The 144,179-nt window shown below is 28.9% G+C and overlaps 35 protein-coding genes across 35 annotated transcripts; 18 read left to right on the plus strand and 17 right to left on the minus strand.

Annotated features, from left to right (window-relative positions):
- Positions 1-6,922: 6,922 nt before the first annotated feature.
- OCT59_012571 (uncharacterized protein) lies at positions 6,923-9,083 on the plus strand (the record flags this gene model as incomplete). The annotated part of the gene is made up of 2 exons (XM_025327763.2): positions 6,923-7,018; positions 7,104-9,083. 2 exons carry the CDS (start codon positions 6,923-6,925, stop codon positions 9,000-9,002), a joined length of 1,995 nt encoding a protein of 664 aa, XP_025169589.1. The 3' UTR covers positions 9,003-9,083.
- A 500-nt stretch (positions 9,084-9,583) lies between these two features.
- OCT59_012572 (uncharacterized protein) lies at positions 9,584-11,023 on the plus strand (the record flags this gene model as incomplete). The annotated part of the gene is made up of 5 exons (XM_025330748.2): positions 9,584-9,597; positions 9,667-9,725; positions 9,794-9,876; positions 9,950-10,127; positions 10,200-11,023. The coding sequence occupies 5 exons, from the start codon at positions 9,584-9,586 to the stop codon at positions 10,772-10,774; spliced, it is 909 nt and encodes a 302-aa protein (XP_025169590.1). The 3' UTR covers positions 10,775-11,023.
- A 1,028-nt stretch (positions 11,024-12,051) lies between these two features.
- Positions 12,052-14,040, plus strand: OCT59_012573 (uncharacterized protein; the record flags this gene model as incomplete). The annotated part of the gene is made up of 6 exons (XM_025330749.2): positions 12,052-12,112; positions 12,193-12,275; positions 12,388-12,565; positions 12,633-13,469; positions 13,551-13,699; positions 13,780-14,040. The coding sequence occupies 6 exons, from the start codon at positions 12,052-12,054 to the stop codon at positions 14,038-14,040; spliced, it is 1,569 nt and encodes a 522-aa protein (XP_025169591.1).
- Positions 14,041-15,855: 1,815 nt separating this feature from the next.
- On the minus strand, positions 15,856-17,574 carry OCT59_012574 (uncharacterized protein; the record flags this gene model as incomplete). The annotated part of the gene is made up of 2 exons (XM_066134578.1): positions 15,856-16,464; positions 17,134-17,574. 2 exons carry the CDS (start codon positions 17,572-17,574, stop codon positions 15,856-15,858), a joined length of 1,050 nt encoding a protein of 349 aa, XP_065989833.1.
- A 3,974-nt stretch (positions 17,575-21,548) lies between these two features.
- Positions 21,549-25,723, plus strand: OCT59_012575 (uncharacterized protein; the record flags this gene model as incomplete). The annotated part of the gene is made up of 8 exons (XM_066134579.1): positions 21,549-21,936; positions 22,014-22,490; positions 22,563-24,251; positions 24,318-24,453; positions 24,577-24,665; positions 24,876-24,925; positions 24,997-25,070; positions 25,147-25,723. 8 exons carry the CDS (start codon positions 21,549-21,551, stop codon positions 25,721-25,723), a joined length of 3,480 nt encoding a protein of 1,159 aa, XP_065989834.1.
- A 15,489-nt stretch (positions 25,724-41,212) lies between these two features.
- Positions 41,213-41,480, plus strand: OCT59_012576 (uncharacterized protein; the record flags this gene model as incomplete). Its single annotated transcript, XM_066134583.1, has 2 exons — positions 41,213-41,390; positions 41,455-41,480. 2 exons carry the CDS (start codon positions 41,213-41,215, stop codon positions 41,478-41,480), a joined length of 204 nt encoding a protein of 67 aa, XP_065989835.1.
- A 1,276-nt stretch (positions 41,481-42,756) lies between these two features.
- OCT59_012577 (uncharacterized protein) lies at positions 42,757-44,070 on the minus strand (the record flags this gene model as incomplete). Its single annotated transcript, XM_025329418.1, has 1 exon — positions 42,757-44,070. One exon carries the CDS (start codon positions 44,068-44,070, stop codon positions 42,757-42,759), a length of 1,314 nt encoding a protein of 437 aa, XP_025169596.1.
- Positions 44,071-44,795: 725 nt separating this feature from the next.
- Positions 44,796-46,413, minus strand: OCT59_012578 (uncharacterized protein; the record flags this gene model as incomplete). Its single annotated transcript, XM_025309537.2, has 3 exons — positions 44,796-45,434; positions 45,514-45,852; positions 45,940-46,413. The coding sequence occupies 3 exons, from the start codon at positions 46,411-46,413 to the stop codon at positions 44,796-44,798; spliced, it is 1,452 nt and encodes a 483-aa protein (XP_025169597.2).
- A 1,892-nt stretch (positions 46,414-48,305) lies between these two features.
- On the minus strand, positions 48,306-49,732 carry OCT59_012579 (uncharacterized protein). Its single transcript, XM_025321169.2, has 6 exons — positions 49,721-49,732; positions 49,471-49,648; positions 49,301-49,397; positions 49,138-49,224; positions 48,947-49,007; positions 48,306-48,868 (listed from the first exon to the last, which is right to left on the minus strand). The coding sequence occupies exons 2-6, from the start codon at positions 49,579-49,581 to the stop codon at positions 48,388-48,390; spliced, it is 837 nt and encodes a 278-aa protein (XP_025169598.1). The 5' UTR covers positions 49,582-49,648; positions 49,721-49,732; the 3' UTR covers positions 48,306-48,387.
- Positions 49,733-50,257: 525 nt separating this feature from the next.
- On the minus strand, positions 50,258-56,224 carry OCT59_012580 (uncharacterized protein; the record flags this gene model as incomplete). The annotated part of the gene is made up of 8 exons (XM_066134584.1): positions 50,258-50,580; positions 50,652-50,934; positions 51,016-51,105; positions 51,176-51,891; positions 52,027-54,152; positions 54,224-54,359; positions 54,451-55,199; positions 55,842-56,224. 8 exons carry the CDS (start codon positions 56,222-56,224, stop codon positions 50,258-50,260), a joined length of 4,806 nt encoding a protein of 1,601 aa, XP_065989836.1.
- A 1,559-nt stretch (positions 56,225-57,783) lies between these two features.
- On the plus strand, positions 57,784-60,297 carry OCT59_012581 (Septin Spn2). Its single transcript, XM_066134585.1, has 10 exons — positions 57,784-57,961; positions 58,057-58,153; positions 58,267-58,395; positions 58,565-58,646; positions 58,722-58,859; positions 58,953-59,070; positions 59,149-59,244; positions 59,319-59,415; positions 59,496-59,547; positions 59,627-60,297. The coding sequence occupies exons 1-10, from the start codon at positions 57,935-57,937 to the stop codon at positions 59,793-59,795; spliced, it is 1,005 nt and encodes a 334-aa protein (XP_065989837.1). The 5' UTR covers positions 57,784-57,934; the 3' UTR covers positions 59,796-60,297.
- Positions 60,298-60,503: 206 nt separating this feature from the next.
- On the plus strand, positions 60,504-62,581 carry OCT59_012582 (serine palmitoyltransferase component; the record flags this gene model as incomplete). Its single annotated transcript, XM_025321172.2, has 5 exons — positions 60,504-60,809; positions 60,880-61,180; positions 61,257-61,639; positions 61,714-62,138; positions 62,221-62,581. 5 exons carry the CDS (start codon positions 60,504-60,506, stop codon positions 62,459-62,461), a joined length of 1,656 nt encoding a protein of 551 aa, XP_025169602.1. The 3' UTR covers positions 62,462-62,581.
- A 98-nt stretch (positions 62,582-62,679) lies between these two features.
- OCT59_012583 (uncharacterized protein) lies at positions 62,680-63,893 on the plus strand (the record flags this gene model as incomplete). The annotated part of the gene is made up of 4 exons (XM_025321173.2): positions 62,680-62,774; positions 62,856-63,097; positions 63,176-63,449; positions 63,550-63,893. 4 exons carry the CDS (start codon positions 62,680-62,682, stop codon positions 63,758-63,760), a joined length of 822 nt encoding a protein of 273 aa, XP_025169603.1. The 3' UTR covers positions 63,761-63,893.
- On the minus strand, positions 63,820-66,217 carry OCT59_012584 (uncharacterized protein). The gene has a single exon (XM_025330751.2). It carries the CDS (start codon positions 66,187-66,189, stop codon positions 63,994-63,996), a length of 2,196 nt encoding a protein of 731 aa, XP_025169604.1. The 5' UTR covers positions 66,190-66,217; the 3' UTR covers positions 63,820-63,993.
- A 180-nt stretch (positions 66,218-66,397) lies between these two features.
- OCT59_012585 (Signal recognition particle) lies at positions 66,398-68,351 on the plus strand. Its single transcript, XM_025309536.2, has 3 exons — positions 66,398-66,910; positions 66,993-67,935; positions 68,024-68,351. Exons 1-3 carry the CDS (start codon positions 66,426-66,428, stop codon positions 68,150-68,152), a joined length of 1,557 nt encoding a protein of 518 aa, XP_025169605.1. The 5' UTR covers positions 66,398-66,425; the 3' UTR covers positions 68,153-68,351.
- Positions 68,352-70,571: 2,220 nt separating this feature from the next.
- On the plus strand, positions 70,572-71,111 carry OCT59_012586 (uncharacterized protein; the record flags this gene model as incomplete). Its single annotated transcript, XM_066134586.1, has 1 exon — positions 70,572-71,111. One exon carries the CDS (start codon positions 70,572-70,574, stop codon positions 71,109-71,111), a length of 540 nt encoding a protein of 179 aa, XP_065989838.1.
- Positions 71,112-71,158: 47 nt separating this feature from the next.
- Positions 71,159-71,896, plus strand: OCT59_012587 (uncharacterized protein; the record flags this gene model as incomplete). Its single annotated transcript, XM_066134587.1, has 2 exons — positions 71,159-71,480; positions 71,547-71,896. The coding sequence occupies 2 exons, from the start codon at positions 71,159-71,161 to the stop codon at positions 71,639-71,641; spliced, it is 417 nt and encodes a 138-aa protein (XP_065989839.1). The 3' UTR covers positions 71,642-71,896.
- Positions 71,897-74,042: 2,146 nt separating this feature from the next.
- Positions 74,043-76,340, plus strand: OCT59_012588 (uncharacterized protein; the record flags this gene model as incomplete). The annotated part of the gene is made up of 8 exons (XM_025321175.2): positions 74,043-74,117; positions 74,190-74,342; positions 74,411-74,501; positions 74,564-74,646; positions 74,736-74,865; positions 74,932-75,107; positions 75,183-75,246; positions 75,325-76,340. 8 exons carry the CDS (start codon positions 74,043-74,045, stop codon positions 76,338-76,340), a joined length of 1,788 nt encoding a protein of 595 aa, XP_025169607.2.
- A 5,630-nt stretch (positions 76,341-81,970) lies between these two features.
- On the plus strand, positions 81,971-83,855 carry OCT59_012589 (uncharacterized protein; the record flags this gene model as incomplete). The annotated part of the gene is made up of 7 exons (XM_066134588.1): positions 81,971-82,004; positions 82,089-82,111; positions 82,341-82,379; positions 82,462-82,498; positions 82,653-82,841; positions 82,929-83,761; positions 83,838-83,855. 7 exons carry the CDS (start codon positions 81,971-81,973, stop codon positions 83,853-83,855), a joined length of 1,173 nt encoding a protein of 390 aa, XP_065989840.1.
- Positions 83,856-84,040: 185 nt separating this feature from the next.
- OCT59_012590 (uncharacterized protein) lies at positions 84,041-84,617 on the minus strand (the record flags this gene model as incomplete). Its single annotated transcript, XM_066134589.1, has 5 exons — positions 84,041-84,056; positions 84,147-84,167; positions 84,261-84,270; positions 84,330-84,499; positions 84,574-84,617. 5 exons carry the CDS (start codon positions 84,615-84,617, stop codon positions 84,041-84,043), a joined length of 261 nt encoding a protein of 86 aa, XP_065989841.1.
- A 2,710-nt stretch (positions 84,618-87,327) lies between these two features.
- Positions 87,328-88,595, minus strand: OCT59_012591 (uncharacterized protein; the record flags this gene model as incomplete). The annotated part of the gene is made up of 5 exons (XM_066134590.1): positions 87,328-87,541; positions 87,613-87,811; positions 87,891-88,153; positions 88,220-88,367; positions 88,553-88,595. 5 exons carry the CDS (start codon positions 88,593-88,595, stop codon positions 87,328-87,330), a joined length of 867 nt encoding a protein of 288 aa, XP_065989842.1.
- A 4,286-nt stretch (positions 88,596-92,881) lies between these two features.
- Positions 92,882-93,112, minus strand: OCT59_012592 (uncharacterized protein; the record flags this gene model as incomplete). Its single annotated transcript, XM_066134591.1, has 1 exon — positions 92,882-93,112. The coding sequence occupies one exon, from the start codon at positions 93,110-93,112 to the stop codon at positions 92,882-92,884; it is 231 nt and encodes a 76-aa protein (XP_065989843.1).
- Positions 93,113-93,229: 117 nt separating this feature from the next.
- Positions 93,230-93,613, minus strand: OCT59_012593 (uncharacterized protein; the record flags this gene model as incomplete). The annotated part of the gene is made up of 1 exon (XM_025332622.2): positions 93,230-93,613. The coding sequence occupies one exon, from the start codon at positions 93,611-93,613 to the stop codon at positions 93,230-93,232; it is 384 nt and encodes a 127-aa protein (XP_025169610.2).
- A 2,241-nt stretch (positions 93,614-95,854) lies between these two features.
- Positions 95,855-98,736, plus strand: OCT59_012594 (uncharacterized protein; the record flags this gene model as incomplete). The annotated part of the gene is made up of 8 exons (XM_066134592.1): positions 95,855-96,226; positions 96,315-96,540; positions 96,979-97,033; positions 97,326-97,673; positions 97,738-98,144; positions 98,211-98,353; positions 98,421-98,530; positions 98,664-98,736. 8 exons carry the CDS (start codon positions 95,855-95,857, stop codon positions 98,734-98,736), a joined length of 1,734 nt encoding a protein of 577 aa, XP_065989844.1.
- Positions 98,737-99,855: 1,119 nt separating this feature from the next.
- OCT59_012595 (uncharacterized protein) lies at positions 99,856-100,457 on the minus strand (the record flags this gene model as incomplete). The annotated part of the gene is made up of 6 exons (XM_066134594.1): positions 99,856-99,873; positions 99,952-99,987; positions 100,081-100,087; positions 100,148-100,235; positions 100,333-100,338; positions 100,403-100,457. 6 exons carry the CDS (start codon positions 100,455-100,457, stop codon positions 99,856-99,858), a joined length of 210 nt encoding a protein of 69 aa, XP_065989845.1.
- A 211-nt stretch (positions 100,458-100,668) lies between these two features.
- Positions 100,669-102,015, plus strand: OCT59_012596 (uncharacterized protein; the record flags this gene model as incomplete). The annotated part of the gene is made up of 1 exon (XM_025321179.2): positions 100,669-102,015. One exon carries the CDS (start codon positions 100,669-100,671, stop codon positions 102,013-102,015), a length of 1,347 nt encoding a protein of 448 aa, XP_025169616.2.
- Positions 102,016-102,047: 32 nt separating this feature from the next.
- Positions 102,048-105,296, plus strand: OCT59_012597 (uncharacterized protein; the record flags this gene model as incomplete). The annotated part of the gene is made up of 1 exon (XM_066134595.1): positions 102,048-105,296. One exon carries the CDS (start codon positions 102,048-102,050, stop codon positions 105,294-105,296), a length of 3,249 nt encoding a protein of 1,082 aa, XP_065989846.1.
- A 5,732-nt stretch (positions 105,297-111,028) lies between these two features.
- OCT59_012598 (uncharacterized protein) lies at positions 111,029-111,858 on the minus strand (the record flags this gene model as incomplete). Its single annotated transcript, XM_066134596.1, has 2 exons — positions 111,029-111,618; positions 111,741-111,858. The coding sequence occupies 2 exons, from the start codon at positions 111,856-111,858 to the stop codon at positions 111,029-111,031; spliced, it is 708 nt and encodes a 235-aa protein (XP_065989847.1).
- Positions 111,859-112,098: 240 nt separating this feature from the next.
- Positions 112,099-112,422, minus strand: OCT59_012599 (uncharacterized protein; the record flags this gene model as incomplete). Its single annotated transcript, XM_025333760.2, has 1 exon — positions 112,099-112,422. One exon carries the CDS (start codon positions 112,420-112,422, stop codon positions 112,099-112,101), a length of 324 nt encoding a protein of 107 aa, XP_025169620.1.
- Positions 112,423-124,528: 12,106 nt separating this feature from the next.
- On the minus strand, positions 124,529-124,945 carry OCT59_012600 (uncharacterized protein; the record flags this gene model as incomplete). Its single annotated transcript, XM_066134597.1, has 2 exons — positions 124,772-124,945; positions 124,529-124,695 (listed from the first exon to the last, which is right to left on the minus strand). Exons 1-2 carry the CDS (start codon positions 124,827-124,829, stop codon positions 124,529-124,531), a joined length of 225 nt encoding a protein of 74 aa, XP_065989848.1. The 5' UTR covers positions 124,830-124,945.
- A 1,963-nt stretch (positions 124,946-126,908) lies between these two features.
- OCT59_012601 (uncharacterized protein) lies at positions 126,909-127,481 on the plus strand (the record flags this gene model as incomplete). Its single annotated transcript, XM_066134598.1, has 5 exons — positions 126,909-126,917; positions 126,993-127,057; positions 127,128-127,204; positions 127,279-127,309; positions 127,409-127,481. 5 exons carry the CDS (start codon positions 126,909-126,911, stop codon positions 127,479-127,481), a joined length of 255 nt encoding a protein of 84 aa, XP_065989849.1.
- A 6,897-nt stretch (positions 127,482-134,378) lies between these two features.
- On the minus strand, positions 134,379-136,279 carry OCT59_012602 (uncharacterized protein; the record flags this gene model as incomplete). Its single annotated transcript, XM_066134599.1, has 2 exons — positions 134,379-135,790; positions 135,883-136,279. The coding sequence occupies 2 exons, from the start codon at positions 136,277-136,279 to the stop codon at positions 134,379-134,381; spliced, it is 1,809 nt and encodes a 602-aa protein (XP_065989850.1).
- A 3,449-nt stretch (positions 136,280-139,728) lies between these two features.
- On the plus strand, positions 139,729-140,177 carry OCT59_012603 (uncharacterized protein; the record flags this gene model as incomplete). The annotated part of the gene is made up of 2 exons (XM_066134600.1): positions 139,729-140,023; positions 140,164-140,177. 2 exons carry the CDS (start codon positions 139,729-139,731, stop codon positions 140,175-140,177), a joined length of 309 nt encoding a protein of 102 aa, XP_065989851.1.
- Positions 140,178-141,118: 941 nt separating this feature from the next.
- OCT59_012604 (uncharacterized protein) lies at positions 141,119-142,204 on the minus strand (the record flags this gene model as incomplete). The annotated part of the gene is made up of 1 exon (XM_066134601.1): positions 141,119-142,204. The coding sequence occupies one exon, from the start codon at positions 142,202-142,204 to the stop codon at positions 141,119-141,121; it is 1,086 nt and encodes a 361-aa protein (XP_065989852.1).
- A 37-nt stretch (positions 142,205-142,241) lies between these two features.
- On the minus strand, positions 142,242-144,000 carry OCT59_012605 (uncharacterized protein; the record flags this gene model as incomplete). The annotated part of the gene is made up of 5 exons (XM_066134603.1): positions 142,242-142,261; positions 142,343-142,584; positions 142,644-143,109; positions 143,221-143,926; positions 143,998-144,000. 5 exons carry the CDS (start codon positions 143,998-144,000, stop codon positions 142,242-142,244), a joined length of 1,437 nt encoding a protein of 478 aa, XP_065989853.1.
- Between the last annotated feature and the right edge of the window lie 179 nt (positions 144,001-144,179).

Consider the following 144,179-nt stretch of genomic DNA (forward strand, 5'->3'; position numbering starts at 1 on the left):
GATATTTTTATATTTATACTTTTTTTAAAAAAAAAGAAATAAAAATGGATAAATAAGTAGATAGTTGAATGACTAAACCTACTAGCTCTACGCAGTATATTCCTCTGTGTAATCCGGCCAAGTATATACACATATACGATAGGGCAACAGGTTTTATTACGGTCAAGAATATAGCTTCTCTGGAGCACCTTCGGGGTAAGACAAGATAGAGTAATAGCGTGTTTGATTACCCCGAACTTTGTGGGATTTCGATGCTAGAGGTCCGGAATGTCGATCAACAGCTCAGAGGATTTAGATAGATCAATTAGTTATAGGGCTATCGATAATTTATTATCAGTACCTCAGGTATTTTATAAAAATTATGTATCTTCAGATACTAAACAATTGATAAAATGCGCTACTAATTTTTTTTTTTTAAAAAAAAAAGTACATATAGAAGATTGGGTATGGATTTGCGAAGATAATGAATATACTACAGAATTGGATATAATAATTAAAACAATGATAGAGTTAGCAGGGAAAAAGAGAAATTTAAATTCTAATGACTATTAATAGTGAGTTCGAAAGGATTTGCTCAAGAACTGTCTGTAATACTAGTTGAAAACAATAATAAGAAATCATGTGAAATTACGTGGTTTGTTTAATAGAAAATTTGAAAAGGCAACGCAACAGGTTACTGGTTACAGCTACTAGTATATTGCTATAATTAATATATTCATAATAATTTATTTCTCATCGAATTTTATTCCAACTTACAAAGAAAGGCAAATTCTTCCATTTCAGTTATGCTTCTTTAGTCCAATTGACCCACCCCTCTGAATAATGAATATGTAATAGTTCTAAAATTCATGAAATGTGGAACCAATTGTCTTTTCAACAGTTGTCATACTACTACTGAATCTGAAAATAGTTACATTGCAATTTGTAAATGATCACAAGAACATTATTCAAATATTGAAGATCTTTAATAATAAGAATGTGTGTACGTAGTTTTAGTTCATTTATAAAATTTCCCAGTGAAATACTAACGCTAATGCTTGGCTGCGAGAAGATAGTAAGGTAGCATCGTTACGAGGAAATATTTATATTAGTATCGTTACCAAAAAAAATATTATAATCATTGCCTCACATTTTCCCTGTATATTCGGCTGTAAACGGTATCCATAGGAAAATATATTTGCTAGTCGCATACCTGGATAGTGACATGGGCTGGTATTGTTTGCATATTATAGTACTTGGTATAGTAGTTTCGTATACAAAAAGAAATAGCAGGATTCTAGTAGCTTCACTTTAAAGTTCCTTCGGAATAGCTAGTTTCACTGCTGAAACAAGGTATGCCCAAATTCTTTGCGAGACAGGTGTACATTCAACGCTTAGTGAATATTAGTGAATATGAGACGGTATTTGAACCAAATATCTGAAGGGTATCCTTCGGAATGTAATTTGTTGCGGAAGTTTGCTATTTATGAACGTGAGTAAAAATGATGGTTATGGATTTTTAGCCATTGCTTGTTGTCACATTATAATTTCAACTTCTATCAATAGTAAGTTAAGTACATTATAATAATTTTTATAGTATTTACATTTTTTTATTATATGAAATACGAATCATTTATCAATTAGTAATATACAGTACCTACATACTATCATATATATAAGTAGATTGCGTTGATAATCTTCCCAAACCAAAATATTCTGATGATTATCATGTCATGAACAAGATAATTAATATAATAAGCAAGGAATATTCTGGTATTAATTAATAATTAGTTGAATACGCAAAAATATTTGAAATTAGAATCTTTACAAATTAATATTATTGATTATTGATTTTCATATTTCCCATGATTCTCAAGAAATTGATGCTTTTAAGTCGATTAATCAAATTGGCTGAATTTGAGAACAGAAAAATTTAAAATAAAATAATTTTTGATTTCGTCGAAGATTATCATTAAAAGGAAAGGTTTTAAAGTGACATTAATTAGAATTTTGAGTCGTAACCGGCTTATGTTGCTATTTATTTACTACATACATTAAATAAGCAAATTTGAAATATTTAAAAATTTATAATTGAATTATAGAGATAAAAATAATGATATAATAAGCGAAGAATATTCTGATATTAATTAAATATTCAAAAATGTAATTTACTACTAACAAAGCTTTAACTGAATTTATTAAATATAATCTTTACAAATTAATATTCTAAAAATTATAGAAATTACCAACTATACCGTACCGAAAAAGAATAATTTAACAAATTACTGATAATAATATAGGCCTTACTATAAAATCAATTCTGACACTTGAATTCAATTTTGCCGTGTTTTCATAATAACTCGTTATTGCACTACTAATCACTTTATGTTTATGAATTTATTTAATAATTTATCTGTGAGAATCATTATTTATTATTATTCCTTTTTTCCTAATGTGCGAGTTCATAGTATTATATAATAAACAATGGTTAGATGACAAGAACATTATCACTTGCTGCAGTACTGGAATTCATCTTAGATTCTCTTTGATGATATATTCATGCCTGTAATTTTTCTGATGATATTTTTCATGCTCACGTGTTTTTATAGTTTATTTATACCTTTCCCATCACTGGACGTTAGTCTCCATGAGTCCAAAAGATAAAAGAGTTATTTCACGTGTCGCATAAATATTATGATTTTCACGGCGCAGCCGTGAAAATCATGAAATAACTATTTCTTATTTATTTAAATGATACATACCATAAACAATTACAGTTAAAATAAGTATAACCATTCTGTTCGATTCATAATCATCAAAAATTCAAAATATTGATTAAGTTCTTGATTTTAACTCGAACAGTTTAGAATATCAAGGTTGGCACTATGAAAGGTTAAACCTATAGGTGCCGTCGGAATTGCCAAATTCATCACTTTTACCATTTAAATATTTAACAAACATCGATGCCAGCGTTATAGATTTACGGATTACAAATTATCTACGGCATAACCAGAAAAAAAATATTTACTTACTTTGTGTAATTTTTGTATTTTTGACATTAAATAATTACGGCATTGCGGCGATTTAATATATTCCCTATAAAAAAAGAAAATTCGGAATTTGTCCTGAAAAGTATGGAAAATGTCCAGAAATTTTCCGTGCGTCCGGAAAACATTCGGAAACGGTCACGTTTTGGAACACTTTCCGGACGCACAAATTCCAGACATTTTCTTGACACTCCAGAATTTGTCCAGAATTTGTCCAGAATCGAGCGTCCGGAAAGTGTTCCAAAACGTGACCGTTTCCGAATGTTTTCCGGACGCACGGAAAATTTCCGGACATTTTCCATACTTTTCAGGACAAATTCCGAATTTTCTTTTTTTATAGGGATTACGGTACAAGCTTAATATGCCGTACTAATTAATTCCGACGGAAAGTATAGTTAAACCGCTGGGTCGTTTATCCAGTGATGGGTGGTTGGATGGTTGTGCGATAGTGTGATCATACTTCACATTGAGATATTGCGCTATCTAATCGGGAATTGAAGGAACATCTTTTCGCCTCCAGTTTTTCTTTTATATCAAATCAAACATCAGTAAATATTCTTTAAGGTTTGTCCGAATATGCGGATTTTTAGATGTGCGTGTAAAGCTGCAAAATTTAAAGTTCTCCTTTTCTTTTTTCAAGATTAACTACAATCTTGAGGTGATTATGTAGCTACCACCTATTGCTCTTTCGTATTTGTAAAATTCTACATATATCATTTCTATGCGTAACAAGTAACAACACTCATCCGGATCCATTATTCATAAATGTATCTATGTCCGTATCTCTTTCTCCGGCAGGCTTATCTAGAAAATCGTTTATTGAATGTTCCGAGAGTAAAACTTGTATTCCTGCTTCGTGATACACATCTGTATATGGTCCTCCATTGATCATCTTTTTTTTTCGGTAAGCAAGAAGGTAACTAATCTCGACTTTTAACTGTCTATCTTTTCACCTAAATTCTGTTTGTATTACTTCTCTGATTTTTTTCACGGGATTCTATTACCTGAATCATATATAATCATCTGCATTATTGGCTTGTTAAATTCATAATATTTGTTACATTTATCCCTGGTTGTTCTACCTTCTACCTTGGGATTTACAAGGACCTACTTTTCCATATATCTTTTGTTCACATTTTCCCGTTAATATTCTCACGTCTTTATATCTTTTATTATTGATGGTTCATTATAAATGATTAATGGTTCTACGTTTGGAATTAATGTTCTGTTATGTTCTCTTGGTGAGAGTTCAATATATTCATATTACATAATAATAAAGAAAATTATGGACAGTAATTCTATAATTCTATTTGCGCAGGAACCCTATAAAAATAATTCCGGAAAAAATTCCGATAAATGATCATTTTTCTAGTTTTTATTCCGAAGAAACTCAGGCACGTGATCATTTTTCCAAAAAATTTTTTTATAGGGGAAACGATTATGTTCGGAAAAATAATTTTAGAAATCAAATTGTTTATAAAAGATTAATTAAAATAATTAATTTTATTATTACATTGTTATTACATAATTAGTATAATTAGTACAATTTGTATAAAAAGGAAGTTTTCACAAAGAAAAATTTTTCATTGATCAATTCCATCAGGCAAGACCAATGCAAAAAGCCATCTTACCGGTCGATGATGAACCGGAAGCAAAAAAAAACCGCACGATCAAGAACAATCATTCTATTAACATTAACTTAGTTTGTAAATAAAATTTTGATAGTTTTCCGTTAAAAAAATGTTAATGATGCAATAAACGTAACAGGCGTAGCACTGTAACCAGTCTGTAACCTCGAAAATTCAGAAACCCAGATAATCAAGTCTCTTAAAAAATTAATCCGACTGTAAAACTTTCGTGTGAAAATTCGTTTTTTATACAGCGTATTTCGAATTTTGAATTTGATGGTTATTTATATTCGTGCGAAAACATTGTAAAATATATTACAACGCGGTTCGATTTTACTCACTCTGGATATCACGTAAAGTATTAAAAAATGCAAAGATGTGCCTTGTCCTTCCTTTTCAGCATGTTTATAAGTTATCAATTATTGTGACATAGTGGTGAGGGGATCACTTTTCGAATTCAAAATACTTTGCGTAAGGAACATTTGCAAATGAACTGCTTTGTATAAGACTTCCAATAATACTAGTCAAGGTACGAATATATCTTAAGTAATTGTTTCTCCAAGTACGAAAAGTTTCTGACACGCACTCTGCACAAATATAAATAGTACTAACTAGTGTAACTAGTATGTGTAAAAAGTTCCTCAGTCAAAAAAATTTAATGTGTCACAGGAAATCCGTAATGTTGCGAAATCACTATTAAGAGAAAGAGTGGTAAGTATGATAAAGCGATAAGTCTATAGTTCATTAGTTCCAACTATCCAAATGTAGTTGTGCATTATTATTATTATTATTATTATTATTATTATTATTGAGAAGAATGCCGAATTTTATTAAATGAAAAATACTTTCAAATAATTTTTATTTCAGTCTAATTTTATTTGTAGGAACTACAATTTATATCTCATTCTAAAAAATTAGACTGTGAAAAAAATATTAAAATCTCGTTTAAACGCTAGTTAATAATAATATTAATTTTGTTTTCAATATTGCATCAATCAATTATCGAAATTTTTTTCCACCTATTTATCAGGTAAGAGTAAAGTTATAACATTGGAAGATTTTATGACGCTTGAAATACATAATGTTTATAAATCTGGCATTCTGACTACGACAATTATTAGTTCGTTATATCATATCATACCTTTGGATTTATAAATTTAAGGCGCAGATTAAATACCACTTCCAAAGAGCGTAATTTTTTTTTTTATTTGCTTAAATAAATCGGATACAATAAAGTATCATGATAGGTAGTATATTCAAATTACTTGTTGAAATTTTTTTTTAAGGACGATGGGTTGACCAAATGAAAAATTGAGGACTCTGAAAAAAAGTATAACGGAAAACTATTTTTCATTGTAGAAAAATAACTTCCGGAAAATTATGTCCTATTATGCTAACATTATGACAACGCAATACCTGCAGATACATTGTTTATTTATTCGTCTGTGATCAATCAAAGTTAAATTCCTTAACATATGTGGTCACGAGCCTGTTCCATCACGGGATCGTCAGCAAATAAAATTGGTTTATCTTTTTTTTGCTCCAGACTCAACGGATTTCGTTTCCCAGTATAATCATTCATTAAATAAATATAATTATTTATATCTAAAAAATGTTATCTTTCATTTATTGAGAAATGACAATTTAAGCACATTGAACCTGGAAAGTTTAAAATCTTTTATATGGACTTTATAAGAAGCAGATTTCTTTATTGATGCATAATCTGCAACTTTTAAGTATTAAAATTATTGTATCTCTTTTTCTCAAATGGAAAATTGACTAATTTTTTTTACATTGAAGATGAATGATCTGATAACTTGATGAACAATAGGTTATACTTAACTACTGTTGGTGATTTTTATTTTGAATAGGCTATTATCATGTCGATAGTTAAATTCAACTAAAACTAAACTAGTAGTGAAACCGCTAGTTAAAATTGTCAGTCATGTGGTGTAAATATTACCGCCGAATATGGAAAACGTTAAAAAACAACTAAACTAAAATCGGAAAGTCCGTATGGTTAATAAAATAAAGTTCTGACAAATTACTTTTTTTGGAAAATTTGTAACTAACGAAATAGGGGGTTTGTATCGGATCATTGTTATATTAGGAAATGCAAATATTTTACGATGGACAGCTATATAAATAAATGTTCTCCTTTTAAAAAAAAAAAAAAAAAAAAAAAAAAATATATATATATATATATATACAAATAACTGATAAAAATTAAAAATATATAATAAAATTTATTCATTCGATAATTTTAATATGATTTCAAATTCCGATTCATCATATTCTAAAGTCGAATCATCACCTTATACTCCCGTTGTAATTAACGTTGAAAATGGTGAAGTGGTTCATCAGGTTAGAACAATATATGTTTTTATATAAATTGATTCATCATAAACTATTATTGATGAGATAATATTTTTCTATTTATGTAACTTAGCGTATTTTATTAATTTATGGGCGTGCGGGTCCACAAGATATGAACTTTGAATCAAAGATTACAGTTGAACATCATGTAAATAATTTTCCATCAACAACTTGGCAAGTTTTTAATTCTCATTTCAAATGTTTAGTACATTTAGATGCAGGTTTAAATAATATTAAATTTATTCTTGATACATCACCATTTTCTTCTGATTCAAGACCATTAACAACAATATTTCAAGTAAATTATGTTCCATTATTACAAAATCCTCCATTAAATTTAGCAATTCTTGTAGCAAAAGATTCAAAAGAAATTATTGATGCTCCTGAAGAAAAAGAAAATTCCGGTGAAAATAAATTGGAAAGTGTTAAAGCAAAACTTCGTTGTGCAGGATATTTATGGCAAGCATTTACTGCAGAACAAATGAGTCGCAATGGATTTGGAAGAAGAGTTTTTAGATTAGATGAAGAATGGACGGAAGATACGATTTCAAATCAAAATCCTGGATTAAGACAAACGGCAAAAATTCATATAATTCGTAGTTCATACACGTTAAAACAAATTTTAGATCCAGATATAGCGCAACAAAATCCTAATGGAGTTGATGATAAAAAAAAAGATTTATATTCTATATTCATGGACAGTTTAAAAGAATATGGTGCTCCATTCGATAAACAATGTTACGTTGCAGGATTAATTTTGGATTCTCATTATGATACTTCACCTAACATGGGATTCATTAGAGGTCATGCCGCATTAGGAGGTGGTTGGGATAACATTCGACTAGGAATTTTTGGTAGTCATTTGACACATGCTTGGCCAAGATACCTTGAAGAAGTTGTTAGTTGTTTTCAAGATAATACCATCACAGATGAGAACAGATTGTCTAATGATGCAGGAGAAAGTGGAACATGGTGGAGATGTTGTAATATTGGAATTGGTGCATTTTTACATGAAGTCGGTCATTGTTTGACCGCACCTCATTCTCCAAGTGGAATTATGTCAAGAGGGTTTAATAATTTAAATCGTACATTTACGGTTAAAGAACCAAATAATCCTTTTCCAACGACACCATCTGAAGAAGAAGGTGCACATTGGTATAGAAGTAATGTTATAAGATTTAGATATCATCCATGTTTCCGTTTGCCTTTTGAACCACCAGCAAAAATTGATCTTAAAAATATTGGAGCAGATTTTTGGATTTTAAATAAATTTTTATTAATTAAATGTTCCGCGGGAATTTCATTAATTGAAATTTATGTTAGAAATAATATTATTGGTTATTTAGATTATTCTGATGAATATAATCAAACTGAAATTCGATTAAAGGTAGATGAAATTATTAAAAAATATGGTGGGAAATATAATATTATTAAAATGAATTTCGTAGCAAAGAATCAAACTGAAACTTTTTTACAAAATTTACAAAAATTTTCGGAAGAAAGTAAAATTATATTACCAATATATGGAAAAGTATTTAAATCTAATTATTTGGGAAAACTTGATGAAAGTTTAACTGAATTTAAAATTTTATTTAAAAAATTTATTGATACTAAACCTATTACATTAAAAAGAATGATTATTAAATATGATGTTTTTATCAATTCGATTACATTTTATTGGTCTGATAATACCAACTTACGTATTGGTATAGATGATGATGAAGGTATTAAAAAAGAATTTTTATTTGAAGAAGGAGAAAAAATTGTTAAAATTAAAGTTAATTCTGGTTGGTATATTGATGGATTTGAAATCAAAACTAATTTAGGTAGACGTAGTAAATGGTTTGGTGGTCATGGTGGTAGTAAGCATACATTAGAAGCACCTGATAATGAATATGAAATGATCGGTCTTTATGGTACTGGCAATTATTTTGTTAATACTTTAGGAATTATTTATAAAAAAATTTCGTAAATTGAATAATTTTATGTATTTAATAATATTCGTCGGGTATTTCACGTTATTAAAAATATCGGGTATTATGGCCAAATTCAATCTTTTTACGATTTATATTCATTAACCAATGTATAATTTTTATCATATAAATAAAAAACACTTCAGTGTATCAAAAAAAAATAAATTACATTTTTTTCCAAAAAAGAGAAAATTCGGTCATCGATAAAGTTATTTAAAAGCCAAAACATACTGGACTGATTTTTTGGAATGCTACGCACCTGATAGCTGCACCCTCGTTTGCCATAGACCGGTCTAGGCCTTTCCTTTTTGGTATAAAGATATATGTAACTCACTGGATAAATATATGTCCTTTGGTCATTCCAAAAATGATTTATGGTTAGCGTGATTGAAAATCGTGTGTACAAGTGTGTCATCCTAATGGCCATATTCGGATACATTTGGTTGCCTTTTTGAAACAATACTTGCATCGGAAAAACTCATTCTGCGCCAATAACGATTTCTATTTAATCGCTGCTTCTAAATTTCTGATTAATTACCACTTCTCTTTTGTGAATAATTTTTTCCACATTCGAATAACCATGGCAGACGCTATGTAAGGAATATGCATAATCTGTTACCGGAAATTCTTATTTCTTAATACTTACCTATTTTCACTCTTTAGACCTAAACCTCCACCGTTGCAAATCAATGCACCAGTCATACTCTTAGTTGGAAAAACGGGTATGCCTTGATATCGTATCTTTATTTTCGGTCATTTCTTTTTTTTTCATTGTACATTTGTTTGTAAGGCGCTGGTAAAAGCACTTTGGGAAATTTATTGTTGAAAACCTCTGAAGATGAAAACCCAACTTTCCATGTTTCCGACAGCTTTGTAAGTAAAAAATATATGTATATAAATAGGGTATTTGTAACTATATTGGTTTTTAACTCTCGAAATTGATTAGTCATCCGTTACTAAAGAATCTAGTTCTGCGAGTTACGAAATTGGGGACGAAGTTTACAATATTATCGACACGCCAGGGATTTTTGACACTGACGATCCCACCGAAGATATCTTAGAAGAAATCGCTCGCACCATCCAAAAGTGCGCTTATGGAGTCAGAGCCATATTATTTGTATTTGGTGAGTGAGAATACTGATAATTAAGTTTATGATGAGACTAAATTAGAAACATTGTTAAAATGCTGTTTACAGAAGCCAAACGATTCACGAATGAACAAAAGAATACGCTCAATGGAATAACAATGTTTCTTGGAGAAGAGTCTATCCAATACATGATTTCTGTCTTTTCACATTGTAACAAAAAGCAGACTAAGGATCCAGAATATTTTAAAAATTCTTGCTGGAATGATCCAGTTAAGGATTTTGTCGATTCCATGAATAATCGGTGGGCTATTTCTCCGAATGCAGATGACTTTCCTCCCGATAATCTTGTGCATAAACAACGCCTCAAAGAATTGAAAAAACATATCAACTATAATATAAATGGAGTGTATACAAATAACCTTTTCGAAAAGGCTCGGAAAAAGCAAGAAGAAAATGAAAGAAAAGAGAGAGAAGCAGAAGAGGAACGAAAAAAAGAATATGAAAAAAATTTAATGAGTAAAGGTGAAGCCCTTGCAAAAAAGTACTACGAGGAACAGAGGAAAAAAGATGAAGAAAAATTTCTTGAAGAAAAAGAAAAGGAAATTACGAGTATTAAAAACGAATTTCAAGGTGTAATAGATACGCTAAAGGGGGGAACCGGGGGATATTGCCAAATAGTATAACACTACCAGCTTATTTAGAATTTTACATAATAATGATATCTAAGTTTTAGTTTTTATGTGAATTCTAAAAAAAATGAAAGAATTAATCTTAAAAAACAGTACTTTCAAATTTTACATTATAAAACATTTTAATTTTATATTGTTTGAAAGCTATTTGGAGAATATATATATGTGAATTTTTATGGGTTTATCCTTTTTTAGAACATTAGTTATCGAAAAAATAAAATATTGTCCAAAAATTTTTGTCAGAAATTTTAATTACTATGTATAAATTTTAGAAGCATGAAAATTCGACTCTATATTATTTAGAATCTATGTTATTGCATAATAAAATTTCAATATTACATTTTGAGTAATTAACAAAGATAAAGTCTGTACTTTTGTCCAGGTAGTTGTCATTGCAAAGGCGAACTACGAAAGGCAGGGGCAGAAGATGAAATAATAGCAAGTGAAAAACGTAATAAGGACCTTGAGAATATTACAATCAATCAACGTCTGATCAAAAAATAAAATCTAACTGAAAAATCAAAAACAATAGTTGTTTCTGGCTCGAAATACAAGCTAAGCTAGAATCATTAAAATGTCAGAGCTTCAAATAGTGTTATAAACATCAGAAATGATATTGCAGAATTCCCAGAAGTGCCTTATCGCTCATATTGGTAAATTAGATCATGAAGCGAAGTTTGCTAAAGTCAGCTTCACCAGGCCGGATGTTTCTAAAGTCATTTCATTTTGAATTAACTGTATTAACTGTTGGTTTAACCGTTACCGCAGTATGCACGTGACTTCGTTTAACCTATAAATTTGCATGAATATATTTCAGTGGATTATCAGATAAATGTTTACGTCTCAGAGAGTCATTTAATATTAAAATTGTCATAATGTAGAAAAATTCTTTAACCACCTATTTATTATCGTTATAATAATAAAATTTAAGCCATAAAAAAAAAAAAATTGTGACACAAAACGTAGTATGATTTTGTGTGTGACTTATTGTCATACAATTTTCAATTTTTTTGCCATTCGTTATAATTTGTGCGACATTTTCAAATACTTTTATGGCTGTTGTACTCTTATTCTATTTTAATGGATACAATTAATAGCCTTTTAAGAATTACAGTTTAGAACAATATTTACTCTCAAACGAATGTACAATCCTTCGAACATTTTGTGTAACAACGATTTCTTATTTAAAAACCTGCTTCTACTTCCGATTAATACTTCTTTTCATCATTGTTGGTGAATCAACGATATATTTTCAGCTCGAAACAATAACCATGATATTAAGTCCTCCGTTAGTTATCAACGCACCGGTAATACTCTTAGTTGGAAAAACGGGTATGCACTAACATAATGTCTTTCTTTCAGTCATTTCTTTTTTTTTTTTAATTGAAAGTAAATTATACATTTATTGTAAGGCGCCGGTAAAAGCACATTAGGAAATTTAATGTTAAGAACGTCTGAAAATGAAAATCCTACCTTTTTTGTTTCCGATAGCTTTGTAAATATAAAATATATATATTCATGACATTAATATACTGTAATGTTAGTTACTGCATATTCATTTATATTTATTTTCTAACTTCTCAAATCTTCCGAAATTGAATGACTAGTTATCTGCCACCAAAAACTCTTGTTCCGCGAATTATAAAATTAATGAAGAAACATACAACATTGTCGACACTCCAGGGGTTTTTGATACTGAAGATCTCGACACAGTTATCTTGGAAGAAATCGCTCGCACTATCCAAAAGTGTGCCTATGGAGTCAAGGCCATATTATTCGTGGTTGGTCAGTAGAAGTATAGTTGACTATTTTCACGGTAGAACTTAAATTAAATGCATGTATAAAATTATAGAAGCAAAACGGTTCACGAATGAACAAAAGGAAATGATCAACAGAATATTGTTATTTCTTGGAAAAGAGGCCTCCCGATACATGATTTCTGTTTTCTCGCATTGTAACGCTAAACAGACTAAGGATCTCGAATATTTTAAAAGATATTGCTGGAATGATCCAGTTAAGGCTTTCGTCAATTCCGTTGGTAATCGGTGGGCCATTTCTCCTAATCCAGACATTTTCCCGCCCGATGATCCAGTGCATGAAGAATGTCTCAAAGAATTGCAAGAACGCATCACCTCTATAGATGGAGTGTATACAAATGACCTTTTCGAGAAGACTCGGAGAGAGCAAGAAGAAAATGAAAGAAAAGCAAGAGAAGCAGAAGAGAAGCGGCAAAGAGAATACGATGAACTTAGAAGAAGAGAAGGAGAAGCTATTGCAAGAGCGAACTACGAGAGGCAGAGGGTAGAAGATGAGAGAAGAGCAAATGAAGCTCGGAATAGAGAACTTCAGGATATCAAAAACACACTACGTGAACAAATATCAAGACTAGACGAAAGAATGACTGAACTTTCCAAAGCCAACGAATATCTTACCAACAGAAATAATCAACTTTCCGACGAAATAAATGAACTCAAAAACAAAAGTTGTTTCTGGCCTGAAACACAAATTAAGCTCGAATCAGGAAGGATCATTCAAATGTCAGAACTTCAAATAGGGGACCGAGTGTTGTCAAACATAAGGAATGGTGTTGCAGAATTCTCAGATGTTTACCTTATCGCTCATATTGGTAAACTCGATCATAAAGCAAAGTTTGCCAAAGTGAACTTTACCAAACCGGATGGATCTAAAGGCAATTTTTTTAGTCAATTTTATTACAAATATTAATTATTCATTTACAGTATATTCATTTTAGTGTAATTTTTTTTTTTAGGTCAATTACTGTTAACGACCACTCACTACGTCTTTGACGAAAATTTATCAATTATATTTGCTAAAAATCTTCGTCCCGGAGAAACAAGAATTTTGGTATCAGATGATGGCAATAGGCTAGTTCCAGTATTTGTGGATAATATAACAAATGTGAGTTTGAATCTACATTATAATTTTCATTAAAGATTGTAAAAATTATTTTTCTTGATAGTTAACTGATATTTATACAGGAATGGCGTGACAAATATATTAGCTTTTACACACGAGCTGGATCAGTAATTGCCAATGGCGTGCTTAGTTCCTGTTACGATCATTGTCCACCGTCTCAAATGCTTATGGATCTAGTTTTTTTACCAGTTCGTTGGTGGACTCGTATAATTCCAAGTACACATCGTGAAGAACGACTTCACCCATATGTTCAGTTCTTAGAAACAGCGTATCTTTCATTTATTAACGCTATGAAAAAGAGTAAACGACTTACTAATAACTAAATTCAGATTTTAGCAGGCGCCAAAATTGCAATACATATAAATTGATAATTATTTCAGTAAATTAGTAGCGTGTATACACCAATTAAATAAAGATCTAATTGTCAATGGTTTTTTTTTTCATTATATTATTATATTAACGTAAAATAATATTTTTATCACTGTTTTCAATTTAATGTAACACCCCATAAAAACAATCAATTTTTAAAAAATTGTGAATAATCATCTAGAAAAGGGTTGATTGCCTATGATTACCGGGGAAATTATGGAAATTCCAAATTATTTGAGTAGTTTACTTATAAAAAACGGCTATTGTTACACAAAGTTAAAAAACTTGCTTATAAGTAAACTACTCGAAAATTGAGATTTTTCTATAATTTCCACTGGTATTCACAGGTTATCTAAATGATTTTTTAGAAAAATCATGGGTATTCACAAATTTTTGATAATCATATTTTTATAGGAGCGCTAGCTGTGATCGCACTAAATTAAAAACAGCAATAAAAGTTATTTTAACATACAAATAGTAAAGAATTTTTTCGAATAATGATATTTTTTAATAAGAATATTAAAATTGTAATCAAAACTAGAAAAACGGAAACAATTATAGTTCCGTCGTAACCGAAGTGGCGCAGTACACGTTCAATGACTTTCCCAGCGTAACCTGAAAAAAATGTCACGAAAAAATCACGTGACTTTTTTGTCACAACTGTCACACCCCACTGCGTTTCCATTTTCTATAAGTATCTGAGGGACTTAGTTTTTTTCGAGTAGGTAAAAACTTATTCGTCACACCTTATTCGTCACAAGTGCGCCACACTTAATTTCAGTCAAGTTGCGTAATGCCGGCCATTTCATGACATTTTTTTCAGGTTACGCTAGGGAAGTCACGTTCAATCATTCGTTACATACTGTAAGTATATTCAGGGGATAGTACGATTTTTTGTGAGATCATGGTAGACCGTCTATTCGTGGTTATACAGTATAAACAACTTAAAATTTAATAATAAACTGTTAAATTAGGCATGATCTTGAAGTAGCATGCATAATATTTTTTACCCCATATAATAACTATAATTTATTAAAACGACTCTGGAGATAGTCTTCCGCTTCAATTAAAACCATTTAATATTAAAAATTGTCACGATTCATTAAACCACCTATTTAACTGTAATATAGTAAATTTCACAAGCTACGTAGTAAATTTTGATGCTAAGTACTTGTTGGGTACTCAGCTACTCGGATTTCCGGAAAACTGAAAAATAAACAATAAGACCAGGGATAACCGTCCATGTTCGTCATCTTTTGTAAGAGAATTATCAGCAAAAATTATTCCATTTAATAATTTTTGTTGATTGGTTAAGTCGTATTATCAAACGACCCTAGCATTACCATGGTAGCCGGATCTGTTGCCAGGTTACACATGATCTGCGAACATGATCTGGACGATTATTTTTGGTAATTATAAAACTTTTATTGATCTTTTACACCACACAGTCACACACCACCTTTCTTTCTTTTACGAAATATTTTTCTAAAAAATTGTTAACATATCATATCAACAACAAAATAAGGTTTGTAAAGGGTGTCTTATACAGTCAAACCTCAATGTACCGATACAGTTGTTTTGGGGGAATTGTATCGGTATATCATATTATCGGTATATTATAAATTTATATATATTATGTGAAATTTATATCGTCGATCAATTTATTATAAAATTAGATATAAAATTCGTATTATTATTATTAAAACGATAGATTTAACCAATATTTATTAGTATTTGTATATTAAGAAACAAAAATATCAGCGTAAATATTACACAATTTGAATAAAATGATCCAATGTAGTTTGTTTTAGGCTATTAATATGTGATTTTAAAACTTTATGTCTTAGTTTTCGTAATAAACTTGTTTCATTTGGATCAATAGAAATATCTAATGAATATTCAAAAAATAAAACAAGATTATCCAAATTATCTAGAGCTTCCGTTTTTGAAATTACCTTTGGAGATTCTTCAATTGGATCCGTTTTTGGTTCATCATCATTTGATTTTATTATGGATACAATTTCTTCATCAGTCAGCCCTCCATCAACTTGTAAACGATCATCGATATGAAGGAATTCTTCCGCATCCATAGGATCATCATATGGAAGTTGGTCGATAAGTTCTTGTAATTCTATTTCATTGTAAGCTTCTTGATCAGCTTGATCTTCATTTTCTTCGCCTTCATCAATTTCATCTTGTGGAAGAATTCCTGTATGCCTCCAACAGTTAACAATTGTTCGTTGACTTACAAAATCCCAAGCTTCTTTACTAAAATTAATGGCATCACAAATATTTATAGGCGTAACTCCTTTGTTTAATTCTTGAGAAATTTCATACGCTTCAATTCTGTTCCTAACGATCAATTTCCGGTACTGTGCCTAAATAATTAAAAATTAATAATCCTTATATTTATAAGTTAATAATTAAATATCAACTTACCTTAAAAGATTTAATAATTCCTGCATCGCAAGGTTGCAAATGTGCTGTAGTATTTGGTGGCAGAAAGTGTACAGTCACATTTGTCAATCTCACATTTTCATCAATAACGTGTACAGGAGCGTTATCAACAAGTAATAGAATTTTGCGATTTTGTAATCGCATTCGTTTATCCAATTTTGTGAGATAATCGTTCCATACAGACACTTGCATCCAGGAAGTTGAGTTCCAATAATATTCTACCAGTAAATCTTCTTTTTTTTTTTTATGTAACGCTTGAGGATTTTGATAAGCGTGGATAAAAAGTGGTTTCATTTTTTCTGTACCAGTTGCATTGCACGTGAAGAGTAGTGTAACTCGTTTTTTGGATTTTTTCTTCCCAGCAAGAGGACCTTGCGCTAACGTTTTTGAAGGTTCAAGATCCCAATACAACCCTAAAAATGAAAAAAAAATTATTATGTGCTCAAAATTATTTAAAATATATTCAGCTTACCCGTTTCATCACAATTAAAAACATCGTTTAAATCATAATTTTTAAGAATTTCATGCAATTTATTCCTCTCTTCGTCTAATGTTTCCAGAGGTGCACTGTTTGCTTCACCCCACTTAACATGCTCTTTTAAATTATACCGTTTTTTAAATTTATCCATCCACCCATTAGAAGCTGAAAACCTAGTAATTTCAAATTGCTGTGCAAAGAATTTAGCTTTTTCGCGCAAGATATCACCATTAATTACAAGATTTGCAGAAAGTGCGTTTGTAATCCACAATGAAAGGGCCTCTTCAACTTGGGGAAAATGAACCTGCTTTTCTCTTTGTTTATTTGACTCTTCTGAGTCTGGATTAATAAAAAGCCACTTATCTTTTTTTTTTAAAATATCGGAAACAGTATTTTGTTTGATATTATATAAGTTGGCAAGTTCTGTTTGGGTAAGTCGTGGTGTTTTTTGAGAATCTAAACAGAGTTGGTGCTTCTGCGCATGTGTTAAAACAACTCTTTTGTTTGGTTGAGAGGACTCTTTGGTGGATTTTCTTTTTCCTTGTTGAGACATGATACATGTTTTGTGTAAAACACGAACTATTCGATGGTTTTTTTATTAAAAACATTTTTTAAGAACGAAACATTTGTCACATGTAGAAATTTGGGCATTTACATTATGTAAAATAGCCGATAATCTCAATGTAACATGTGGTGTAACCTGATTATCGTTACATTTTTATTATACACAATTATACAGGGACAAAGGGTGAATATCAGTACACGTTACATCGCGAATCTATATATGATATCGGTACGGTGAGGTTTTTTTATTAAATATGAAATGGGACAGTGAAAATTTATCGATATAGGAAATTATCGGTATATAGGGTATCGGTACATTGAGGTTTGACTGTACTAGAGAAGGTTGGGGATTTTTTATTGAAAAAGGAATTATTTTGAAAAATGTTGCAAACGCTAAAATAATATTACAAGATCACATTCAATAAAAAAAAACAAAGATTCTGACGTGACAATTATTTATGCAGGATATAACAGAAATCATATATATTTCCTTAACCTTTTATAGATAATACTAATAAATTTTATGAAGGAAAAAATACTGAACTAAGCATGAGTTTGAATAATTTAATTGTGAAATTGAGCGTTAAATAGGTAATAGTTATTTTACGGGGAACTGTGGATATCAATGATTTTCACGGTGCAGCCATGAAAATCATGATATTCCAGTGACTCCGTGAAATAACTGATTTATCCCACGGTTCCGTCCTTTTCTCCTGTGAGTTTATTTGATAGTTTATTTTGACTATTAGTAATAGTTTATTTTATAGTTTATTTTTAACTATTATAAATAGTATTTGTCTAACTATTATTAAACTCTACTGCTTTCTTCTTTATTCCACTTATTCAAACCATAATGGTTAAAAAAAATAAAAAAACTTTACACAAATTCCTCAACCTGCAGTTTCCTTGGATTTAGACAGAGATGACGCACAAGCTAAGGCTTCCTATTATTGTGAGAAAGCAAAAGTAAGAAATACTGAAAAATCAAGATCACAAAATTTGAAGAATTCCGTGTTTGTGCTAACTATTCAGTCCCTTTAAGTGAACTTGATGATGTTTCTCTGCTTCAGCAACAACTTGGTGAATACATCTCTACTATGAAAAGAAATGATGGTTGTGAATATAAAGCAACATCAATTAAGCAAGCTGTTGATGCACTTAATAGATACCTTGTTTGCCATTCACCTATCTTATGAATTAATTTGCATGATAAATATATGTTTCCAGATTTACATAATGTTTTACATGGGAAGATGCATGATCTTCAAGAACATGGCTTTGGCGAAACATCAGGTTCAGTTGCCATCAATCCTCAGCAAATTCTCCAAATTTTACAGCATCCAAGAATGAATACAAGTAGTCCTGAAGGTCTTTTGTATCGTATCTTTTTTCGATTATCAATAATACTTGCTATGCGTGGAGAAGAACATTATGACCTAAAAATTGATCAATTTAAATCAGATGGACATGATGGTTTGCAATTTTTTCGTTATACATCTAAGAATAATCAACGTGGGCAAGGCCCAAATTATTTCAATACCTGCTGACGATAGTGGACCCTGCACAGATATTAAATATTACTTATCTAAACGTCCAGATTTATCTGAGGATAACTTTTATTTGCAACCTAATCCATCTTGGCTAGAAAATGGAATTTGGTATAAAACATCTCACATAGGAAAAAATAGATTGAATAAATTTATGCAAAACATTGGACGTGAAACTCAAATTGATATTCCTATTGAATTACTTTCTAATCATTCTGGACGTAAAACTGCTACTCAAGTCTTACAAGATGAAGAAATTCCTGAACAAGCAATTATGCAACTTACTGGGCATAAAAGTGTTCAAGGAGTGCGAGCTTATAAAAAAATTAATGAAGAGCAACAACTTAATACTTTAAAGACATTAATTAATATTACTGATGATAAATTATCTTCTAAACAAAATAATTCATCCTCACAAGATAATTCAATTAATGATAATGTTGAAATTACAAAATCACGTGTTTCTCTTCAAGAAATTTCTTTGTCTGCAAATTCCTTAGGAAATGAAATACCTATATTTCAAAACTGTACCTTTTCAAATGTTTCTTTTTATATACAAAAATAGTTTCGATTTTATAATTCTTTATGTATAAATGCAAATAATATAATATCATTTTTATTTTCAATAGTATAATAATAAGTTTAACAATAAAAAGTATAATTTATTATGTGATATAAACATGTTGATCAGTTACCATGAAAATATCAGTAAAAAAAGTTACAGAAATTGATTAGGAACCGTGGGATAATATTTCTTATATCAGAAGGTGATGGTTACATATGGGTTAGAAAAAGGACACTCTTCTTTTGACATAGCAATATTTCGTATTTGTAATGCATAAGAACAAACTATTTAGCGTTAATTATATTTACAAATAAAATACATGATCTATTATAGCGAAAGTAAGTAAAATGTAGTATCTTAATAGTTTATTATAATAAATAATAAAATTAAAAGTACATAAAATAACTTTATCACATTTTTTTCCAATAAAAAAATACATCACGATAAAATAAAATTACCAAAAATAATTTAACACAAAAATTTTTTTTAGTTAACAGACAAAAATTTTTCAGGTTTAATTATACTATTTGTTTTATATATTTTTTATTCTAGGGTAGCGTAAATTTAGTTAATATAAATTTGTATAACTATACTTTCATAGGTAAAATAGCTTTTTTTTAACCAATATTTTTTTATTTTTATTTTAAACATACAGACAGCAACGGGGCTGCTACAGAACGCTTTTTTAATCAATAAATAATTACCGAAAATAATCGTCCGAATCATGTGCGCAGATCATGTGTATCCTGGCAACAATTTTACATGGTAATGCTAGGGTCGTTTTTTATCTATGCAAAGTATCACATGACATTCTACACCAGTTACGTGACTAATAATTCCTTCTAATTCGGTTTGTTATACCTTTTCCATAGAAGGAATGTTCAAGAAGATCACAGAATATTCTTTTTGGAAACGAAAGAAGTGAAAGTATTTAGAATTTCCATCACAAGTAAGAAATAGTAGTGTAGATCATATAAGCCGATGATATTTTTAGAATAGTATGTTGGGATCGGACGTTGTTACTGTACAGTATTATTAACTAATGTAAATTGGCATAGATTCCAATAGATTCCTGCAAATTCCATTGGAATTTCATTCAGTAGACTGCTTTTGGAACTTTTTTGTACACAGTCAAACCTTAAAAAAAAAGCGTGTATCTTTTTTATTGAGTCAGTCATAAGAGGTCTTGTATTAGCGTTTAATAATAAATGATTGTCAGGACATATGTATATATGTGTCTGATTGATATGACCTTTTATAGCTTTCGGTTAAATTGATGCACAATTGATTAGGCAAATTGGTAAGCCAATAAGCCAAAATGGATTGCTGTAAAATTCCCACATACTGGATGATAAATTTTTTTTTAACCACTAATATTTGTTTTACAGTATTTTCATTGTTCATAATGTTACCTGTTCTTTAAATGTCTTAGTAATCTCAATTTGTCGCAACTTCTGTCGCACTAAAATCGGTATAAACTCATTTTATAAACATAAAAAAAAAAGATAGTTTGATAACATCTGATCTTTTTTTTTTAACATTGTTACAAAATTGAATGGCACAGATTAATAATAAATTTCCTGCAGAATCAAATAAAGACGTTACAATAAAAATAATTTTTTTTTATCATTATGCATGATGAAATATCTAATTTACTTTTTTTTATCCAATTAAATAAGCTAACTTTATCATTAAAACAATTCTTGGCGTGCATACTTATTATGCTTAATATAAATGGTAAATTTTAATAAAATAAATTTTTATAAAAATGTCGGTTTTTTATAAAAGGAGCGGTAAAAAAAAAATATTTTTTTCATAAATTTTTATAAATAAAATTTCATTCACGCAATAATGGAAGTTGAAACTCAAAATAATACATCCCCATCAGAAATGAAAATTGATATTCCTGATAATATAAAAGAACATGAGGAAGAAATTGAAAAAACTCCACCAGAAACGAAGGATGATCCTTTTAAAGAACATAGGAAATCAATTGATCGAATTTTTGTTTCTCAATACATGGATACTAGTACTTACAATGAAGAATATGGTTCAGATGATTATGTTGTTACTTATAGTATTCAAGATAAATCAGTTCTTGGATGGTCAATTAAAGAGAATGGATCACAACCCGATGTTTATTTTAAGATGGATAAAATCAATAAAATCGACGAATATATGTTAAACTATTCTGTACTAAGTAAAAAAATCTTGTTATTACGTAATGATATAAATTATTGTAAGTATTTATTTTGACTCAAAATAATAGTAATCTAATTTTATGTTTTAATTAATAGTTTATATTCTTAATTGTAGGGTTGATTGATTTAAATAGTGATCGTACTAGTAGTGATCGATTTCTTAAACTAAAGCATCAAGTTTCTCAAAATATTGCTTATTATTTTTTTAATATTATTGGATTCCTTCCTAATGGTGATTTAATTCAAGTATTAGTAAAAGATCGCAAAATTTACAAGTACTGTTTCACAGATAAACCAAAAAATACAGTTCCTTGGGAATATTCTCAAATTAATGATATAAAAAGTCCCCAATGTTTAAATGATAAAAGTATATTGAGATGTTTTATATATCAAACAAAATTATTTCTATCAGTTTGCGATAATAAAACGTTTCAATTTGATTTATTGACAATGAATTTAGAAAGAAAATACCATAATTGTCTGGGTCAGAGGTGTCATATAACAGTGAATAAAAATCAAGCGCTATTGGCGGCATGTTCATTTGGTAAAACTTACGTATATTCAATGGAAAATGGAATGTTGATTTATGAGAGTGAGTATTACTTTTACAATACATACAGTACATTTTTATATGATAGATTTTCTAATTATAATTTATTCGCAGATGAGGATAGTGGGTATGGTTGTGGTGTGCAGTTCATAACTTTGAAAAATACTGAAAGATTATTCATTTATCATGAATATAGTGGTGGTAAACTTGTAGATCCCTATCAAGTTTATGATGAAATTGTCATTTCCGATGGTTTTAATGGAGAAAAAAGTGTGATAACTGAATTAAATAGAAAAATTTTCATTGATAATGGTAATGTTTGCATCACAAATGGTTTAAATGGAATCGATGAAAATAAATTGGAACAATTATCAAACAAGATCACATATAGAAATAGCAATTATACTTTTTCTACCTTTAAAATTATACAAAGCATGCTTAAAGAAATCATTAACCAAGATGAAAATAAAAATGTTGTATCATATAACAACGTGATTGTGTTAAAAGATGATTTTGAAATTGAAAATATTGGTCTTGGTAAACTTGTTCTTTATAATGAATCCGGTATTAATTATCTGGGAATTGAAAAAGATAATGGACATCGAGAACAATTATGTAATGTACTCTCAGCTAAATTATTAAATAACCAGGATTTGGTAGTAATTAATATTAGAGGAATCAGTATTGGTACAATAAACGATGGTACAATAAGCAATGAAGAACGATATTTATGGTATAATAATGAATGGAAAGATCTTTATGACAAATTCAGAGAAGATCGTGATATTAATAAACACTTTAAGCCACTTATTGAAAAAATTTTAAAAAATGAATTTGATGATTCAAAACACTCAATACCATTACCAATATTTATAGGGATAAGTTATATTTATAATGTTATAATTGAGAATGTTATAAATGATAATTTAGTATCGCCAAAATTTGGAATTGAAATGTTAAAAATAGCAATTAAAGAAAAACATGAACATGCTATCCGATACATTATTGAATCAACTCAAGATTATTCCGAAAATTATATGACTATTATTAGTTTAAACTTAGTAGAATTGTGTGATTATTATCCTGATTTCATAATTAAATATATCTCATCTACTTCTATTATGTTGTATCCTCATTATTGGGTCACTGAGAATTCAAAAAATACTTCACTTCATTCATACACAGATATTTGCATTAAAGGATCGAATATGGAAAATAGCTATTTTAAGCCTATTTTAGCAATATACAAAGGATTAATTCGGTATTTAAGGGTAGAGGAAGAAATCCAAATAGTCAGTTTCATTGTTCCTTTTCTTCAAATCTATGTATACCGAGATGACTCCAAAAATAATGACCATGAAAACCGTGAAACTGAAAAAGATCATGATATTAAATCAAAAATAATCACAATACTAAAAAAATTGATCACTGGACTAAAAATAATCATGATGATACCAAATAGTAATAGTATTTGGAATAAATTTTTATATAAACAAAAATCTATTCTATTTTGTAATATAGATAGTAATAATTTTTATAATTGGTGGAATTTTGCTGCAATTGTAGATTTTAAATGGAAAACTTTTGGAAAACGTTACTATTATCTGATCTGGTTATTTTATACAATTTTTTATATTTGTTATTCATTAGCTTCTACATTAGAACAAAAGTCTATCCCTGATCTTTATTTTAAATTACTTTTTACAATTTCTATTATATTTGGCTCTATATTTTTAATTAATGAAATTCGATATTTTCTATGGGATCGTAAAATTTATTTAAATGATATATGGAATTTATTTGGTAAGTAACATTTATTAATTGCTTTACATTTAAACAAAAATTAACTTGATTTAATCATCAAAATAGATACAGGAGCATATCTTTTACCCATTATAACATCAATTATTTGGCTTATTAATAAAAGCCCACCACCTTGGCTTACAGCAATATCTATTATATTATTGAGTTTCAAATTTTTATTATTTTTTAGAGTATTTAAATCGTATGGAATTTATTTTGCCATAGTAATTGGTGTTGCGGGAAAAGTTTTTCCATTTTTAGTTCTCTTATTTTTTATAGTACTTGGATATGCTCAAGCATTTTTTATTATTCTAAAATCAAATAGTATTAATGACGATGATCCAAGGAATCTTCCTACAAATTTGTTTAATTGGTTTCCCACTTCACTTTTAGCGGTATATAATCTTCTCACTGGTAATAATTTATTTTTATTTATAACTCAGTTTTTTTTCGAAAAAAAAAAACAAATATTTTAATAACTTTTTAATATAATTATAGGTGATTCTGGATCTTTATCATCATTTACTTATCGTGAAAATCCCACTATGACCATTTTATTGGTTACCTTTACATTTTTCACAGTAATATACCTTATGAATTTATTTATTGGATTACTCAATATAGCAATTGATGATTATAATAAAGAAGAAGAATATTTACTTCAAAAAGCACAGGTAAACTTTTTTAAATATTAAATGATTATAATATCAATTTTATTTTACTAACTAATACTTTATTTTTAAAGATTATTATGGAGATTGAATTATTTTATATGTTACCATGGCAACGTAAAAAGAAGGAATGGTTTCCAGATCAGATGTAAGTATTAATTATATTGCCAATATTAATTTTTTAGTTTTTGTACATTTTATTAACATATTTTAACTATTTTAAGTTATTATGATATACCTCTTACTGAGGTTCGTAAATTAATAAATGCAATTGATAATAAACTGACTGTGTTTAATTATCCTCCAATTATTGATAAGGAATTGAGAAAGTTGGTAGTACTTAATAATGATAATAAAAAGCAAGATAATGAGGAAGAACAAAACAATAAACTAGAAAAGAAAATGGATCAACTTACAAAACAAAATGTTAAGCTTAAACAACAAATGAGATGTATTATGAAATATATTGATAGTGAGAAAGAACAAGATAGTGACGAAGATAGTGAGAAAGAACAAAATAATAAACTAGAGGAACAAATAGAACAAACAAAGGAAGAACTTCCAAAACAAAATATCGGACTTAATCAACAAATGGATAAACTTAATCAACAAATGGAAAGTATTATAAAATATATTGGGATAGAACAAGATAATAAGGAAGAAAAAAATGATAAACTAGAGAAGCAATTAGAACAAACGAAAGAAGAACTTCCAAAACAAAACGGTGGACTTAAACAACAAATGGATAAACTTAATCAACAAATGGAAAATATTATGGAATTATTATTAAAAAGAAACTAGAACTTACAGTTTGTGAGAACTTTGTCCCCACGCAATTTTTTTTTATACAATATCAAAAGTGGTTTTATTCGGTTTATAAATCATATAACGATTTAAAGGAACATTTTTTTGTAAAATTGATAGTGTAAAAAAAATATTTTTGACAGAAACAGAATGTAAAACATTTTATAACTAAATTAAATTATGGTGGAACAACTAAAACTATGGTTTATTTCAAACTAGAGTGAATTTTTCAAAAGTTCGTCCCATCATTACCACATTAATCTCAACGGCGATTTTACATCTAATCGAACACACTTTTTTTCTTTTTCTTCTTCACTGTTATAATATATCATTTTACGTCTTTGTACTCATTATTTAAACTCGTATTATACTTAAAATGTTGTTGCTTATTTTTGAATAAATAGTACGCTAAACAGATTCATGATTTTTTTCTTTCACCAATCCAGAAACAAAAAATGCATTTAGGGTCTTATTCTGGCTCCTTCAGAAGCGTGTGTTTTCTCTATGAGAATCCCCAAAAAAAGTTTCGATAGAAACGAATAGTGATTGTGTAGAATTTCGTAAATCTGAAGTGATTGATTTTCATTTTCATCGGAAACTTTTGTCGCTAAATTTTTCTAGTGAAAAATAAAAATTTTATGATTCTAATTGTTGATTACGTAATCGATAAGATAATTGTCTCAGTTTAAATCACATTATTGATAAAATGCTTCCAAGACCCAGGGAATAATTCTAGAAGAGTCTGAAGCATCGGTTTAATATTGGTTTCATTGATTCTTTGTAGACGGTTGGCTTGTTCGATAATATCTCCCTTCACATGGACAAAATTTGCGCATTGTTCTACTTAGACTATACCAAAAATGATCAATGAAAGTTAATACAAACAATAATTGTATAGTTCATTGCAGTTGCGAAGATAAAAAGTGATTATATCAATTACCTAATATAATACATGATCTTATTACGTAAAACTATCTGTAAAACTATTTCTATATGTTCTATGTAAATTATATATCTTGCGTTGAAATAAGAAAAAGTCCTCGGTTTATACATCTGATAACGGATTCTTTGCAATAAAAAAAGAATCCTCCGATTATATACTTCTATTTTTTCTAATGGAAATAATCTCTCTTGATAGGACGTAGCTGTATTCTTACAAGCAAGGTATGCAATGAGTCCTTTTTATAATAATAAATTGATAGATAGGTTATAGGTACATACAGTACTTACATGATTTGGAACGGTCCTAGCCGAATCGTATGGGCGGGATTCGACGCATCACGTGATTTACAAAGATAAACTATTATTTAATTTATGTTACACAAATTTTGTAACGAACCGAAAAAAAAACTTGTATTTTGATGATATTATGTTAAAATTTTCATTACAGCTTTGTTAAAATATTAAAACTAGACAAAAATCCGGTGAATCATGTCTATTAAATAAGAAACCAAAATTAGATAAAATAGTTATATATTTATAAAATCAAAATAAAAAAGTAAAACATTTACAAAAAATATTTTAAAAATATTATAAAATTAAACTCTTAAATAACTTTAAAAGATTTCAAGTTTCTTTTAAAGCTTGATTTACTTAAAAAAACGCACTTACTTTACTGGTCAAAAAACCCATTCCCAACCAATTTCCAACTTGTAGACGAAACAGAGAAAAAATTTTTTTTCATGTTCCGATTTTGCCGATCACTTTATTATTTTTATTTTATTACACAAAATTACATATATATCCATGATTATATCATATGATCGTTATTATTAAAGTGCGCAAAATCTATTCATACGTTATAATATTTAGTTAATGTGACCAATTAGCCCATATGATAAATCAAGTGATTTCTTGTGCGTTGAAAATTTCATTGATGTCTGTAGTCGAATTATCATATGTCCACGTTGTAGATAATATTATAGAAGAAACCTACGGAGTAAATTGTTTCTTGTGTTTCTCTTAATGTGGTAGGATCTTATGTTATAGTAATAGACTATGTGTAAAAATAATTCATCCGAAAATTAATCAATTAATTTCAATGCGGCAAGTTCCTATTTTTTCTCATATGTAAATAACAAGTTCTTTTGCTGGTAATGCATTATAAAAAATATGAATTGTTTACACAATCTAGTATTTTGATATAGTTATTCGTGGTGAATTTCGATGATTATACTAACATCGATTCTATAAAACTTTCCCACATGATACGTTCTAGCATGGAATCACTTCTAATTAATTCTCCTTTGGTGTTTCTATCATGTGTCCTATAGATATTAATAAACTGTTTCTCAATATTATTAAATTCTGAAAAATGTTTGCGTAACTTGTCCTTCCATTTGACTAAAATACCATGATCTTCCACTGAAATTGCTTTTCATGCTTGTCATATACAGATTTTTATAAATGGCTTTACAATATACTTCCTTGGGTCTGGTTCATTTCACTGACAATCATTTCACCGACATAAAAATAGATATTGAATATGAGATATTTTATTATAAAAACTTTTTTAGATATTTAGTTTGGATCTAATAAGTATTGATACTTATTTTCACCTTAGACGGGTTAGTAGATAGAATAACTCAATAACATATAAATTTCATTAAAATAATAAAAGAAATGCGCGTTACTAACAAATATATATATATATACAGTATAAACTTTTTAGTTTTTGATCACAACAAAACATTAATACATTTATTAAAAAAAATAAAAGTATGCGCTATTCCCCTAAGGTAATCTATAGTAGTAGTTTTTTTGTATTTTATTAAATCTAACAAAGAAATACGTGTTACTAACAATAAAAATTCCCTATTTCATGTAAGATATATGTAAAAATATTTATAAAATTTTTATATTTAATTTTATATATACTGTATGTTGGTGAAATGATTGTCGGTAAAGTAATTGTCGGTGAGTTAAACGCGACCCTTCTCTTGGCTCTTCACGGAAATTTCAATCGAGTATGTATCAAGTTTAGAATAAATAACTTATTACAAATATTTTTGTTACAACGTAGACAAAAAGAAAGCACTAACCTTGATTTTAACAACTACATGGAGATTTGATTTAGGAGGATCTCATTCTCTGGTAAATGGAATAAAATAACTATTTTTTGTTGGCACAAATCACAGAGTAACCCTAATTACATATGCACCGGAACTTATTAAATGAAACGCAAAAAAAGCATAAATGTGAACCTCCGTGTAATGGACACCGACATGATATAGTGAGAGTTTAAGATATTGAAGACGATTAAAATTTTATTCAATTCTTTGTTAATTAAGAATAACAAGTATCGTTACATCAGTTATTGATTGATATAATACAATGCGCCATATATTCGATAACTTATTGATGACAGTTCACTATCTTGTTTGAATAAGACTCAATATTTTGTCTAGCTTTTGATCCAAATCGTTTTTCATCTCATTGATTTGTGATTTAAGCCCATTAATCTCTTCTATAACTTGTCCCATTTCTGAACTTAATAGATGATATGTTTCTAATTCTACACAATTTTGTATGCCATACTGCTTGGGTTGCCCAATTTTTCCATACATAGCATCTTAAAACGTGGCTTTTTAACTTGCGAAATATATGATTTTTTTCTATTTTAATTAGAGCTATAGCAAAGAATGATAGTTAATTGATGATGCCCGCGAAAAAAAATTGTATTGTATGTCCGTATAAGGAAGGATAAATTATGGCAAAGTGAAAAAAAAATTGTTGAATCCTCGTTGTTACGTTAATCTGTAAGGTGCCGCTGGCAAAAACACACTTGCCTATTAACTTTTGCATATTGTCATCACTGCATTAGATATTATATAATGTACTATTATCAGAAATACAATTTTGTAATATATGACTTTTCAAAAATTATATGAAAATAAGCAAATGAAAAATATGACATTAGCAAAAATTGTCATTAATTTTACGTAAATCCAATCTCTAACTGTGGCTAAAACAGCATGTGACTAAGCAAATGAATGAAATGATATCGTTACCTATACATATATTGCTCGGGTCCTATGTTTACGGTTTTGCTTTGATTTTCCCCTGCAGATAAAATTTGTTACTTGGTGACATATAGAAATTATCATTAAAAAAATTCGTCTCTTTATGGTTAGCACATTTAAAAATCATATGTTTTATATTTTAATGGATACAATTAGTGACCATCTGAGGTCAATAACAAAATTTAGAACAATATTTGTATTATTGTATTTGGTAATACTTCTTGAACAAAATCGCTAAAATGCATCATCCTTCGAACATTCTGTGTAAGCAACAATTTCTTATTTAATAATTACTTCCATTTTTTCGTCGTTTGGTGAATCAACGATATTTTTCAACTTAAACCAAACATGGTAGATAATATGTAAGAAACTAAAAAAAACCTAAAAAAAAAGAGATTTCATTTTTTTTTATTTTTAAGTTACTTATAATATTTACTTATCTTTAAATCCTCCATTGGTTGCTAACGCACCTGTAATACTCTTAGTTGGAAAAACAGGTTTGCACTCATGTAATGTCTTTCTTCCCAATCATATCGGGTTTTTTTTAATTGGAAACATACTGTACATTTATTGTAAGGTGCTGGTGAAAGCACATTGGGAAATTTATTGTTGAAAACCTCCGAAAACCCAACTTTCCCTGTTTCTGATAACTTTGTAAGTAAAAAATAAATGACCACGATCTAAGTACTTACAATATTAGTTACAGTATCTAACTCTCGAAAGTGAATAGTCATCACTTACTAAAAAATCTCGGTCTGCGAATTACAAAATTGGTGACTAAATTTATAATATTATCGATACGCCAGGAATTTTGATACTGACGGCCTCACCGAAAATACCTTAGAAGAAATCGCTCAAACCATCCAAAAATGTACTCATGGGATTAAGGCCATATTATTTGTGCTTGGTAAGTGAAAATACAATTAGTGATTACGATCCATGTTAGAAAAATATATTGAATAAAGATGTTTATAGAAGCTAAACGGTTCACGAATGAACAAAAGGAAACGATAGACAAAATAAAATGTTTCTCGGGAATGAGTCTCTTCAATATATGATTTCTATCTTTTCGCATTGTAACAAAAAGCAGACTGAAAATCCAGACCATCTTAAAAATTCTTCTTGGAATAAAACAATTAAGGCTTTCGTCAATTCTGTGGGTAGTCGGTGGGCTATTTCTCCGAACCCTGATATGTTCCCGTCCGATAGTCTTGTGCATCAACAACGCCTCAAGGAAATACATGAACATATCATTTCTATGGATGGAATTTATACAACAGCAATTCTCGAGAATGTCCGGAGAGAGCAAGAAAAAAATGCAAGAATTGCGAGAGAAGCAGAAGAGAACCTACGAAAAGAATATGAAGAACTTAAAAGGAGAGAAGGTGAAGCTATTGCAAAAGCGAAATTTGAAGAGCTGAAGGCCGAAGATGAGAAAAAGGCAAAAGAAAAATGTGAAGAGGAAATAAAAAACCTAAAAAAGCAAGTAAATGAACTTTCTAGTGGTGGTTGTTTCGGACTTGAAACACAAGTCAAGCTTGAATCGGGAAGAATTATTCAAATGTCAGAGCTTCAAACAGGGGATCGAGTGTTATCAAACATAAGAAATGGTATTGCCGAATACTCAGATGTTTATCTTATTGCTCATATTGGTAAACTCGAACATGAAGAGGAGTTTGCTAAAGTCAGCTTTACCAGACCGGATGGATCTAAAGGCATTTTTTTTTTGTTTTGAGATAATTTACTATAACAAATAAATTATTCATTTTTATCATCTATTTATATATTTTCTTTAGGTCAATTACGGCTTACAACTACTCACTATGTCTTTGACGAACATTTATCAATTATGTTTGCCAAAGATCTGCGTTCTGGGGAAACGAAGATTTTGATATCAGATGATAACAATAAGCTGGTTTCGATCTTCGTGGATGATGTAACAATCGTGAGTTTAATCTATATTTAAAGGTTTTATTAATATTGTAAAATTACTTAAATTACCTTGATATTTTAAACAGGAATTACATGATAAATACATTAGTTTCTACACACGAGCCGGGTCAGTTATCGCCAATGGTGTACTTTGTTCCTGTTATGACCAATGCCCACCATCTCAAATGTTCATGAATCTGGTTTTTTTACCAGTTCGTTGGTGGACTTATGTTATACCAAGTACACATCGTGAAGAACGACTTTATCCATATGTTCAATTCTTAGAGACGGTTTATCTTTCGTTTAGAAATGCTTTGAAAGAGGCAAACAATTTATTGAGAACTAGATCAAGATTGAGCAGGTCAGTATTTTGCAAATAAATTTAGCACATGAAGATCTGATGATTATTTAGCATATCAAAATTGCTCAATAATGATATTTTGATTAAAAGAATATATCTATTAATAGTGAAATAAAAGTCGTATTGATTTAGTTTATTATTAATAATAAGAAATTACGTAACTTCAGCGGGAAAATTTTATCCCGTCGTAAATAAAAGATAAATATAGTACTACCTCTATTGTCAATTATTTTTGTCCTGCTAACCCACACCATATTTATATATTATTGTATAGGGGAGGAGCAATATCACTTATTTTAGTATAGGTCAATGTATGATTGGTTTTAATTTTGCCACGTCAGTGGCAAAATTAGTAACCAATCATACATTGACCTATAAAATAAGTGATGTTGCCCCCCTGTACAATAATATTATTATCGTTTGGAACTGACCATAACATTTAAAAGCTTAAAAAAGTTTATTTAAAAGTTTAATTTTTTACTGTTTATATTGAAAAAATGATTTACAAATTGTGCTTTTTTCTCTTGCTGACTCTTTAGTATTTTTATAATAACGCCACCACAAAAATCTCAAAATAAAAGTAAAAAAGTAATATTTATTTGTATTCATTCAGTTAATATTTTATTTTATTTTTTTTTTTGCATTTTATTAAAGATTTTTTTTAGAATAAAAAAACTTTCACATATGTGGCCCCTACTGAAGAAGAAATAAAAAGTATGCAAACAGCAGCTCGTGGCAAAGCTACACATAATTCTACAAGTACTTGGATTAATGCACTTGAAACTTTTCGTAAGGATATTGGATTACCTGGAAAAATAGATGATGTGAATTCTAAAGAAGAGTTAGAGCATCAACTTGTTTTATTTTTTGTTTCATGTAAGCAGCAAAATGGAGCTGAATATTCAGTACAATCAATAAAATCAGCAAGATTTGCTATTGCACGACATATCAACACATATTCTAAAATTCGTCCACAAGAAATTACAAATAAAAATATATATTCTGAATTATATAACGCAATTACTGGCAAGATCAAACTTTTAACTGATCAGGGATTAGGTGAAATACATGGTGCAGATGCTTTTACTCAAGATGAGATTAGGAAAATTATTAATCATCCCACAATGCAACCAGATTCACCAAAAGGACTTATACGACGCATATTTTGGCATAATGCTTTTGAATTAGCTCTTCGAGGTGGAGAGCATTATAATCTAAAAATACAACAATTTAAAAAAAGAAAGGATGGTGGTATTGACGTTACATTTTATAGATCTAAGTGTAATCAGAGATCTTTAAGTGAATCTAATTCTAAAGCTGAAGTAATTTCAATACCTGCTGATAATGCTGTTATTCAAGATTATGAGCTTTATTTTAGTAAAAGACCACCAATTTGTGAAGATGCATTTTACTTGCAACCTTGCAACAATAATGAAGGTAATTATTTATCATGTAGTAATTTATTATTTTTTTTTACCTTTCTTTTAATTTCAAATAGTTGAGTTTACGGGTTATTGGTTCAAATCTGCTCAAATGGGAGAAAAATTGGTAAAAGGACTTATGAAAGAAATTGCAACAATAACTGAAATCGATTGTGATAAAAGAAAGTTCACAAATCATAGTGGACGAAAAACCTTTATTCAAATTTCAAAAAGTGAAGGAATTAGTGATAATGATGTGATGTCTGTGTCACGGCATAAAAATCCTCACTCTTTGGCTTATTATGAACGTCCTAAGTCTATATTGCAACAAAATACATTATCGCAAATTAATTCTTTAATTTATAATGGTAAGAAAAGAATTGCACCTGTGGTTTTAATGTAAAAGTAATATACAATATATTTATTATTTTTCTTTTCATTAGATACATTATTGTCAAATGACAAAACTGCAAATTCTTTTTCTTCAGCCTTAGAAACTTTTAATGGTAAGATTTAACTTATGAACTAATAATTCTTATGGTATAAAAAATTTAATTTTTTTTTAGAATCACGGTCACCACTTCAGCAGCTCAACTCAAACGATTTAAACGAATTAAATGATGATCAACAAAATCAAGAAATTAACGGAAATGATGAGACCATTAAAAAAATTCTCCATGGGAATGTTTTTCAGAATTGTAATATTACATTCAATGTGAATAAATGATTTTTATACGAATTTTATTATATGTACACTTATAAATAGCTTATTTTAATAATATAAAGTATAAATAGCTTATATAAAGTATAAATGGTTTATTATGATATTATAAAGTATAAATAAAATATCTAAAAATATAGTATGTTATGATCATATGTACCCGAACGATAATTATTAATAAATGAATAATACTTATTCGGCAATTTATTTCAATTTAATTCACTTATTCGTAATAATTAAATAAAACTCATGTTATGCAATTTATTGATTATTTTCTATATTAATATAATTTTTAATCAAACCCCATTTTTATATATTCATTTAAAAAAAAAAGTGGAGACAATTGTGACATGTAACCAAATCAGGTTATAAAACAAGTTTTAATTCATAGGATAATCCGGTGAAAATCTTTAGCTTGTTTTTATTTTGCTTTAACTAAATCAATTATGTCAATCATGGAAACATTATTATTCCATATATGGTTTATCACTTTTTCCTTCAATGCTTTGAAACTTATCTATAAATGTATAAATCTAAAAGCTATAAGCCGGTTAATTAACAGGATTTAGTTGTATTGAATATTTTATTTGAATATTAAAAAAAGAACAAAATTCCGATTCTCCGCGATCAAAAAACATAACTTTTGTTTATTTTTGATCGCCATTTGTTTTTTACTTATTATTTTTTATAACAAGTTAGTTCTTGTTCTATAACAAGTTACTTTTGTTGTCCTTAGAACAACCTTCTGACTTTCACGGTACGTCGCTACGCTATTTATTTTAACAATGGTCTTGTTTCCTATTTATATTGCCGCCTTTGAACCAAAATAATTTTTTAGCTTTCCTATTTTCATTTATTAAAGTAAATATTAATGAATTTTCTTATCAATAAAATTAAAAATGGCAAACGATCACTTAATGATACAAGAAAAAAGCTAACCAAATCATTACGTACTAGAAATGAAGTATGTGAAAAATGTAAACGAATTGATTGTAATGCAAAAGTTTCAACAAAATTTTAAAAATTGGACAAGTGGTAACGATATTATTGATAAATTTATTCAAGATACTCAACTATCAGCTCATTCTAACTATGAAGCACCAAGAGCATTAGAATGGATACCTTATGATAAATTTGCTAATATTAAATATGTTGCAAAAGGCGGATTTGGTAAAGTGTATAAAGCAAATTGGATTGATGGATGTATGGATAATAAATGGAATATTAAAAATCAAAATTGGAGAAGAATACGTCAAAATATGTTTGTGGCGCTGAAAAGTTTAAATAATTCGAAAGACGTTACATCAGAATTTATGAATGAGGTATAATTACTAGTAATTTAATAAAAATTTTTGAAATTTTTTTTTTTTTATTAATCCTTACTAATGTCACGGGATATTTTTTTCTTATTTTTATTTTTTATTTTTATTGTTTTTATTTTTATTTTATTCTATTTTTATCTTTTTATTATTTTAGTTATATTACTTGTAGTCGTTTTTAGTTGTTTAAACATTAGATAAAAAGCGGAAGCTTAGCGATATAAAATGGCTGAATATAAGTGGCTGTATAGACAGATGACAATTGGCCGGGAAACGATATTGGCCGGGAGACGATTATGTCCGAAGGACAGAATCGTCCTAAAAATTTAATGTTATATAAAGGACCGGTGTTGAAAGATAGAATAGTTCAGTTTAGATTCGTCTAGTTTTATTGTTATAAGATAGATATCGGGATATTACAGAGCGCCGGTTGAGGCAGTAATATCGTATTCTTTTTATTAATGAATAAACTTGTCGATTTGCTTCCGAATTATTGATACATATTTTATTACATTGTTTATTATCATCTTATTATCATTTATTAACAATTATTAATTTTTGTTATACATCGTTGATTTACTATATACACTTATAATTAATTGATATTATAAACATACTATCCGATTTACCCCTAATCCATTATATCATTTATTATCGCTTATAATCGTTCAGTATCGACTGTTGATATATACACGTTTACCTTACCAATTGTTATATATCGCCATATTACCTTACCACTCACATACCGATCCTTATTCTTCTTTCTGTTACTACCTACCAAACGTCATAAATCGGTGGCAACACTAATATAATATACATCTATATAGATTATGTCACATCATAAAATAAGAGATCCTTTTTCCATTATTAAATTTTATGGTATAACTCAAGATCCAAAAACCAAAGATTACATGATGGTTTTGGATTATGCAAAAGATGGAAATTTACGAGATGTCCTACCAGATACAAGCGCAAGCGGATGGGAATATAAACTTTATTACTTTTACTGTATTTCATTGGGACTTGAACACATTCATGATATGGGTTTAATTCATAGAGATTTACATACTGGCAATATACTAGTAGGTCATCTTGTTTATATAACTGATTTGGGATTATGCAAACCCGCAAATTATAAAAAGTCAAAAAAAAATGCAAAGACATACGGTATTATACCTTATATGGCTCCTGAAATTTTAAGAAGACAAGATTATACGAAAGCTGCTGACATATATAGTTTTGGTATAATTATGTATGAAATAATTTCAGGATTACGCCCATATCACAATGTATGCCATGACGAAAATTTAACAATACAAATTTGTAATGGACTTAGACCAAGATTTAATATTAAAGTACCTCAATTAATTGTGGATTTAATTAAAAGATGCTTAGATGCAGATCCATCAAATCGACCAATGATGGAAGAAATTAGAAAAATTACTTGTCATTGGTTGTATGAATATATACATACTTTTGATAAACCAACAGAATTTCAAAAGCAGATGAAAGAAGTAGAAGAAACCAATAAATTATCAGCCGGTAGCATACCTTCAACTAGTGAAATACATCCGGGAGCTATTTATACCAGTAGATTACTTAATTTTAATAATCTTCCTGAACCAAAAAATTCCGATGATTATTATAATAACTATGATAATATATCAAACATGGAATATTCAGGTAGTGCTTCGACCCGGATGAAAACCGTCATCCGGATTACACAAAAAAAAAATCCGGATTATATCCGGATTGACCCGGATTTTGAATCCGGATCAGATAATCCGGATAGAAACCGGAAACCGGATTGGATTTACAAATGATCGGCAATAATTCTGGCCAGAATTCATAACGCCGGCCAGAATTACAAATTGTGTAACATTAAATTTTCATGCCAGCCGATAAAAAATTTTTTGCCCGGTGGCTAAACTATTTTCCCGGTGTCACGTGATGTTAATTTCGGCCAGAATTACAAATTTGGCCAAAATTATCCAAGACCACGAAATTTACATAATTCCAATTTCATTAAATACTTTTCTTTAAAACAATTTCATATTATTTCAGCATTGTCTCAGACTATTGTTTAACATTTCTTTGTAAATTAACTAATTATGAAATTTTAAACAAGATATTTTTATATACAGCTAAAGATTACTATAAATAGATGTGTTGGGTTAGTAAGGCAATTTTTTAAGGATTTGTTTCTTCTTTCAAAAATTAAAGAATCATTTGAATCAAATTACATAACACTAGTTTTAATTTTAAAAAAAGTTGTTATAATTATATAAATTTATAATATTGAACAATTTTTCATTTTAAAACAATAATTATTATTTTGTTGTAACAAAAATAATATAAAGTTTTTTTTCTTTTGAACGTTTGAATGTGAAATCTAAAATTATTTGTTATTTGTTAATGTATAAATTTAAATAAACAAATCTGATACAAACTTCAATAAATAAATTATAATTGAAAAATCTTCTTAAACTTACTGTATTAAAAAGTTTAATAACAAATATAAATTTAATAAATTTTAATAAAAAAATTGGTATTAGGCGCAAAAATAATTAGCCATAATATCATTTAGATATAGATCTTTATGGATCAGCAAAATTATTATTAATAAAAAAAAAAATAATAAAAATTTCATCCGGATTCCGGGTCAAACCGGATATTTTTCATCCGGTTTATAATCCGGATGAAAACCGTGAAAATCCGGATATCCGAAAAAAAAAAAAATCCGGATCAATCCGGATTGATCCGGATACGGGTCGAGGCACTATATTCAGGTATTAATTGATAAATTTGTAAAAAAAAATTTTTTTTTTTTAATAGAAAAATACTAATAAATTTTAATAATTAAATAGGTTCCTTACAAATTGATTTAAGTAATAAAGATGGTGAATTTTTTTATTTTGTATTTTTAAGCTTGTTTTTTATATTCATATTCAATGTATTAATTTTTTTTGTTATTAGGTCGTTCTAAAGGATCTTAAGAATCTAAAGATAAGAAAAAGTCTAGTAGTTCAACGAAATTTATACTTTAACGTGACTATTTATCATTTTTTTTTTTTTTTTTTTTTGACTTCTCAAAAAATATTCCTTTTTTCATTATCACAATTAAAATTTACATATAATAGCTTTTACCGGAAGGATTATGATGAGATGGTCCTAGAATTCCTAATAACATTAACCTCGGTCGGATGGTATTTTTTCCTGCAAGGTCAAAATAGGCGCGGATAGTTAATCAAGAAGAGATATCGAATAGATATATGTTATTAAATTTATTTATTACACGTAAACAGATAAAATAGATGATGAAAGAGTGAAAATGATGATTAAAAAATGTAAAGGGACGAAATAGACGATGAGGGAGTGACATACTTATTCAATTTTACATTTTATATATTTAAATATTTGTCGATTAAATAAATTAACCATATTAAATTTTTAAACTAAATACGTTTATATTATCTGTTATTATTATTGATTATTCTCCTTAATTAATAAAAATTTTAATGAGTCGTGATATATAAATTTTTATTGAATCGCTATTCTCATAATAGAGTTCTATCCGTTATCCGTTAAATATCTGTATCAGTAATTCGGACAATTTTATAGTGCTGGCCAGAATAATTTGATTTTTTTCCTTTTCGAAAATTATTTACACAATCTCTTAAAAAGGAAATTTTCGTGCGTCAGAAAAAACAGGTTTTAATATCAGACGATAAATTTGGTACTTATTTTAATAATATTAGAATGACTTATATTAATTATATAAATTTTTACACTAAATCTATTTATAAAATAATTCAATGACAATATTTTTAATTAAAAATAACAAATATTGAAATTTGATAAAAGATTATATTCTGTGACCATCCTCTGACGAGACTGACCACAAGACATAAAATGAAAGATAAAATATAATTTTTTAGGAAAGAATCCTTTGTCCATATTTTTTGCTTACTAAACTACTACTGTATTTATTGCCAATGAACAATAAATGGATTATACATATTCGTTAAGCTATTTCCATGAAGTCAGAATCACCAATCAATTTTCTCTTTGATATTTACTTACTAATCCAAATCAAGTTATAATACATGTTTATTCGCAGGATATTCCGATAAAAAGATTTGAATCTACAAATAACTGCGTTTTGTCCTATATTTATTTATAGGATTAATCAGTATATTTATATTTTTTAAAGATTTTCATTCATAATGAATATTATGTCTTGAGCCATTTGGAATATATCCGCCATGTCAAATATGGTTAATTTCCATTTTCGATTTTGAAGCCTAGTATAAATATAAAAGCAAACCGGTTAATTAACCGGATCGACTTTGATCGTCACAGAAATGTAATATCTATATATAAAACGATAGTCCCGATTTTATATTATATTATAACACGTTTCTTAGAATAACGTATTGTTTTATATTTTCATTGCTTTTAAACTTTTTAATTTTATTATTTTATTTATAAAGTCTTAATGGGTTCTTTTATCAAGAAGATTAAAAATGTTAAACGAAAACTTATTAATGCAAGAAAAAAGCTAACAAAATCATCACGTATTAAAAATGAAATATGTGAAGAATGTAAACGTATTGATTGTAATGCGAAGAGGTTTCAACAAAATTTTAAAAATTGGACAAGTGGTAATGATATTATTGATAATTTCATTCAAGGTACTCAGTTATCAGCACATTCAAATTATGAAGCACCAAGAGCATTAGAATGGATACCTTATGATAAATTTACTAATATTAAATATGTTGCAAAAGGCGGATTTGGTAAAGTGTATAAAGCAAATTGGATTGATGGATGTATGGATAATAAATGGAATATTAAAAATCACAACTGGAGAAGAATACGTCAAGATATGTTTGTGGCTCTTAAAAGCTTAAATAATTCGAAAGACGTTACAACAGAATTTATGAAAGAGGTAAAATTAATTTATGTTCAAAAAAATTTGATAATTTATATATTAATACTATATATTTGTATTATTTTTATTGTTTTTTTATAATAGGTTATGGTACATCATAAAATAAGAGATACTTTTTCCATTATTAAGTTTTATGGTATAACTCAAGATCCGGAAACGAAAGATTATATGATGGTTTTGGATTATGCAAAGGAGGGAAATTTACGAAATTGTTTATCGGATACAAGTACAAGTGGTTGGGAATATAAATTTTATTATTTATATAGTATTACATTGGGACTTGAACATATTCATGATATGGATTTAATTCATCGAGATTTACATACTTGCAATATATTAGTAGGACATCTTATTTATGTAACTGATATGGGATTATGTAAACCCGCAAATTATAATCCATCAGAAAAGCACGTATATGGCGTTACACCTTTTATAGCACCCGAAATTTTAAGAGGACAAGATTATACGAAAGCTGCTGACATATATAGTTTTGGTATAATTATGTATGAAATAATTTCAGGATTACCCCCACATCACAATGTATGCCATGACGAAAATTTAAAAATCCAAATTTGTAATGGACTTAGACCAAGATTTAATATCAAAGTACCTAAATTAATTGTGGATTTAATTAAAAGATGCTTAGATGCAGATCCATTAAATCGACCAACGATAGAAGAAATTAGAAAAATTACCTGTTATTGGTTGTATGAATATATACATACTTTTGATGAACCAACAGAATTTCAAAAGCAAATGAAAGAAGCAGAAGAAATCAATAAGTTATCAGCCGGTAGCATACCTTCAACTAGTGAAATACATCCGGGAGCTATTTATACCAGTAGATTACTTAATTTTAATAATCTTCCTGAACCAAAAAATTCTGATGATTATTATAATAACTATGATAATATATCAAACATGGAATATTCAGGTACTAATTGATAATTTTGTAAAAATTAAAAAAAAAAAATATTAACGAATTTTAATTGCTTTAGATTCCTTACAAATTGATTGTCTTTAAGTTTCAAGTGATGAAGACGGTAAATTTCTTAAATCATATAACACTGATTTTTTTATTTATTCTTTAATGTAATAGTTCTTTCTTGTTTTTAGACCGAAAATAATGGATCTATAGGATATAAAAAATCTAAAGACAAGAAAAGTCTAGAATTTCAACAAAATTCATATTTTAGTTTCTGTTAATATGCTACGGTATATCATAATTTTTTGACTCTATTACGTTTTATTTCATTTTATTTCTATTTTTTTTTTTTTTGCTTTCCAATGATCGGTTGGATCGTAATATTTTTTTTTTTTTATAATGAGATCAAAAAAGGTGCGAATGGATATCAAATATTTATAACGAGCTTTATTTTTAAATTTTATTTATTTTACTATTTATTTTACAATTTATTATAATATATATATATATATACTTATTAACATTTCTTATACATTAGCGAGATCATCATCTAATAAAGTATATTTTATTACATAATAAAATTTATATTATATAATATTAAATAATACAAGTAATGTATTTATTGAGATGCAATCCATCCCTAATAATATTCATTAAATCAATGTAGTTTATTATTTTTATATAAGCTAAAGTTCATAAAGGCACAGCATTATTATTTATTATACAGTAAATTATTTTATACCCTATGGAATTGTATCAATAGTAGTATTTAAGAGAATTTTAAAATGATTTCACCTAATAATTTATTGGTTTGTATAATCGTCTATTTCCGGTCACCTGCTAAAACTGAAACACGTTTGAATCGAATTCGTTACGTAAGTGATGCCATGAAACAATATGTCTATAACTAATAAGTTTTTCTGTAACAATGACGAAATATAATTTCTTGAAGGTCGCTAAAACGGCAAAAATGCATGTGAAAAAAGAATATACTATCCAAGGTTAAAATTTCAAATGTACAAATGCACACTATAAAATGCATAAATTAAGTTGAGCCTATTGAATGTAACCTTGTGTACTACGCATTTATCGGTGTGAGTACGATAATTAATTAGTATATGTATAATAATTGACATGAAGTAATCTACCGGTAATAGTAAGCACTTAATGTATTATGCCGATACAATGATGTTTGTAACACAAATTAGCTGTTGGTTCTTTCTTTGGTATAAATGTATATATCGCCGCATGTATTAACATAATATTCACTACATGAATATAACTTGTACAACGTAAAATAATATTTATTTAAAAATAACAAATATAGTTAAAGTATTAATCTATTGTAATACAACCTGTTCATGAATTCAATTATTCATGATATTGCATTTTTACCATTAGATAAATTATTTACTTCATTGGCCAATCGTGAAAAGGCACTTTTCGGAATACCAATAAAAGTCTTACCATGAGCTGTTATTAATAAATCTATTATAGGTACATAAAAATTTGTTAAATCTACATCTTCATCATATTCACTTGGTATTTTACCAAAATTATCTAAATCTTTTGAAAGATCGAATAAAGTAAATATACATGGTATATTTTCATAAAGTTTTGAAAATCTACTTCTAGGTTCAAAAGAATCTGTCGCTATATAAATTATTGGTATATTATTTTTTAAACATTCTTTTAAATTATAATTAAAGAGATTTTTTGAATTTCTTAATAAATTCGAATTTAAAAGATGTTTCATCAAATTTCTATATATTAAATCTATATTATAATTTGCATTAATTCTGAATGTTTTATGTCTGATTTCAATATGTAAACCAATATAATTTCCTTTACCACCTAATTTTTCTATAATTTTTTCACTAACATTTAATATTTTTGGATTATTAATAATTAATTTGTTATGAATTAATCGTCGAAATTTTATATTATTTTGATTTTCCAAAATTATCTTATTAGGACCAAGTAAAGAAGAAAAATGTAATAATTTTTTATCGTTCTTTCGTATTGAATTATCATTATCTTTTAATTCGTATGATAAATCTTCAATGAATAAATATGTATCATTTTCTCCAATATTAAAATTATATTTTAAATTATCCAATGAAAAATCAAAACCACGATTTATCATTTTAACATGTTTTTTCAATTCATTAAAATCAAATAATTGTTCCCAATTTATCATGGTAAAATCATCAAGTTGTGAATATTCATTATCACAATAATCGAGAGAATTTTCTTCATTTTCATCATCGATATAACAATGTTCTTCACGATATTTTTTGATTTCAATAAATTTATTTAAATTATTATATAAAGAATGAAATGTAGAATTACGTGGAAAGTAATTAATTAATAAAGGTGGAATAATTAATGTACGATTTGTTATATACGATAACATTATCGCATTTATGAGCGCTCCATGCTGATCATGAAAATCATTATGAGGTAAATATGTTAAGAATTTTTCTTCAAAAGAGAGTATAGGTTTAATCGTAGCATTCGTAGGTGCGGATTTAGTAATAGTAGTCTTAATATCATTATTAATAATTGGTGAAGTTGTAAATTTGATTTCAGTTGTAAATGATAAAATAATTACTACTATTATAATAAATAATATAATTTTAAATAAAAATTTGGACTTTTCGCGTGAATTTATTTTTTCATGAGACATTTTTAAACGATACGAAACAGTTTCTTTAATTAAATGATTGTTGATTTGGTTGAAATGTAATTTTTTTTTAAAAAAAAAAAGAAAAAGAAAAAAGAAAATGGTGAAAAAGCAAAATCAGGTCATCGAATCTCTTTTAATAATTTTTGTGTCATGTCATTCATTATTAATTGGTAACGACATAGTGTAATGTTTGTTTTTGAATAGGAAAAGATATGCTGTACCTAGAACATTATGTAATTATTCCTAAATAGTAAATTAAATATTTTTTTATCAAACGAATGGGGATTAGATAGAAATGATGATTGTTCTGTTATACCAGGGCGGATAGGTATGACCTCTCCTATTTTACAAAAGAGAAGTAGCGGCTTTACATCAAGTCTAGTTAGCTTATTTTACTTTCATGTGTTAACACTTATAATTTACATCTAATATGGAAATTATTAATAAAATTTACCAAAAAAAAATTATGTATCTGATATGAGAGTGCTTCCTAATTACATGATGTTTCGTATCCTCAAATATAATTTATTATGTAGCACATTTTAGGTAAAATTAAATAAATATCATATTATTGGATAGGAATGTTAAAGTATCATCTGAATCGCTTCGCAGTTCGGTGACATTCTAACGTTCCCTATCCAGCTATCCAATAACTAATATTTATAACAAAAATATATATATATATATATAATATGCATATATTGTAATCTATGTATAAATATATTTTAACTTAATAAAAATTTTACATTTTCATAATACATTAACATTGGATTTTCGCCACTTTTCGTTTGAGTTTTTGTTAAATCAGAATATCTTTTCAAAAATTCCTTTTGTTGTAATACTTTAATTTTTTCGGATTCTGCCCGACTAGAACGACAAACTAATTGATAAATGTCTTTTAATAATTCAAAATTTGTAGGAAAGAAAATATCAAACCATCCAGGATGCACCATATAAGTTGAACAAGGAACCATTGTTTGTTGATATCTTGTTTGAACTACTGGAGCATCAATACCTTGAATAGAATCCGGTAATTTATAAAAATCTGAAATAACAAGACGATGTTTTGGAAAACAATCTTTTAAAATGTCAAGAAAAAGTAATAATTTTGTTGGTATAAATTCTGGTTGTGTAAGGTTGGGTGCTAAAGGAAGTTTATTTCGTAATGATCGTAATAACCGATTTTGAAGTGCTGGTGTTTTGTACATTGTCCTATTACGTAAAGATAAGTAACGTATAATAAGAGGATCATTGACAGGCTCATAGATCTCCTCATATTCTCCCTCATCATTTGCTACAACAATTCCTTGCACAGGTTTTTCACTTGAAAAATTATAACGAATCACATCGTGTGCAAAATTATCCTGTTAAATATTTATTAGTTAATTCATGCTTAAAAATAGAATATTTTTTTTCTTAAAAAAAAAAAAAAAAAATACTTACAAAAACTTCACAAGCCAAAAAAAAACAAGGATCTTTTATAGTTTCATTCCAATCAAATATGCTCTTGTTAATGATCTCTACACAATTATGAACATTGACAACTTGTTGAAAATTCTGAATTGACCTTTGTCTTTCAGCTAACATTGAACTAATTTCAACAACTCGATATCTTGTTTTTTTATAAATTGCAGGTTCAAATTTTTGAATATAATCCAAAATATTTAACATTAGAGTCCCATTTCCGGCTCCAAGTTCATAAATTATCAAATCATGTTGAGGATTACCTCCTAATTTATATTCATTAACAATATATTTTGCAAATGCATATCCATACCATGGCTTATATTAAAATTGATCAAGAAAATAATTAAATATCATCAATAATAATTATCAGCTTAAAAAATCATATATAATGTAATTACTTACTTTAAATAATTCAGTTGAGGTATGCCATAATTGTTTTGTTACTTTTTTATCTTTGTCATCTAAACTAATCTCAAATTCTTTATATTTACTTGCTACTATATTCATAAATTCCAAATTATCTTTAATATTACTAAAATCAAAATGATTTTGTGGTGAAAATATTATTGCTTGTTTTGAAAAATATCCATAATTTGGATTATATAAAGAATCATCAATAAAATCTCGTACAAGCATTTGAGCTCCTTTTGGTGGTGTAGTTCTCAAAGCTGTTTGTCGTGCTGTTAATCTAGGATAATTATAATATTGATTATTTAAAGGAATATCATTTAAAAGACCATTTAATGAATCTGGTGATGTTGTTGAAGTTAATTTACGTGATTGAGATAATAATGATAATTTTGAAGAATATGATTCTGTTAAAGATTTTTTTAACAAATTAGAAAATCTTCGTAAAAGTATTGTTGAGCGATTCATTCTTAATTATAAAGAAAATTGGAATTGAATTGTGTAATGTAATATGCAATTTCGCAGACCTGTAAATTATCTAAAAGTTTTTTTTTAAAAACCAAAAAAAAAAATAAAGTGGGAAATAACAAAAAAAAAAAATTATCACGAGATATTTACGTAATTGATTAACTGATTTAGTTTGATCACCATTATCCATAATTCATATATACCCGAAAATCTCCGCTGATTTGCAGTAAGAATCATTTTAATAACGCCAAAAAAAATTTTATACAGTAAATATTTTTATAGTCAATGTGTTTTGTTGATAATCATGGAAAGGATATTCAGTTCTTTTATTAAATGAGAGTTTGACTTCACAAGACTATAATAAAATTAACGAACGATTTTTGGTGAAGGAATAATAGATCAAATCCGGTAACCACACTTTTACATATTTAGCATGAATTTCCTTTTGTTTAACATTAATTTTTTGACGTAAAATGATAATCCTTTAACGTTGTTCACTACCAAAATAACTGTTATGATAAATTATGAATAAAAATAAATGAATTTCGATCAGCCAAAAATACGAAAGTATGATATTGTGGTAAATTTTGTGGCTTAAACAAAATGATCAACTTTTAAGTTTCGGAATTAAAGATCGCAGATGAATCAAATGTTGAAAATGAGATAAAGATATTGTCACCGAACGCTAGCTAATAAGAGATGGTTTCTGCTTTCTTAGATCTTCCAAAAGGAAGGAATAAAGCACTTCAATGACACGCTTTTGGCCAAATAATGCTATCGCCATATTTGTGGTACAGAATTCAGCTTTGAATATCGCATATACCACGAACTGATGTAATTGACCCTATCGTACATGACAAGCACTTATTTGAACAAATTATTTTTTGTTCTGAATTATGATATGATAGATTTCAATCAAATACAGCCAAGGCTGCCAAGCACCTGAAAATGTGATGGAGAAAATCAGGTAAAAGTGAGAACTTTGTAAGAGGTGAGATAAAAAATGACGGGATACTGACAGGATGGTGATTTTACGAATTATCAGCCCTGACTAATCTAACACTTTTTTTGACTGGCGGGTCTCTAATATAATATGTGGAATTTGCTATTTTAAAGTTATTAATAATCGACAAGTCGATACAATCATTGACCTTTCTTGTTGGTCTTATTCGAAGGAATTCTTTCGTGCCTTACGTATTTTTATTATTATGCTTTTGATACGGCGGCTTTTAATATACACAATTTCAACATCACCACATAATCTTGCTATTAGGAAATTATCTTATCCTAATCCCTTTTTCTTTAATCCACTTAGTCCCCTTACTCTAACCCTAACTCTAATCCCCTTACCGACACTTCATACCAAAATAGCCTTTATTGGTATCACATATATTGATAACAATCAGCTGTTGCCGAGTGTTTCTCTATTGTATCCTTAATATAATATCTTGATATAATTGTATATTCATGGATCAGGGGAAACCTGTATATCGTAATTTTCCTACTGAGATAAATCTGTTAATCAAAAATCGTAGCCATTGCTTGGAGGGTGAAAAGATTGACCTATAATACATTAGTTAATGTAATTTGCCAATGGAATATGTGGTTAATGCGACTACTTTGACCTAAATTCGGGCTTGGGTGTCTAGCAGAATAATGAATATTAGAAGAATTATTGTAAATTCCTAGACAACAAAACTTTGATATACAAATAAAAACTATTTTTAAAAGTGATTTTTTATATTAGTTATGGCCCATGCAATTTAACTTTTATTATAGCACCACAAGATGCTATGCAGCTATAGCCAAAAAGTGACAACAGGTTTTATAAAAAAAATTATGTTAAAAGAAAATAAAGTAATTATTATTGAAAGATCAAAAAATAAAAGTATAAATAATAAAATTTGATTTTTATAATTTGTTAAATTTATTATATTATATTATTTAATTTGTGTTTTTTGTTTAAGAAAATTTTTAGTCCCAAGCCCAGGAAGTTAAACCTAAGCCAACTTCAGCTATTGATCCGACAATTTCATAAGGTGCTTGTTTAAGTTTATAAGTAGAAGAAGTAGTAGCAGCTCCTAATAATTTACTTTCTTGCTGAACAGAAGTGGCATTTGCACCTCCAATTACGTTAGATCCAGTAGTAGTATCAGCATTAACAATATTTGGTGGTTGTATATTAGTAACACTTTTATTATTACCAACGATCATAACGTCAGATGGTAATGAAGAAGAACCAGGTTGAGGAACTTTTTGTCCAGCTACAGCTCCAGTACGTTTTGGTGGTGGACCCTTTGTACCAATATCTGTAAAATTTTCTTCTATAACTCTAAATTTTATTGATTGATCTTTATCCATATACATATATAAATATTTATCTTCTGCTGATTTCCATAAGTTTTCTGGTAATGGATTATCCCATAATCTTACCCATACTTGTGATCCAAAATCACTAAATTATCGTTAGAAAATTGATTAGGCGCATTACAAAAAAAAAAAAAAAAAAAAATTATATATATTCATATCTTACAATCTCCAACCATCATCATTGTTTGTGGGAATTAAGATATCATCAAAATACCCCAAAGTCACTGCAAAAAAATTTTATATAAAGCAAAGAAAAGTGTAAATCGAATAATAAACCATTTATACATAAGTATAATAACTCCCAAGGACATTTCAATTTAAAAAATTTAAGAGCAAATTAAGAGACACACGTACCTTTAACACCTTCAGGTGTATTACTTGATACTTTTCCTTCCAGTATTTCACCAATGAAAGGTCGGAATACAACTAACTGAAATTTGACTAATGTAATTTAAATAAGTTAAAAAATTAATTGACATAAATCAATAACTTAAGACATGTGTGTTGATACGAATACCTTTAGCATAACTAGCACCATTCCCATAGTGCACTATTTCCTCACTTGCAGAAAGTATATCGAACAAACATATACATAATCCAACTTCTTGAATAACCTGTAGTATAATAAGATACTTCAAGAAAAACCTTCTTCTGTAATCAATGAATATCATTTGAATTATTACCTACTTTATTTGCATAAATTCGATTGATTTCATCGGCTAATGCATCATATTTAGATTTATAAAAATCGTAAGGTTGTATGTGAATTGTGTCTTTCAAAACCGATAAAATAAACATGATAAGTTATTGATTAGGAATTTGTTATATCCTCGCCCCTGGTACGCTTCCAAATGTGAAACTATAACTATTAACAATAAGTACATTGTGTTAAAATCAGATCACAGCTCATAGAAATGTTGAAACTTTTGAAATTTACCTGTCTCAGCTTGAATTAACAAGATCTAAAAAATTTAGTATATTTATAGGAGAATCGACTGTCGTACAGATTTGGTCTAGTACTATTATCACGTGACATCCATTCCGACAGACATAAAACATTTTACATGAAAAACAATGCAAGTATATCTTCGTTATGATAATGCACTTTATTATCATTGATTCAAGAAGAGAAATCAAAAAGGTCAAAAAGAATACATAAACTACCAATAAACTGAATTTTTGAACCAAAAATATATATGCTAAAAAAAAAAAGATACTAGTAAGCTATATTATGCTTAATACATCATTACATTAAGTAATACATATTATATATATGATTGTTCGAAAAAAATTTTTTTTTGGTTTTAATAAAATGCAATTTTGTTTGAATGAATGAAAAAATATTGTAGAAAATGAAATTATGATGTAAGTGAAAATATCAATTAAGAAATTACTAAGAAATAATTGTTTTTGTTCAAAAATTGAAAAATAAATCCAAACGTTAATTAGAAAAGATAATTAAGAAACCAAGATATTAAACAAAATCATCAGCATCTAGGTCCATTACAACCAATTTAGTAGCTTCAAAACCTTTTAATCCATAACATTTATCATAAATTTCTTTATCAATAGAAAAATTATATCCTCTTGATAAAGTCTGAAATGTTAATACCCTTTTAACTATTGTAGCTGTTGTACGATGTTTATGAAAATTAATAAGTGGTTGGTGGTGTAAAGGAGTCGTTGCGTCGGCTGAGCTAGATGGTAAAGGTGATGATGGAGTTGAGGGTTGCGATGACGTCGGATCAATAAATGATGGTACTGCTGCATTGAAAACTAAATCCGAAAGGTATAACCCTAACAAAATTTCTTTTAATTTAATAATAATGCAAAAAAAAAACGGCTAAAGGACAACTCAAGATACAAACCTAAAAATGGGATACAACCGGTATTGCGAACATCAGAAATACGACTTTTACGTTGTTTCATTAATTCTTTTAATATTGTAGAATCTTCAATGGATTTTCTCATGGCCTCTCTTATTACTTTCCAATTACCAAAAGCAGAAATATATTCACTTAATTCTTTAAATGCACGTAAATCTTCATTTCTAACCCTTGTCCATGTTCTTCTTAATCTTTCTACCGGTGGTGATTGTAGTCCAAGAAGAATTTGTGTTAATGTTGCAAAATTTGAAAATTGAAGACATTTCTAAAAAAAAAGTTTGATAAGTGATGGAAATGGATAATCGATCAAAAAGTACTAAAGAATATGTGTTCTCTCTGTATTTACCTGTGCAATTCGTATAAACTTTTCGATTACTTGCACTCGATCATCCAAAGATCTGGTAAGTACTATCTCAGTAGCAACCCAATCACATGCCTTGCGAAAAAAAGAATATTATTACTATCATAGTTATTGTTGGAAGGAATTTAAATTTGAAAATACTGACCAAATTGAACCTTTCGATTACTTTATCAACACCATTTTCCCGAACTCTTTTTCTTGGTTTCTCTTTTTCTTCTTCAAGTTCTTTCTCTTTTCCTTTTCCTTTAACATCTTTCTTTTTCTCTTTTTTTTCTTCATTATCAGTCTTTTGAACATTTTCTTCGTTAGTAGTATAACCAACTTGAACCAAATCTTCCCAATTAACTTTCAATAAAAAATCACGTTCGATCAAACAAAATTGTTTGGCAATATCTTCTGATCGATAATTTAATATAAAAGATCTATATTGAGATTGAGAATTTACTGTTGTAGAAATTGACGGTGGTCTTTTCGGTTGATTATCTTGAATGGGAATTGGTGGTAAAGGTTTATTTAAAGAACTTTTCTGGACGGTAGTAGGAATATTCTTGATTGGAACTTTACTGCTACCACGAGGTTCAGCAGCAGAAGTAGTGGTAGTGGTAGTGGTAGTGGTAGTAGTGGTATGTTGAACTGGAATGTCCGGAAGTTTTTTAGAGGGAGGTTCCGTGATTACAATACGTTTTACTGAAGATTCTGAACTTTTTTTAGGTGAACCGGGGGTTATGCTACTATTGTTGGCAACTTGTTCTGAAGATGGAGGTTTCATAATTGATTTTACAGGTTCTCGTTCAACTTCTTTTGATGTTTCTTTCTCTCTTTGAATTTCAGTCCCAATATCTGAAGATGATTTGACGGATTCTTTATTTTTTAATTTTGATGATGAAGATGATGTTAATGTACGTGATAATATGGCTTCTGTACCAGCAGCTGTACCTGTATCTTCAATACCTAAGGTACCAAGTGATGAAAAAGTACTCCAAGAAACCCGCTTACCGGATTTTTCTTCAAGATCTTTAATTGTGACAGCAGACCGTAAGTCAAATACTTTGGGAAATCGACGAAGTCTATGCGAGGAAGAGTTATTTTCATCATCATCCTCTTCCTCCTCCTCCTCAATATCAAGGCCTTGTTCAAAAACCTCTCCTTTATTTTCGGAAGGTTCTAGTGGTGTTACAAATATGTTCGGTTCATCATCTTTAACTTCATAAAACTTAGCATGTCTTCGACGTTTACGCATAGATTGAGGGTCTTCGGTTTGTTTGTTCTCAGATGATAATTCTTCGGCCATTTTTTCTTCCTCTTTTTTTGATTCCAAAGTGTCATGCAGAGATATTGAAGATTTATCAAAATTATCATCGTCTTCAACTTCTAACACCGGACCTAACTCCCATACTTTGGTCTTACGACGAATAGTTCTAGTACTTTGACTGTTTTCTTCCAAATCTTCATTTTTATCTTCTTTTTCCTGTTCATGATTTGGAGGTATATGTGGTTCTGTTGAAGTTGAAGCCAATCCCTCATCATCTGAGCCCTCTTCCTCCTCTTCCTCCTCTTCCAATTCTTCCAATTCTTCTTGTAACTCACCTTCCTCCTCTTCATCCCAATTAAATCGTTCTTCCGTACCGGCAAAATCCTCTTGACGCATTGCATCATAATATTCTTCCTCAAGCGATTCATCAACATAAGAAAATCCATCCAAGTAAATAGGTAAATCATCCTCGTTCAAATTTTCAGCTGGTACAGAAATTTCCGAATCGCCTTCTTCTGGGGTAACAATTTCAGAATTAGCGCAAAGCATTTTAATTCCACCTGATTTTCCAGTACCAGGTGTAAACAAAACCTTGGCGAATTTACCCACGGTTGCGGACATTTTTTGAGGCCATGAAGGCCGACGTGGTTTACGCTTTGATGCTTCTCCTTTCTCTTTTTGATCAGATTGAATTGAAGGTGATCCAATATATGCAGGGGAAGAATTTCTTCTAACAATTCCTCCAGCATGATCAATTTGAGACAAATCAAATTCATCATCTTCGTCCTCATCATCGTCATTTTCTGCAAATCCACAAATTGCTTCGGATAATGATAAACTTCGTTTCTTACGTGTACGATCTTGAAATTTTTCGTTCATTGCTTCTTGAGTTTTAGGCTTCCTCATTGGGAAATTTAAAAATCCACCCTTAAAGAACGAAGGTGATGGTGGAACAACTAATGTTGGTTGGGTGTAGGTGATAGTGTGCCTCCTATGCCGTCTTGGTGGAAGGGGTGGTGGTTCTTCTTCTTCTATTATTATATCATTATCATCTTTTAAATTATTTTTTAAATTATCTTTTGAGTTATGTTTCAAAGGTTTAAATTCTGCTTGTAATTTTCTACGTTGAGATAAATCACTCATGGAACTACTTCTTAATTTCAATTTTTTTTCTTTCACTTGTTTTGGTTTAGGAACTTTATCATTGCCTTTACCATCTACACCTAGTTCCCAATCACCAACCATCTTATTTGTTAATGTTGGTAAAGACTTTGCCAATTTTTCATTATAAAAACTTGAAATTTGATTTTCATCTGTGGAAAATTCATCACTATATTGTGAATTACTACTTGCAGCCTCAAAACTTTGACGAAATTCTGTCGGCTGTGAAATTCCTGAACGAGAAGATCGATGACGTCCAAATTCTTCACTTTCAGAATCTGTTGTTCCCGGAGTTAATATTGAACTTATAGTAGATGTTGAATCATGTTTTCTAGTCTTTTTTAACTTTTCTTTAGATGATGGAAAAGAGATACCAGCACCAACTCCGCTATGTTCAACTAATATTACGTCATCCTCCAAATATTGTTCAGAATTTTGTTGTTGTGTAATATCTCCTGTCTTTTTTTCTGTGCCATTACCACTAACAACACCATTTCTATTCTTTGGAATACCCGCAACACCCTTACGATAATAAATTTTTTTTAATCTTTTAATTACTTTTTTTAATGCTTGCACTATTTTTTGGTCTCGGGGTGCCGAAGGATGTAAAGTATTCAGATAAGTTATAAGTTTAGACCTTAAATTACGACATGGAACGAAATCATACGCAAAATAATTGAGAAGCCAATGTCGTAGAGCTACAAATGTCCTAAATATAAAATAAAATTTAAAAAATTTCCGATAAAAATGAATTAAAAAAAAAAAAAGTTACAAACATACCTGACTCTTACTACCCTTCTTTTTTCATCATCAAATTCTAATGCCCAATTAAATCTCAAGATTAATAGATTACATAAATGTAATGGCGTTATAAATGCTCGATATGTAAGAAAAAAATCCGTTAAGAAAGTATAATCTAGTAAGAGTAAAATTTAACTTTAAAAAATTAATAAGCAAATCAAATAATATTTTCATGTAACTATAAGAGCATATTTTTAAAAAATTACCAATTCCACTTGTTAATTTCTCAATTAATTTTTCAATCGTTGCAGCCATTATCACTTTTTCTGTCATAACAATAGAATGTCTGTTTTTTGACGGTTTACTTTCGAACCTATCTCTTAACCCTGCACCACATATCGTTTTACCCGCTTTCTCCAATTTTTCATGTATACTCCATCTTTTTGAAGAAGAGACATAAGAAGAAATAATTGATCCTTGCCTTCTCTCTTCAGCCCTTGATATTGACCAAACTATAAGTCTTGGGTCATCATCTGATTGAATTTGATCAAATATTTCAGTACCATAAGTTGAAATGAGTGAAGGTACCTCAGGCGCTCGTGATGGATTTATCACTTGGTGCATTGCCGCAGTCACCGAGAAGCGACCTTGAGGAATATAGGAGGGGATTTGTCCATGTGAAAGTTGTTGAATGTCGCCTGCTTGATTAAATGATGTTGTATCAAATATTATCTCGCCATCATCTACTAAATTGTCCTTTGAATTTAAACCAACTAAATTATTTTGTGATTGTTGAATTCTATCATGATCATGATTTTGTGTTGGCCAATTTAATATTCTAGCAAATTCCTGATCAGAATTTGGTATAATAATAGAATTATATCTCCTCATTGTTGGTATGATAATTTGTGAATTTGGTCGGGGTAAATTTTGTACATCAAATTCTGTAGTTGGCCTGTATGGGACAGGTGCAGATCTGCGAGATTCACGTGGCCGGTTGGATTTCATGGTATCTCTAATTATATTATATATAAAGAAGTTCAAAAAAAAAAGAAACGGGAAAAAAAATAACGAAAATACGCAAACGCGAAAAATTTTAGGATCACGTGATATGATATAATTATTGTATATTACGTGTTTAAACCAATTCACTTTTTTTTTTTTGTTTTAATTTCGCGAGATAAAATAATTATCCTACATAAGAAACCCCCTCGAATTTTTTAAAAATGGATATTTAACTATACTATATTGGATGTATATACATAAAAAGAAAAAGAAAAAAAAAAATAATATATTTTTAATTGAAGAATTCTTCTATTATTATTTATTCAACGAATTAAGTAAATTTTATTAAATGAATCGAAATTCATTCTTTACAATAATAGAATCCTTTTTTAGTTTTTTAATTAAAAAAATTCGAAATATAAAACTGACCAGCATGCCCCTTTCAAGTAAAAAAATATTTGCTGTAACGATTTCGAAAACTGAAGAATCTTCTTTGTTCTAACATTCTTACCAATACTTGAGTAACGAATATTGAAATAATTCCACTCAATTTGTTGTATGGGCAGATATTTTTTCTCATTGAATACTACATAAATCACACTTTCACACAAAAATCCCGACCCAATTTTTTCTAAGAGATATTAAACATTACCTCATAGAAACATTATCATCCAAGTTAATAAAGGCTTCACTATTACTCAACTGGTGACGTGACTTTGATTTCTGGTGAGCTGCGACATTACTTCCAATAATAGACGTTGATATTACATTGTCCGAAGCGAATTTTGACGCGGCGGGTATATTTAAGTTACTAGATATTATAGGTGATTCAGAAACCTGTTGAGTCGTGTTTTGGTCACTTATTATGTTTGGAGGAGATTCTTCTTGAGGTTGTGAATTACTTTTAGTTTCCTCTTCAATATTTTCGTGTTGAGTATCTTTATTATTATCATTATTTAAGGTTAAGGTTATACCACTATTTTCAATATTCTCGGTGGTTTCTTTAATATTAGTTGACTCAGTTTTATTGTCCATAATAATAAATTTTTTATATAATTTTTTCCTGAAAAAAAAAAAAAAAAAAAAAAAAAAAAATTCCCGTTTTCGATTAAGAAAAAAAACTTGTCGCGTCTTAAGTTCGCGAATAAATTTTTTTTTCTTGCGGCAATATCTTTTTTTAGTGCATAATAAGTTAATACGACGACTTAACAGTTAACATGAAAACCTAAAAAGCAATAAGATACCATGAACTAAATAATAAAGCGAACGATCAGATTTTGACAGATAAATGGAAGTATATATATATTTTATATAACACAGGGAGGTTATATAAAACGAAGATTTTCAAAATGATTTTCTGTACAAGGATTTATAATGAGGACAAGTTTGTCAGGTGTAAAAGCGGAGCCTACAAAAAAGTAAAAAATGACCAATGTGTATAACCATTAGCAGCAATATGTTATGCGACATTTGGACTGTCTGTGCTGCCCGATAAATGATACACATACATTTTCAAGTACCAACCAGTATTAATGTTATGTTAATCTCAATTTATTTTTCAATGTGAACTATTACTCAATCAATCTTTTGTTTATGATCTTGTGGAAAATTCATTTTATATTAAGACAAGGAGTAAAAAAGATGCAAGATGAGAGACGATAAAGTTTTATTTTAAGTTATCTTGTGGATCTCTTCGTCATATAGATTTTTGAATCGTAATAATTTTGCATGTTTCAGTTAAAAATAAATAAATTAAATTAAATTTAAATTTAAATTTAAATTTTTTTTTTTTTTTTTTGTTCATTTAACCTTGCAGTTATGGAAGTTCTTCAAATATCATCCATCACATTGATGTGGGAATTTTTTAAATGGTTCCCTTGTGAATTTTTTTTTTAACGTTATAAAAAACCCGTCTTATATCCAGTATTGGAAAAACATGTATTATTGAAAAGGCTTGGGTTATTTCCATTGTTGGAAAACTCCTTTTTTTTTATTGTCGCATCCACACGGGGAAACAAAATTAATTTAATATGTTTAAAAAAAAAACAGATAATGAGATTATATTTGTGTTAATGAATAAAAATTGAATATCTTTTTATTTGTTGGTATCATTGGTCGATAAAATTCCATTAGAAATTGGAATTTTAGAATTCCTTTACGTCACAATGTATCAATCAACTGACAACTGTATATACTGTTATATACCGGGTATATCGTAAGCTAAACGTTATTGTGTAACCTAAATGTATAAGAAAAATTATAAATTTCGTACATCCCTTACGTATAGGTGACTTGGCCGAGTTGGTCTAAGGCGCCGCACTCAAGTTGCGGTCTCGAAAGAGGCGTGAGTTCGAATCTCACAGTCACCATTTATCCACTGATTTCTTTTCCTTTTTGGAATAGAATGAGAAGAATGTAATTAAATTTTTGTGATGTTTGTAACTTTGTTTATCCTGTGATTTTTTGAATCAAACCCGTACACATAATTACACGACAAATATTTGTCCTACCATGTATTTCAATCAGGCGACCAATCGTATCCGATAATTTGTTATCGTCTAAAGTCTGCTTTTTTTTATAATTTTTGTTCTCCAATACCCTCAATATACCCAGCGCTTCCGCATAGAGCGAAATCTCACCCCAATACGTTCCTTCTATCTCCCAAATAACTTTTCTCAGTTTCCAGTTTATTTATCTGAAAAAATTCCACCGGTTGATAATAATTATAAAAAAGTTAAATAAATAATGGCTGCTATCGCCGAGCCTCAAAAGGTTACCTTCTTTATTTTTTGGTTTGGTTTCAGTAAACCATCATCCGCCATGTTAGAGATACTAAAATCTATTTTCTATTAAACCAAATTTTTTAGATGAATCTAAATGGTTATGTAGGTTTTGATTCTATCACCCGACAAATTGAAAAGAAGTTACTAAAACGCGGCTTTCAGTTCAACGTAATTGTTGTTGGTATGTTCAAAGTAAATTTTACATTCGCTCATCCATGGATTTAAAAGGAAACATATTCTAATTTTTTATTTAATTTTGTAATTTCAATCTTCTTGTCTGTTGATATATTATAGGCCAAACTGGACTTGGTAAATCAACTCTCATCAACACCATTTTCGCTGCCCACTTGATTGATAGTAAGGGTCGTACTAGCTCCGAGGAACCTTTCAGGCAAACAACTGAAATTCAAACTGTATCACATTGTATGTAGTTTCGTCTTTACATTTTTATCGAGTGCGGCCTTTATTTTTTTAAAAAAGTTATATTTTATACCGGTTGTTTTGGTATTATGCGTTGTAATTCATATATTACTATCCGCTTTACTCTTGGGATAAGATAATTAATTATTAATTAGTATTCATTCATTTATAGTAATTGAAGAAAATGGAATTCGTTTGAGACTTAATATTGTTGATACTCCCGGTTATGGTGATCAAGTTAATAATGAAAACTGGTATGTTATAATTTTTTTTTTTTATATATAACTTTATTATATTATGATACCTAACCTTTTTGACATTTGAAACAGTTGGGAGCCAATTATTAAGTACATTAAAGACCAGCATAGTGCTTATTTACGCAAAGAACTTACTGCTATGCGTGAACGTTATATTCAAGATACCAGAATTCATTGTTGCTTATTCTTTATTTCTCCAACTGGTCATGCGTACGTACTTTAATCTTTAATTCGTTAAACTATTTTATATTGAAATAATTTATTTATCTATCTATTTATTTATTTTTTCCTAATCAACTTTAGACTGAAACCTATTGACATTGTGGTACTTAGAAAACTTTCTGAAGTTGTCAATGTCGTTCCAGTCATTGCCAAATCTGATTCTTTGACAATGGAAGAACGTGTGGCCTTCAAACAAAGAGTATGTTAGACGTACATGATATAATTAACTGTCTAATTTTTATTCGTGACTTAATTTAGTTTTTATCCCGTTATATAGATAAAGTCCGAATTAGCCTTTCATAATATCAAGTTATATCCTTATGATTCTGATGAGCTTGATGATGATGAGCGGGCACTCAACGAACGTATCAAGGTGATTATACTTTTTTTTTTGTTTGTCCGGTTTATAAACAAATCGAATTTAACATTATATTCTTATTAAAATAGCAAATGATCCCATTCGCTATTGTTGGATCTGAAAAAAATGTAGTAATTGATGGTAAATCCGTTCGCGGGCGAAGAAATCGATGGGGTGTTATTAATGGTAAATTAATATTTAACCGATCTATTTAAATTATTTAAATAGTAATTTAATGCTAATATTTAACGTATACATTATTTCAGTGGAAAATGAAGATCATTGTGAATTTGTCCATCTTCGAGATTTTCTCACACGGTAAGTTAACATATGACTTAAAAAGCTATTTTTTCTTTTGATATTTATACTAAACATCCTTGTTATCGATAACTTCCAGAACCCACCTTCAGGATCTTATTGAAACTACTGCTCAAATTCATTATGAGGCATTCCGTTCAAAACAATTGTTGGCTTTGAAAGAAACCAGTAGCAAGCAACATGAACAACAGCAACAACAATCACAACCTGTGCAGCCGCAAGTAGGACCTGGTGGACCAGTTATTTAAAATAGAACAACGTAAAAAAAAAGATTGAAAATTCAAGGGGGTAAAGGAGGTAACGGGTAATGTGGGTTTTAGAAATTATATTGTATTTTCTTATTTTTAGAATATATTTCATAAATTACTTCACTTTTTTTAACTTACCGTAACTTTTTCCTTGATATATTTTGTTTGAAATTTATTTATATTTCATTTTTGTTTAAATAATTTTGTTTAGAACTTTGGATATTTATACGTCATTATTTTTATATATTTATTATTATCTTGATATATGATAAGCAGAATGTATACTCGGAATTTAATATTTAATTTTATTTTGAAATCCGAGTGATGAAAGATCATTTTATTGTTGGGAAACCTTTAAAATTATTTATCAATACTTTAATCTGCAAACAAATATTAATAATATTTTTTTTTCATTTTCTTTGAATTAACCCATTTTATTGTACCCAATTTTTTATTTGAATTAAAAAAAAATCACTAATTATCTAATAAATTATATTATAAAAATTAAAATTATAATAGTTTTGTTCAACATAAATTACATCATTAGTATGACATTTAAAATAGCTATTGATTTACCCAATAATTTCCTGTGCGTTTACCATGCGTAATAGTCAATGATCAATCGCAAATTTGACATCGCATCAAAAAAATTATTGTTCTATGTAAATAAAGATATTCAAAAAAAAAAAAAATTTCTGATATTTCACAATGGGCAAAGGAAGCCGAACAAAGGTTTCAACAGCTCAGAATTTTCAACTATCTACTTCTGAAAGCTCTAGCGATCATTTTACTAGTTCGGCTATGAAAGTAGAACAAGAGGGACCTGCTAAAAAACAGCGATATGTATCAAAGCGAAGAGAAGACGATCCAGGCTGGAAAGAAGAGGAGCCTCCGTATTACTTTCTTTTTACCACATATTTATCATATTTAGTACTTATTTGTTTTGGTCATCTGCGAGATTTTTTTGGAAAAAGATTTTTAAGCAAAAATTATAAACACTTGAAAGAACAGAATGTAAGTCTATTGTGCTTAAAAAGATGAATTTTTTTAATTCATATGATAACTGACTTCTAATTTACGATAGGGATATGCACCATTAAATTCTGATTTTGATAATTTTTATGTTCGTAGATTAAAATTAAGAATTAATGATTGTTTCAATCGACCAGTTACAGGAGTTCCAGGAAGAAAAATTACCTTATTAGAAAGAGAAACCAAAGATTATTGTAAAACATTTCAATTAACAGGAACTAAAAGAGATTGTTTAAATTTAAGTAGTTATAATTATTTAGGATTTGCACAAAGTCAAGGACCTTGTGCTGATGCAGTTGAACAAACAGTTAGAAAGTATGGAATTTCGACATGTAGCCCTAGAAATGAAGTTGGTATGAAAAAAAAAAAAAATTTAATTATTAAATTCCTATATTCAATTTAGTTTATATTTATTTTCTTCATTTTTAGGAACATCAAATTTACATCTACAAGTTGAATCATTGGTAGCAAAATTTGTAGGAAAGCCAGCAGCAATGCTTATTTCAATGGGATATGCTACTAATAGTACAACAATACCAGCATTGGCATCAAAGGGATGCCTCATAATTTCTGATGAACTTAACCATAGTTCTATAGTATTTGGTAGTCGTCTTGCTGGGGCTTTTATTAGAGTATTTAAACATAATAATATGACAGATTTAGAATCCTTGTTGAAAGAATGTATTAGTCAAGGTCAACCACGTACACATCGACCATGGAAAAAAATACTTTTAATTGTGGAGGGATTATATTCCATGGAAGGAAGTATATGTAATCTTCCAAAAATCATCGAATTAAAAAAGAAATATAAGGTAAATATTTAACCTTCTTATATAAAAGAAAGAAATTTTTTCTATTGGTCTCACATTCTTCTCTTTTTTAAAAGTTTTATTTATACGTGGATGAAGCGCATAGCATTGGAGCACTAGGACCACATGGAAGGGGAGTGTGTGATTATTATGGAATAGATCCTAATGAAGTTGATATATTAATGGGAACGCTTACAAAATCATTTGGAGCAGCAGGAGGATATATAGCAGCAGACAAAAATATCATCAATCATTTACGACTTACAAATCATGCTACTATATATGCAGAATCAATGACTCCAATTGTACTTCAACAGATATATACTTCAATGTCTATTATAATGGGAGAAGATGGAACGAATGAAGGACAAGAAAGATTAGAAAGATTAGCATTTAACTCAAGATATTTAAGTACTAATTTGAGAAGATTAGGGTTTATTGTTTATGGCGACCGTGATTCACCCATTATACCTCTTTTATTATTTAATCCTGCAAAAATTCCGTAAGTATAGATGATGTTTTTTTTTCTTTTGAGAATATATATTTAATTAATAAAATTGTCTTAATAATATTATTTTCTATAGGGCATTTTCTAGAGAATGTCTAAAGAGAAATTTAGCAGTTGTAGTTGTTGCATATCCAGCTACACCAATGATATCATCAAGAGCAAGATTTTGTATATCAGCAGCACATACAAAAGAAGATATTGATGAAATATTAAAAATATGTAATGAGATAGGGGACATATTACAACTTAAATTATCAAGTAACAAAATTCGATATACAATTGAAGAAGTTTTAAGGGATGGGGAAAATAATTTATAATGATATAATAATGATAATAGAATTTTTTTTATTTTACTATATGTATTATTTCTTAAACGTATTTATTTAATGGTAATAATAATAAAATAATAAAAAAGATAACAAATAATAATATGATTTTACTGATTATCAGATCTACAGTAAATATGCAGATCGACCGATTTAAGTATTTTACTGTATAAGTAGTGTACTAAATATTATCTCTGATGATTTTTCCGATGAGTGAACTAAAATTTCGTTTTAAATATCATGTAAATTCGCCGAAGGAATTGGAATACAATAGCAAACATGTACAGGATTTATTAGAAAAATGGTATATGTAAACATATGACTAATAAGACAATATATGTATTTACTTTTTTACCATACCTTATCACTTACTTTACCACCTTAGGGGAATGAAACGACATAGTTATATAAAAAGATTTATTTATGAAGAATATTTTGATAATGAAAAAGACGAAAATTTTTTTTTTTTGGAATTTTTTAACGAAGAAAATGTGAGAAAAGAATTTAAAGTACAATCTGATCAAAATAATTGGAATGATTTAAATGAAAAAATTCATGATATTGTATATGAGAAAGTACCTTGTAACGTTACAACATTAAATTTTTTTGATAGGTTATACGATGCAGGTAAATTTTCATTATTAAGTGTTTATACTAATAATTATTTATTTTATACTAAATTTATTTCTTCATTACTACAATTAGGAATAGTAAGACGAGAGAGTGGAGCGATAGTTAAAACATCTCCAATATATTTAGAAGAGAATATATCAACACCAATAATGATAACAGATGAATTAAGAAAACTATTATTAATATTTGATTCACCACATTATAATATATTCAGTATAGAAGATCGAAATGAATTTATATTTAGAATATTTAAATCAATTTGTTTAGGTGGCGATGTTTGTCAATTTGAAGATTTAATTATAGAATACTTAAATGTATTGAAAAAAATTTATAAAGATTTAATAAGGTATGTATAATAATATATGTGTGCGTAATCATTAGAAAGTTACTTTGGTAAATAATATTAACATTATTATTTTACATATATACATTATATAATTTTATAGTGTACAAAAAAATGAAGAAACCGGCGATCTAATAATTAAATCTTTTGTTTATAAAATAATTAATTTAAGTAATAATAGTTTATTTCCCCCTTCTACTACTACTATTACAAATGATAATATTAATTGTAACAATTTTTGTTATATGACTATTGATCCCGTTAACAGGTGGGTAAATATTTGGTATCATGCTGCTTATGAATATCTATGTTAGCTGAATGGACCAATATTTTAGTATTTTTAGTCAGATTAATATTAGATTCGTACAAGTTTTTAGCGTAGTAAAAGATTTTCATTATTCATACTGTATTTTCAAATATTAATTAAAATTCATTTACTTGAACTTTAAAATTACAATTTTAGCAGATTTTAAAAACGATTATTTTTTAATTAATTAATTTTTTATTTATTTATAAAAACTCCAATTTTACGGTTAAAAGTGGGGCTTTACTTAATTTCTTCTTTTTTATTTACCCTCCAAATTGAATCAGCAACTTTAACCACATCCAACATTTCTTTAACATCATGTACTCTAAGGATATCCACATCAGCCGAAATAGCGGCAGTACAAGCAGCAGCAGTACCCCAATTTCTATTTTGAGGAATAGGTTGATCAATAACCTTACCAATAAAATTTTTCCTACTTGCACCAATCAAACTAGGAAACCCTTCAAGCAAACTATTTTTTCCATTAAATTCTTTTAATCTCTTTAATATTTCTAGATTTTGATCGAATTTTTTTGCAAAACCAATACCAGGATCAATTATAATATTCCAACGCTTTACACCAGCATTGATTGCAGCTTTAACCCTTTCATATAATTCATTAGATATATCTAATATAAGATCATTATAATCAGTTAATTGATTCATGGTTTTAGGAGTACCTCTCATATGTTGAAGGATAATTGGTAAATTATATTTAGCAGAAATAGAATAAATTTTTTCATCTAATAAACCACCAGAAATATCATTAATTATATTAGCACCATTTTGGATGGCTTTCTCAGCTACTTCAGAATGAAAAGTATCTATTGATATAGGGATATTCGAAAGAGTATTATTAGAAGAAGAACGAATCGCTCTTATAACGGGTAATACACGATTAATTTCTTCTTCAATAGGAACATCATCAGCATCAGGACGGGTAGAACAACCACCTATATCTAATATATCAGCGCCTTCTTCAACTAATTTCAACGCGTGAGAAAGAGCAGAATCAACGTTAATGTATAATCCACCATCAGAGAATGAATCAGGAGTAACGTTAATTATACCCATTATAAAAGTTTTTGTAGACCATTTTAATATTTTGTCATTTTTAATTGGTAATATTCTATTTACAAAATTATCAGGAGAATAAGAAGGACTTTTCAAGTAATGAGAAAGTAATTGGCCACAGGTTCTAAATAATTTTGGATGTTCAAATCCTTTTTCAATGTCACATAATGGTCTTAATACAAATTCTCTTTCACTCATTAATTGATGTGGAATAGTGAGAGAAGAAGAAACATATTCAATATCATCATAAAATAGTATATCCAAATCAATTGGCCTTTGACCATATCGTATCGTTTGAGTTCTTCCCATATTTGATTCAATATTCTTTAATTTTACTAATAATTCTTCAGGATCTAAATTGGTTACAATTTTACAAGCAGCATTAATAAAATTTGGTTGATCCACTACATACATTGGAGACGTTTCATACAAGAATGAAGTATCTAGTATTCTACATTCTGGTTCAAATAGTCTTAATGCCTCATTAATATTTTCAACACAATTGCCCATATTTGATCCTAGTCCAATATAAGCCAAATGATTGTATCCTTCAGGAATATCTTTATTATTGGCACTTCTATTTTGAGGAGAAGAAATATTTTTATTAAAAAATGTTTGACTTCTTATAATTTCTACTCCTGCAGAAGCAGCAAACATTAAAGCGCTTGGTTTTTCCACTTTTATTGTAATTTTATTAACATGACATTCCGTTATTGCAATACGAGCAATAGAAGTAGCAAATGCTTCAACTGTTTTATATTTTGACTCTTCAACATGTTTTGAAACAGTTCTAACTATTGTTCTATAATTATGTGGTTTAATAACATAATCTTTGCCAGAATCCACCTTATATGTCGGATAAATAGTTAAATTAACTATAACGCTTTGTTTCTCTTCTCTTTCCCATGGATTAATTCCTATAATAGCATTCAATCTTAAATCTTGTACAAATATTCTATCATCATATTCATTACCACCGCTCTGTGATTTTGATAATTCGTCGTAATCCTCTTTGGTGCGTGTTATTTCTACCCCTGCACATTTTGCATGTAATAATGCTTTTGGTTTCTCTAGTCGAATATTAACTTTTGATATATGGAATTCTGTTATACATAATTTTGCAATTGCATCCGCCAATGCTTCAATAGATTTAAAGGAACTTTCCTCCGAGAATTTTGTGATACTTTTAGTAATAGAACTATAATCAATTGAATATGGTAAATGGTCCGTATCTCCCGCTTTTGATATGTCTGTATAAATTATTAAATTTATTATTACTGGTTGCTTTTTTACTCTTTCCCAAGAATCAACTCCTATTATATTGTGAACTTCTAAATCTTTTATTATTATTTTGTCTTCCATTTTTTGAGGCGTAAGTGCTTAGAGAAGACCCAAATATATATATATATAGATATAAATAGATAGATTAATAAATTCTTTCACATATGAGTAAATTTTTTCTCGTTCGAGAATTATACCCGTTGTATATATATGTAATGATTATCAACTTAGTATGTACGATGATCTATGTCATCATTAATTTAAAACTTCTGTAACACTTAGTATCGTTACTTTTTTTTCGCTAGATCTTCACAAACATGGTTTTAGCAGATCTAGGAAGACGTATTAATTCAGCTTTAGCACAAATTAATAAAGAACCTGTTATAGATGCAAAAGTTCTTGACGCCCTTCTAAAAGAGATTTGCGCTGCCTTATTAGCGGCTGACGTCAATGTGCGTTTAGTTAGTACACTTAGAAATAATGTTAAAAATACCGTTAATATTCAAGAACTTGCTGCCGGTATAAATAAACGTAAACTTATACAAAAAGCTGTTCTTGATGAACTATGTAAACTAGTTGAACCCGGTGTTGAACCTTATAAGCCCAAAAAAGGCAAAGTAAATATAATTATGTTTGTTGGATTACAAGGTAGTGGAAAAACTACCACTTGTACCAAGTTGGCATATCATTATCAACGTAAAGGTTGGAAAGTTTGTTTAGTTTGTGCTGATACTTTTCGTGCTGGTGCTTTTGATCAATTAAAACAAAATGCCACCAAAGCAAAAATACCATATTTCGGAAGGTATTGTATAATATAATTTTAAAACATAATTTTAATTTTTTCATCTAATCTAAAACAAGAACCACCTTTATTTTCTTTCCAGTTATACAGAGACGGATCCAGTACAGATAGCACATGAAGGAGTAGAGAAATTTAAAAAAGAAGGGTTTGAAATAATTATAGTTGATACATCAGGTAGACATAAACAAGAATTCGAATTATTTGAAGAAATGAAACAAATATCAGCTGTAGTTAATCCAAATAATACAATATTTGTAATGGATGGTACAATTGGTCAAGCTGCTGAATCACAAGCAAAAGCATTTCATGAAGCAGCAGAAATTGGTTCAATTATTATTACAAAAATGGATGGTCATGCAAAAGGTGGTGGCGCAATATCAGCTGTAGCTGCCACACGCAGTCCAATTATATTTATCGGTACTGGTGAACATTTACATGATTTAGAAAGATTCGAACCGAGAAGATTTATACAAAAAATGTTAGGTATGGGTGATATATCAGGTTTAATGGAGACAGTACAAGATTTGAAATTGGATCAAAATAAGAATTTAATTAAAAATTTGGAACAAGGTATTTTTACTATAAGAGATATGTATGAACAATTTCAGAATATATCACAATTAGGTCCTCTATCAAAAATGATGCAAATGATGCCAGGTATGTCAGAAATGAATTTTGAGGGTTCTGACGAATTAGGTGCACAAAGAATAAAAAGATTAATGACTATAATGGATAGTATGAACGAAACAGAATTGGATAGTGATGGTAAATTATTTCATACTCAACCAAAAAGGATTCAGCGTGTTGCACGTGGTAGTGGTACTAGCGTAAGAGAAGTTGAAGAATTATTAATACAGCATAAAGCTTTTCAAGGTATGGTTAAAAAATTTGGTGGCAATAAAGGTTTATTTAAAGGTATGGGTGCTCCCGGTATGGATGGTTCAAAATCATCTCAGCAAATGATGTCTCAAATGCAAAGAATGATGCCTCGTGGTATGAATATGAATGATATGATGAGACAAATGGTGAGTATTACAATAAAAAGAGATTAAGAGGTTTAACTAAATTTTGGAAAAATTACTAATATTATTATTTTATTATTTTATAATATAGATGGGAGGAATGGGTGGTGGTGGATTAGGTGGTGGATTAGGTGGTATGCCAGATCTAAGTCAAATGCAGAACATGATGAAACAAATGGGTCTTGGTGGCATGCCTGGTATGGGTGGTAATCGTAGATAAGAAAAATATGATGGAGAAAGTACCAATATAATTAAAGCATGGAATTATGTGTTAGTATATTTTTAATATATATATATATATATATGTATATATATATACACAATTTTTTTAATTAATTTTTCTTTCTTGTCCATAAAAAAAAATTTTTTTGTAATTTAAATCAAATCAATAAAATATTTATTTACAAAATTCTTTAAAATCTAAATTAGCATAATTGAGACTTCAATCTGCTTGTAATAAATCAATCTAATTTTCTACCAATTTACCATTGATAATATTCAAGGTAGTTGCTAACACTTATATTACATAAAGTTCTAATTTGGTAATTTACTAAATCAATAACGAGGATTTTTTTCACATTTTTAGATGTCTTTTATGATCTTCAGTTCCTTATCGACCTTCTCTTGTTCATTTTGTTAGTGACGTGAATACGATTATACGAATGCAAGGCTTTTTGCATAAATTATTCCTTAGAAAATAAATTTAAAGATAATTAAAAGATTTCGTAATTTAATACATAATATAGAAAAAAATTTTCTTTTTTGCATTTTCACTAAATGAATGAACATACTGTTAAAACTAATCATCCATAGGAATAATTCAGTTCCGCCTAAAATCCTCCTATTTATTATTTCATATAATAATTTTTCGTTTTATAACTTTGGAACAGCGTCAATATTGCCATCATATTTCCTATTAGATATTTTTTCCCATTAAAGAATAACCGATAAACCTTAGCATCAACTCCGTTATGATTTATGTATAGGATATATAATTAGCGTTCTGATCGAAGTCACGTGATTTCACGTCAAAAAATATTCCGATACCAAAATATAAATTTAAATTGGCAATTTCTATTTGTACACGGGGTGTTTGAACCCGGGTCATGTGATTATTGCCATTTTGGCTAATAGCATAAACTTCAAAATTAGTAGATAAATGGATTTTTTCCTGCTCTACAAGTTTACCTAAGGCATCAAAGGTGCTTTTGAATGTCAGTTTTGACTTTACCTATGAATAATTGATTTTGCCGATCACTCTTAAAAAATTTAGGAAATGATCGGCAAAGACAGTTTTTCATATATAAGTCAAAAACGGCATTCAAAACCCCCATTGATGCCTTAAGTAAATTTGCAGAGCAGTCAAAAATACATTATATTACATAGAAAAAGTAAAGGGTGTGACATTGGTGTCATTATATTTCACATGACCCGTGTTCAAACACCCCGTGTAAACTTTGATTTAGTCTTTCCTTTTATCTTTCTTTCATGTACTAATTTTTAATTTTAGAATAGATAACATAAAAATAGGATTTACGTAGAGATTGACCGGTTCTTAAACAACGTCGAGAGATGACGAAGTTTTAATTCTAGTATTCTTTACATTAGTGGATCCTAGATAGTTTTTCTATTCAAATAGTTTAACATTAGTTAGGTCAAGTTTGGCTATAGGACAGGTTTAGTATTTATTTTAAAATTTTTGTAATGTGTCTTTTAGTGCTAAAAAATGTTATAGGGTTGTCACGTGATTTGCACGGACGGCTCTAAGTGTCTTATGTATTTGGGATACTATAAATATATTTAAATCCTGCATTAAAAATAATAATAATAATAATTAGCGTTCTGACCCATTAATACCGCAAATATATGAATCTTGACCCGTCACGGAGTTCACGTACGTAAAACTTGACCACGTTGTCGATCCTATTCATGGTATTGTAAAACATATGTGATCGATAATGTGCAGTGGGGTCAAGATTCATATTGCCATACATTGTCAATTTGTGACTCATCCTGACTCTGTTCTTGTAGCTCAAGCAAAAAAATGATTTATTTTATTTATTTTTATTTTATTACTAAAAGAGTAGTAGAGACTATTACAAATAAAAGTAGGTATCATAGCAATTCGAAGAAGAGACTAAAAACTAATATGCGTGTATAGAACTCCGCCCTTCATCCCGTACGGGACCTCACTCTTCGGTCAGAACTATTTGATAAAGTAGGACTACGCTAATTAATCAAATGGGAAGCAAAAAAATGATGTAATATATAAGTAATATAATATGATTACTGTAATATATCACGTGTTAGAGTAAGTCCTAAGCATTGTCAATTTGTGACTCACCCTGACTCTGTTCTTGTATGAGATTTCTTTTGTTTTCCAAAAGTAAAACAAGTAAATTTCTATCTTGCCACTTTTTGTAAGCTTGGTCCTGGTTAGATGACATTAAAAAAATGACATTAAAGGAAAATGTGCGAGAAAGTTTATTTATAATATATATATATATTACTATTTCGAAATGATAGGAATAGCCAACGAAAAATTTTTTATGTAGGAATCTTCGAACTTATCTTCCGTATGGTGTCCAGGGGAAGTTGGTAGAACCACCCCACTGTCGGCCAATTCCGATAATAACTATATGGGACGTAGTAGCCCTACTCTGGACGATTTACGTAATGAGCATGGAGTTAATCAAAGAAATGGAGCTTCAAGACCAGAAACATTTTCTTATCAGAATGCAAATTACCTTGGCAGACAAAATTACGGAGATGGAACCGAATGCGTTGGGTCGCCCAACAACAGTAAATGTAATGGCATCAATGAAAGAAGGAAAGATCGTGAAATTTATGTTCGGGACATCAGTCCGCTGTGGAATAGCGACAAGAACAATAACGAAAGGAATGGTGTACAGGAACAACCAATTAATAGCGAAATCGAGAGCGGCAAATATTCCGATATTGCTATGGTGTCGCAAGAATATTGTCCTAACAGAGAAAGAATTAAAAACTTGCGATTATCCTTGGGGGAATTGTGCAGAGTGGGCGCCTTTACAGGCAATGCACGAACGGAAGAAAAGCCAAAAACACCATGCCATTTTGTGGTCCCAAACGTACAATATAAAGGACAATTTTTTATGAACCCATGTCCCATGTGTCGATGGGGGAAAAAAATGATGTAACTCAAAAAGATTGCAAAATTCCGAAAAATCCGTTCTTAGAAGTCGAGATGATAGCAAATAAATTAGATCGTAAGCATGCGGCAGAATCTCTTGGCCATTATGTCAAAAATAGAAATCCTGTTTATAAACCTTATTTGGAAGATATTAAAGCGTATGGTTTTGATCATGTTATTCTCATCGGGGAATGTTACAATGGAATGCTTTTTTTAGACTGCTACGGTCGTTTGTTCGAATGGGGAAACATGATGGCTGTTTTATGGCCGCTTGGAGATTATTGGAGTGTGATGTCAAAGGGATCTTCAACTAGAAGTGTAATATGGGGTTTAGAGTATGATGGAACTATTACAGAATTTGAAGACACTACAGATGGTATGTCAAGATTATGTTTATTCCTTTTTTTTTCTTAATTTTTATAATTGTTTTTTTTTCTCCTAGATTTGCCAGAACCTGCCACAAAAACGACGGATGTTCACCCTGTTGCAAAGAAGAAAAAGAATTCGAAAAAAAAGAACTCAAAAAAGAAACATTGAACTGATTTCTGTATTGTGTTTTGATCAAAATGTGATGTCTAAATTTGATCTATAGTATTCTGAACAAATAATAATGATTATGAAATATCATAATCTGCAGGCGTAAATAATATTTCAAGTTTACCAAAAAAATGCAAAAAAAACCAAAAAATTTACTAAATACAATGTATTTTTGCTTACTGCTTGTATACTTCTAATACTTCTTGAAGTGATATCTAATATGTAATATTATTAATAAAAAATGAAAAATATTCACAATGCGATAATGTAATAAAAAAATGAAAAAATAAATTATACATTGTGTCACATTTATTGCCATGTGAAACAGATCCATAAGTGATAGTATATTTGATAAAAAGTCTAAACATTATTACCGTATTGTACAAAATAGATTAGGGAAGGCGTACCAACCACCAATGTAAATATAGTAATTGTATTACACTTCTAGTCTATTAGTCTGTTAGTTTTCCACGTGAGAATTAGTCGAAGTTATAATAAATGGAATAATTGCTTACTAATCTTGGTTTTCATGTAAAACGAAATCTACAACAAATGATTACCTGAACAAGCATCTTCGGAATTGCCCCAAGTATTCGTATAACAAGTAGCCTCTAAGCTTCGCCTACGAAGTAAATTTATTATAACAAACAAATACGCGTATTTAGATAATATGTTGTTCTGTGGCAGAGAGAATAAAAATATAAGTACCGGGTTTATGTGTTATTTCTAACATAGAAAAATGCGCTCTGTTGACAATAATTGTCTGGTTCTGAGAAGCCATTTAGAAACATAATCTCTATCAAAATTAAGGAAAACGAAACAATTGGCGCAATTGGCGGACTCATAAGACGTATTAAAGCTGAAAAAGATTACTTCGAAACCGTTAGAGCAAAGTGATCTCAGATTATGGCGTACAAATACCTGTATAGGAAACAATAATACAATTTCCTGTTTTGATCTTTCCGATAGCAACAAAATATTGTCATATTTTTGGAATCAAAGACATTTGGAAAGAAAATCCTCCCAAATCTAATCTCCACGTTGTTAAAATCGAAGGTTAGTGCTTTCTTTTTGTTTACGTTGGTCTCCATTAATGTAAAAGTAACAAAAATGCTTGTAACTAGTTATTACTCTCAACTGCATAATTTCTGATACGTACTTGATTGAAATTTCCGTGGAGCGTTGGCGAACTTAAGTCTATGAAGTCTATGATCAAAATACGATGGAAACATCTCTTTAGCCATTATCTCTAACAAGATGGTTTTAAACGTTCCTCCCAATCAGGTTATTACATGTGAAGAGGATAGAGGTGTCATGAAAAAATAAAATATCGTCGATATACAACTTGGAACATCTTCATGTTATATAAAAAAGCTATATATGATAAGCACGAGAAACAATTTCAACGGAAGATCACCTACGCTATGGTAACATTAGTCAAATGGAAGGGCAAGTTCGCAAATATTTCGCAAGAGTTTAAGAAGATCTCTATGGGACACATGATGAGAACATTCGAGGATAGTTAATTTGAAATAACGACAATTTATCTGATGGACCGTTTTGTTGATTTAGTCTAGAATAAATATATCCGGAGATCAAAATCAAAAAATTGTGAATTTTATTCACATTTTTTATCGCAGATAGTAGAGCATATCATATGGAGAGTTTATGGAATCGATATTGTTATAACTACCGAAGTTCAATACGGTTAGACAACCACATCAAAATGCTAGATTGTGCAAACAATTCATATTTTTGTATTCATCGCCAATAAATTAGCATCTTTACTTACAGTGTAGAATGATAATCGTTTTCTAAATTTACTATTGAAATATTTCTAAATTTATGTAATTTTTTATTTATACGTTTCAAATTTTCTAATTCAAGTAAATTTTTTAACCTTTCCATATTATTCTAGCTCATTGAACTACTTAGAAAATTTCCCTTTGTACTACTTTCCGCCTCCTCCATTATTTCTTGTTTTCAATTGACTAAATTCAAGTTTTGCAAATTAGTGCTTCACTTGAATATGATTGCTCTAAAGTGTACTCTAAGGAGTTCTCATTAGAGATTGTCGGAGTTTTTTTGTTAGAAAAATGAGAGTTTTTCCCAGAAAATTTTTCGTGGGGTGATAGAAAAGTTGATATGTATAAAAATTAATGGTTTGTTATTATTACTAGAAGTCATGGTTAAGCCGGATACTATGATTTAATGAATTTCAAGAAAAGATAGCCATTTAGAAGAAATACTCATGAACGTGATCGGAATGTCGATCATTTTGGCCAAAATTAACGATGTACTAATTCTGGCCAAACTTGTAGTTCTAGCGAAATTAAAATTAAAAATTAATCCGGATGATTTTCTAGTTTCTACCCATCGCGAAAATTTTTTTTCAGTAAAAATGTTCAAAACACGGTCGTTTTGTTTATATAAACAGTTGGCACAATTAATTATACAGAAGCGATATTTTACCTCGGTTAGTATTATTTATAGGGAAAATATAATTTATTTTATTTATAAATTTCTACTAGGACAAACGTTTTTTTAGGCAAGTTATAGCAACAGAACATGTTTGTCAAAAATATTTCTTCCAACCACAAAAAACGTATCAAATATAAAGAGTAAACAGAAACATGAGCAAGAGGAAAATATTATTTGTGAGAGTTACCGTCTCATGATTCGCGCTGGGTTGATAAGACGGGTATGTTTTTAGTCTTAAGTAGCATTTTATTTTTGATTTATATGATATATGATATACTATTTTGATAGTCCTCTTCAGGAATGTATTCGCTCTTACCACTAGCTTTACGTTCACTTGATAAAATAGAAAGAATAATAGATTTTGAAATGACAAGTATTGGTAAATTGAAGTCAATCAATGCTTGAGATTTATCTGGTTTTAACAAATTAATCATTGAACAGGTGCACAAAAATTATCTCTCTCTATCCTGTTAAGCGCTAGTACTTGGAAACAGACAGGACGTTGGAAGTCAGCTGGTAGCGAGGTTTGGTATTGATATTTGTATACTTGACAAGTCACTATAATTTGCTTTTTATGAATTAATTTCTCTTCATATTAAACAACTTTTGATAGCTATTTCGTCTCAAAGATAGGAAAGGGTCGGAATATTGCCTCGCCCCAACACATGAAGAAGAAATTACTCAACTAGTCGGACACGAAATTGCGTCATACAGACAACTTCCATTACGATTATACCAAATAGGTAATATATTTGATTATTTTTTTAATGGTTAACTAGTAAAATTTACAAATTTATTATTTTATATAGGTAAAAAATATCGAGATGAAATGCGTCCTCGTTATGGCTTACTTCGCGGACGGGAATTTATTATGAAAGATTTATATACATTTGACACTAGCGAAGAAGCAGCCCTAAGAACATACGAGGAAGTCTTGATTGCATATAAAAATATTTTTAATAAGATTGGAGTTCCTTTTGTTATTGTAAGTTTACTTTAAATATCTTAATTAGCCATTTATTATATTAGGAATCACGAGAATGCCTTTTGAATTTTCTAGGCAGATGCAGATTCAGGAAATATTGGAGGGACTAAATCACACGAATTTCATTTTTTATCTCAAGGTGAAAAATAATTTTTAAATTATTTAAAATACTGTCTTACTAAATCAAATTTCTAATTATATTTTTTTAACTATATAGTTGGAGAAGATATGATATTAACTTGTTCAAATTGTGGATATTCAGCGAATGAAGAGAGAGCATATGGTTCTCTTCCCTTAACAAAACAAGCAGGAAATGGAGTTAATAAGAAACCAATATTTAACTTTGGAATTAGCAAAAATAATAGGCTCATAATCTGCATATTAGGATCCGGCTATGTTCTAAACGTATTTAAATTGAAAGCCGCTGCGAGTGAGAATTCTTTTGAAGATATTCAAATAGTGAATGATATTAAAGATATTCAAATTAATAATAATTTCAATGAAATTGATATTTATATCGACATTACCTTTCAAACAAATTTACCCGATTTAGAATTATTTTTGTCTAACAAACTGTTTGATGAAAATATATACAAATTAATACAAAGTAATAAACATATTATCACTATGCATCATGGCGACTTTCATAATACCTCTCCAGGTGATGGATGTCCTATATGTTCCATGTCTTCGGTCTCACATAATAATCCTCTTATTGGTCATAATGCTATTGAAGTTGGTCACACTTTTCTCTTAGGTACGAAATATTCAGAACCTTTAAAAGCTACATTTGCACCTGAAACTCCTCAAAATATGGGAGAACTTAGGCCGATTCAAATGGGTTGTTATGGTATTGGGATTTCAAGAATGCTTGCTGCGATTATTGAATCCTCATATGATGAGCATGGCATAATCTGGCCATCATCTGTTGCACCTTATAGAGTTTGTATTATCCCAAATTCAGATGAACCACTAATACAACAAGCAACACGGAATTTATTCGATTTATTAACTTCAATCAGTCATGAATTGAACGGTGAAGTGCTTATTGACGATAGAACAAATTTGTCTTTAGGTTACCGTATAAAAGATTCAGAATTAGTTGGTTATCCATGGATGATGATATTAGGGAAGAGATTTTTAGAAAGCGGAAGAGTTGAAATACATGAAAGACGTACCAGGAAGATTCTTGATGTAAATTTTGATGAAATAAAAAATATTTTTTTAACATAAATATATAGTAAATTATTCAGCTTTACCTTTTTTTACCTAAATTTTGAAATGATAGCCTTTTAATTTATTTCCCACTTTAAATGTCAATAACTTTTACTTTTTAAATTTCAAAATTAAAAAAAAGACTATCCCTTAAACCATAAGCAATTGCAGGCAAATTTGCCCACAATTTTACCAAAATTTCAACTCTCATCTAATTTTATAAAAAATAAACAATTTTAATAAAATTTTTTCCAAAATAGTTTAAAATATATTGTGCAGCAATTATTATCATTTATTAATTATATATTAGAAAATCGAAAATTACCCATTGGTCAAAAGTTGTATTTTAAGATAATCACAAAGTTTTAAAAAACTTTGCACTTAACTTTGATGATTTCATTATAATTAATTGTAGCTATATAAAAGCTTAATATAATATGTAGAATTTGGTATGAGAAACAACTTTTGTTAATATGATTTTTAATGTTTAAAAGTAGGATTTTAACTTTATATAGAACCTTAATGAAAATTTTAATTATATATATATATTCATAAAAATTAATTTTTTTATCTTTATTTTGTTTATAATAAATATTTAAATAGAGAAAAAATATGATAAGTTTAGATTTTATTATATAAAAATTCTGATACTATTTTTGCAGACTAATTTCTCATCAATTTTAATGATTAATCCCATATTTCATACAATTTATGGCCAGAATGAGATCAATTGGCTACAAATTATGTGATAATTTGGTCAAATTAAAGAATTTTTTATAGCATCATTTATTCTAATTTAGAAATTGTAAGCAAATTTACCTGCAAAATGGTTTAAAAATACTTTTACAGTATTTATTTTAATCAAACATAGTAATTTTACAGAATATAAAAACACTAAAATATAAGTTAAATCGATACTTGATTTAAAATTAAATAAGGTTCTAGGTATTATTAAAGATCTGAATAGGTCAATTTAATCTGGATTATAGATGGTTCAAGAACACTATCTATTAATACTAGAGATATGATCTTTATTAAATACTACCATTCAACATATCTCAGTAAAATGAATCTAATAAATATTAATTCATTTATGTATGATTATTGAATAACAAATAATGCTAAGTTTCACATTTTTTTTTACTTTTGAAAAAATTTATTTCTCATATAAGTGATTTTTCATTCCCTTAAATTTAATATATAAAAATGATGTCATATTGATCATTTGCCAATTATTTTTAAAAATGAAATACAAAAAAAATTTTTTTTAAAAATAAAACTTAATATAAATTTATATAATCAGGACCCCGGATATCTAATATAAAGGTCATAATGGACTTTTGGCCAAAAAAGTTCATCAAAATTGGACCACTGGATGCCGAGATATTTACAAAAAACGATTTTTTGAGCCCCTGAAAAATGGGCCAATCTGCCGAAAGTGTGACTTATGACCTGTTTTGGAGATATCCGGGGTCCTATATAATCTTTAAAAATTATAATTTAAAGGTAATTTTAACTGCTTTACAAATTTATTTAATACTTTAAGAAAAATTATAAATACCATTTTTGACATTTTTGATAATTTATAACTTGAAGATAAGAAATATCAAATCTTACCTAAAGTGAAAAATAAATTTACTTTTTACTTTTTTAACATTTTAACATTATATTTTTATTTTATTTTTAGTTTCAGTTGATGAATATTAGAACTCTTAAACAGTTTTAAACTATCTAAAATTATATCTAAAACTGGTTTAGATAGTTTAAAATTATTCAATTAAAAAAACTAATTAGACAAGTTTAAAATTTAATACTACTATAAAGTTTCTGAAAAAATAAATATAATTAAAAATTTTATAATTATAAATTAATATATACACTTATAAATATATTATTTAATATAAAAATTAACTAAAATATAATAACTAAAAGATCCTACTTAACTTTTAATAGAGGTTTTTAGGTGGGTCCTGTGAATGCCTTGCGTAAAAAGAAGGGCATTTATGCTAAGAATGGCCATTTTTAAATGAACTATAGCCTCTGAGCAAAAATTTCACCTGACAGTGCATACGTGGGATGCTCTACAGCATGACGAGTGGTTTGGTAGTTAATAATATTAAATAGTTAGAATAGGCTATACAATTTGTATTTTTCTGATTCTTTTTGCTATTTAATAAACTATCAAATGCATTGCAGAAAAAAAAAAAAAAAAATGGAGGTTTTTAGAAAAAATTTCAAATTTACTAGTAATTTTACCAGCAATTTTATTAATTTAAAAAAGAAAAAATTATAATAACTTTATGTAACATTTTTTTTTAGATGTAATTTATTTATATATAATAAAATTTTTAAAAATTTTCAATTATAAATTTATTTTATATGTAAATGAATCTTATAACTAATAATATTATTTATTTTATGTTTATTAAAATGAAGAATATTTAAAGTAGGAGCAAATCATAACTAGAAAAAAATTCATTTTCTAAATAAAACTTTTTACCATATATATATAATTTTTTAAATATACATGTTAAAATATATTTTAGTCAGCTTTGCAAGTTTACTTGAAGCATAAAATAAGGTTTTGAATGCTATTTTTGATTTATTTGACTTTTATTTTTATTTATTTATTTTTAAATATAATTGGCAAAAATCTTTTGCTTATATATAAAGTTAAAAATAGTATTCAAAATCTACTTTTTTTTTAAATAAATTTGTATAGTAAATTAATAAGATATGCTTATTTTATGATTTTCAAGTTTATATTAATTTTAATTTATAAAAAATTAGTTTACTCATATTATATTGAATTATGTGATTTGTTTTGCTTTAAATAATTCTCAAAAATACATATTCCTGCGTAATAAGTTTAAGACCACCTTATTTTTGTTTATATTAATAAAGTTTTATTCTTATTTATATAAGTTTTTTTTTTGTAATTTCTTAAATAAATATAAAAAATATTATATTAATCTTTATAAATTATATAATACAAGATTTTTTTTTTTAATAACAAATTTTTAACCTTTTAACCAGAATGATTATAACAAAATATAAGTAAATTTAAATAGTTAGGTAAAAATAAGATTATATTTCAAATTTTGTAAAGATTGAATTAGTAGTTATTGAGAAAATAATAATTAAGAATTGACAATTTATATATAAAATCTAATAAATAATGATTTTCATATATAAATTATCAATCCTTAATTATTAATTTCTTAATAACTACTGACTCAATTTTTATGAAATTTGAAATATAATTTTATTGTTAGCTAAACTATTAAAATTTTGTATTCATTTTACTATAACTGCAGAATTAAAATTTTTCTATTAAAAAAAAACTTTATTTTACATGATTTATAAATGCAAATATGATAATTTTTTATGTTTATTTAAAAAATTATAATACAAAATTTTTTTTAAAAAAAATAAATTATATAAATAAGAATAAAACTTTATTAATATAAACAAAAATAAGGTGATCTTAAACTTATTATGTAGGAGTATATAGATATTTGCAAAAGTTTTAAAATTTTATATAAAGTTTTTTCAAAAAATTTTTTAATAAAAAAATATTTTTAAACTGAAAAATTATTCAGAACTGTAATTAGCATAAATATTTCCTTTTTAGATTTCATGTAATATTATATAATATTTTATTTTCAATTTTTATTAGGTGGTAAAATATCCTTTTTTGGGATAGACTATAGCAGCATAGCGAACATGTTTTTATCACTTTGCCGATCATTCATTGATATCATGTCACATTAATTTTGAAGCTATGGTTAAAGCCATAAAATTCTTAGCCAAACTATACTAAGGCTAAAGAAATAAAATTATTCGTTTCTCATGAAAAAAAATTGCTAAATTTGACCCGGCCGCCCGGAAAAAAAATTTATTTTCAAAAAAAATTTAGCCGATTCCTAGATGATGATTGGTTGATTTAATAAATTTTTTGCCGGGTACCCGGATGGAAAAAAAAATTATTTTTTTATGATTATGATTGGTCAAAACCAAAATCACATGACCAAATAAAATAAATTTTTTTATTTTTTCGTAACATTTACATGACCCGTCCGGTCATGAGAAACGAATAAATTTATTTACTTGGCCTAATGTCTTTTTAGTAGTATAATTTATGAAAAATAAAAAAAATTATATTGTTAAAGTTAACCTTAAACTGAAATTTTCAATAATTTGATATTTGCCTATATTTGCCGATCATCTGTTAATTTGACTTTGGAGCTTCAGGCGAAACTACAGATTTACGGGCGAAACTTGAAATTTTCAAAATATATTATTTAGGTATTCAAGAATCAATAGCCAAAATAATCATGTAGAATTTTAGGTAATCAAAAAGTTATCATTGAACAAATGTTTATGAATATTATTAAAATATACATATAGACAAAATTTGTAAAACTTTATTAACTGTTTAAAGAATTTTTTTTGATAAATTTAATATGCAGTAAATTTAAATGAATGTTAAATTGTCTGTAAAATTATTATTATGTAGGATTTTCAACAAAAGTAATTATAACGAAGTGATAAAATTGAATAAATGATTGACAAATGATCGACAAAATTGTGATAAAGTAAAGATGTCCACTATGCTGACTATAGCAGGAGTGTAAAGTGACGCTAAGATTTCCTGAGCTGACACAGAAAATTTTAAAGCTGCCAGGCATAATGCACCACTTAGAATTTCTCGGGATTCTTTGAGTGGCTCTACAGGAAATCTTTTTGCTATGGTTAAAAACTTGTAAGATCCTTTATGGTAATGGCAAGTGCCACCAGGTGTTACCCCTGCTCTAGCCTACCCTTTTTTGGTAAATTGTATAACGTTATGTGATAGTGGCCAAAAATTAAATATTACTTGTCTGGCTAATTTAAATTAATTTTTGTTATATATGTTATAATGTTATATTTTATATTAATTCATAATCTGTCTAAAAGTAAAGAATTTAATTAATAATATTCGGGAAAGTATAAAATTATAAAACAGATCTTTGCATGAATTTTCTTTACCAAAAGTTGGTTTAACACCAATTTCTACATTAGTATAGAGTAAATTTTACTTTTTGAACTTTGTATAATATCATTTAATGATGTGGTAAGTTAGAAGTCATATATATGGGGATCATCTTACCACACCACCCTCGGCTATATGTTTATGGTAACACAGGTGACATATTATGCAGGTGACTAATAGAGATCAGACTACAAAACATTTCTAAGTCGCTGAGATAAATATAAACAACGCGAGCGCGAACGTCACGTGTACGGTGACGATTAGGCATCACATCTTTACGAGGTGGTGTGGTAAGATCATTCTATATATGGTTACACAGAAATTGTGATTGTTACACAGAATCTGAGTGTCGTACAAAAACTTTACCACATATAAAACATTTTTTTTATTTCTTTAGAAAAGGCAACAAACTTTAAAGTAAATATAGCCAACTAATGTATTTATATATATTTAGCTTTAAATTTGAAATTATATTTAAGAAATACATACTTGTCTATAAAGGAAAAAATTACAAAGTTGCCCCAATTTTTAATAGTTAAAATCTCTACTTTTTATGCGGATTACGAATTAAATTTGTTACATAAAATGTTGTATATGTTAGATAACATGTTATATGCCCATCTATACAATCAATTATATAAAACAAGGTGACGCAAATTCATACATCAATACAATTTTGTTTATTATTATTTTAGCTCTTTTTTGTAAATGAAATATTTTTCAAATTATAGCTAACCCGTCTAGCACCCACCTGGTTTTGTTGATTTTTATTCAAGACTATATATATAATATCAGCACCTACCACCTCTTCTTGAATCCATCAATCTGAACCGTTCATCCATCCCTAAAAAGAAAAGAAAGTTAAGTGAAACAAAATTGAACCTCCCGCTGTCTCCAACGTCTAACACTCATCTAGTCTTGATTCTTATCCAAGGTTTTTTGAGTTCACTACGGAATATTTGGTCAACAGAATTCTACATTAGGTTGTTATTCATGTTAAGGACTCTTGGTATTATGATAAAGTAAGAAAGAAAAAAATTTTCGTAAATTGCAATTTTAAGTTTTTCGATCCGTCAGACAGATGTAACAATAATCAGATGACAGATTTTCATAGGTCGAAACACTCAACCGGTAAAAAGGGGTAATAACCTTGTTGTTGATTTTAATGTTTTTTTTTTTTCTTTTTTAAAAAAAGAAAACTAAAATGCCAAATAAAATTTCCAAAGTCTTTTATGGAACATTAATTCATTCATTATCTCTTGCCAATCTTGAAATCCTACAAAATACTTTATTAGGAGTAGATATTTCTGGAAAGATAGCTTTCTTAGAAAAAAATGTTTTAGACGAAATAACTTTGAGTCATATTATTTCTCAATGGGAATTTCCTGAACAAGAGGTTATTAGATTGAGTAAAAGACAATTTCTTATGCCTGGATTTATTGATACTCATACACATGCATCACAATATCCAAATGCAGGAACTGGTATGGATTTACCACTACTTGATTGGTTGAATAAATATACATTTCCGCTTGAACAGTCATACTCATCATTATCGTTTGCTGAGAAAGTTTATCCAATAGTAGTAAATAATTTATTGCGCAGTGGAACGACAACGGCTGTTTACTTTGCAACAATTCATCTTGAATCAAGTAAATATTTAGCCAGATTAGTTAAGGAGAAAGGACAGAGAGGGTTTATTGGAAAAGTTAATATGGATTGTAATTCACCGGAGAATTATATTGAGTCATTAGACAATAGTGTTAAATCCACTGAAGAATTTGTAAAATATGTGTTAAATTTAGAAAAAGATGAAGGAAGAGGAAATGGATCGAGACTCGTTTATCCAATAATTACACCTAGATTTGCAATCACTTGTACATCGCAACTTATGAATTCACTTGGATTATTAGCAAAAAAATATAATATGCCAATTCAATCACATTTATCAGAAAATATAGGAGAAATAAATTTTATTTCAGAACTATTTCCACATCTACCAGATTATACAACAGTATATGATCATCATGGATTATTAAATGAAAAAACGATTATGGCTCATGGAATACACTTATCGTCAAAAGAACTTAAATTAATTAAAGAACGTAATATTGGTATATCCCATTGTCCTACTTCAAATTTTGCTATATGTTCAGGTGTATGTAACGTTAGACAATTATTAGATGAAGGTATTAAAGTTGGTTTGGGTACCGATTTAAGTGGCGGCTATTCAAAGTCTATTTTAAATGCTATAAGAAATGCAAACATAGCAAGTCGCGTTGTATTTATGGCTTCTTCAAAAGTTGATGATAAACCTTTGAATAAATCTTTTCCGCACCTTACTTTACCTGAATTAACTTATTTAGCTACAATGGGAGGTGCTGAATTGGTCAATCTTGATAAGGTTATCGGAAATTTTTTAATTGGTAAAGAATTTGATGCTTTATTAATTGATCCTGATGCTTGTCAATCTCCCTTAGATATTTTTGATGATTTAGAAGATACTGAAAGAATTTTTGAAAAATTTATATTTCTTGGTGATGAAAGGAATCTTAAATCTGTTTATGTTAAAGGAAAGAAAGTATCTGGAACTGATCTGGTAAGTATGAATTTACGTGAAAAAGAATTATTAAAAAATTTAAGTAAATTGGATGGTGGAAATTGTCATTTGTGTAATCCAAATTCATAATAGAAAAGAGCTAGAATTTATATTAGTATTTTAATTATTTATTAGAAATTTGTATTACTATTATATAGAAATAAAACTTTTAATTTCTCTAATTTTTTACCTGTGTGGTATTACAATATTACTTGGCAAATTATAGTATTATAACATTATTTAATAATTATGTAATAAATTTCCGCTCGCTTATGTTTCGGTTCATTATAGAGTTTATGTCTACAAGGTGATAACTAAAAAAGAAGTCAATGTTTATTTTAATTAACAATATCAGATATTAACACCTACTTACAAATCGAGAAGGACATTCTCGCAATATAACCGGAAATTTCATTCGAAACTTCAACTGTTTCCAGTACTGCGTCTATGTACTTTTCCAGAGCAATTGACCACGTACTTTCTAGAGTTAACTCTAAAATCGTTTTATTGAAAGCACATATTACGGATATATATTCGGAGTATCTGGAGAAATTTGCGAGGCAAGAAACTATTAGATGCCTCTCATTCGTTAAGTGATACATAGCCGAGAGATTTACTTCTGAATTTCCATTTCCAACAGTCGCTTATTAAGAGTTGTCATCAACGAACTCAAACCCGTATCAGTCCTTTTTTTCCTGAAGGTTATAACATATGCAATTAACGTTAACTATTAATGATTTGCGCGGATTAAACCGGTATGCCCTTGATGACCTTCACATATGGATAGCGTTAAATTCTTTTATTGTTAAAATTAAAGAGAGACCAAAACCGATCCTGCGAATTATATAAAGAGATGATATCCCGGTTAGTGAACCCTTTTATCCGCCTCATACAAATAAATAAAAATCGAACGAAACTATCAAACTAATTTAACTTACCATTATTTGCATCATCGACATTTACAATCAAACGAACTCATATATTCCGCAAAGTAATAATAAGGTAGGATTGGTTTATTGTTTGGATGGCTTCTTAAAACATGTCATTTTTACTTCTTTTTTTTTTCTTTTATTCACACACGACACTAATATTTAAAACACTTTTTATTTACCAAAATCTTTGTAAAAAAAGCATTCTTTAATTTAGTTTACCCTACGATGCTAATCATTTTCCAGGATAAAACTAGCATTTGATCTATCATTGCGCAGTAAATATTGCAAATACAGTATATCACGTGTCCCGAGAACTCGCGTTAAATTTTGCCAGGTGTTCTGGATTATATAGGAAACATGTAGCGTACGTTGATCACTATACAGATAAAACCCTAGTCATGGCAAAAAAAAAGTGGCAGACACGTGACTGCATTTTATTCATCACAACCGTCACACCCACTGCGTTTCCACTTTTTATATTTATCTTAGGGACTTTGTTTATGTAAAAACTTATTCGTCACCCCTTATCCGTCACTGTTTATTTTCACGTGTTAGTGCATAACGCCGTAATGCGGGCTAAAAGTCACGTGCCTGCCACTTTTTTTTTGCCATGGCTAGGGTACTACCTAGGGGTTAGATAAATAAACGGGGGGTCCAACTCAAATGTTACACAGGCTAATCATTGAAATCATTGACCGCCAGAACTGTCACTCTCATATATTGGTTACACAAACGAATTTTCATATTAAAATTTCACTTTTTTTTTATTTTTTCAACACGTACACATAGAAAAGCAGCCGATCCCAGAAGCCAAGGTTGTATATGCTAGCTCTATATAGGCGAAGTTTTTTCATTAAAATTAGATCACTGGTTGCTTTGTTCTTAATTTTATATGTTTTTTGCTCTTTTATGATAGTAAGTTAAAATTATATCCTTTTTTTTCGAGATTTCAACAAGTATATACTAAATATTTTTACGTAAAACATTTTAAAATAGCTTTTTCTTCTTTTATTATGTATTATTTTCAAGTGTGTAAATAAACTTTTATATGTTTTTGAGGTATTTCAAACAGCCGATCCAAAATTTTAAAAAATATAGACAGAATATTTCGAAAAAAAAAATATTTTCGTGTAGTTTCACATTTCGTCATTACCGATTTATCATTTTTTTTCATAGATTATATTGATTATCGGCAGATCTTTCACTTTAAACATGGGGTAATATTTAATTTTAATAGTAACACATAGTAATTTACATATGGCTTCAGTTCTGGCGATCACTGATCAGTCTGTGTAACATTTGAGTTGGACCCCCCGTTTATTTATCTAACCCCTAGGTACTACTATACAGACATACATAGGCCTCTAGTGCCTCTATACATGACATGTTTCCGTTCTGTAATCGGTTGATCACGGGATCGGGCTCCTGCGGAGCCCGGATCAACCAATCAAATTTGCATTTAATATGATAGGAAAAAATAGCGGATATCAAAAGGTAAGTGAAGCGAGTGTTGTAAGAGCAGCCTTTATTTCTTCATTTCCCCGTAAAAGTATTCTAAACGTTTCTCTATATCAATATCTAGAAGAAGGGCTTTTATTATCCCACGTTCACTTCGTTGAAGAAAAGTTCATTTAATTTCAATTTCGCATCTTCCCACTTGCTATCCATTATCTGTTGGCAGAGATAATTGTAGATTATATATTTAATTACTACAACTACCATGATATCACGTACTCTTTATTATAAATTGAGACGCTAAGTTCTTTTACTGTATTTGCCCAAAAATAAACAACCTGTTTTTTATTATGAGTTGCTTATTTTTGGGTATAAAATTTCTTCAATATCTATAGCAAAACTTGCACTAATCTCAGCTTATGATAAAAAATATTTAGAAATTTTACTTGCTTATTTTTGGGCAAATACGGTAATTGTAAATAATAGAAATAATAATAGATAACAGTATCACACCAGTCTGAAAATTCCACAAAAAAATACTCATAGATTCTTTGTGATATTTTTACTCTCACCCTTTAAAATATTTACATATCTAATAAAAATTATCAAGTGATCAGATCCTGTAAAAGATTTAAAAATTTATTTGATAACTACTTATACAATATGCTTTTTCTGTTTATTTGGGGTATTATGATATTTAAAATTCCATCTTTATGAGAAGTCGCTCTTCAGGCTTTGTAGAAAATTATAAAATGATTTATATATAACGAAAAAACATTGAGAATGAGTTTTAAAATTTTTACAAATCAAAAGAAAAAAAAATTAGAATAAAGAAGGATTTTATGATATCGAGCTTATATTTTTATTCGATTAATGATTTCGTGTGGGTATATATAATATGTTGATGTACGTTAACAAAAATAAATGTCTATTATCATCCTCTATTATTATCTCTATAATTTCGTTGTTTATTATTTTTGTAAATCAGTCTTCAACCGAGACTTCTTGCATGAGCAATTCTCTTTCTGCTGAAGACATGACTTTTGAAGGTAGATATTGCTCTGATCCATCCGATAATCCCACGTACGGTAAAATAATACACACCCATTTAATTTTTGGATTTTTTCCAAGCATTTTTGACCGGTCAAATATCGCGATTAAAAGTAAAGAGTAACATGAATATGACGCTGTCACGTGCCTAATATGGAAAATAGAATGATTATTCAAAATGGTATCAGTATTATTGGGCAAAGATTGTTGTTAACTCACCACCAAGCATGTAATTGTGAATTCAATATTTTATTCATCCCGGTACAAAAATGATAATCGATATTCCATCCAATGTATCCAATTAAAAATATTATAGATCCTCGAATCATTAATGCTCCTATACCTTTTTCATCCTTTAAATTAATTACGATTGCAATTATATGTAGATATACGCAAATAGACATTAAGAAGAAAGAACCTATTTAAATGAGATGATAATAGTTAAAATTGCAATTTACTCGAATTTTCGGTACGTCAATTTAAGTAAAAATTCCTACCCTGAAAGATATAAAATTCAACTAATTTCATTATTCTGTTTTCATAATATTCCCCCAAAAATATTAATAATATCGAAAAAATCAATCCCCACAAGAAAAGGGTGATCGGAAACCAGTTCCCAAATTTTCTTTCTTTCTTATTTTCATTTACAGAATAAAATAATATCAATAAATAAAAAATCATTGGTATTCCATCAAAATGTTCAAACGGGAATATTAGCGTTCCGTGAAATAGAATTGACCCAAATCCTATAAACGTAATTCTAAAGATATCATTGAAAGCGATTAATTTCGTGCAAAGGTGAAATTATTTGATTTATAAAACTTACGCTATAAAACATAATGAAAATCTATAATCAAAACCTTTAGAATGCATCATAGAGCCAAATATTCCTGCGCAAATGAGACATAACGATGATAAGGTATTAAAAAATTCCGCGATATAATATGATACTTCATAATTATTCTCGCACCAATCTAGTGTACGAATCCAACGAAATTGTTTTTAAAAATAAAGACATGTGTATAGCTAGCAGTTAAGTAACAAATAAGAAAAATCGAATATTAACTCACCAACTATATATATATATATTTTTTTCGAATGATCAGTTAATATTGTGGCGTAATGAATATAAAATTTCTAAAAAAATAGTCATTAATACCTGTAGAAGTGGGTTCTCCCCAAAATCCAACGGTGGAATTCATTTAATTGAATTATAATATATAGTACTGTATTCTAAAGTTCAAAAGTGAGTTGCTTTGAAAGCTTCGTCTCTAATAAATTTACAGGTCAAAATTTGGTCATTTATGTAATAAACATTGTGCTACTCAATTTAAGGATGGTCAGTCGGTCTTTCGGTCCTGGACGGTCCTGCCCGGTCTTTGGGAAAGTTATAAGGAATGCACCCTTGAATTTTTAAGGCGCAGCAAGTATGGCTAAAGACCAATAAATGTCAAAATTTGGCCTTTATACTTCTTCTTTTTTTAAGACCAGCAGAGGCGAAATTGGAAAAAGACCGAAAAAAGCAAAAAATACTGGTTTTGGCAAAATAAAAACCTGCCTAGCTCTAAATTGGGTGATTAGATTGAGACCAAAATTTACCACTTTTTGGTCTTTAATCAGTTCTGTTGTGCTACAAAAAATTGGAAGCACAGCCTTATTACTTTTCCAAAAATTTCCTAAAGACCGATCAGGACCGATCAAAGACCGCAGGACCGACTGACCATCTCTAACTCAATTTGATGTAAATATGCATGTCGGGGCTAATTTGCTTGTTTATCGTTTTTTATTAATACCCCGAAATCAATATAGATAGATGCGATAATATGCATAATTATTTAAAACAATGCAATGTGTTTAGAAAGGATGTGAAAATATATCATATAAAAGATTAAAAATTTAAAAATTGACCTGTAACAGGACCTCGGAAACTCTATATAAAGAATTATCAAATATAAAACCAGTTGTGCAAATTGGTTATTCGGATTTTGTAAAACCGGTTTGAAACAGATTGAACTGGTTGCACAATTTGGTTTTCAAAAATAGAACTGGTTCTAAACTCTAATTAAAAGCAGGTATTGTCACAATTTCTTTTTTTTGTTAGTCTTTATTGATTTATTGCCGGTAAAATGGGAAAAGATTAAAAATTTGTCATTGGGTAATATTATCATAAATATATTTATGGTTAGTCGTTAAATTGGGCAAAAGTTATTATTAAAGGTGCAAACTTATTAGCCGTAACTGTGACGTAAATTAGTAAAGTCATATGTAATAACTACAGTAGTTAAGTCATATAAAGATGTATGGACGTAATTTAAAAATTTGCATCATACATATATATATTTTAAGGGTATTATATTATAAAAGTATTAGTTATTTACTGATCCAGACATCTATCTAGTAGTATATAAATGGGTTATAAATAACTTTTTTATCATCCAGATATACTAATTGGTCTGCCAGTTTATAATTGGCGGAAAAAATCCTAAATACCAATTAGTAAGCTAGGTGATAGAAAATATTATATACTACTAGATTAGTAAATAACTAATACTTATACAAACGACAATATTTTCAACCATTTATGTTTGGAATGGAAAATTTTTGACTCTTTACCATAAAAAACAAGTAATTAGCATTAATTGAATATAAAATCCAATAAGAGTCATTATCAGTTATATTTTTGTTTATAATAGGTAATTTTTATTTTAGGATGTTGCTCCGGGATAATGGTTTTGATTCGGGTTAATAATATTGGATGGGTTCGGGAAATTTTCCATTTCGGGATATCTAATGGGATTCGGGGATTCGGATATTGGTTTCGGTATTCGGGAAATTAAATAGTGTTTCAATCCGCGGATAATCCATTATCCGTCAATCCGATCCGATTAATATCCGTCACCCGTCAATCTGATCCGTCTAATAAAATACAATCCGGATATCCGTAGTGACGGATTGAAAATTATCCGGATATCCTCTGATAATCTAAATATATGGGAATTTACTACGATATTTCCAAAGTTTAAGTGGCCGAAGAACCGAAGGATCTAAAGAAGGATCTAAAGAAGAAAAACGAAATTAGTGAAAGAAAAGAAGCGAAAAAGGAAATTAGAAAATATTAACCATCCGTTGTCTCCAAAGTCTAAGGACTTTAAAGAAGAAAAATGAAAAAAGTAACGGAAAAAAGAAATAAAAAAGTTAACCTAACTATTGTCTCCGAAGTCCAGGTGGTCGAAGAACGAAGGATCTAACGAAATTAGAAAAGCTGAAAATAAAAAAAACTTTTTTCACACGATAATATCCGTTACGGATATCGTTTAAAAAATCCTATCCGGATAACCGTAAATGGCGGATATCCGTCCACGAATACGGATTGCGGATAAACGGATTGAAACACTAAATCAAGCTTCTCTCAAAGCTATATTCCTTCTGTGATTGAGAAACATATTTGTTTTACTTGATTCTGTTAGGGTCCTATGGGTCAAAAAGAAAATTTCAGGCACTCTTACACTACGTTGCATCAGTGCAATAGATTAGAGCATCTTGATATATAACTGTGGGATTTGGGTATTCGTGCTATTGCGCGTTTATGTCCTAAACTCAAACATCTTGACCTCGGTCAGTGTAAGATCGGTAATTCAAGATTTTATGTGTGAAACACTAGAAGGGACATTTCATTCCAGATTTGGGAAAATAGTTCAAGGCAATTATCCAGTAACAGTTTATTATTTGAGGCTAAAGAAGTATAACGAAACAGTGATGATTGTCTCAAGTATATTTTCATGTATAATTTGTGTTGCGAGGTTTGAATTAGATCATGCTCTAGTTGAAATGATAGAAATGTTCGAGCAGAAAACAAAGAGACAAATCTGAGTGGTGATCATCAGCTCACAATGTGTGTACTCCTGATCACCATGTGACAAATATATGGATCACTAGACAAGCTCTGTGCGACATATTAATTTTCGGCCCTTCGTTCGGGATGAAAACGAGTTCATAGCTCTGAATAATTTTTTTCGAATACAATGCCTTCAAGCATGTTTAGGTTCATAGTTTCTAATAAACTTTCTAATACAATATCTTTCAAAGTATGTTTAGACTATCATTCCGCAGATCAAAGATTGGGGGATATTTTTTCCTGAACAAACATGAGAAAAATGTGAAAGAGTGTCTATTTGCAACACAGGGCATACTCTATAAGTAAATAGTGTCGACGAAAGCATATGCTATGAAGAGCTGAGGACTTCGCAATTTTGAGATCGCCAGGCGTAAAACCAAGTTTGTGTCTTGCAAGATAGATCTATATGTGCTTTCATGGAACTCTTGGCATCATACGACAATGCTAATTATGACTCATATCTCCTTAACTTTTTCCTAGTAAGATACAAAGCATGTAGTGGTATGTGGAAGCCAACTTTCCCGCAAAAATTTTAAGGTATGTACAGTATATGCCATAAGTTATGCTTACATGCAAGCGAAAATTTCTCACAATGGGCCTTGTCTTCCAGTGCAGATAATGATATTATCAGTCTTAACTTCCGCTATCGTAATGCAGAAAATAAAAATATAATTTTCGCGCTTGAGATTTCTAAGGATAAAAAAAGTTTCAGATCTTGAAAATGAAGTGAGAAAAAGGTTGGGGCCAATCGAACATAATGACTTCCTCCGTAAAATTTATCCTGAGGAGAAGCCCTATACGAACAGAAGATAGGATTTTTTCCTATTTTAACGAGACGCCTGATGATGAGGATCGTATTCACATCTGAATTCTTCCCTAACGAGTAGTTAGAGGTTTTTTTTTACCTATATTTGCATCATGTAAAGCGATCTATTTGCAATTTTTATATATTATTGTCCGCTTCCGGCGAGTTTATTTCATAAATATTTATTTATTTATTTTATTTCTATTTATTTCATTATTATTATTTTACCAGTACATGAGAAAGCGGTCACGTGTAATGATGCAATGCCTGTGCGACATAAAAACATATATAACAATTGGTTAAATAGGTGCATTAGGTAGTATGGAGGGGAAGGAACTCTCATTTATTGATTAGAAACAACCGTTAACAAAATAAAGATTTCACTTGAACCTTTTTAAATTATGTAAGTTGTGTGTGCCAATTTTTATACTTTATTGATAAAAAGGAAGAAATGGAGAAGCGACCAAACATGCACAAGTTTTACATAGCAATTGAGAAAAATATAGGTAGCAGAAAGAATAGAAAAGTTAAGACAAGATATTCCCTTATTCTTGCAATAGTAACTTGAACTATGCTTTTTACTTTACATGACAAAAAATCGCGAAGAAGTAAGCTATACAATTTTTCATATTTGTGATAATAATGTTTGAGAAATCCAGATTGCTAAAATAATTTTAAATGTGCCGATTTGATTTATCAGACTACGGATTGATTAACGTTATCGTTATTGTGTACGTGGTCAAATCTGTCCAATCATAATGCTATAATTGGTTAATAATAGTTGTTAATCAACGCAAAGCACAATAGCTTATCTTTGTTTCACGATAATTACGATGTTTGTAATTATAATCTAATTTATTCAATCCCACAGTAGAAAAATTTTGATCAGTATCTGAATCACCACTATCTGGATCACTATCAGAGATAGCAGTTATATTAGTATGGTTAATTATTTCTAGTCGTATGATATTATCGAGTTCAAACATAGCATAATCTATGAATTCTTGCTTAAGGGGCATCTGGTAGTTTCCAAATATGGTATAGCTTCTTATGTGATCCAGAAATGGTAATTTTATACCCTTTGCCCTTTGGATATTAGAAATTTGATATACAAATCACATAAAAAACACCATTTTTTAGATACTGCTATATAACCAATGTCCTTCTTGCCCCATTAACTTGACCAATACGTTTAATTCTGCGTGTAAACACAATTTTTTTGTTACTTCACAGTCCAACATACCTGGCGTTTCTTTGCCATTTTTGCCATATACACGTACTAGATTTTTCTTTATCACAGGATCATTCAAACATCTTTTCTTAAATTCATCAAATTTATAATTAGTTCGATCAAGAAAATAATGTTCGACAGTATCACTCCATGAAGATACGGTTTTATCGACCGTATTAGGATTCAATAATTCCAATTCTATGCAAGAAAAAAGAGGTTTGTACTTTTGTTTACATGCGCAATTTGTGATATCAATAAAAGATGTAGTATAGGACGCTACTTTTTTCATATGTCTTAAAAATTTTTCCGGAATTGTCAGATCCTTTTTTGCTGTTGGATAATAATGGTAACAAAACATAGATATAACCCTAACCTTAACCCTAACCCTAATCCTAACTAATTCTAATAATAGCGTGGATTTCACTAAGTATAACATCAACATTTTCAGATTTAGCATAATCTAAAAAAGAATTAATATATTTTTTGTCTTTATTGACGGTTATATCTTTCCTAAGTTTGTTCAATCTCCTTATGAGCTTATATTCACAGTACTCAAATATAGTAATTGCTAATTTTTTCACATCATCTCTTTCCTGTGCCTCTTCAAATGTCATGGGAGCATCTTTAGGATTTCTTTAACTTTGTCGATATATTCATGATCTTTTTTTTGCCATTTATCATTTTTAGCGATATAAATTTTACACTTCTTTGATAAATTTTCCAAGTTTACTGCCATTACTTCTTTATCCCTTGCTAGTATGGCTGTTAGTTTACCAATAAATTTGTCAAGATCTGACAGTATTCAACTCCTGGACCTTCCCTAAAGTGTGTGAGCTCTATGAGCTTAGCGATGACCCGAATCCTAGTATTGATGTATATCCCGTTTTTCATTGTGGTTCTGTGGACACGAAGGATGGTAAGTATAAAGAGGCATTGCGAAAACTTTTTGATGAATTGGAGACACGCATTGCAACAACCCCACAAAAAGCATCTATTCCTACACTTATCTCGCCTCTGCAACTTTCCCGTTTAAAAGCCAAATAAAAATAGTACCTGAGAAGTTGGTTGAAGGTAAAAATGGACGCGGGAATCTTGACTATGGAATTGAATCGCGTACAACCGGGAGAACAATTGGTTTGATCGAGGTCAAAAAAGATGACTTTAAGCAGGGCTTTGCTCAGGCTACTGTGCAGATGGAATCTTCTCTTTCTCGCAAGCGCAAAGCGAATGAAATAGACGACGAGCACGAATATGGATAAAGTATAGGAATTGTAACAGATGCGGAAAAATGGTATTTTATGGAATGTACATTAGAAAATGAAAGGAAACTAGTGTTTAAGCTGTCGGCCTCTATTTGTTGCGTATGAAGGATGAGGTATGAAAGACATGGCGGAAAAAGTCGGCCGAGTCGTATTTTATGGTTTTAGAAGAAGCGCGAGAAGCAGGTGAAAAATAAAAAGGGTAAGGTCAGGTGATCTTGCGGGGATTTAGGCATAGAAAATTCGTAATGTATCACATAAGACCTGGGACAAACTAAAGTTTTGAACCCGATCCGCCGATCCGGTATTTTTAGATGGGCACGTGATCCTGATTTGATAGTTTGATTTGTAAAATAAATAACAACTGAACCGGATCGGTGGGTCGGCGGTCGGGTTCAAAAATTTATTTTGTCCCAGGTCTTATGAATACAGCTGTAAATAAAAAAAATTCTTGGCAAATTTCAGCCGGGGGCCCCGGCCAAAAATACGTATATATTTTTATTTTGAATAATTATGTACAGTGTATTAGTTATATATATAGATCATGTCATCCGAGCTTGAATTATTGAAACAGCGCATCACTGAGCTTGAGGCTGAGAATTCCGGTCTTAGAATCAAGCTCTCAGTGTCTGATGCTGAATAAGAGCGAATGGGGAATATAATAAGAGGCGTGATGCTGAAAATGCCAAACTCAAGGCCAGAATCGAGGAGTTGGAATCTGAGTTTAGAGATAGAATTATGAAAGTGGAACAGAAGCAGACACTAAATGATTATTCTTCTAATCTCAGTTCATCTAACTTCAATTTGGTTGCAGATCAGGTACCCATGGTAACGCATCACGAGAAATCATCGGTGGATACTTCATTACCTGAAGACAAGGAAACGGACGCTTTCTTGGATGAGGTGCATAAGAAAAAGGTTAGTAATGAGATTAGACAACGTAATAGAGAGAAGAAACTTCAAGCTCAAGAGTCTCTTCCAATATCTCCTGAAGAGAAAAGGCCTCAAGTTCTCGACTCGATTACTTATCAGCTAATTCAAAGTGCAAGAAGGGGAAGGGTGTGAATAAGCTTAAGCAAGAATTATTTGCTCCGGAGTTGTCTACACAAGATTGAACATGTGACCGAAATTTCCGAGACATTATGTCCCGGAAAATTTACCTCTGATAACAAATCTAGCATTGATGAAGCCTTACAACATCTAGCTCAGTTATGCGATAGAGCTTTTGACGCTGAAGATAAAGCAAATCGAGCTAATCAGGAAGAAATTTTATGCCGGTGCCTCTATGCGAAGGATTTCATAATTCAGCTCAATGGATTATAGAAAACAGTGGAGATAAATTTGGTGAAAAGAAGGCAAAAGGCTTACTATATGATTCCATTACAAAACAGCTTAACTTGCTTCGTAAACAGAGATCCCAAGAAACGGGGTTACAACTTCGAGATGTATCACGAGATAGTTTGCGCAAGAAAACTCAGAGAGCTGAGAAAGTCTATAAATTTATCGAACAAGTGGGCCTGGATAAAATCAAGTATATAAAATCTTATAGTGCAACTTCTATTTCAGAGCTTACTAATGAGCAAATTCAAGAGGTTATAGATTGTGGAATATCTTCGGAACAATTATCTCTAGTAACTGATCATGTGACTGAAATTTCCGAGACATTATGTCCCGGAAAAAAATTGCCCATACCTGAAGAAAATACATCATCCACACCTCAAATCGCTCCAGTTAAGGCAGAGATCAATCGACTATGATGATGTATATTTTGATGAAGAACTTGATTATGATTCCACACCTCAGTCGGTGAAAGAAACGAATGAAGAAGTTGTTTCGCAATCAGTTAAGACAGACGATGATAGTAACTGTAATCGCAACAGTGATTCTGAAGAAGAGATACCAGACGATGGATATAATGGATACGGTGGATATAATGAATATGGTGAATGTGATAGAGGTTATTATTCTCGTGACGGAAGATACGAAAGAAAAACCTCCCCAATGATGAGTCCTATTACCTCTCCGGTACCGCCTAGGAGAATTATCGGGCAGAACGCAAGACGAATTATTTGGATTATCTATTTCTTTTTTTTTCGAATCACGTGGATGGCAATACATCATGCGCAGTAATAAGCTTATCAGCTTATCATGTGATTAGCCGTTAGATCCCGCTTCTATTGGTTGGAAGTGTGAACGATTATCATACTGTATTATTGATTTTGTTTCGTAAGACATCACTTTAATAACTTCCCATACTTCCCATGCCTGTTCATGTTTACTTCAAACGAAATTCTGAGCACTGGGGTATTTTGGATTTTTTAAACAAATCTACTGAGGAACCTTTCAAACTCAAAATAGACACATACCTTAAATCTCTTGAGTTGATTATGAACAGTGAACAGGGAAAAAGGTGTGACAAAGCAAAGTTGTTATACGATGATTATAAGAAGGCAAGTAAAAATCTTTTTGCTGAAAGTGTTGAAATATGTGGCGTGACGGACCGAAATCTCTTAGATTGTTCGTCATTCAAAACTCTTAGTTGAGCCACCAAACTAGTAATGGGGCACAGATGACCTCCTAGCTTGTCTGTTGTTAAAAAGACTCTTAGTCAATCCAGCACTAGACCCATTAGGGTACAGATGACCTCCTAGCCTTGTCTGATGTTCTGATGGGATTAGAAATCGAATGAAAATCAATGAGAGTTGAAAAGAGTTTTACTAATTTCAAAACATTTTATTCAAGGAACCTCGATCCGATAAAAAGAAGGCGATTGATTGGGATAAAGAGCGTTCAAGGAATCAAGTCCACATCCACCAGCAAATTTCTGGCAGTGGAACTGTATTCTGAAGATATATCTGTGATATGCGCGTTTGATAAGTCGATCGCCGAGTTGAATTTAGTAATCGGCGCGGAGCTTGCAAACAAGTTTTCTTCTGTACGCGATATTAACCCTGAAATATGGACGCCCGATTTAGAAAAATACATTGACAATGTCCTAAAAAAATCCGGAAAACAATTTAAAAATGCTACGTTAGTTGATGTTCCGGACGACCTTTTCCGATTGTACTGTGAAAAAGTCTTCCTTGATTTGTAAGTAAATGTAGAGACTTATCGGTTAATCAAGAGAAAAAAAATACTGACAACAAATCTTTAGCTACAATCTAGTTGATATTAACCCCACGATGGACAAAAAGATAGGCGAACGTAAATACATAACTTACCAAATTTCGTCAATTTATAAATATTATGAGAGAACATTCTTTAACCTCGATTTCGACTGGATCGAGTCTCATGCCCGCTCCGCAAGAATTACGAAATCCGTGACAAATTCAGGAATTGTCAAGGTAGATTCCATAGCGACTAGACATTACGATGGATTAAGTATATGGCACATGGAGGTAGCTGGCGGACCATGTAACGCGACGGACACACACACCTTGGGCGATACAAAAAAAACACTCCGTATGGATGTGTTAAATTTAATTGCAATATTGAGAAACCATTTTGATTGTAGTGTGGAACTCGCTACAAAAATAAAAGTTTTTTGTACCCAGGTTGTTGGTAAGTGATATATCTGTATAGCTAGTGAGGTTGAAATTTTCTGTTACTTATGTTTTACTTTTTTAGGCACTCGGATGACTCTCTATGCACTTAGTATGCTCCCAGATGGAAGGTTTATCTCTTCAGAACTTGCTACCGCAGTAGTCCCTTTTAGCTTCCATGGCCGGAATCAGTTCAAAGCTATCTTCAGGATGATGGCTATTTTTCATGTATGTGTATCTTATGATTTTTTTATTTTCCCAAAATATTTATTCGGGGGTGGTACTTTTTCTCCAGAATGAAATAACGAAACAAGAAGAACTTATGGGCGAGATTGATAGAGTTGTACTTCGATCCAAAGGAACGACAGTTCGACATGTATTGAAAATCCCTGAGGGATTATTCGAGTGAGTTTATGTATTTAAGTTAGAATAATATAATAGATTACCGTAGACATTAATTGTTTTATAATACATACACTAACATTAACGAATTACTTTTGCTATCATTATATATCTTTGCCATATATTTTAATCTTAGTATTAATGCACAAATAGATGCTGTTTTGCGTTATGCTCAATTAGTGCACTTTCCGTATAGTATCAATGATTAGAAAACCGATTATGAGTTAGTATTATTGGGGTGATGACCGGGATGTTTTAGTATAGAAAATCTTCTGCAAGATTTAATCTACATGTCATAGCACATACATTGTATCAAGAATGATTTTTATGATGACGTATTGTGCATTGGAAAATAAAAAAATGTTTTCGTATACATAATAACGTTTAGTGCATGGATGCCAAGGATTATTAAACTACAGATCGAAATTTTATCCTGAATTATTAAAACCGTTCCGTTCCCTCAGGGAACGATCAGAATTACACAAAATTTTCCGATCATGAAATTTTGTCCCGTTTGCCAAGAGAATGCCAGAAGTAAACGAGATCCACCAGTACGATATCGGAAAATTTCTTGTGTTACGCGATCATGTGATTTCCGATGTTGAATGATGATCCGATACAATTTCAGTACATTTGTGTACATGTCCATTTATGACGTTATGACGTTATGTGCCGATTTATATCGATATACAACTGCAGATTATTCTCGTGAAAGATTATTTTAAAAGTCAAAATATTAGAAACATTAATAGCTAATAAATAATTAGATTTAATGTGGTCATATTTCTTTTTCGTTCCAGTTCGGTTATGGGTTTTTTAAACTTTAAAATTATGAATTATTACATTTTATTTGAATATTGTGACAGACAGCACTGGTCAATAAAAGTCTGATTATTGCGCCAAATGTGGCTCGTGAACGTAATTCGGGTTAATGACATTCCTCGCATAAATTACCAATAATTTGAAAATTGAAATCTTATAAAGCGCAAGCTGGACATCAATATTACCCAAAAATTACGTAAAAATATTTCTATATAAAGTCATGGATCCAAAAATATTTTCTGACTCGATACCGGTTGCGAATTTCTCTATTCAAGCAAACGTGTCAAGACGTCTTTACTTTCCTTTGTTCTGCGGCGTAGGAACAGTTGGTATCAATTTTACAGACATCCCATTACTACTACAAGATGAATCATCACGATTATCAAAGTTATTATTCTCGGAAATTTTCTTATTATTCGCATTTATCAATTTCTCTATAATTTCTATTTGAATGATGGTTTCGTTGAGAAGATTGCGAGTTGTTACCAAGGTTTCAATAAACGTAATCAGGTCACTTGGTATATCTGTTAGTAAATCAATTTTTAATAATTCTTGCATGTGAAATAACGGGTCGAACCAAAATAATGCTAGGAAATACTAACCATGTACAGTATATGTAAAGCATAAAGTTTAATACACTTAATATATGTGATATATGGTTGAATGAATCCAGGTCTTCACATTGATAATATAAATAGTCCCAGGAATCTTTGCAAAACTTTGCTCTCAACACTATTCCTATAAGTTAAAATAATTAAAAAAGTATTTTTGCAATAACTTCAAATTCAAATTACTTACCAAGCAAGATGAATATTTTTTATTTCGCTTCGCAAATAATCAATAATGTGAACAATATATTGACAGATAAACGTAGGTTCAGATATTGCTTTTCGAATTGATCATCATCCCAAATGTTATCGTTTCTTTTTGTATCATGAAAAAGAACAAAAATTAAATTAAAAATGTAAAAACAAATAACTCACATTTGTCTATGAAAATTTTAATTGTTAGGATAATGATTAAGAATAAATACTTGATGCATAAAAAAAATACCATTTTGAATATCCTTTATGATTTTTATGCAATGAAGTAGATCGTCCTTTTCCATTAAAAGGAACGTATTGCCGCATCGGCAAGTGCATTGTTACAATTTCCTTTTTTGGGAATGGGTGACAAGTATACGTACGCATGTTACATTTTCCATATCAGTTCAACTATCATATAATAGCTTGGGAAAAAATCGACTCTCAAAATTGTATTTTAACACCTCTAGCAAAAACAGTGTAACCCGCTCTTTTGAATCCTAAAAATTCACCAATATGACTAGTGAAGAAAGGACTTTAGAGGAGTTATTAAGAGAAATTCTACGACTTAATTATGATAAGCCTAAAATTTGTGATTTAGTAAATGAAGGAATTTTGAGCGTTCAAGTAAATAAAGTTATGAAAGCTTTTGAAAATGATTCGGAAGTTTTTCCACAAGGAAATGAAATTAAGCATTGGAATAAAGTGAATATACGAAATTGGGCAGATTCTATAAAAGGAACAGAAATTACAAAGAATCCAGAGTTTTTAGAAGAAATGATAGCAGTTCTTAAGAGGACAAATTTCCTTTATTGTAAGCATAATCTGAGAATAACACAAGTTTTAGCTATATTACTCTTTGTGTCACCAAATGAACAAGGAAGATTGTTACAAATATCAACAGGAGAAGGAAAGACTACCATATGTGCTATGCTCGCAAGTATTAAGGTATTGCAAGGAGAGAATGTGGATATAATAACAAGTTCCCCTATTTTAGCGAAAAGAGATGCTGAAGAGAGAGAAAGTTTCTATAAAATATTAGGAATCAGTTGTGGGTCTAATGAAGGCGAAGACTATTCATTAAGCATAGTAGATGGTCGTAATGGAATTCAATTAGAAACAAATAAGAACTGCTATTTTAAAAATATAGTATATGGGGATGTAAGCGAATTTCAGTTTGATTGGCTAAAACATGAACATAAGAAAATAGGTACTAAAGGAAATAGAGGGTTTGGTGTAGTAATTGTAGATGAAGTAGATACCATGATAATTGATGACTGTAGCAGGAGTGCAAGGTTAACAGGAGAACTGGCAGGGTTTGAATATTTAAATCCAGTATTTTGTGGGGTAGCAAATGAGTTAACTAGATTAAGCAAGCGAATAATACGGACAGAAGAGAATTTAATATATTTAGATGGTGAGTTCAAAGAAGGAGGAGAACTTATCTTAGGAGAAGAGATAAAATGCTATGAAATAAATAATTGGTATGAATTTATCTCTGAATATTTAACAGAATTTACAATAAATATAATAAAAAAAAGGAAAATAGAACTGCCAGATTTTTTAAGAGATTTTTGTTTAAAGTCAGTAGAAGAGTTTGTTAAATCAGCAATTGAAAGTTGGAATGTATATCAAGAGAAGATAGAATATCTAACAGTAAAAGGTAAAAATGAAAACTCGAATATTGCACCAGTTGACTATGAAAGCACGGGAATAGTGCAAGAGAATGAGACATTTTCTGATGGATTGCATCAATTTCTGCAGATAAAGCATGGGCTCAAACTTACACCTGAATCAGTAGCTACAAGCTTTGTTTCAAATATGGGATATTTTAAAAATATGGTGCTAAGATATATGGGTTAACAGGAACAATTGGATCTAAGGAGGACCAAGATATGTTATCCTCAATTTATACAGTAGATTTTGGATTTATGCCAACATATAAAGCAAAAAAATTTAAAGAGTTAGAAGGGATAGTGACCAGTAATAAGAATGCATGGATTATGGAAGTAGTGAGTAATATAAAGCAAGAAGGAGAAAGAGGAAGAGCAGTACTAGTTATTTGCGAGACAATAGATAATGTAAAAACAATTTATGATATTCTAATAGAAGTTTATTCAACAAGGAAAATAAGGTTATATTCTAGAAATGATAATGATGAATGTTCAGCAGTAAAAGAAAGAGTTAACTCAGGAGATGTAATAATTGCAACAAATTTAGCAGGAAGAGGAACAGATATCAAAACAAGTTTTAGCGTTGAAAAGAATGGAGGTTTACATGTAATAGTTACTTTTTTACCATCAAACTCAAGGGTAGAGGAACAAGCATTTGGGAAAACAGCAAGACAAGGAGCAAAAGGAACAGCCCAATTAATAATTAATAAAATATATACAGAAAACAAATTAAATATGACTGGAATTTTAAGTAATATATATGAATTTAAGCAACTTAGAGATAGTAAAGAATATATAAGAATACAAACAGTTAAATTATATAAGGCAAAAGAAGTTGAATTAAGAGATAAATTATTTGAAATATATTTAGAGGTTGATAATGATTTACGAGAGATAGAAGAAAATAAGAAGAAAGAAAAGACGATATTAGACATATTAGAAAAAGATAAGAGATATAAATATAAATTACTGCAAGTAGAAGAAAAATGGGGATTAGAGCTAAAAATATTTGAAAAAACATTAGCTTATGATAGCAAAACAAGAGAAGAACTAAAACAAGTAGCGAAAAAATTTGGATTTAAACCATATGGTAATAATGAAGCAATGTTTAGTTTATATAAGGCAATTAGTGTAAGTTTAGGAAATAAAGCAAGTAGTGAGCAGTTGCTATGGCTAGCAGTAGGTTATTTTTTAGATAATTTTACTGGAATGTATTACCGTAATGATATTAATTTTTATAAAAAAGCTGCAAAAAGTTTTAGTGATAAAAAGGCATTAAAAAGTTTGACTTCAGTATTAGGAAGAAATATAGTAATAATAAGTAGCAATCAAGAAAATTTGATGATTTACAAAATAAAGGATGTGAAAGAAACGATTTATATAGGTTTAGAAGATGGAAATAAAAAATATTTTAAAAATTATAGACCTTTAAGAAAAGTTTCGTATAATTATGATATAATAGAAAAGTATTCAATAAAAGTAGAAGTAAAAGCTACTGAGTATAAAAGTATTACAAATCTTTTTGAAAGAAAAGATTTAAAAAAATTGATAGATGAAATTATAAAACAAAAGTCAAAAGAAGTAGAAGAATGCAATCTAGCAAAAAGAAATGAGGGAATTAGTTATTTTAAAAATTTCTTTAATAAAATAAAAGAAGAATATAAAACAGGCAATAAAATAATGAAAAACTCAGCATATATGGTACAAATGGGAATTGAAAAGTCAGAAGTCAAAGAAAAAATAGATATATTAGAAGGTGCATGTAATTTAGAAAAAATATATTCATTGCCAGCACGTTATAATTTAGCTCATGCAGTAATTGAAGAACAGAAAGGAAACTATAAACAAAAAGCCATTAAAAACTTATTAATAGCAAAAGATCAAATAAATGGAATATTAATACCTTACTTAGAATATATACAAATAACACTCCCATTAGGTCAAAGTTGTGAATTATTAAAGCAAATAATTAACAAAATAGAAATATTGAAGGCAATTAAATGTAATATTGAAGAAACAATTAAAAAATTTAGTAATGATAATGAAGCAAACATTAAAATAAACAAAATTAGACTAGATGATTATTTTAATAAAGATAAGAATTTAAACATGGAAATAAGAGAACTAGAAAATGAAGGATTATATTATATTTTTGATATAGAATTTGCAATAGATTGGGTTGGAGTAATATTCTTAGGAATAGCAGGAGTGGTACAAATTGGAATAGGAGCATTTTGTTTATACAAAGGACTTGATGAATTAGGGACATTTTTTATAGAAGAAGGTATTAGGGATTTAATAAATATAATAAACTTATTAATAAAAAAGCAAAAATTTGACCTAAACGATTATATTAGTGAAAAAGCAATTAGTATATCAATGGATTTAGTTTTATTAGGAGCAAAAACAGTATTATCAAAATTACATAAACTTCCAAAAGAAATACAAATACCTAATAATTCTTCTAATTCATCCAATTTTTCAATTATATCCATATTAAAGAAAATAGGAAAAAATATGGTAATAAAGGAATGCATACATACATTATTAGATACTAGTGCAGATAAATTTGTAAGTCTTTTTAAAGAAAAAGTAAAAGAGAATATATTAAAAGAATTAAGAGTAAGCCTAGATGACCAAATTATATTAATATATTTAAATAAGTTAATGGCAACAGATATATTATTTGAAGAAGTAGAATTAGATGAAATTACAACAAGTACATTAAAAATTTTAGAAGATAAGCGAAATATGTTTAGAGAGTTAATAGATGAAGGATTAGAAGAAATAATAAAAGATAAACATCCAGTATTTAAAGGAATTGCAATAGCAGCTAAAGTTGTAGATTCAACAATAATATTAAATAAAATAAATAAAGTAGCAAAAGAAGCAGCAAAAGAAATATCAACAACATTTAAAACTAAGATAAAAGAATCATATAAACAACAAACATTTGAGATAATCTTAGAAAGGGGGTTAAAGCCAAAAATAGATTTAAAAGATGCAAAAGAAATAATAATATTATTAAAAAAAGATAAAGTAATAAATGATGAAGAATTTGATGAAGACAAAGCACAAGAAATAGATTTTAAACAATATAACAATCATAAGTTAGAAATAATAAGAATATTAAGCAAATATAATAAGTTAAGAAAAAAGGAGTACAGTTATAAAGGAAAAGAAGATTTAATAAAAAAATATGAAGAGTATATAACAAAATTTGTTTTAAATAAAATCAAAACTCAAGCATTAGGATGTTTAACAAATGTAATGACAGATAAGCTAACTGATTATATAAATGATAAGATAAGTAGTGAATGGAATAAATTTAGAAAAGAACAAATCCAAAATTTAAAAAGTATAACTTCATTAAAGTTAGCAGAAGAATTTTCACAAAATAAAGAATTAGATAAAAAATTAAAATTGGAAATAACGAAAATATTAAAAGCTAATTTTAAAAAAAATAAATAGTTATTTTTAATAATAATAATAGGGTATACATATACAGCCAATATAATATTTTTTTATAAAATTCAAAAATCAAATTGTAAATTATAAATTACATTTTATTTACAACATTAAAACATTTTATTATTTAAAGTTTAAGCCATCTAATTTTTGAAAAATTATTGAATTAAAAACTTCAAAGAAATTAAAGTAAAATCAGTAATCTATTAAATATTAAAGATTATATAATTTTGATGTACCAAATATATGATGTACTAAATTTGGAGTTAATCAAAACACAGGTCAAAAAGTGAAAATCAGGCATCAATCAGTCACCAATTGGTCACAAATCAGATAGCTGATTGGTAACCGATTGGTAACTGATTGATGCCTGATTTTTTACTTTTCGACCTGTGAAAATTTTTCAAATTACAAATTAAAATATCTTAATGTAACAAAGATTATTATAAAATAAAGGCAATTTCTATTTGTATTGTTATCCTGGTAATGATTAAAGCTGACTGAAAAACTTTAACGCTTTAACAGGTTAACTGGAGTTTAACTTAATAGGAGAGTTTTAGATTGATTACAAATAATCATGTGAAATAACGTTGGATGTTCAGTTAAAGAAAATAGGTTTTTATTAAAATAAGATTTTAGATACGACGAAAAATATAGATAATCTCTTGGTTGCGAAATTAACTATCTTGAATTATACTACTAGAAATAATACTCTTTTCATATAACTCAAAAACTACAATACAATTCTTAACTAATTGACTGTAAAACTAACGAACTACCCCTTTAACTTGGTAAATCCTATCACTATTTATAATAAAATAAAAATTAAGAATATTTGATAAAACAAATAAATAAAATAAATAAAATAAAATAAATATAATAAATAAATTAAATAAAATAAATATATCAAATATAACAAATAAAATAAATAAAGTTAATAAAATAAATAAATCAAATATATCAAATTTATCAAATTTATCAGATTTATCAAATAAATCAAGAAAATCAAGAAAATTGAAAAAATCAAGGGATCTACAAAATGGTCTGCAAAATTGATCTACATAAAATTACTGCGCCACATTTCTACTTTAACAGTATATAGGTATTTGAATCTGAATCATATGATTATTACCATTTTAACTAATAGTATAAACTTCAAAATTAGTAGATAAATGGATTTTTACCTGCTTTACAAAGTTTACATAAGGCAATTAATTTGCTGATTACTCTTAAAAAAATTTAGGAAATGATTGGTAAAAACAGTTTTTTATATATAAGTCAAAAATGGTATTGTTACCCATGTTTGCCATAGAATTCTGAATATTATTACTAAAAAAACTCAGATCTGAATTTGTATAAACCTTATAATTAATTTCTATTCCAAATGTATAAAATTATATGTAGATTTTAGTCTCAAATTTTTTATCTCAGAATTCAGTGATTGGATTTTAATAATCTTTGGCTTGTTAGATTTGTCTCAACAAGACAAACATTTTAATATATAATTCATTTTTTTAGGTATAATATTGACTGGGATATCACATTTTGAAATTTTAGTTATATAGAATCTGAGTTGTTTTAGTAATGTTTAGGGTCCTTCTGGCATCTGTAGATAAACAAATATTTTTTTTAATTATCCTATATTTTATTTTCTTTAACATTATTTTCAAACTTGAAGAACTTCCCCATATTTTATTATTCTACTTTATTAATTTAAATATTAATTAACTCTTAGGTATATCATGAGCATATTCAAAATAATTTTTAATTATTAATATTTCTTTATTAATAATTGAGTTAAAAAGATGACTGCTGAATTCCTATTGAATTCCATTTGTATTTACACAGGCAATCTCAATAAATCAGATCAGTTAGTTCTAGTAAAAATATCTGATATATTAAGACATCCGATATATCAAAAAAATCTTGCTAAACCAGATTTATATAAAATATATGAAAATCTGAAATATTAAGATATTATGTGATTTTTGTTCAAAATTTTTAAAATTCAAAAAACGAAATATAATTTTATTATTATGAAAGAACTATCTATTATATACAGATAAAAAATATCTAATTAAAATATAAAAAAAAACAATGGTAAAATTATATATAAAGTTGGGATTCATATTGTACTGTACCAGTACATTTTGTACTGCATATACGGGACACATTTATTTCACCAAAAATTATCTCACCAATGTAACCATGAGTATCGAACTTAATGGAATAGATAAATGATATATCGAATAGAAGATTACACGGTAGAAAGTCACATGATCGGATAAATAATTAGCCGGAAAGGATAAATGTTTAGGAGAAGGAATGATCTACATGATATAATGTTTATTAAATGATTAACGACGAACCAATAGATCAATCAGGGGGTCGATCAATGCGGCTTAGCAACCAGTTTATCAAGTTCATCAACAGGAATAATTAGAAGGAGGAACTATAAGCCACAAAAGATAGATTATGGGAACAATGTATAAAATGAGACGATAGCGAATTAAAATCGAATTTAATGAAAATACATGAAATATTGAAAAACAAAAGATAATATAAAAGATAATGCAAAAGATAATATAAAAGATAATATGAAAAGATGATACAGAAAGACAGCACAGCCACAAAAAATGGATTATTTCTTTATGATATAATATTTGAAAGATTATGTTATTTTAAAGAAAGGATAGTACAGCCACAAAAGATGGATTATTTCTTTACGATATAATATTTGAAAGATTATGTTATTTTAAAGAAAGGATAGCACAGCCACGAAAGATGGGTTATAAATTATTTCTTTACGATGTAATATTTGAAAGATAGAAAAGATAATATATAAAATAGTATATAAAATAGTATATTAAAAATAACATATTAAAAGATAGCATATAAAAGATAGTACATAAAAGATAGTACATAAAAGATAACACATAACATAAAATATTAGATAAGAAGTAAGAAAAAGAAAGAATAAGAAAGTTTGTTTAAATAGGAGTGGAATGGGAAGTGAATTCCACAGTCGTCAGTTAGGATTTTGAATTTTAGGTAATTTAGTTAGTTGTAAATTTCATGAAGATCAAAATATAAATAAAGTACTTTTTACCCATTAATTAATGATTATCGACTCTTTTATACTGTTTTCTTATGATGAAAAAGTACAGTGGCTTCCAAAAGTAACTGACCAAACGTTTATTAAATGCAAAATCACATGTTTATTGGTCATATGATATTATATGAATACAATATTGATTTTATATATAATATACTCCAAGATTATTATAATGTATTAATTTTAGTAATACTTAATAAACCAATTTTGTTTTAATCACGCAATATTTATTAAAACTATGGTCAGTGATTTTTGTCATATTCACTTTATATAATAAATTTAAAAAAAAAAATTTTAAAAATATGTTAAAAATTATAAAAAACATTATTTACCAACGCGTATAACCACCCTTAGCATTAATAACATCTTGTATTCTTACCGGCATTGACTCTATCAATTTGGTACATATCTCTAATGTTGTTTCATTCCAAATCTGAGAAACATGCTCCTATAAAGCATCTTTTCCTCTAATTGTAACATTTAATGCCCTGAGTCACCGGTCAACATCGTTCCAGAGATGTTCTATCAGATTTAGATCTGGAGATTGTGATGGCCACGGCAAGACTTCAACATTATTGTCCTCAAACCACTATTTGGTAAGTAAAGCAGTGTGTTTTGGATCGTTATCCTGCTGAAAAATAACGTCTGAAACACTTAAATCATAGTACCGCAAAGTCTCCATAAAGTCCTCACTTAATATTTGACGATAAAGCTCTGCATTCAGTCCTCCATCAATTTTACACAAAAAACCAACACCACTTGAAGTAAAACAACCCCATACAAAAACACTAACACTACCAAACTTTACAGTAGGTTTGATATGAGCGTCTTTAAGTGTTTCTCCTTGTCTTTTCCAACAATATTCACGTTCGTCTGAGCCAAAAATTTGAAATTTAGATTCGTCGGACCACACTACTCTATTCCAATCACTTACTGTCCAGTCTTTAAATCGCTTAGCAAATTTAAGCCGATTTTCACAATGTTTTTTGGATAAAAGTGGCTTCTTGTGTTTAACTCTGGCCGACAAACCATTTCTTTTCAATGCTCTTCGTACGGTGTTGGAGCTGACATTGATCTCGTCATTAATTTGTAGGGATTTTTTTAATTGAACAGCATTTGAACATTCGTTTGTCATTAAGCGCCTTATAATAGTACGTTCATTACGCTCATTTAACTTGCGTGGCTGACCTGAACGTTGCTTATCTTCAACTTTACTGGTTTTTTCATATTTTTTTTTAAGATTTAGGATTGTTATGTGACTTTTACAACCAATTTTAGCGGCAATCTCTCTTGAGGCAAAACCTCTTTCAATCATTAAAATTGCCTGTGCTCTTTGTTCTGTAGTAAGTTTGGTCTTCGAATATAAAAGAAAAAAAAGGTATAAGTTCGAAATTGTGTAAGTATACTAGTATTTTTTATTAATGTTTATTATTAATTATAAATAAAAAATGCCTTTTTTCTAAATAAATTTTTTTCTTTCCTAAGTGACAAAAATTACTGACCATAGTTTGGGGTAAAATGATGACGTATCACTAAATGATGTAGTACAAGCAAGGGTTATTTTATACTATTTTAAAGATCTACATTTGTATTGTTTATTTATGAAAATATTAGATTAACGGATTTGTTTTGATTGACAAACACGTGATTTCGCATTTTTTAAATTTTGGTCAGTTACTTTTGGAAGCCACTGTATGTTAAATAATGAATTCCTTTACCATTTGATATATGAGAAACGCACGAACATAATAGTTCGGTTAGTCGGAATGTACACAATCATATGGGTGAAGGGTTCATAAATGTTTGTAGAAACGTTAATTATTAAAAGTTATTTCGAATATACTTATGGTTCGCCTAAGTTTTAATTAATGTTAAATAAGTATTAAAATGATGAAGTAAATATGAATATAAAGAATTAAGGAGTCCCAAGTGTGACTCGTATTATTTTGAGAAACCCGAGTATGGTTTATTGAGAAGCCCAAGTGTGGCTTATATATTAAGAAAGTCTGAGACCAGTGACTTTAGAGCCCAAGTGTGGCTAATGTATATTGAGAAGTCCGTGTGTGACTTAGAAAATGATGAAAATTAAGTTAAAGATTTAAAACTAAACCAAGCAAGAATATTAATATTTCGCTGAGAACACATATAACAGAAGCAGGGAACTTTGTTTACCGCCGAGTGGCAGACGGGGGTGATACCGACAATCAACTTACTGACAGTCATTTCACTGACAGGGTCATTTCACCTACAGTTGTTTTACCGACAATCATTTTACTGACAATATCATTTCACCAACAAGATCATTTCACCGACAACTAAAAATGTTAATAAAAAAAATACAAAAAAAATAGCATTATGAAAAATTTATTATAAATCTTATTTTATTTAGCTGTTTTCTATATTTAACATATAATTTCATAATACTACTATATTTAATGCTTATGTAATTAAAATTTATATATATCTTAGAAATTCCATATCATACAGTATATTAACACTAATAAAAACTTATGCTTAATGCTTCTAATACATAAAATGAATAAAATATAAATATATAAACTAATTAAAATGAAATATTGTGAGCTATTCCTCGAAGAAAATCTAATAATGGTCTATTTTTCTAATCATTATAAACCACCTGGATTCTGTTTTCATGTTTTCTATTATGTTTTTTTTGCTTAGGTTGTGGATTTTCTTGAAGAATTGACTCAACCTTAATCTCAATTTGATGCTGCTCACTTTGCAACTCCTTTATGATTTTAAATAATCCCACATGTGCACGACCCACTAATGTCTCCCATCTCCTATGCCATGCCTCTACTGAATTCTGTGTTCTTGGAAATGTATATTCTATATTTTCAGTGACTAACCATAAAGATGGTGGAAATAATGGCTCGGAATGAACCACATTTCCATTTCTTAATCTACGAATTACCTTTCTATGGACATAATAAATCTCAAACCAATCCAAAAGTTCATTGACTTCTGGTGGCATGTCTGGTGGCATGTTACTTCTTAATTCATCAAATGCAGCTGGAATATTATCACAAGGCAAAAATGCAAGTGCTGGGATATGTTTAACAAATAAACTAATATTTTCATCATTTGCATATTGAGAAGCAAGGCCAAATGCTTGCACTTTATGATATACACTTTGGGACAAATGAAAATGGCAGCCTTTATTTTGAACACCGTGTAATTCTATATGAACTGCATTGATTAAAGCTTTTTCAAAGTTTGTTAATACATATTGTGGTTGTAGATCAATGTTATGTTCATCACCAAGTTGATTAAATTTTGAAACAATGCTCTATAGTATTCCTCTGATTTACTTGACATTAGTGAAAATACAAGAGGCATAATTTTGGAGTTTTCACTATCTCCAACACTTCCATGAATTGTATAGAGTTGTTTAAAAATTGTTGGGACAGTCTTGAAAGTACCATCCATTATCCAAAAGGATGATTGAGACAGATAGTTGACATTATTAAATGTTGTAAAGATTAGCACTTTTTCATTACCTATGTTTAAATCCCTAATCAAAAATTTAGAATTACTTAAAGTTTTTTGCAAATTATCAAGAATAATAAGATTTGCAAAAGATTGTGGCTCTGCTGGTAAATTAGCACGTCTAACTCATTTGACAGCTTGACGAAGTGCATCACGAGATGGCAAATGAGAACCTATTTCTTATGAACTACCAGCCAAAACACTTTGAATAACTTGTACAAGCTGGTCATTTGTTTGTTGGGCCTGTTCTTTTAATAAATTGAGACTTTTTACAACTTTAACTTGGCTTGCATCTGCAGCATGGTTGTGATCTGTAAACTTTACAAGGTGATATTGATTTTTGGTAAACATAGTTGTAGCTCGTCCATTGCATCGTAGTTGATCCCGTTTTTTACAATACCAGTAATATGAGTTGTTTCTTTTTTTGTCTTTAACCATGAGATAGCCATGAATATTGATTTTATTTTTATTTCGAATAGAAGAAACAGCTTCACAGATATCCATTTTGAAAAAAATAAAGAAGAGGATAAAGTATTTATTAGAAAAAAATTGAGTTTTACTTGTAAATACTACGAATATTGAAGAAAGTAAAATTTTTACTAGAGAATTTTATCATTTCACTTTATTTATTTGAGTGGTAAAAAAATGATTCAAACAATAAATAAAAAAAATTAATATTTTATTATATTCAAATTACATAACATTCCTTTTATGTGTATATTAATAAAATTTTACATAATAAATAATTTACTAATAATTGTAGCTATGTTATTTTTCACAATAAAAACTATTAAATATTAAATTAATAATTGTGGCTATGTGATTGATTATCAAATTACAGTAAAAAATTAAAATTCGGTGAAATGATTTTCAGAGAGATGATTTTTGGCGAAATAATCCTGTCGGTGAAATGAACCTGTCGGTGAAATGATTTTTGGTAAAGTGACTGTCAGTAAGTTGATTGTCGGTGAAATGTTTTTCAGTGAAATAAACTGAACCCTATATACAGTACAGTACTGTACTGAAACTTTTTACATATGGGCTGATTTGTCTACTCTGCATTAAAAAGAGTTATTGAATTGATTTGCACAATTTTCGTTACTCAAAATTGTTTTGTAATACCAAAAAATCATCTGATTGATGATCACTTGACTAAATAATAAGTTGAACAAAAATTTACATTTGCGAAACTTAAATTATTAAATGTAAAAGAGGTGTGAAAAAACTCATTTCACTAATAAAAACCCCATTTCTTATATATATGGAATTTTTAATATATATTATTAAAAAGTAAGTATATTTTAATAAAATATAAAGTAAAATAAAAATTTATATAGTCTTAGTAGCTATAAATGTTTATAAAAGTATAATAAAAATATCATATAAAAGATGGTATCATAATAGATATTTTCAAACAATAAAAATAATTATTTTATGTCAGAATTTGTATTACCATCTTTAGACGCAAATATATCAAGATTCACTGATCCGTTTTTTATAAATTTAGGCTCTTCAGAAAGCCCTTGATCTGGTCTATATGAGCGAAAAAAGAGCTTGCTGATTGGATCATTAGATCTGGAGATACACAGGCAATCTCAATAAATCGGATCCTCGATAAATCGGATTTGGCACTATTTCGGATTTTTCTTTTGGAACCAAATCATCTATATTAAAACAGTCTTGATATATCGGACTTTATTAGTAAAATCTCAATATTTCGTAAATCGGATTTTATTTTAGATTAACTATAGTTAAAAAATCTTGATATGACGTATTAATTTTTCAGAGTCCGAAATAATTATGTTAATCATTTATTAATTAGGAAAACAATTTTCTCACTGTTTTTTTTTCAAAATATACTTTAGTATGAGAGAAAACAAAGATACGAATAATAAAAAGAAGAAATCTTTAACATTAGCTCAAAAGAAAGAACTCTGTGAAAAACAAAGAAATCAAAAACTTAGTGGTGTTCAATTAGCAGCACAATATGGAATTTCCACTAGCACAGTTTTTGATATTTTAAAAAGATCAGAACATTGGCTTTCCATTGATACCACTTTACCAAATGCAAATAATTTTCGTGAAAAATCTAGTGTTTATCCACAACTAGAAAAAGTAATGAGCATTTGGATTGATCAACAAATTTCAAGAAATTTAACTATAAATGGGCTTATTATCCAACAAAAAGCAGTAGAGTGTGCTAACTTACTTGATATCACCAACTTTTCAGCATCTGCAGGATAGTTAAGCAACTTTAAACAGAGAAATAATTTGCATACATATAAAAAAAAAGGAGAAGCTGGCAGTGCTCCTATTAATGAACTTTCACAAATAAGAGCTGAATTACAAGAAATTCTTCAAGCATATAAACTAAAAGATATCTGGAACTGTGATGAAACTGCTCTTTTTTGGCGTTTAGAACCATCCAAAACAATAGCACATGATCCTGTACTTGGTAAAAAATGTCTGAAATAATGTGTTAGTATTTTGGCAACTTGTAATGCTTCTGGTGATGAAAGATTGCCTTTAATTTTTATTCATAAATATGAAACACCACGTGTATTAAAGAGAATTGAAAAAAGATCTCTCCCTGTTTGGTATTATTGGAATTCTAAAGCTTGGATGCAAAGAAGTATTTTCAAACATTATCTTAAAAAATTAAATTCCAAAATGCTTAAAGAAAATCGGCATATTATTTTACTAATAAATAATGCTAGATGTCATGAATCTGAGAACATCAATAGCACTAGTCGAAAAAGGAATATTCGGCCTTAATACAATTTGGCCTATATTCGACTAAAATTAATAAAATTTGACTTCAATTAGTAAAGATCTACGATTAGACATATATTCAACCTAGTTGAATTATGTTAATCAAACGTTATGCATTACGTGATACACGTATTAAAATAAAAGTTTAAAAAAGGATGATCCTTTTTTAAACTTTTTTAATTTTCTTCCTTCCCTCCCCGCCCTTTCCCTTCCTTTGTTCCCTTTTCCTTCATCCCAGTTTCTCTTCTTCCCCTTTCCTTCCCTTCGTTCTCCTTTCCCTTCCTTCGCTTTTCCCTTCCTTACTCTTTTCCCTTCCTTTCGTCACTTATCTCTTTCGAAGGTATACATATACCTTCAAATTTTCACTTCTTTTAACAAAACGTTTCACTAATGTTTTCGTTTTTTTCTTTTTTAGATTCAAGACACCCATTTAAAAGGCTCGAATGGGCTTCTAAAGTACAGAAACCCCAAAGATTCCTAAGTACGAATTCTTTGGAGTTTTTTTTTATATTTTTAATATGAACGGTTACTAACCATTTTTTTTTTACTTTTTTTTTAGATTTGGCTATTTGGGTGGGTTTCCGAAGTATAGAACCCCCAAAGATTCGTAAGTACAAATTCTTTGGAGTTTTTTTTTATATTTTTAATATGAACGGTTACTAACCATTTTTTTTTACTTTTTTTTTAGATTTGGCTGTTTGGGTGGGTTTCCGAAGTATAGAAACCCCAAAGATTTGTAAGTACGAATTCTTTGGAGTTTTTTTTTTATATTTTTAATATGAACGGTTACTAACCATTCTTTTTTTACTTTTTTTTTAGGTTCGGCTGTTCGGGTGGGCTTCCGAAATATAGAAACTCCAAAGATTTGTAAGTACGAATTCTTTGAAGTTTTTTTTATATTTTTAATATGAACAGTTACTAACTGTTCTTTTTTTACTTTTTTTTTAGGTTCAGCCGTTCAGGTAGGCTTTTGAAGTATAGAAACCCCAAAGATTCGTAAGTACAAATTCTTTGGAGTTTTTTTTTATATTTTTAATATGAACGGTTAATACTAACCATTCTTTTTTATTTTTCTTTTTTAGGTTCGGCTTTCAAGTGACTTCTGAAAAATGGAAAAAACCAAGTTTCGTAAGTTCGAAACTTGGTTATTTTTTTTGTTTATTTTTAATATTATGAACAGTTATTAATAACCGTTCTTTTTCTTTTTTTTTTTTAGGATCGGATGTTCGAAGGACGGAAAAATTCCAAGATTCGTAAGAATCTTGGATTTTTTTTATTTTTTTTAAAAAAAATATTATGAACGGTTACTAATAAAGCTCCGAACAGGTCGGTTTGGTCCGAATTATAGACGGTTTGGATTAGAGCCAAAATCCGTAAGAACCGAACTGAAAAACTGGCAGTTCGGTTCAATTTAATCCGATTTTTATAAAAATGCGAAAAATCAAATAGCCGGCCATCTAGTGATCGTATAAAGTCGAGCCATATTTCATTGGATTCGTCTCGATGAGACGCGACGAATGGTGCTAAGATCATGTCTCTAGCATCGATAGATCACACGTTAATCCACGCTAAATGATTTATAAATAATTGGAATTAGCAAGCTATCTATCGGTGCTAGAGACATGATCTTAGCACCATTCGACGCGTCTCAGTGAGACGAATCCAATGAATATAAATTCGTTCATGTACGACTACTGGATGGCGAATAATATCAAGTTTAGCATTTTTTAAAAAATTTCGAGCATTAAAAATTAAAAATTCCGATACATGAATTTATTCGTCGTCCAATGGTCGTACAAATATGAATTATGACTCATTGGATTCGTCTTGATGAGACGAGTCGAATAGTGGTGAGATCATGTCTCTAGCATTAATAGATCGTAAGTTAATTCACGCTAAATAATTTATAAAAAATTGGCATTAGCAAGCTTCTATCGATGCTAGAGACGTGATCTTGCCACCATTCGACTCGTCTTATCGAGACGAATCCAATGAGTCCTAATTCATATTTGTACGACCATTGGATGACGAATAAATTCATGTATCGGAATTTTTAATTTTTAACGCTCGAAATTTTTAAAAAAATGCGAAACTTGATATTATTCGCCATCCAGTAGTCGTACACGAACGAATTTATATTCATTGGATTTGTCTCACTGAGACGCGTCGAATGGTGCTAAGATCATGTCTCTAGCACCGATAGATAGCTTGCTAATTCCAATTATTTATAAATCATTTAGCGTGGGTTAACGTGTGATATATCAATGCTAGAGACATGATCTTAGCACCATTCATCGCGTCTCATCGAGACGAATCCAATGATATATGGCTCGACTTTGTACGATCACTAGATGGACGGCTATTCAATTTTTCGCATTTTTATAAAAAATCGGATTAAACTGAACCGAACCGCCAGTTTTTTGGTTCTAATACCCGAACTGAACCGAACCGAATTTTGAGCCAGTTTCGGATTGGTTCCCTGGTTTAGCCCGAACCGTTCGGAGTTTTAGTTACTAATAACCGTTCTTTTATTTTTTATAGATTCGGGTAGACTTCCGTGTTCTGAAGAACGGGAAAATTCCAAAGATTCGTAAGAATCTTGGATTTTTTTTTTATTTTTTTTTAAAAAAATATTATGAACGGTTACTAATAACCATTCTTTTCTATTTTTTAGGATCTAGTGGACTTCCAAAGAAAGGAAAACCAAGAAATCAAGATTAATAAGTAAGTACGAATCTTGGTTTAATTTTTTTGTTTTTTTTTTAATATATGAACGGTTCTAACCGTTCTTTTCTTTTTTTTTAGGATCTGGTGGGCTTCCAAAGAATGAAAACCCAAAGATTCGTAAGTACGAATCTTTAATTTTTGGTTTTATTTATTATTATTACGAATGGTTTACTAACCATTCTTTCTTTTTTTTTATAGATTCGGATGGGCTTCTGAAGAACGAAAACCCAAAGATTCGTAAGTACGAATCTTCAATTTTTTTTTTATTTATTATTATTACGAATGGTTTACTAACCATTCTTTCTTTTTTTTTATAGGTTCTGGTGGGCTTCCGAAGAATGAAAATCCAAAGATAAAGATTCGTAAATACGAATCTTTATATATTTTTTATTTTTATTTTTTTATTATTTTGGAACGGTTTACTAACCGTTCCTTTCTTTTTTTATAGGTTTGGGCGGGCTTTTGTGTGAAAAAACCAAGATTCGTAAGTACGAATCTTGGTTTAATTTTTTTAATTTTTTTTTTAATATTAATGAACGGTTACTAATAACCGTTCTTTTTTTTTAGGATCGGGTGGAGTGGACTTCTGACCTTCGGGAAAAGAAGAACCAAGATTCGTAAGTACAAATCTTGGTTTATTTTTTTTGATTTTTTTTTTTTAATATTAATGAACAGTTACTAATAACCGTTCTTTCTTTTTTTTTAGGCTTTGGGTTGGCTTCTGATCTTTGGAAAAGTGAAACCAAGATTCGTAAATATAAATCTTGGTTTATTTTTTTTGATTTTTTTTTTTTAATATTAATAAACGGTTACTAATAACCGTTCTTTCTTTTTTTTTAGGCTTTGGGTTGGCTTCCGATCTTCAGAAAAGTGGAACCAAGATTCGTAAGTACGAATCTTAGTTTATTTTTTTTGATTTTTTTTTTAATATTATTATGAACAGTTACTAATAACCGTTCTTTTCTTTTCTTTTTAGGTCTCAGGTGTCTCAGGTGGCTTCTGAAGAACGAAAAAAACCAAAGATTCGTAAGTAAGTACGAATCTTGGTTTTTTTTCTTATTTTTTTAATATTATAAACGGTTACTAACCGTTCTTCTTTTTTTTTATAGGTTCAGGTGGATTGCTAAAGAACAATCAAAGATTCGTATATACGAATACATGAATCATGTAATTGTGGAATTGTATTTGAATTAGCAATATTTTTTGTAAATTAGATAGATAATGCAATAATAATAATATAATTATAAAGTATTTAAGCATTAATAAATACATTTATTTAATAAATTTGATAAAAAAATCAAAATAAATTCATAAATAGATGGGTTGTTATTAGACCATAATTCGGCTTAAAGTTTTAATGTCGAATATTGGTCAATTTAAACCTGAATAATGGTTGAATAATTTGTCCAAATTTGGGACGATTGGCACCCTAAATGCGTCCAAAAATTTGACCTCAATTTGACACAGATTAGATCATCATTTGACCTATATTCGACCTGGTCAAATTTAAGTCAAATTGTTCTTTTTCGACTAGTGTAGTTTTTCAAATGTTAAGGTTCATTTTTTACCACCAAATACAACATCATTTCTTCAACCATTAGATCAAGGTATTATTTATAGTTTAAAAGCACAATATCGCAAATTGCTATGTCAAAATCATATTCAAGCTTATGATTTTTATGAAGAGGGAGACCCCATTCCACCCCCAATTAATATTTTTGATTCAATCAGTTTAATTGCTGATGCCTGGAAAAAAGTATCTAAAAAAACAATTCTTAACAGTTGGGCTAAAGCTGAAATCCTTCCCAATAATATGGAAGATTCTGAATATTCAGACAATTCCGATTATGAAGAAGATAATATGGACATGAATTACAATTATTAATTGATGAGTTAGGATTCATAGATCCTTTAGCTATGAATGACTATATTAATATTGATAATAGAGCATCTGCTGAAGAGAAATTATCATTACAAGAAATTGTTGACGTTGTAAAGGGAACAAATGAAAGGGAAATTGAAGAGGAAAAGAAGCAAGATGAAATCTCTACAATAGTTGCGTTAAATAGCATTGAAAATGTAATTAAATATATTCAACAAAAAGATTTAGAAATTGGTAATTTAGAAATGAAAAATTTAATTAAATTGAAAAAAAGGATCTTTTTTGATAATATGGTGTCGGAACTCTATACTCAAAAATAAAATTGTGATAATTATAAATCTTTCAACACTTTAATAAAATAAAATTTCAAAGAAATAAACTGGTAACTTTGTTCTACAAGACAAGTACTATTAAATTACCGGTCAGATTTTCAAAAAAATATCTACATAAAAAGTTATAAGCGTTTGAAATTTGGTTATTTTTATATGATTGGCCCAAATTTGAAACAAAAAGTCACATAAATGCATTTATTTTATGAGAATTTACATAATTTGTATTGACATTTAATTATTTTAAGGCTTAAAATGGCTTAAAATGTCCTTAATTTACTTAAAAATCTAAATTTAACTCCATTTTAGCTTGATTGTTCTTAAATAAATACTACTTTCTATACTTATCAGTGGAATTGAATTTTTGAATTATGACAGACGTAATTAAAATGCCGCAATTCACCGTAATTATATATTTTATTAGTAAACATTTGTACTGACGTAATTATTTTTGGCTATGCCGTAATATTTTGACATTGACTTTTTAATTCTACTGAGAAATATACTAGAAATATACTACTTTCTGCTTTATTCTTAAGCCGATTTCCTTTTTTTTCCTTTTTTGTATATGCTCGTATCTGTTTTTTCTAAAATTGTGAATTTTTATTGGTTATTGTACTTCTCACGTAATAAATTAAAAATTTGAAACATTTTTGAGTATAGAGTTCTGGCACCATATAAATGAAAAAAGGCAAAGTAAACTAAATGAATATTTTGATTTTAATGTATGACAGATAGTTCTTTTATAATAATAAAATTATATTCATTTTTGAATAAAATTTTGAAAATTTTGAACAAAAAATCACGTGATTTCTTGGTATTTTGGATTTTTCATATATTTTTATATAAATCCGGTTTGGCAAGATTTTTTCGATATATCGGATGTCTTGATATATCGGATATTTTTACTGGAACTAACTGATCTGATTTATCAAAATTGCCTGTGTATTTATGTTTAAAGTTGAGATACAAATTTTTAATATATATAGTAAGTGCTAAGAATTATATTAATTTAAAAGAAATATTTACCAACTTATAGTATAATAACATTAAATAAAAGTTTTTTAATACTCAGTTACTCCTAATTTACTGTATATTATATAGTATTTTGTATAATAAAAATGTAATAAAATCAATATTTTAATTAAAGATAGACAAATCAGCCCATATGAGTACAATACATTTTCATATATATGCAATATATGTAACTTATTAACTAATATTTATACAAGTTATGTAAATTTATTTATTATATATTATAAAAGAAAATTATATATTAAAAGGATTACGCAAATTATTTTTAAATATAAATTCTAATTTCTATTTAGCATTAATATTTTCTGCTAGATGTTTCAATATCTTTAACATTTATATCACTAAAATCTTTTTTACTTTCACTATATTCATCATGTTTACCATCATACTCATTATCTTCATTTTGCTGTAGTTTTTCTAACCATTCATTTAAATGATCATTAAATTGAAAATTCAAATTTTCTTTTAAATCTATACTATTTTGATCATTATTAAGATCATTATCATTTAATTCTTCATTTTGTAAATATTTTTCATTTTCATTTTTATTTCATTTTCATTATCATTTTATTTTTATTTTTATTTTTGGTTATTATTATTAGTAGATTCTAGTGCTCCGTACGAGCCAATCCAGCTCGAGCCAGCTCACGAGCCAGGTATATCAAGCTGAGCTGAGCCGTGGCTCATAATAAATTTGGCTCAGCTCATTCAAGCTGAACTTTGATACAGCTCGTTCGAGTTAGCTCGCGAGTTATGAGCTAGTTCGCGAGCTCCAGAACTTTTTTTCTTTATTATTGCCGGCATCACGTGATTTTTAATTTTGGCCAGAATTAAGTGATCAACATGGAAATTTCCTTTTTTAGAATCCTGTGCAATGCATTTCCCCATTTTTGATAAGAAATAAAATTGCCTTTTGGATTGTATAACGTTACTCAGGTGTTCAAAAAAGGAAATTTCCATATCAATTATTTAATTCCGGCCAAATTAAAAAAATCACGAGAAATATGCAGAATTTGATAAAAGCTCAGTTCAGCTCGAGCTAAGCCACCTTAAAACTCAGCTCGGCTCGACTCGAGGTTGGCTCAATACAAGCCAAGCTCGAAAATTCTAATCGAACCGAGCCTGCTCAAATTTTAGCTCGGCTCGCTAAGCCGACTCGTGCGGAGCTTTAGTAAATTCTTGTTGATCATTATTATATCGATTATAGTTATAGATGCTGTCAGAATTATTTTTACGGTTATAGCATATGCCGTAATGCTATAATTAAATGCCATAAATCGTAAATACCGTGATGCTGTAATGCCATAATGCCGTAATTTAATTTAACGCCGTAATGTTGTAAATAAATATGCTGTAAATGAATAAGACTAAACTTAATTTCAGCTAAGTTCGCAATGCTGGATCAATTTTTTTTCATGTTTTATCACGTGACATTACACGGATTTCAAAAAAATGAAATTTTGTCCCTCAATAAAATTGAATAATGAGTTGCACAAAGTTACACAAGATTCCAAAAAAGAAAATATTCATATCAATCATTTAGCATTTGTAAAGGTCATGTGATCGTGATTAATTATAACCTGATACCTCATCATTCGACCAGTAGTTTAGTAACGTTTCTTAAAGAATATAATAAAAAAATCTACTCCCTAACCTCCTTTTTTACCTAAATTCCAAAGTCCAGTTCGTATTATTTGTCTGGCAACCTAAAAAAAAGAAAGAGAAGCGTTAGAACGTTTCTCTTAAAAAAAAATATTATTCCTCCTCTCCTTCACTTTACATAATTCCAAAGTCTGGTTTGTAGTTTTCGTCCAGCAACCTAAAAAAGAAGCATTTAGTAATGTAATAAAATAAAAAAAACCCACTTCCTGACTCCTCTTTTACCTAAATTCCAAAGTCTGGTTCGTATTATTCGTCTGGCAACCTAAAAAAAAGAAAGAGAAGCGTTAGAACATTTCTCTTAAAAAAATAAAATATTATTCTTCCTCTCCTTCACTTACATAATTCCAAAGTCCAGGTCGTATTATTCGTCTGGCAACCTAAAAAAAAGAAAAAGAGAAGCGTTAGAACGTTTCTCTTAAAAAAAAATATGTTATCCCAGTTTGTAGATATGATATTGACCGATTGATGATCAATTTCTTTTCCTGCAATTTGTGTCATTCGTGAATTGGGTGAGATGTGATCCGTAATCTAGATCAGGATAATCTGATTTGGAAAAAAAAATTTCTTTTTTGTGAACAAAAAAAATTGCCGGACTTTGAGAATTGAAGTAAGAGAGGAGTTTTTCGTTGTTTTTTTTTAATAAATTAAACTAATTTATTTTTCTCTTTTGTAGGGTTACTGAATGAAAACTAGACTCTTGGAATTGAGGTAAGGGAGGGCTGAGGGAGAAGGTTTTTCGTTTTTTTTTAATATATTTTTTTCTTTTTTGTAGTGTTGCCAGATGAAAAATATTGCCGGACTTTTGGAATTGAAGTAAGAGAAGGCTGAGGGAAAGCTTTTTCATTGTTTTTTTAATAAATTAAACTAATTTGTTTTTTTCTTTTTTATAGAGTTGCCAGACGAAAACATTGCCAGATCTTTGGAATTGAAGTAAAAAAGGGCTGAGGGAAAGCTTTTTCATTGTTTTTTAATAAATTAAACTAATTTATTTTTTTCTGTTTGATAGGGTTGCCAGACAAAAAACATTGCCGGACTTTTGGAATTAAGGTAAGGGAAGGTCGGGAAAAGGATTTCATGATTTTTTTTTTTAAATAATTTAATTTATGGTTTTTCTTTTTTTAAGGTTAGCCAGACAAAAAATATGATCAGATTTTTGGAATTGAGGTAAAGGAGGACTGAGCAGAATCTACTTTTTTGTAGAGTTGCTGGATGAAAATATACTAGTGTTTCGTTCCTTTAAACTAATTTGAATCTTGATGAAAAATAGAGTTGTTTCTTTTCTAAGCAGATCCAAGGCATTGGAAAGTTTGGCTGGAACCTGGAATTTTTTAGACGTTTCTGGATCATTGATTTCGGTGGAACAGAGCAATTTTTTTTTTTAAAAAAAATTTTTTTATAACGAAATGCTTACTAACGTTTCAATTTTTTTTTTTATAGTTGAAGTATTCAAATTCGGTGAGCATTGTTTTTTATCTTTAATTCTTTTAATGAATAATCCCTAAAGGTTTATTCTTTTTTTTTCTTCTGTAGACGGCTGGTGCTTTGGAACATTTGGATGCATGTGAATCGGTAAGGAAGGTTTTTTGAATAATGAAGCGATACGGTTACTAATTATTTCATTTTTTTTTTTGTAGATAGTGATATTGGAATTCGGTGAATTTATTATTCAAAATATATTGTGAAGGCAATTGGATGATGATTATCTAACGAAGATTATGTTATAGAGTCTTTGAACAAAAAAATTTAAAGGTTCTTAAGATCTCCTTAAACGTAAGTATCGTTATGTTTATTTTTTTTTAAAAAAAAAATAATCTTTTTTAATGAATCGTTTATTAAAATGTTTCGTTTATTTCATTTTTATAGACGACCAATTCTTCATTATCTTTGGACATGGATTTTGGTAAGGGGTGAATATTCTTGGATTATTTATTTAATTAAATAATTACTAATGTTTGTTTGTTTAAAAATCTTTTAGACAGCTCTTCTACTCTTTAAACGTGGGAATTTGGTGAGTGTGATGTTTCTTTTAATTTTTTATTCTATCTTTTAAAGGACATTAACTAATTTCTTTTTTTTAGATGGTTTGTTTCTTAGCTCTTTGGACGTGAAATTCGATGAGAACATTCCTTTAACAAGACGTTTTGTATTCCAGGTCTTTAGATGAGTGAAAACTTTCGTAGGGATTAGGCCATCGAATATAAATCTACTCCACTTTTCCAACACTTTTGCCGTCTTTTCCATTCCTTTTCCATCCCTTTCCACACTTTCGTCTCCCCTTTTCCATTCTTTTTTCATTTCCATTTCTTTTATCTTTTTTAGATGACTTCTCAGCCCTTTGGATATGGCATTCTGGTAAGTTTTGTAATGGTTCTGTAAGGTAAAATCAAATATTAGTCCAAGATGGTTTTCAGTATATAATAAGGTAAAATTGTTTATATTTCCGAACCTGTATAATATTTAGTCATTAGCGGATTAGATTTTTTCAATAACGGATTTAATAACATGTTTTAAAATATTTTTTTTTATACAGTTTTTATAAACTGGTTCAAAACTCTTTAAACTCCATATGGGAAGAGTTATATAGGATATCTGATGGAAAATTTTTTTTAAGAGATTTTCTAAGAGTTCATATGGGAAGGGTTCGTATGGGATATCTGATAGAAAATTTTTTTTTTTGAGAGATTTCCTAAGATTCCACTGGTCGAATGATGAGGTATCAGGTTATAAGCTATCATGATGTATCGGTCAAATAGGACCCCGAACAATATATATAAAGGTAGGTTTTGAGTTTGCTTAACCAACATATAAAAATTTTTCCTATGTGAGATTTATTATTGCTTATTTGATACCATAATTTTTAAATAGTCAGATATAATTATGCGTAGCAGAGTATTAAATTATTAATAGTCAGATATATATTTGCGTAGCAGGATAGATTTTTTTAATATATATATATAATATAATATATATTTACATTTTTCACATTAAAAAAATTTAATAAAATATGTAAACAAAGTTATAAACATGTTTGTGTAAAAAAAATTTACTATTTTTAATACAAAGAATAAGTTAATTGTATACGTAATACAGGAATCATTTTTAGACGTGATTGTGTAACGTGTTTTTGATAAAACAAATACGCGTCCGCGTAACATTAAAATTATAAATTATATACGCGTCCATGTAACAGTAAAAAAATATATATTAAAAATGAGAGCAAGAAAAATAAGTGTTTTTCTGTTTTTTTATAATTTTACACTATAATTTTTGTAATAATCAGTAAAAGTTATTTCATTTTTACTTAGAAAATTTTTTAAAAATATTTTTTTTGACAAATTTTACAGTAAATTTTAAAAATAAAAATTCCGCGTATTGGTGGCGTTACAAAAAACATGAATAAATCCATAAATATCTATTCAATCGTGATAAAAATTTATATGTAAGTAGATTCGAACCTGCTGAACAACTTTACTTAAGAAGGTTTTGGATGTTTCCTTTGACTAAAGTGCCTAAATTACGCTCTGAAGTCACAGAACAGATATACGAAATATTAATAAGAAACATTTATAAGTTGTAATATTACAAAAAAATAATAATAGCTTTATCCATACTTTATTTCAAAAATTTTTGTTTTTTTAGTTTTTTTTATATACATATTTTATAAAAAAAATTATATATAAATATATATATGTCATAAAATAAATTGCTTAGCAGTGTAAAAAATTTATGGGTTAGATAAAAGTTTGCTTAGCAGACATGAAAAATATTTGCTTATTGACCTTAGTAAATTTTGAATTTTTTATCTGACCTATATATATATTGTTCGGGGTCCTGGTCAAATATCAGAAATCTGATATGGCATGATAGGTATATTGGTATCCGATATTATTTATAAAATTATATCAGAAAATTTTAATATACCTATCAGTAATCCGATAGGTTATTGATATTTCTAAAAAACAATTGATTCATATCAGGAAAAGATTGACTCAAATTGAATGATTATCTGATTATTTTTTTCCAGAAACGAATTACAAAAAAAATAAACTCTTTCATGTAACATTTTATTTTTTTTTTCCAACAAAAAGTATCATTTATATTTTAAGAAACAATGACTGAACGGTCAGTCTTTCAGTAGACTTATAGGAATGCAAGAAGTGCAGAAGGTTAATATATTTTTTGTTTTTTTTTTCTTTTTCTTTTTTCTTTATTTTTTTCACCTTATTCTTATTTCTTTAGGGATGAGTCTTTTCTCTTGGAATGGCGATTTTGGTAACTACTGAGAATGCAAAAGATGCAGAAGGTTAATATATTTCTTTTTTTTTCATTTTTTTTTTTAATTTTATTGTTTTTTTCTTTACTTATTTAATTCTTATTTCTTTAGGAATGGGTCTCTTCTCTTGGAATGGCAATTTGGTGATTTCTAAAAATGTAAAAGACGCGAAAAGTTAGTACTTAGTATATTTTTTTCATTTTCATTTTAATTTTATTGTTTTTTTCTTTACTTACCTAATTCTTATTTCTTTAGGAACAGGTCTCTTCTCTTGGAACGGCAATTTTGGTAATTTCTAAGAATGTGAAAGATGCGGAAAGTTAGTATATTTTTTTCATTTTCTTTTTTTAATTTTATTGTTTTTTCTTTACTTACCTAATTCTTATTTCTTTAGGAACGGGTCTCTTCTTTCGGGATAGTGATTGGGAATAGAGGTAAATGTGAAGTGGCTGTGTGTAGGTCAGTGTATTTATTGTAATTAAGAGACGTTCTCTTCTTTTTGTAGAACATTATTAATCAAGCAATTTAGACTCAGATTGATTCGACTCATCAACTCGTTTTGGAGCACTACTGCTTCAGTTCTGATTTTTGGGTTTGGATATATAGGTGAGTTTTGAAGAGAACTTTAAAAAATTTTTTTTAAAAAAATTTATTTAACTTTTTTTTCTTTTATTTTGTAGGTTTCAGCTTCAGTTTTTGGGTGTTGGATAGGTGAGCGAAGCTTTGAAATTTTAAAAACCTTATTTTTTTTTAAAGTTTATTTAATTTTTTTTCTTTCACTGGTCGAAATCAAAACTTTCGACCGTTAAGAGCTTTCGGCATAATTTTTGTTGATTGGTCATGTGATTCGTCACATTTTTTGACCAATGGCAAAAATCGGTAAAATCAATCACAAATCGACTGATACTGATTGTTAAATAAAAACTCGTTCAGTCTTTTGGTGAAAAATCGACTTATACCAATTGTTATACAAAAACTTGTTCCTTTAAGGTCATTCAGTAAATTTTGCCGATTGGTCACATAAATTGACACAATTTTGCCAAATAGTAAAAAACATTATTTTTTAATTCGAATTTTATACTTTATTTACATTGTTTATATTCAGTGCATAATCATTAACGAAAATTTTTATTGTAACATGAATTTCGACTTGTTTTTCGTCAAGTAATTATAATAAAAATACTACAAAAGAATCTTTTCGTAAAATGAAATTTTATCTAATAAACATGTCTCTCGTCAAGTAATTATAAAAATTAAAAAAATAAAAAAAATAATTCAGCCGATTTTTACCAAAACACTTAATTATTAACGAATTTGGAGTTTGCAATTAATTGGATTAATCGCCAAATATTCAATAGCATTACTCTGAGTAGAAATTTGATATTTTGATAGTATAAATCGACAAAGGATACTATGTACAGGAATAAGGTTGCTGGAGAAACTAGAGGGTTTTGGCAAGTTGGCGAAATGCTGAAATAGCGAAACTTTACTGAAACTATATGAAAGTCATATTAAAAAGTTAGCGAAACTCTAGAGAAAAGCGAAACCTAACAAACTTATTATAAATGCCAAAACTGCTGAAACCTTACCGAAACCATAATAAAACTATAGTAAAATCTTGGAGAAACTAATCGTAGAATTTTGGAGAGGTTTAGGCAGGCAACCTTATACAGGAATAATACAATCACGGCTTTCATCATAAAATTCAGATTTCCACAACTCGACGTTACAGCTCTCATCTTCATCATCAATATGAAAATAATATTCGTACTAGCTGGTCGATACCAACAAATATATGCCAAATTATGTTCCATTTGTCCATTTGGCAAGTCGACTGTATGTTTGAAGAAGTATTGAATTTGTCCAGGATAACTGTCGACTTCTCCATCACTAGTTATAAATTTGGCTAGAACACACGAGCTTTTTGTATGTCGAACTGACATTGCGGAGCCAAATACTTTGGAACTAATTTGGCATCTTCCAAATTGATTTATCTTTACTCGAATTGTTATAGAATCTTGGATAATTTCATCTGCTGGTTTGCGAAACTTGTACATTTCGATATAAGAAGCATTATAAAAAGCAACCATCAGTTCGAGCATTGATTCAGTCATTATTGCTTCAGAACTAGGCTTCAGCATTTCTCCAGGAAACGGCTCGCATCCAGTAATAGTTAATTCCTGTATGTTTTTAGCATTTAGCAAAAACCGCTCTAGTTCATCTGAAGAAAATTGGTCCGCAGCCGATATTGAACCAGTTGTGGGTCAATCTTCAAGCAATTCTGAGCCTTTCGTTTGAATGTCAGAACTAATGATATCTTCAATTTGATTATCATTCATTATCTGACGCATTATTTCTGGTTCAATTTGTCTATTACTTGTTGGCAACGAGCCTTAAAAATTATTAAAAATAAGACTAACAATGTAAACATCCGAATAAAGTAAAAAAAGTAAAAAAAAGAATATCTTACCGAGTATTCCATTCATACGCTCAAATGAAAAATACCAAAATGCATACAATGGACCAAAATCATTCGAACAATCGCACAAATGAAGCGAAAGGTGAAGATTAGGCGTAATTTTTACTCTTCCATAGTGTACTTCAATAAGCTTAATTATTTTAATTAGCCTCTCATGAGCTTCTTCCATTAATTCAATTTCTAAAATTCGGCTTACTAAAATAGAACAAACTCTAACGAAATGTGTCAAGATTTTTTGATCTTTTGACGGTAAATGTTCCCACAATGAGGTAGTTGCATAGATTATAAAGAAAATTTGCCACTAATCAGCTGTATAGTTCGAAAACCCTTCTTCGCGCTCAATATTCCCAGGAATTCGTCCCAAATCAGCCGGTATTTTGAATTGATTCATTTTTTCTTGAATCTTCTTTAGATCGTTTGGGTTAAAATACCCTCATCGATCCAATCCTCTTCATTATCCACCTTGCAATTCCTAAGAATAAGCAGTGCATTGGATCTACAATAATAAAACGAATTGAATCAAAGTACGGCAATCGAAGTAACTCTGACCACCTAACCCCTTTTTCACTAACGAAATTCTTTCTTGAATTGGTGGAATTGCAATTTCGCCATGCAAGAGCATTCTGACGATGTTCGGTCGAATCACGAGTAATGAACCAATTCTCCATATCCTCCATACCTGCAAAATTATGTTGGTGGTCTTCATAATTTGCTCGTTTTATACACCGATGGCAAGAAACCAAAGCTGAAATATACCCGCATATTTTTTGAGCAGCAGGGATATCGCATGAAATTAGTACTAAAGCCGCACGAATATTTTTCCTGTTTTGGCACTCAAATGTTCAATTTAAAGTTATTTCACTCCATAGTAAGGCCGCTCCAACAAATAGTTTCGTTTAACATCACATGACATGAAAAAAATAGAGGGGGCGGGGGGGGTAAAATTTTGTACATATTAAATTTTAAACACATATATAAAGTCACGTTATTTTATTAGATGTAATGATTGTAACGTTAAGTTTGCGATATTGTATCACAATCGACCACTTGTATCAACACTTAATTTATATTATTAACATGTGAACAAATCGTATTTTCTTTTTCTTTTTTCTTTATTCGATAAACTTTTCTTTTTCTTTCGTGTAGTATCAGTAAATAAAACTGCAGAACTGACGATACTTTTTTTGGAAATTATATACATCAAATGTTGTATTTGTTTGTAACAGCCTATGAAAATGGCATATCTTTAGTAAAATCAGTAGTGGTTGGTATTAAAGAGTCCAGAAATTTTGAAGATTTATTAAAAGAAGCACTTTCAAATGAACTTTTTTTAGAAGATAAGCTGGTAAAAGTTGATCTTCAATGTAATGATTCTTCAGCTTGACATCCTATATTAAATGGTCTTACCGAAAATTTAGAAGCATGTTTTCAATTGAAGGCGCAGCATGTACGTTTTACAATATCTCATAGTATATTAATTCCCGATGAGTTATCTAATGAAGGATCTTCAGCATTTAATTTCATGATGACACAACAACGCCTAAAAAAACTTCCACCACTTTACAACTCTCAATTTCGTAATGATTTGCTCTATAATGATTTTTTAAAAATTTTGCAAGAAAGGAAACTGGGATGGCTGAATGATAATCATTTAACTATTGGGCATTCTTTTATCCGCAGAGTTACCAATTTAGTATGGTATTTGGATCCTCATCTTGGCAAATTGGAAAAACGTGGCTTGAAACTACCAAAAATTATAGCCAAACTTCCTGTATATGCTTCTGAAAGTCATTATAATCTCTATCATGATACTACGAAGCATAAAAAAATTGAAATATCACGAGAAAAACTTGAGTCATTTGTTAAAGCTTTAATTTATCTATTCAACAACCTTGGACACGCCTATTACATTGGGAAGAAGTAATTAAAGATATTGATGATCTGATAAAAATAGCTCAAGAATATGCCAACTATCTTCAAGGGATTAATAATAGAATGTGTACTATACATACGAGTCGAGTTCCTGTAAGAAATGGGTGGGATGATATTACAGTTGAGGATATTGAAGCTGTTGACTTATATCCATCTCAATATGAGTTTTTAGCACAGCTTCTTCGTGAATCCAATGATTATGATCTTCTAAATATAGATCATTTGCTTCCTCCCAAGCCACAAAATATATATCTCTTTTTTCAAAATATTTGTGCTGATGTATCCTTCACGCTATATCGTTATTATCATGGCAATTATCTCGGTACATTAAATTTTGTATGGAAAATTCCTTCTTTGGATAAATGTGACAAGACAAAAGAAGAAAAAATATTTCTGCAGCATATGACCAAATCCCAATCTATTGTACAAGACAAATGCGAAAAAATGTGATAAATAAGGTTTTTTTCTTTTTTTTTTTTTGTTTATATTTCAGTTAAAATATTTCTTTTGAAAATATTGAAAATACTAAATATACACCAACCTTTTTATAGTATTCTTTAATAGTTAAAGCATCACGCTCAATTCTGCAAGTACTTTATAAAGATTTAACAGGAGATGTATCAACATCAGATAATGAAATCAATAAGAAAACACATGAACGGATAAAATTGATGCTAGATACCCAAGATCCTGATATTATTATAGATCTTTGTAAGATTATTAATGAAAAAGGCACAAAATTTGATGTCTTTTGGAACGAAATGCAAGATTACTTTAATGAGGTAATGATTATTAATTTAAATACTATTTTTGTATTTATATCTTATATAATTTATATCAAGATCATCTCAAATTTTAAAAAGGTTATGCCTGCAGTGCATGATCGACGATATACCTCAACTTTATATATGCCAATTGCCATCTCAGTTAAGGATCTGGTGCAAATCATAATTGAACGATTAGAAAATAAATATGGCACTATACCAAATGATATTGAAATACCTTCAACTGAATGGGTGCGATTACAATTTTGGCTAAAAACAGAATTTTCAGAAAATCGGTATACAGGCAGGTTTCAAATTCGATATATGATTCAAGCTCGTCAAATACGCAAGTCTCATATTAATTCACATTACTGTTCTGCACTTTGGAGATATTTACGTGAATTTGCTATTAAATTTAAAGAGTATACAACATTAATTTGTGCTGATGACAAACATAAAGTTTCTATTTGAGAATCAGTTGCTACTTCAACAGGAGTGAGAAATAAATCAGCATTAACTACTATAGATGGAATACTTAATTCTTGTGATCACGATTTTACAAAATTATCTTTGACCCCTTCGGCATCTTTATTTGTTGACATTTCAAATAGTATATCAGATTCATTTTATCAGGGTCAAGTATATATAGCATATAAAGATACAATTTTCCAACCAAGTTCTGCTATACGACATGCAATAGAATTCTATAATAATTATTCTATTCAATATCAAGATAATATTAACAAACCTAAAATTTTACTTTTATATACTAATGGTGGTCCAGATCACCGATGCACATATGGATCTGTTCAAATATCATTGATAGCCTTGTTTTTAAAAGGTAACTTTGATTTCTTAGCTGCTGTACGAACTGCTCCTTACCACAGTTGGGCCAATCCAGCTGAATGTATAATGTCAATATTAAGTCTTGCTTTGCAAGATGTTGCTTTGAAGCGAGAAGATATGAGTGGATTATCAGAACAAGCTGTTTAAAACTTTATCTGAAATCCGTGAAGAAGCTAATTCTAATTCACATTTAAAAGAAGAGCTTATTAAATCAATTAAAATTACTCAAGAATTCCTTGAAAATCGTATTTCACGACTTTCTTTACATGATTTAAAATTCAAAATCACTTCTCCTGCCATAGAAACTGAAATTGATTCTTTATTTGAGGTATTTTTTATATTAATATTTGCTTAAATTTATTTTTGTTAATCATTAATATTATAATAGTCTATATTAACAGCTGAAAGTCAGCTTACAATTAATGATACAACGCTAGTAGAATTAAGAAAATTTCATAAATTAAAGGAATTTATTGATACGCATTGTCAAATTAGACAATATTCATTTCAGGTATGTCAAATAGAGTAAAATGCACTTATATATATTCATTGTATTCGAAATTTATCACAAAACTCTAATTTCTGCAGATTAAGAAATGCAATAATAGTGAATGTACTATCTGTTTACCAGTTGAATTACCAATTGAAGTATTTGATGAATTGCATTTTTTGCCTGATCCTGAACCATCTATTGGTAAGAATTATACAACCTTTTTGCATAAAGTGCTCAAATTTCTAATTATATTTTTGGGCATTTTTATTTTAGCTGATTCTAATCATTATAAGGATTTTTCAAGTATATATGGGACTCAAACATCTGAAAACTTTCGTCCAAGTAAAGCAGAACAACTAGAAGCTGATAATTTACCCCAGGGCATTTTCAATAATAATCGTGTTCGCGAATTCGTTGAATGTGATTTTTGTGGAAAAATTCGATGCATTTATAGTATGAGTGCTTTAAAAAAAGAGCAGATATCCACATTACAGCTCAAAATAAATGATAATGATTTTACTTGTGTAATTGAAGAATGGATGCCACCTTCACATGAGCTGAAAGGTATTGTTTTTATTCATCAATCTCTTAGCTGTGATTCTCCAATTGAAAGTGGTTATTATTCAAATCGCCTAAAAAAACCTTCTATTTGTTATTATTGTGGTAAAAATAATTCATTGGTGAAGGCAACTAACGATTTACTTCATGGATATCAATCTGTATATCCACTTTGTTCTAATTGTCAACTTTCGGGTCATTCTTTTTATACTTGGGGTAAGAAAAAAGTTGGTGAATTAACAAGAAAAAGGAAAAGAGAATAATTTTTGTATTATATAATCTTTTAATAAATAATTTGTTAAGTAAAATGATTGTTATTTTATCTAGGGGTTAGATAAATAAACGGGGGACCAACTCATAGGTTACACAGACTGATCAATAATAACCAGAACTGTCGCCACCATAAATTGGTTACACAATCGAAATCTACTATAAAATTGCGCAAATTTTTACTTTTTTTTAATTTTTTTCGACGCGCATTCATAGAAAAGCAGCCGATCTTAAAAACTAAGATTACTCAAGTTAGGTCTATATAGGAAAAGTGGTTTTATTTCAATTGAGTCACTATAGCTTTTGTAAATTGTTATTTTTTTCCTTGGAATAAGCTAATTTACTGTAGCAATTTACTTTAAGCACCGTTTTAATGTTATTTTTTATTTATATACCAAATATTTGGATAATAGACTTCATTAACAACTATTCTATAATTTAAACTGTAAATATTTGACCCTTTGATATAGCTTCTTTGGAAAAAGAAGTACCCTTTTTCAGGTGTTCTAAAATTAAAGGTATTAAACTCTTTTTTCTTTTGTTATTTATATTATCTCCAAATGCCCAAAGTAACCATTGTAACTCACTCACTAGAAACAATTTTGAGAATAATCCTTCAGCACTATCCAACTGTGCCCAGATTTGAAGTTGCACCAAACCAAGCATAGGATCTTTTGGTAAGTTGGACTTTTTTATTAAAGTAGGTATGTTATTTTCAGTATCATTACGCATAGCTTTAAGATTTTCCCTAAGGCTTGAGGTTCCTTTTTCGGGGATGAGATCATTGAATTTTCGCCAGGATTTTTGTCTACTCTTCATATAAATAATAATAATTCTTTCATAAAGAAATTCTCTAGCATCATCTTTTAACTCGTATTTTGTTATATTTATAGAGTCACACGTGGAAAGCATCTGAGTAGAGATATTGATGAGTGTGTTAAAATTTTCTAACAATGGTAAGTTACATAATAAGCTATTGTGTATATATTGAAGAATATTGGGTCCAAATTCCGTATGCTTTTCAAATAATAATAACACTAATGATTCTATTTTATACATAAATTCTAAAAATTTCAGACCAGGAATCACATTTGTTGTTTGAGATCGAACATCCTGTTCATAAACAACTTGTTCTGAATTTAGAGTCATAAGGTGAGTTTTAATTGCTTCAAATTCAGGACGCGATTTTGTTATATTGTCATTCTTTGTTAACTTATAAACAATCCACCCAATGATGTAGGAAAATTTTGACGCCTCAGATGATTCCAAGACAATAATTTTTTCTGGTTTTAAATTATTATCTGCTGCTAAATGAGTTTGTGAGATATTTGATACTGTTTTTTCACTAAAGGTAATTTTAATAACCTCTTGTAAAAGCAAGTATGCAACGAGCCTTTTAGTTGAAGAATCATTTAAATTGGACGCAATAAGAAAATCTTGATACCAGACTCCTGAGCATTTAAAATTATTTAGATAATTTTCAAGGTAAGAGCTCCAAGTAGCTAACCATTGAATTCCTGTTTTTTTAAGAATTGCTTTACAAGCGATATTTTTAATAATATCTTGCCACTTTTGTAGTAATTTATCAATAGAATCCTGATAAAGGATGGTTTCTATAAGTTGGTGGCGTTCACTCTGTAGGCGAAAAATTCTAATATTTTCCTGATCAACATTTTTATGGTATGGTCCTAATGGAAACTTGATTTTCCCCATAATTAAATCATCTGTAAGAAGATTTTTAAACACATTGTGAGAAAGAGATGATATTTGTGCCAAACGAACCAAATGTTTTTGATAAATGTAATTATTTTCTTCATTATTTGTTGTTTTTTGTTTATCTTTTCGATAATCTTTAATTGTAAATAAAATATTTTAATTTATAAAGATGTAATAATAATATAATTTATAACATATGCATACCTTCTTACTAAAGTAGTAATACCAGTTCCAGTACTATCTGTTTTGCCATAATTAACACTCTTTATTTCTGACGAAACTAACATTGTAATTTGATATTTGTTTAAGGCATGTCCATAAGATTTAAGTGTTTGGGTGGAAGAGTCTCCACCAAGTTCTCGGATTATACCAAAAAGTCCCTCAAGCATATCTTGTGAAATCCTTTTTGCTTGAATCATTGCACTTGGATATTTATTTAAAATATATGTAAGCATTCCAATAAAACCATTGATAGATAAAACCAAATCAAATTGGCATTGTGATGAAATCCACTCTTTAGATTCTGTCTTTTGTTTATCACCACATATAAACCAATCACGAATTTGTTTTAAAGTATTGATACGTGGATCTTCTAAAGATTGAAAATTAATTTTACTATGCATTATTTCACGATACTTTCGTGAATATTTGATATAATCCTTAAAATAAATTATTATTATTAGTTTTTTTAAAGAAATTAATTATTATAAATTAATAATTACTTACTCTTGTTCCTTCTAGGACCCAGAAATATATATATAGGGGTAGGGTTTACCAATGCGTCGCCATCATAGTGGAGTTGGGCAGAGTAAGGTTTTGATTTGCGTATAATTTAGGATTTTTTTGTCCATAGTTAGGTCATCAGATTGCGTATTTTTTACCAAAATTTTTATATGTAAGAGATTTAGTTTGCATATTTTCGCCTATATTTGGCCGATCACATATATATATAGTATATCATGTACTTATTTGGCAAACCGCATTGTAATATTTACTTTAATTGAAATGTAAATCAACTGATTGCGACAATCTTGTTCTTTTTCAAAAAGAAAAAAAATTTTTCAGATTTTTTTATTCTAGTTTGTACATGTAAATAGTATGACAAATTGGAAATATAATTTTGAAAGACTTTCTAAACACAAATATGTTGCACATATTATACATCCCAAGAAAGTAATATGCATTTGTGGTAAAACAATAACACTCAACCGAAAATGGGAAGAAGATTATCTTGACCGTCATGTTCGGCGTTCTGGATGTAAAGCTGATGAAGGACAAAGGACACTTTATAATTGGTTTAAACCAAAAAAAGAGCGACAAATTGAAGAAGCTAAAGATGTTGAAGAAGAAGAAGAATATGATTCTGACGTATATGATAATATGGATGATGATGATCTAATCCAAATTGATGAAATATTAAGCGAAGATCAAATGCAAGAATTATCAGCTATCGAAACTTTAAATATAAATGAAAAAAATACTAAAAAAAGATATTATTGTATTGGTCTCCGATCTGCAGAAATATCAAGATATATTCAGCGAACTCCTGCACAATTTGGTGGTTCTCGTCGTGTTGAGGTTATTGCACGTGAACTTTTTCCAAATTTATTTTCACAGAAATTTAGTAGGAAAAAATTGAATGCAAAACAAAAAAGGCTATTGAATCGTACATTATTTGCAGAATCTATGTGGAAAATTGATCGAGCAAGTATGCATTATATTCTATTTGTCATAATTAATAATACATTATTATTAACAATCCTTTTAAATAAGGTAATGCTGTTCGTGCAAAAAGTTGTACTGGAATTTCTGGAAAAGATAATGTGTGTGCTGAATGCTTTGCTATTCGATACAATCAAATTTTATGCAATAAAATTGTTCGTCCCTCACCATTACCTATTAATGTCAAGTTTACTCCAAAACACTATTGGGAAGATAATCCTCTAAAATATTTTCTCCAAAATCTTGATCTTCGTGATATGTGGAATGTACTTAATAATGAATCAGAAAATGTACCAGAAAACCCATGGATTGTTCTTGCTGATAAGGCATTAAAAGGTGCTTTTAAGGATACGCCGGTATTTACTGGTCTTTGTGAAGTAATGGGCAATGCAATTGAGAGAAAATGAAAAACAAAAGCAAAAGAAATTTGAAATATAGTGAAGAGTTTACAAGTTTTCTAGTCATATTAGGAGGATTTAGTACAAGGGCCTTGGATTTGTTTCGCCAAAATTTAGAAGGCAGAACGATTCAGTCAATCCGGTATATTAATTTTTAATTTTTTTTTTTAAACTCCAGTAAATAGCAAATTTATATATGGATACGTTAAGAAAATCATTTTATATGCATGTTGTTAATCTTACATAATTTTGATTTTAAATTTCATGTTTATAGACATTTGAGAAGGAATAGTGAAGACCATTTAACCAATCCAGATTTGTGTTTTGAAAATGTTGCTAGGTTTAAGCGGTTAATTGATTCAATTCAATATAATGGTCCAGTAGTAGTGATGACTGATAATACCAAGTTAAAATCTCGTCTTCGATATTCACCTACTTTTGGATGTATTATTGGATCCGTATTTCCTGTAGAAGAGACAAAAATTAATGTGTATGCTGATATTCCCAATATAATTAGTAAAATTAAAAATGAAAAGGCTATTGCTAAAGATGTTCGTGCTTACATGTTACAGGTATTATTAAAATGTTTAAATTTTATTCTTTTAAATTTAACAAGAAAATTAATTTAATATTCTAATGGTAATAGATTCCTTTACCAAAATTTCCGCCTATCGCCGTCGCATTAATACCAAATAAAGGAAATGATAATTCAAAAACCATTAGTCAATTGCATAAGAAGCTTATTCAAGAAATTGCTTTTCAGCTTGAAATCCATATATTATCCATTGGTTCTGATGGTGCTATTACTGAATTTCAAGCACAACAATCAATAATAGATATTCAAACTTCCCAAAGACTTTTTATTCGTGAACCAACATTAAATATTAATTTTTCCTGCCCCATTTTTGATAAGATTGGTCCAGTAGTTCGGGTTCAAGACCCAAAACACGCAAAAAAAACTGCAAGAAACGCGATAATATCTGGAGCTCGGCTTTTAACTTTTGGAATATCTTCAGTCCGATATGATCATCTTCTTACTTTAATTAAACAGCACGATTCAATTATGTACAAAAATGATGTAATCAAATTAGATAAGCAAGACGATGCTGCTGCTTATCGAACTTTTTGTTCTGCAAATTTTAAGCAATGTCTTACACATGATTTTCAAGTAAAAGTAGGAATGGAAGGAACTATAATATATTTATTTATCATGGGTACGTAATATTAAACAAATTAAATTAAAATTGATAATTAATATTATTTAAATTAATTTTTATTTTAAATTAATTAATTTTTTAACTTTTCATAATTAGGAGAAATTGTAGATTGCTATTTAAATCGTACTATTTCACCAATTGAAAGAGTACGTATGGCAATGACAGGTTACTTTTTTCTTCATTTATGGCGCTTTCACATTACAACTCTACACCAAAAATATCCAGACTTTGTATCTATTAAACAAAATTTCCTGGCCGACCAAAGTTTTGCTATTTTTTCTTCTCTCTGTGAATCAATGGTATTACTTGTAAAAGCTCATCGAGACTATTATCCTCAAGTACCTTTTCTTCCTTGGTTGCATGGATCAGAGTCATGCGAGCATTTCTTTTTTGGTGTAGCAAGGCAGATAAATCCGGACTTTGATTTTGCTGAACTTATTCAAATGTTGCCTAAGATTTCACAATACACAAAAGCTCTACGGAATGGAAAGTTAAATTTTGATAAGGAAAGATCAGTACGTGAGGGTATATATATTTAACTATAATTAGTATTATAATTCTAATTATTAATAATAATAACTGAAAAAAAAATTTTTAGGCTACCTTTTTGACTATACTTCTGAATTGGATAAGCTATCTTTAGAAAAACTTCGCTTATGGCCTAATGACAAGCAAATATCAGATACTATTCATCATTCATATCGTCTCGCTCAAGATCTTGCAGAATATGTTGGCATGATTCAACCATTTGATATCTCTGTTGATATTGATACCCCACAGATCCTTATTGAATCACATGAAATTGATATTTCAAGTTCTGATGTTGACAAGCAATCCCATGATAATAATGATGATGAATACGATTTATCAACTGCTATTGGTGAGGCTTCTTTAGAAATGAAACAAATTGCTGAAACTAGTGATGATAATGGGTGTGAATTCAATGATGATTTTACTGAAGGCCGTTCACAGTTGGATGGAATTGCTAAGCCTCCTGAAAATTTGTATATTTTAAATGATGGGGATAGTGGTAAGCTTTATATTAACAATGAATATAAAAATTATATTTATATTACATTTAATATTAATATTACCATATTTACTACAGTTGATTTATCATGTCGGTATTTATCCTTCAATAAATTGGATTTTGAATTCTTGTATAATCAGCGAAAATTCCATGAATCATATAGTTCAAGACCTCTTGAACGAAAATTTAAAATTGTTGGAGCAAATTCAAGAATAATAACAGAAGATCCAAATTCAATTCAACCAAATATGGCCAGTCATTTTGTTGCATATTTCACTAAAAATGAAAATCCAGAACAAAGATTCATAACTCAAAGGGAAAAACGATGGAAGGATAATCGAAAAAATATTGCTACAACATTAGCACAGTTACACGATCAAGAATTAGCCAAATCTAAAAATGGAAAGAAATTAAATAAAAAAAATGTCCAAGAAAGTTTAATTAAAAGTAAGTTTTTTATATTAGTTTATTAAAGAAATTTATGTTTAAACTATTAACATACATTTTAAAAATAGTTCCAAATATTGAAACTGCAAATATAACTGAAGATTTTCCATTAATAAAGGGAGATTATTTATTTGTTCGATATGGTTCTCAGATGTGCATCGGACGAGTAGAAGCTTTATATTTTGAGGCTTATAATCACCATTGTTATACTGATATGCCTATTAAGGATTTGAACGATATTTCATATATTTCATTACATGTATTTGTTCCTTTACATTTAGAATTATTTACCGATATGGTTAAAGAGGGTTGTTATATACTCACACATCATATTCCTTCAAACATTATATATCATATTAAACAGAATAGAGTAGTAATTGAAGGAAATTTTCTAAGATTAGTTGGAGATGGAAAACAATATTATTTTGATTATTTTGGCAGAAAAGATATTATTGAAAAAATGGTAAAATAGGTTGTTTTTGTAAATGATAAAATTCGTAATACAATAAATCATGTGATCTTGAGGTCTGAAATTTTATTTGCGTATTTTTGCAGGATTTTCAATATCAGGTGTCAATTTTGCGTACCGTTCATATAAAAAACCCTTGCGTACAGCTCATAGTAAATTTTTTTTTCGCCACCTGACCCCTATATGTATATTTCTGGGTCCTTTCCTTCTGATATATTTTTAAGTTCTTTAATAGTTGCTAGTGCATCTTCAACTTCTTTTGATAATGTATGCTCAGCAAGATCAACACGCATCTTACTCCATGAAGTAAGCCATATATGTCGTTTTGTAAGTTTGGTAGCTTTAGCAGTTGCATGTTTATTTGTATATTCATATACACCTTTTATATGTTTCCAACTAATTTCCTTTTTATTAAACATTATTTCTCTTGCATTTTTTTCACCTGTATGACTTTTTGATATGTTGTTTCTAAGTTTTTTAAAAACATGTGTTGGATCACTAATAAAAAACCACTCTTCTCCTGTAATAGGATTGATTGTTTTATAATTTAATAAAATTTCTTGATTATTATAAACAGGTCTAAGAAACTTACTAATATGATAACTAAAAACTTTCCATCCCTTTTTTGCATATATTCCTTCTATAATTTCTACAGATAATGTTGTTTCAACTGGATCAAACTCAATAATTTTTCCTAAGTACCATTTATTATCATCTGGATTTCTAAATTCGCATATTTCATTGACATTCCATTTCAATTTTGAAGGCATTGGTGGACGAATAAAATTTCGTTCAATTTCAATATTTTTAGGATTATTACAATCAAGTTGACATACAGTAAATTTTGTTTTTTCAAAATTACTATTTATAATTTTTGCTGCATAAAAAGATGTTTTATCTTTATTAAAATTAACTTCTACAATATCACCACAAGTCCATTTTGATGCATACCAATCAAAACTTTTAATATGAATTCTATTTTCTCCTGCTCCATCACAAATTGATCCACATGTATATATACCTATACACTCTAATTTTGCTGCAAGATTAAAAAGTAATGTATTTAAACTATGTACTGATATATTATTAATACCATAATAAGATATGGGAAATGCAAAATTATGTGTTATTGAATGCCAAACAATTTGATGAACTTGGGTTGCAAGTCCAAATTTTTGTTTATTACTTGATGTAGAATTATCTTCTATTGATATTGATTCTATTTCTTGTTTACATTGCATAGCAAACATCTCATACTCTTGCATTTCATTTTCAAAATCCAAATAACCAACATAACAATTTTTACGTCATCCAAAGAAGACCTATTTTTAGATGTTTTACAATCAAATTAAATAATTAAATATAAATTATTGAAAAAATTTAAAAATAATAATAATTTTTACCTTTTTGAATTTTAAAAGAATCATGAGAAAAAAATCCCACTCTTCCATATCCCCAAATTTTATTTATTGTCAAATTAGTTAATATTTGATTAGCAATTTTATCTTGCCAGCCTGATTTTTGTTCACTTTCGTTAATATAACTTTTAAGTGTTGAAATTGATGGTAAACGCATAATTGTTTTCATTGCATTATAAGCTGCATGACCTGATCTACTATATACAGATATAGCCCAACGTAAAAACCTAAAAAATTAAAAATATAAGATATTTTTCATATTTAATATCATCTTAATTAACCTTACATTGGATGATATCTTGTTCCATTTGGTTTTTCAGTTTGAATACGAATAAGTTCTTGAAAAATAGGATGAAAAGCAGAAATATCTATATCTTTGTTAATAATACCTTTAGTAACAGTATGAACAATATTTGCAATTTCACCTGATGCTTCTTCTTCTTCCCTTTCAATTTTTTCTTTTAAATGATCTTTTAAATCAATAATTATATTATTTTGTTCTTTAATAATCTTTCTCTGTTGGCTAACCTTTTTTATAAGAGTTTCTTTTGATGCATGTGTTACTTTTATTGAGTTTGTTCCAGACAAAATTCTTTGTTGAATTCTTTGTAAAGTTTTTCGTAATTTTGCACAATTTTTGCATATATTTTTTTCTGTTATTACAAGTATACAATCTATTCTTCTATATACCTCATCAGGTTGACCAATCCGTTCCATTAAAGCAAAAGGAGTATGATCTTTATTATTGCTAACTAGTTAAGTACCCCGAATATGTGTTACTTGTTCAAAACCTTTGAATAAAAATTATCAAATAAAATTTACGTATATAAATAAATAAAAAATAAAAAATAATAATTAATTACCAGCAGTACTTTGTCCATAACAAATACTAACAGAAAAAACATATCTAATAAAATTAATTATTTCATCAAGAGTTCTTTTCATTTCTTTGGTTGGAAAAGGAAGATATTTTTCTTTTACTATTTGATCAAATATATAAACTTCATATCTATATAAACCACTCTTAGTTAGAATCAATAGCTTTTTTTCTGATTTTTCTTCTTTGAAAAAATGAAGTTCAAGACCTTCACTAATTTTTCGTATTGCAGTTCCAGAAAACTCTCCTCCTGGTTTAACTTTTTCTTGAATTGATGAAAGAATATCTGTGGTGTTTATTAACAATGATGTTTTCCAATATAATGAATTTGATGTAGATAAAATAGATGCAATTGACGGACTTGTAGGATTTGCTTCCAAAAAAATGGTTGCTGTAGCAGACCTACGTCCTTTAAAATATCCTCGGTTTCCCAAATAATCTATCCATTTGGAAAATGTGTCAAATTTGCGATTATCTTTGACGCTATATACATATGCTTTCTTATCCTTTACTTCATACATAAGCACACCTTCAAAATATTTATCTAATGTTGGAAAAAAATATACCATTTTTCCTTTAAGGTTAGGCTTAGTACGTACAAGTTCTTGTAATGCTTCTGCTTTTTTTTGCTGCTTTGGTATTGGCAAATCAATACTATTCTCGTTTATATTAATTGCGCGTTTTTTTTGAAACTTTTTAATAAAAAATGTTAATATTATTTAAAAAATATAAAAGTTGTGCTTTTCTAACCTTTAATGCCTACCATTTTCAAGTTGTAGCGAAATTTTCTATGTATTTTAGATGTATTAAACCGCCGATCAAGTTTTTTAAAGTAAATAAACACGAAACTTTGACAAAAAATTATATTTTCAGATAGTTTTGCGTTTCTTTATTACCGATCAATTATTTTTTTTTCATGGATTATAATGATTATCAATTGATTTT

The sequence above is a fragment of the Rhizophagus irregularis genome, chromosome 2 (genome assembly GCF_026210795.1).
Source record: "Rhizophagus irregularis chromosome 2, complete sequence".
NCBI classification, from domain to species: Eukaryota; Fungi; Glomeromycota; class Glomeromycetes; order Glomerales; family Glomeraceae; genus Rhizophagus; species Rhizophagus irregularis.

Bases quoted from the DNA above. Each gene is read 5' to 3' on its own strand.
- OCT59_012579 (XM_025321169.2), bottom strand. From the start codon at position 49,581: ATGTTTATTTTATCGGTTTTGAAAGACACAATTCACATACAACCTTAC. The intron at 49,225-49,300 runs GTATTCGTATCA...AAATTACATTAG, and splicing joins TGGTGCTAGTTATGCTAAAG to TCAAATTTCAGTTAGTTGTA. The intron at 48,869-48,946 runs GTAAGATATGAA...ACGATAATTTAG, and splicing joins AATGATGATGGTTGGAGATT to TGATTTTGGATCACAAGTAT.
- OCT59_012581 (XM_066134585.1), top strand. From the start codon at position 57,935: ATGGCTGCTATCGCCGAGCCTCAAAAG. The intron at 57,962-58,056 runs GTTACCTTCTTT...CAAATTTTTTAG, and splicing joins CTATCGCCGAGCCTCAAAAG to ATGAATCTAAATGGTTATGT. The intron at 59,416-59,495 runs GTAAATTAATAT...ACATTATTTCAG, and splicing joins TCGATGGGGTGTTATTAATG to TGGAAAATGAAGATCATTGT.
- OCT59_012584 (XM_025330751.2), bottom strand. From the start codon at position 66,189: ATGGAAGACAAAATAATAATAAAAGATTTAGAAGTTCACAATATAATA.
- OCT59_012585 (XM_025309536.2), top strand. From the start codon at position 66,426: ATGGTTTTAGCAGATCTAGGAAGACGTATTAATTCAGCTTTAGCACAA. The intron at 66,911-66,992 runs GTATTGTATAAT...TTTTCTTTCCAG, and splicing joins AAAATACCATATTTCGGAAG to TTATACAGAGACGGATCCAG. The intron at 67,936-68,023 runs GTGAGTATTACA...TTTATAATATAG, and splicing joins ATGATATGATGAGACAAATG to ATGGGAGGAATGGGTGGTGG.